The 141176-nt window shown below is 45.7% G+C and overlaps 5 protein-coding genes across 7 annotated transcripts; 4 read left to right on the forward strand and 1 right to left on the reverse strand.

Annotated features, from left to right (window-relative positions):
* The first annotated feature begins 12864 nt into the window (after positions 1 to 12864).
* On the forward strand, positions 12865 to 27313 carry Rad54l (RAD54 like). The gene is made up of 14 exons (XM_029476234.2): positions 12865 to 12991; positions 13428 to 13497; positions 13576 to 13864; positions 14089 to 14213; positions 18055 to 18205; positions 22149 to 22275; positions 23785 to 23859; positions 24010 to 24140; positions 24656 to 24766; positions 24942 to 25065; positions 25378 to 25456; positions 25736 to 25915; positions 26756 to 26919; positions 27006 to 27313. The coding sequence occupies exons 3-14, from the start codon at positions 13639 to 13641 to the stop codon at positions 27214 to 27216; spliced, it is 1704 nt and encodes a 567-aa protein (XP_029332094.1). The 5' UTR covers positions 12865 to 12991; positions 13428 to 13497; positions 13576 to 13638; the 3' UTR covers positions 27217 to 27313.
* Positions 27314 to 27333: 20 nt separating this feature from the next.
* Lrrc41 (leucine rich repeat containing 41) lies at positions 27334 to 49508 on the reverse strand. Of its 2 annotated transcripts, none has more exons than XM_021159294.2 (10): positions 49258 to 49508; positions 45394 to 45480; positions 43903 to 43973; positions 35039 to 36164; positions 31512 to 31772; positions 29311 to 29475; positions 29129 to 29227; positions 28446 to 28568; positions 28149 to 28224; positions 27334 to 28047 (listed from the first exon to the last, which is right to left on the reverse strand). In XM_021159294.2, the coding sequence occupies exons 1-10, from the start codon at positions 49454 to 49456 to the stop codon at positions 27828 to 27830; spliced, it is 2427 nt and encodes an 808-aa protein (XP_021014953.1). In that variant the 5' UTR covers positions 49457 to 49508; the 3' UTR covers positions 27334 to 27827. The 2 variants fall into 2 exon arrangements, with proteins under 2 accessions (XP_021014953.1, XP_021014954.1); XM_021159295.3 differs by lacking the exon at positions 49258 to 49508 and adding an exon at positions 48539 to 48683.
* A 269-nt stretch (positions 49509 to 49777) lies between these two features.
* Uqcrh (ubiquinol-cytochrome c reductase hinge protein) lies at positions 49778 to 57272 on the forward strand. The gene is made up of 4 exons (XM_021159297.2): positions 49778 to 49950; positions 53901 to 53921; positions 54641 to 54802; positions 57066 to 57272. Exons 1-4 carry the CDS (start codon positions 49897 to 49899, stop codon positions 57096 to 57098), a joined length of 270 nt encoding a protein of 89 aa, XP_021014956.1. The 5' UTR covers positions 49778 to 49896; the 3' UTR covers positions 57099 to 57272.
* A 12483-nt stretch (positions 57273 to 69755) lies between these two features.
* On the forward strand, positions 69756 to 89313 carry Nsun4 (NOP2/Sun RNA methyltransferase 4). 2 transcript variants are annotated; one of them, XM_029476421.2, is made up of 7 exons: positions 69756 to 69930; positions 74889 to 75223; positions 77392 to 77546; positions 81865 to 82025; positions 85555 to 85641; positions 86024 to 86148; positions 87570 to 89313. In XM_029476421.2, exons 1-7 carry the CDS (start codon positions 69838 to 69840, stop codon positions 87844 to 87846), a joined length of 1233 nt encoding a protein of 410 aa, XP_029332281.1. In that variant the 5' UTR covers positions 69756 to 69837; the 3' UTR covers positions 87847 to 89313. The 2 variants fall into 2 exon arrangements, with proteins under 2 accessions (XP_029332281.1, XP_021015889.1); XM_021160230.3 differs by lacking the exon at positions 85555 to 85641 and having other exon boundaries at positions 69759 to 69930.
* A 14035-nt stretch (positions 89314 to 103348) lies between these two features.
* Positions 103349 to 123272, forward strand: Faah (fatty acid amide hydrolase). Its single transcript, XM_021160054.3, has 15 exons — positions 103349 to 103878; positions 112815 to 112928; positions 115279 to 115413; positions 115566 to 115699; positions 115794 to 116000; positions 116246 to 116286; positions 116509 to 116633; positions 117855 to 117980; positions 118433 to 118530; positions 119901 to 120000; positions 120263 to 120303; positions 121046 to 121085; positions 121523 to 121631; positions 122168 to 122313; positions 122455 to 123272. The coding sequence occupies exons 1-15, from the start codon at positions 103684 to 103686 to the stop codon at positions 122581 to 122583; spliced, it is 1740 nt and encodes a 579-aa protein (XP_021015713.1). The 5' UTR covers positions 103349 to 103683; the 3' UTR covers positions 122584 to 123272.
* Positions 123273 to 141176: the final 17904 nt, after the last annotated feature.

Here is a 141176-nt window from a genome sequence, read left to right on the forward strand (position 1 = left end):
CCAAGATCAGCGATTCATTTGCCACCATGCCTGGCCGGGTGGTTTTTTTGGGTCTATTTTGAGACATGAATTCTGTTATGTAGCTCTCTGACTGACTTGGAACTCACTGTGTAGACCAGACAGAGAGCCACTTGCCTCTGCCTGATGAGTGGAAGGATTAATGGCATGTGCCACTTTATCTGTCCTTAGAAGGTACTTCTTGTTGGTGTCTGTATATGAGTATCGGCCTGTGAAGAGAAGGGCCTGGTAACTGTTTCAGGAGATTCAGATAGCTTGACAAGTTGTTACAAGTGTGCTCTGATGGCTTGGTGTTCACTTTTTTAAAACTTATTTTGTAGGGAGTATGCATATGCCATGGCACTGGGTTTGGGGACCTAGCTCAGGCTGTCCGGCTCTGAGGCAAGCATCCATACTGCTTAGCTGGTTCACAGCATCCTCCTCTCCCCCGCCTTTTGAGACAGCTTCTCTCATGTAGCTTAGGCTGGCCTCAAACTCATGCTATAGCTAACTAGTTTTAAACTGTGAGCTTCCACCATCTTCCACCTTCAGAGCAATCCAGCATGCTTGGCCTGGGGTGGGGCTCTTTAGCATTGCTGCTTTGCAGGGAGTTTTTACCTGTGAGGCAGGAACAATGGCTCCCTGTCACCATTTACAAACATCTCAGAGTTGAACGTGGGGCAGCTTTTCTGCAGGTGAGTCATGATTGTAGCTTTGTTTGGATGGTTGCTCCTAAAAGTATGGGTTTGTTTGTTTAGTTGGTTGGTTTTTCTTTGTTGTTGTTTTGAGACAGGACCAGTTTTTTTTTTTTTTTTTTAAAGAATATTTTTCGTATATGAGTACACTGTAGTTGTCTTCAGACACACCAGAAGAGGGCATCAGATCCCATTACAGATGCTTGTGAGCCACCAAGTGGTTGCTGGGATTTGAACTCAGGACCCCTAGAAGAATCAGTACTAGGGGGCATGACCAAAAACAAGTGCCAGCCCTGGGAGCGGCCCTCTGCTCCCTGGCCACCTGAGAGCTGTCCCTGCCCCTCAATGGCTGTAGTACTCAGGAGAGCAGACTCTACCTCCCACGGACGGCACAGTACAGCTGGCTCTGGTTGAGGAGGCTCAGGTAAGCCAGCTCCTAGGATGAGTGGGAGAGCTGGCCCCATCACTCCTCTGGCATGAGGTGACATGGGTGAAGGGTTGATGCAGTACTGAGAACTGACCCTGGGGTCATGAGAAAAGCTGGAGAGATATCCCTGCCTGTCATTGGCTGCAGCACTTGGAAGAGTGGGCCATGCACTTTACCTGGGCAACACAGGGGAGCTGGCCCTGATTGTGAAGGCACAGGTGGACCAACCCTGAAAATGTGAGAGGGGAAGAGCTGGCCCAGCCCCTCACAGGCTGCAGCATTTGGGAGCAGACCCCAAACCTTGCCTGGGCAGCACAGTGGAGCTGGCTCAAGAGATGTGGGGATGGGTGAGCCAGCCCTGAGGCATGAGAACTGGAGCGCTGACCCTGCCTCCAGCTGCTGGATGCACTAGGTGGCCTGGCCTCTCCACTGTTGGAGAGTTCATCCTGGTGGTACAGATAAGTGAGAAGTGTCAGGCTGACCAGCTCAGCTATCACCCAGGCCCTGATCTAAGGCTCTGAATTGGCTCATCCTAAAATCTATATCATCTGCAAATGGATGGGATGCAAATGGTCCTGCTGTCCCCAACTACATGATCTGACACGAGGCAGCAGGATAACTGGGAGGAATCCCCGTGAGGATCTAATATTAATGGTGTCACAGAAGCCAAAGATCTCAAACCAGACCAATGACTTATTTACAAGTAAAGATGTGTGGACAGAAGGATATACTGTGGGACACACTGACATACTACATCTCTCTCTCTCTTTCTTTCTTTTTTTCTCTCTCTCTTTCTCTTCCTTTCTCTCTCTCTCTCTCTCTCTCTCTCTCTCTCTCTCTTTCTTTCTTTTCCAAGACAGGGTTTCTCTGTGCAGTCCTGGCTGTCCTGGAACTCACTCTGTAGAACAGGCTGGCCTCAAACGCAGAAATCATCCTGCCTCTGCCTCCCAAGTGATGGGATTAAAGGCATGCGCCACCATTGCCCAGCCTTCCTTTCTTCTTTATGATGTTTGTGTATTTTATTTTGGAAGGGGACAGGAAGATGAGTGGGAATGGAGTGCATGATGTGAAACTCACAAAGAATCAATAAAAAGCTTTTAAAAACTGTGCCAATAAGATATGGTGGCACACGCCTGTAATCGCAGCATTGGTGGTGGGGGCTGGAGAATCCATCCTTGGCCACAAAGCAAGTGTGAGGTCAGCTTGTGCTACATAAGACCCTGTCTCAACGAAACAAAAGTATTGTCAGGCAACACACTGAACTTCTTTTGTTTGTTTGTTTGTTTGTTTTTGAGGCAGGGTTTCTCTGCGTAGCCCTGGCTGTCGTAGACCAGGCTGGCCTTGAACTCAGAAATTCGCCTGCCTCTGTCTCCCAAGTAGGTGTACGCCACCACGCCTGGCCACACTGAACTCTTAACATCTATTATCGTATATGACTGTTACAGCAACTCTAAGATATTATGTTTACTAGCCTCATCTACCAAGTCAGAAAACTGGAATTTGCTGGGCATGGTGGTACACGCCTTTAATCCCAGCACTCAGTGAACTTGAGGCCAGCTTGGAATAAAAAATTCTATCCTGGGGCTGGATAGATGGCTCAGGGTCTCTGGGGTTGTCTAGGTATTGCAATATAGCTTTTCATTTTTCTCCTAGACTCCTAAGAAACGCAAGTCCAGCAGTGAGACCCAGGTCCAGGAGTGTTTCCTGTCTCCTTTTCGGAAGCCCTTGACTCAGCTACTCAACCGGCCACCTTGTCTGGATAGCAGTCAACATGTAAGTCACAAGTACACCTGGCCTGTTCTCTGTATGTGCCCAGTTCTTTGCCTCAGTAGATTCCTTTGCTGCAATCTGATCAGCTTTTCCACAGCTTCTGAGTGATCTGGGAAGCCTGCTTGAATTGAGTTTTACCTTATTTATAATTGTGTGGGTACCAGATCTAATATGGCTCATTTTCCTAAAGAAGTGAGAGTCAAGGAGGAAGTCATGACATTGAGCAGGTACTGCATATAGCTTTCTGTTTTGTTTGTTTCTTTTTCTTTTTTCTTTCTGAGATAGTTTCATGTAGGCCCAGGGTGGCCTCTGCCTCCCAAGTGCTAGGACTAAAGGCATGTGCTACCACTCACCAGTTTAGTACTAGAATCCTAAACCTTTTGTTATTTCCTCTAGTAGTCAATTTATCACCATATCAGAGTCTTGCATAACTTCTTCCCCCTCCTCCTCTTCCTCTTCCTCTTCTTCCTCCTCCTCTTCCTTCTTCTTTTTCCTCCTCCTCCTCCTCCTTCCTTTTTTTGTTAAGGGTAAGGTCTCACAGTAGCCCTGGCTGTTACTGAAAGATTTATCTGCCTCTGCCTCCTGAATGGTGGAATTAAAAGTGTGCTCTACCACACCTGGCTTTTTTTTTCTTCACTGTTGAACATATGTTCTTATTTGTGTGTGTGTGTGCACATCATCTACGTGTGGAGATTAGAGGATAACGTCTGAGAGTTGCTATCTCTCATTTTACCACATGGATTTCAGGGATTGAAAAGTAATTTTGTATGATAGTGAGCGCTGGAAACAGAACCTGGGTCCTCTGTAAGAGCAGCCAGTGCTCCTAACTGCTGAGCTATCTCTCCAGTACTGACTCTTTGCTTTTATGTTGGCTGTTTGCTTGTTTGGTTTTTTCTTTAAAAAAATCTCCTGCTAGGTGACCTTTAGTCCCCTGGGACAGTTGTCCTGTTAGGTGGTCTTCAGTCCCCTGGTGTCCTCTGGGCAGTTGTTAGGTGGTCTTTAGTCCTCTGGAACAGTTGTCATTAGGCTTTGTTCAAGTTGTCTCATGGGTGCCTTGAGTGGCTTCACAGTTTATTTATTAATTTTTTTTTAAAGATTTATTTATTTTACGTATATGAGTACATGTAGCTGTCTTCAGACACACCAGAAGATGGGATCAGATCCCATTTTAGATGGATGTGAGCCACCACGTGGTTGCTGGGAATTGAACTCAGGACCTCTGGAAGAACAGTCAGTGCTCTTAACCACTGAGCCATCTCTCCAGCCTTGGCTTCACAGTTTAGATGGAGGCTGAGAATGGCCTAGATTTGAAGTTAACTTCTGATGGTTCTGAAAGGTTATTCCGGTGGAAGGAGTAAGAGATTTCAGTTTAGCGGGCTGTAAGAGAGCCTGGCAGCAGACTGAGGCAGCTCCTGAAAAGTGTTTGCTGAGTTAGGTCTTTTGGCAGGTGGAGGGAGAAGGTAGGTGGAGAGCTGTGTAGAAGCCTGGAATGGTGAGCTGCTGAGGATGTTTAAATTTATGTATATGTTTGTAGTGTGTGAATACTTGTGTGTGTACACTAGAGTTACAGATAAACTGGTGAGTGGTAGCACATGCCTTTAGTCCTAGCACTTAGGAGGCAGAGGCCAGCCTGGTCTACAGAATGAGTTCCAGGCCAGCTAACACTGCACAGAGAAATCCTGTCTTAGAAAAACCAAAACCAAAAACAACAACAATAAAAAACATAATAAAAATATATTAGGTGATCGTTGGTACAGAGATATTTGATATCTCAAAGTGTGTATATTGTCAGGGTGAATCTACAGTTGGAAGAGATTTAGGCTTCAGTCCTAGGCCCTGAGGAACTCTAAGCTTTAAGGGCATTTAGGTGGTTTAGGCAGAGATGGAAACATGCATTGGGCTGAGCACGAGATTCCAGAGAAGTGCACTAGTGGGAGAGTGGTCAGGAAGGCATATCTGAGAGGAAAGAATGGTTAGCTTTGTTAAGATAAGAATGGAAACTTGCTCAGTGGAATTAGAAGCATGCTGACATGGCCTTGTGCAGAGCCACGTATGGAGAGTGGAAAGCAGATTGGAGTGGGAGATAAGAGAGGGAGACATTAAATTCTTTCTAGAAGTTTACCTGTGGAAGGGAAAGGTAAATGATCAGAGGCGTTTTTGTCATCCAAGTAGCAGAGTGCTAAGCAGGCTGGTAAGAAAGAACGAGCAGGGGTGGAGCAGTGGAGATGGAGAGATGGATGTAACGGTCCCTTGAATCTGCTGACATGGAAAACTGGGGGCTGAGGAGGATGTGCTGTCCCCCTCCAATCAGAAGGAAAGGACATCGTAGAGCGCCATCCTCCAAGTGAAATAGCCACCCACCATCTTCATTAGATAAGCCTTAGATAGGGCTTGGGCACTGGTGAGATGCTCTGTAGAGAGGAGGGAGATGGGTTGGGTGACAGGGATTGGGTTCCAGCTACACCATTAGTATGCAGCTCTGCTCTAATTGTCTGTGTTGTGGGAAGCTCTAGAGTATCTAGGCTGGTGAATAGTGAATGGAGAAGGGCTCCATCATCTCTGTGGGTGAGGGTTTCCCAGTGCTGTTGCTTCGGCAGCACCCATGCTCCTGCCAGCAGCCCATCTCTATGCCCTGTAGGTAAGCCAGATAAACTCATTGGTTTCCTAGGGTGAACTTTAGTGGGGTTTGGTTGGTTGTAAGAAGGAGGCAGTAGACATTGCTCCTCAGGGAAGGAATTTGCAAAATATATGGTATGAATTATCTGCAACTAGTAGAACAAGAGAATAAGGGCATTCCTGTGCCACGTTTGGTGTTGTAGACCAGATCCCCAAGGGCCTAGTCTTGCCAGGTCCTGCTGCCACTAGCTAGCAGATGTTTTGGCTTCATAAATATGAATACCCCAGACAGTAATACAGCCTGTTCTTTGTCTTATAGATCCTATGGCTTCTGAATTCTATTGGAATATATATTTTTTAAATTTGGAATATGAATTCTTGGCTACTCAAACCCTAAATCAAACCCTCTCACCCTGATTTATGTACTTAATGAGTCTCGAGGGGACTGGCCTGGAACTGTGTAGAGTAGACAGACTTGAACTCAGAGCTGCCTGTCTCTTAAGTACTAGGAATACACGAATGTGCTACCATGCCTCATGCCAACTGAAAATAATTTTTCAGTTTTAGAATTGATGTCAAAATCTAATAGAATTCATTTCCTGCTTTTTTGTGATTTGATTTAGAACATATATGTGTGTGCATATGTATATATATATTTACTATTTTATTTTATGTGTGTGGATGTTTTACTTCATGTATGTCTATGCACCACGTGTCTGCCTAGTGCCTGCAGAGGTCAGAAGATGGCAAGAGATCCCCTAGAGATGGAGTTAAGGATGGTTGTGAGCCACGATGCAGGGCTGGGTCTTGAACCTGGTGCTATGCAAGAGCAACAAGTATTCTTTTTGTTGTTTGTTTGTTTGTTTTTTTTCTTTTCTTTCTTTTGTTTTTTTTTTTTTTGTTTGTTTTTGTTTTTGTTTTGTTTTTTGAGACAGGGTTTCTCTGTGTCGCCCTGGCTGTCCTGGAACTCACTTTATAGACCAGGCTGACCTCGAACTCAGAAGTCCACCTGCCTCTGCCTCCCAAGTGCTGGGATTAAAGGCGTGCGCCACCATGCCCAGCACTGTTTGTTTGTTTTGAGACAGGATTTCTCTGTGTAGTCCTGGCTGTCTTGGACCAGGATGGTCTCAAATTCAGAGATTCTCCTACCTCTGCCTCCTGAGTGCTGGGGTTCTAAAGACTTGTGCAGCCTGTGTTCTCAATTTCCGAGCCATTGCTTCAGCATCTGCAGCGCACACACACACTTTTTTTTTAGGTCCTTGTATCCCTAGACCAGACTGGCCTCAGAGATCTGTCTGCTTCTGCCTAAAGGGAGTTTCTTGTTGGCATCATTTTGATGTCTCTGTAGGAGCCTGGACCATAGTTACAAGATGTGAGGTACTGCTCTGGACGATAATGATGGCAGGGAATAGAAACTTGTCAGGTACAGAAGGGACCCCAAAGCAGTAGTTCCATTCCCTTCTGGAGGCCAGAAATGGCAAAGAAATTGTTTCTGTTTGCTGTTACCTCCCTGCACATCTGCCTACAGGCTGTAGATTTCTGTGACTGAACTGGAAGAGGCATCTAGATTGACATATTCATCCCCTGTCTCATGCCTCGCCTTCATTTCTAACAAATTCTTTAAGATACTCCCAGCCGGGCTGGTGAGATGGCTCAGTGGGTAAGAGCACCCGACTGCTCTTCCGAAGGTCCAGAGTTCAAATCCCAGCAACCACATGGTGGCTCACAACCATCCGTAACGAGATCTGGCGCCCTCTTCTGGAGTGTCTGAAGAGTGTACTTAAATAAATAAATCTTTAAAAAAAAAAAAAAAAAAAAAGATACTCCCAGCCTAGGGGCTTCAGTGGTACCTTATATCCTGAGAACCTCCTGCTGTATAGGAGCTCTGCCACTCCCTCTCCTTTTCTCTCCTCCCTCTCTCTCTCATCCTTCTTGGGCTCCCTCTAACTTTCCCTCTAAAACTCACCCCTGGGGCTGAAGAGATGGCTCAACAGTTAAGAGAAGTGAAAAGGACCTGAGTTTGGTTCCCAGACCCATGAGGCAGCTCACCCATCTATCACTCCAACTCAAGGGGATCTAGCATCCTTTTCTGGCCACCGTGGGCACCAGGCATCCACACAGTGCACTTAAATATATTCAGGCAAAACACTCATACATATAAAAATAAATAAATCTTTAAAAAAATCCTCACCCTCTCTGTCTGAGAATGTAGTTGTTTGAACTTTCAAGACATGCTGACAACTACTGTCTCAGGGTGGCTTGGTGGTCGCCAGGTTCTCTGGCATACTTGTCCCTAAGCAAAGCTCACTAAGAGCTGAGAAAGGCTTTGAAACGGCACTCAAGACCCCCCACTGTTTCTGTAACATTAACATATTTTTTCTAAAAGTACTGTCTCATGTAGCCAGGCAAGCCTTGAATTACTGCCTTGGATAACCTTGAACTCTGCCTTGTAAGTGCTGATATTATGGCATTCACTTAAGGCCTAGCTTGCTAGCACTTTTCTTCTTTCATCTCCTTTTCTTTCCTTCTTTGTTTGGTTGTTCCTTCCTTCCTTTTTTTCTTTTTCAAGACAGGGTTTCTTTGAGTGGCCCTGGCTGTCCTAGAACTTGCTCTGTAGACCAGGTGGGGCCTCAAATTCAGAGAAACCCACCAGCCTCTGCCTCTCAAGTGCTGGAATTAAAGGTGTGGGATGCAGACGTTTTTTTGCTATTGTTTTTATTAATGATTATTATTGCTGTTCATAACTACAGTATTCATGCTAATTAAGAAATCATGTCCAGGTGGTTGTGATGCACGCCTTTAATCCCAGCACTCGGGAGGCAGAGGCAGGCGGATCTTTGTAAATTCAAGGCCAGCCTGGTCTACGGACTGAGTTCCAGGGAAAGCCAGGGATGCACGGAGAAACCCTGTCTTGAAAAACCAAAAAAGGAAAACCCCACATTTAGTCAGAGCCAGGCATGTTTGCATACACCGAAAATCCCAGCAGTCTAGAAGCTGATGCAGGAGGATTGTGAGTTTAAGGCCAAACTGGACAATAGATCTCTAGGCTAACCTCAAAGTAGTTAGTGTCACTGTTACAAAAACCAAAAATTTTCTTCAGATGCATTAAGTGAGATTTCTCTTTTGTCACATTATTTAGTGATGGTCACTTACCCATTCTTTCATTAGACCACAAAAAATACATTTTGGGGAGGGTGTGTGAGAAAACATTGAGCCTCTAGAAGTTTATAATGTATATTTGTAAAGAGCTAAGTTAGAATGTAAAGGTAAAATTTCACAGCAAGGCAGGCTTGCCTTTGTCTCTGTTCAATTACATTTGGGCAGAAAGGAGTTTTTTTCATTTCTCTTTGCCCTGTAATTTGGCCCCGTTAGCAGTCCAAATATGGTGGTTCATGTCTGGAAGGCTAATGCTCCAGAGGTGGAAGCAGGAGGAGTGTTGTGAGTTTCAGGGCAGCTTGGGCTACAGAGTGAGACCCTTTCTCCAAAAATGCAATAAAACCAGGGCTGCCAAGATGTTTTAGTGTGTATAGTACCTGGCAGCAAGCCTGATTGGACCCGCATGGTTGGAGAAGAGTCTGTACAGAGTGCCTCGTCCTCCATAGCACACACAGAGAACCATACCTTTAGTGAGCTTGCTCTGATTTCTCCTCTGGTATCGCCAAGGTTGACAAGCTATTTTAATTCTTCTGAATAATCCAGATGTGTACAGATAAAGATCAAACTTTACTGGGAGTTGACATTAATTCTTCATTAATTCTCTTGTCCGAGAACCCCATCCCGCTTCTTCCCTCAGCTCTGCCTCATATTCTGTTGATTTGATTTCAGGCCAGCCCACACTGAATCTTCCTTTCCAGTGTGGATTTTCGTGTGCGTGAACTTTCTGCACCTTTTTCCTAACTGGCTTTTGTTGTTATGATGAGCTTACCTCTGTTCATGACCTTTTAGCATGTTGTTCCCTGTCTGGAACGGTGCTTCCCTGGCAGGAAGCACTCACTGGCTTTGGGCTGATATACATGGCCTTAAGTAAAAGGTTAAGTAAGAGATCACGAGTAGAGGCTGTAGAATCAGGAAGATTCGCCATTTATCATGGCTGTGTATTGTGTGTGTGCATGTATATGTGTGACTGCAGGTGTGTGTGCTGTGGCGCTTGTGGAAGTCAGAGGACAGTTTGTGGGGATTTGTTCTCTCTCTGTGAATCCTGGGGGCCAACTTCGTTTGTTGAGTGTGGTAGCAAGTACCTTCATTTATTTGTCTGGTTATACATATTTGTGTGTGTGTGTGTGTGTGTGTGTGTGTGTAAATGTATGCAGTGTGTGTATGGGTGCCATCAGAGGCCAGATTGAGGGCGTTGGGTCTGGAGCTGGAATTACTAATAGTTGTAAACCTTCCCAAACTGAACTTGAGTCCCAGAAAAGCAGGAAGCACTCTTAACTGCTCTTAACTGTTGTGCTGTTTCTCCAGGCATCTTACCACCTAACTCCCTTTTTGAAACAGGATCTCATGTATCATGTAGCCCATGCTGGCCTCAAAACCCATTTGTAGCTAAGGGTAATCTTGAGCTCCTAGTCCTCTTGCCTCTTCCTCTCAAATTCTGGAAATAGGTGTGAGCTACCCCACCTGGCTTAACTTTCTTTCTTGGACAAGGTTTTACCCAGGCTGGCTTCAGTCTCTGTGAGGTCCTTTACTAGTCTCCTAAGGACTAGGACTATAGGTTTGCATCACTGCTTGCCTGGAATAACAGGAGCCTGTGAACCTCATAGGGGTCTTAGTGAGGATTAAATTATGATAGGAAACTAGATGTAGTACATGCTTAATCTCATTACTCAGGAAGCTGAGGCAGGAGGATTGAAAGTTTGAGATCAGCTTGGCTGGGGAGCACAGGGAAGACTGTCCTGGCCCTGCCTCCCAAATTGTGATATGATAGAGACTTAGCTCTCAGCCATCATTGTCATGTTTCTCTGTTAATATTTTACTGATGTTACTGCTTATATTACTTCTAATCTTTGGGCTGTTTAATTTTCAAGGAAGGTGATATGGATTTATGAAAAGAAAAGAGCAGAAGCTGGGCTTGTTGGCACACGCCTTTAATCCCAGCACTTGGGAGGCAGAGGCAGGTGGATTTCTGAGTTCGAGGCCAGCCTGGTCTACAAAGTGAGTTCCAGGACAGCCAGGGCTACACAGAGAAACCCTGTCTCAAAAAAACCAAACAAACAAAAAGAAATGAGCAGAAATAATACAGCAACAGATGAATTTGGGACTGGAAGGCTAGCCTGGTATTGTAGTGACAAACATCAATACACATAACATTTATAAATTAATAAAATAAAAAAAAAACTTGAAGTGGGACATGTAAGATCGTTGGTTAATAACATTTTCAACAGTTTTGAATCCCTGTTTTTCCTTTTTAGGAAGCATTTATTCGAAGTATTTTGTCAAAGCCTTTCAAGGTCCCCATCCCAAATTATCAAGGTAAAATGGAGACTTTATGGGCTTTCTTATTTGGTTAGTTATTTGTTTTGTTTTTCAAGTTTATTGTATATTTTGGTTGAGAAAGGGTCTCTATGTGTAACCCTGGATGGCCTGGAACTTGTTCTGTAGACTAGGCTGACTGGCTTTGAACATATCCAATCTGCCTGCCTCTGCCCCTTCAGTGTGAGTATATGTCATGTGGCCTTGTGAGTATCTGTGTGTGTGTGTGTGTGTGTGTGTGTGTGTGTGTGTCTCCACCCATGGTCCGAGGCATTGTACCCTGAAGCTGGAGTTAAATGAAATGGTGACTGCCTGGCCTGGGTGCTGGGAATCACAGAGGTTCTCGGGGAGAGCAGTGCATGCTCTTAATTGCTGAGACATCCCCAGCATCCATTTATTTATTTATTAATTTTTAATATTTTTTATTACGTATTTTCCTCAGTTACATTTCCAATGCTATCCCAAAAGTCCCCCATACCCCCCCCCCACTTCCCTACCCACCCATTCCCATTCTTTTGGCCCTGGCATTCCCCTGTATTGGGGCATATAAAGTTTGCAAGTCCAATGGGCCTCTCTTTCCACTGATGGCTGACTAGGCCATCTTTCAATACATATGCAGCTAGAGACAAGAGCTCCAGGGTTCTGGTTAGTTCATCATGTTATTCCACCTATAGGGTTGCAGATCCCTTTAACTCCTTGGGTACTTTCTCTAGCTTCTCCATTGGGAGCCCTGTGATCCATCCAATAGCTGACTGTGAGCATCCACTTATGTGTTTGCTAGGCCCCAGCATAGTCTCACAAGAGACAGCTATATCTGGGTGCATCCATTTATTTAATGCAGGCTTTTGTTATGTAACCCAGAGTGGCCTCAGTCACAGCAATTCTCCTGCCTCAAGATTCTAAGTAATTGGGCTGGTGAGATGGCTCAGTGGGTAAGAGAACTCGACTGCTCTTCCGAAGGTCTGGAGTTCAAATCCCAGCAACCACATGGTGGCTCACAACCATCTGTAATGAGATCTGGCTCCCTCTTCTGGAGTGTCTGAAGACAGCTACGGTGTACTTACATATAATAAATAAATAAATAAATAAATAAATAAATAAATAAATAAATAAATCTTTAAAAAAAAAAGATTCTAAGTAATTAATTACAAGCATGCGCCACTGTGCCTGGCACATCATTTCAGGGTTTATTTGTTTGTTTGAGTAATTTGTGCCTGAATAGATTGAAGATTTTATATATACATATACACACACACACATATACACACATAAACACACACACACACACACACACACACGCATATATATATGCTAGTCTAGGAATTAAAGGTGTCAGTCTATTGGTGACTATGTTTGATGTGGTCCTCCTGAGGCTATGAAGGCTATACTGCATTTGGCAAGGACTGCCAAGACTAATTGCACTTCATTTTCTTAGTGGGGCATTTCATTGCTCAGAAAGCTTTTGGTGGGCCTGGTGGCTAATGGTCAGCGCCTTCATTCAGTCCAGCATGTTCATTGTTAGTTCCTTTATAATAGTGACTGTGGGAGGTCTCATTCCCACAATTTTCCTTTGTCTTGTTTAGGACTTTGCCTTGTTCCTGAACTGGGACTGGGGAGGGTAGTGGCCAGCTTTCAAGTTCTCATATATAAAAAGCCTTCCACAAGTTTGTAGTTGAATGGGAGAAATAAAATAGGAAAAGCTTGAGGGTTGAAGAGATAGTGGTTAGATAAAGATGATGTGTAAGTGGTTTGAAGAAGTTCTGCGAAAGAGGTTGGGGGACCCTTAAAAGTTACATGAGGGATGGGTCCCATTGGGCCCGCTAGAGTGGCTGAATAAATAAATATTGAAGGTTGGCTTACAGATTGGTTGCTGATTTCTAGGTCCCCTGGGCTCTCGTGCATTGGGCCTGAAAAGGGCTGGAGTTCGTCGTGCCCTTCATGACCCTCTGGAAGAAGGTGCCTTGGTTCTCTATGAGCCTCCCCCACTCAGCGTCCATGACCAACTGAAGCTTGACAAGTATGCACATTGGTATTTTTTGAGTAGTTCTGGCCTGCTGTAAGTGGATATGCCTAGGAGGATGGCGTGATTTTTTTCCCTCTTTGGGATTGGCATAGATTATCTGAGCTGTCCTGATAACTGCAGTATACCGAGAGCAAGTGGTTGGGAAGGGGATTGTCTGTGGGAGAGTGTGTGGTCGTGTTCCGGTTATGGGTTTCCTCACTACCTTCTGCTGTGCTCGTTGGGAGGGGCAGGTGATGAGGTAAGGACAGCAGTCTCACCGGTTCTGAACTTTCTGACTCCTAGAGCAGGACCTCACTGTGGTTTATCACCTGATGGAGAGGTGCTATCTGGGGCCTCTGGGTCAGTAGAGGGTACCACTTACTGAGGCTTGACCTTGCCTGAGTCTGATCAACATGGTTTTGTTTTGTTTTTTTTCTGCTGTATTTCTCAGGGAAAAACTCCCTGTTCACGTGGTTGTTGACCCTATTCTCAGTAAGGTATTGCGGCCTCATCAGAGAGAGGTAAATGAGAGTCAGGGAGGGTGTGGGGGCTGGGGGCTAAGTAGGCGCCAACATGGACTAAATGGTGTTACTCATCAGGGAGTGAAGTTCCTATGGGAGTGTGTCACCAGTCGTCGAATTCCTGGAAGCCATGGCTGCATCATGGCCGATGAGATGGGCCTGGGGAAGACACTGCAGTGCATCACATTGATGTGGACACTTTTACGCCAGAGCCCAGAATGCAAGCCAGAAATCGAGAAGGCAGTGGTGGTGTCACCTTCTAGCCTGGTGAAGAACTGGTACAATGAGGTTGAGAAATGGCTTGGAGGGAGGATTCAACCTCTGGCCATTGACGGAGGCTCGAAGGACGAGATAGATCAAAAATTGGGTATGGAGCCTTAACAAACATTGCTGTACTCTTCCGCCCAGGCTTTTTACTTGTGTGTCCACTTGTGGGCAGCATTGATGGTGGTGTGGGGACAAGTGGGGAAATTGCCATTGGAAAACAGCTGAAATACCGACAGACAGTTCTTTCTAGGCTGTGTTAAACAGCCATCAGTCTGTTTTTCTTTAAGATCTTCTGATATGTTCTCTACAACCTTTCTGTTGTAGAAGGATTCATGAACCAGCGTGGAGCTAGAGTGCCTTCCCCCATCCTCATCATTTCCTATGAGACTTTCCGCCTGCATGTTGGAGTTCTTAAAAAAGGAAATGTTGGACTGGTCATATGTGACGAGGTACTTAACACTTGGTAGTCTGGGTGGGAGACATTCAGGATGTCAGTCTTCACTAATTATTCCTGCCCCAGTACTCCCCCAGTTACTGGGGAGTGCCGCACTGGAGGGGACAGTGAGTGGAGAGTCTATGACACCAGCTTGCCAAAAGAGGGATGACACAGTGTGTCCCTCCTAATGCCAGCACTCCAGAAGCAGAGACAGATGGATCTCTGAGTTTGTGGCTTGGTTTACTGTAATGAGTTCTAGGCCAGCCAAGTCTACATAATGAGACCCTATCTCAAACAAACAAAGCTGAGGAGAGTTTAGGTACTGTGGGCCAGTTGGTATTTTTCTCCCTCTAAATAGTAATATTAAACCAAAGAAGGAGTTTGGGAAGACTGGGAGGGATTAAGATGTGCAGTGAGAGATGGCACAGTGTCTAAGGGAATAATAGGTTTTAGAATTGTTGGAGACCTTTATTCAGATCCTGGCTCTGTCACTTAACTGTAGTGTGACCTTATTCTCAAGTCCTTTAACCATGTGAGATGCTTTTTCTGTACCAGGAAAATAGTGATCATACCTGTCTCAGGATTATACAATAATCTCTGAGGATTTAGGAAATTAATTGGGGAAACTTATCGCAGTGCCTGGTGTCTCCCAAGCCTTGGTAAAGCTGGTCTTTATTCTAGGTTAAGAATGCTTGGATGATAAGAAGCACAGGAATGAAAGTCTAATGTTTTACATGGTATGGCACAAGCCTAGAGTTCTAGAAACTTAAGAAGAGGTTGAGGAGGAAGATCAAGAGTTCATGTCAGGGGCTGGAGAGATGGCTCAGCGGGTAAGAGCACCGACTGCTCTTCCGAAGGTCCTGAGTTCAAATCCCAGCAACCACATGGTGGCTCACTACCCCCCATAATGAGATCTGATGCCCTCTTCTGGTGTGTCTGAAGACAGCTACAGTGTACTTATGTATAATAATAAATACATAACTGACTGGAGCAAGCAGAAGTCCTAAAAACAATTCAATTCCCAGTAACCACATGAAGGCTCACAACCATCTGTACAGCTACTGTGTACACATATACATAAAATAAATAAATATTTTTTTAAAAAAGAGTTCATGTCAGGGGCTTGAGAGATGGTTCAGAAGCAGAGTGCTCACTCATTGTGACTGTTGTGTGCTCAGGGTCAGGCACACAACAGTCACATAGATCCTACCTTAGATCCTGCCGCTATATACTTGTATTAGGAGGGATTGCCTAGCAGGGTATCAGGAAACTCACTGGAAAATCAATAACAGACTTTTCATAAAGATAAAAGGCCAACTGGGAAATAGCTCATAGCTAGCAAACATGGTCTCCAAAAGTAAGGTGTTTTATCACCATGTAGGGTGACCGATAGGATCCAGATCGAGGTCAAAGGATGGTATCAGAGAAAGCAGACCGAAGCTCTTGTTCCCTGGGAGCCTCGAGGTTTCTTTATTTGCCATAGATAGGACCTTCTAGTCCAGGCGGGACTCACACTTGGAGCAGTGTTCTTTCTGGGGTTATGGGCCTGGGTCACCAGACCTAGCTCATAGCTCAGAAGCTGTTTTTTTTTTTTCTTTTTCTTTTTCTTTTTAATCTGATAGTAATGATAATAACTATCTGGAGCCTCAGTGACTGGTCCAGTAGGAGCTAGAGTTGTCTATCCCAGCGACAGACTCATAGACTAAGGTTCATTCATTAGATTTCATCTAAGTCCCTGTTATGAGCCAAGCCCTTGGCATTCTTTTTTTTTTTTTTTAAGATTTATTTATTATTATATATAAGTACACTGTAGCTGTCTTCAGACACACCAGAAGAGGGCGTCAGATCTCATTACAGATGGTTGTGAGCCACCATGTGGTTGCTGGAATTTGAACTCAGGACCTCTGGAAGAGCAGTTGGTGCTTTTAACTGCTGAGCCTTCTCTCCAGCCCCGCCCTTGGCATTCTATGATGTCATTTTTTCAGGAAGCTGAATTGTTAATGACCATTAAAAGTTAAAATTTTATGTTTAATTCTTTCTTAGAAGAACCTTAGTTTATTTTACGTCACTGAGTAGTATTTTGTGCATCACTGTGTTCTGTGAAGTGAAAATATTGTAAAATTAATTATGTGGATCTGCTTTTAGAAGTTCATGTTGGAGGCTGGAGAGATGGCTCAGTGGTTATGAGCACTGAGTTCAAGCCATGCGTGGTGGTGGTGCATACCTTTAATCCTTTAATCCCAGCACTTGGGAGGCAGAGGGAAGCAGATTTCTGAGTTCAAGGCCAACCTGGTCTACAAAGTGAGTTCCAGGACAGCCAGGACTATACTGAGAAACCCTGTCTTGAAAAACCAAAAAAAAAAAAAAGAGCACTGAGTTCAATCCCCAGCTACCACATGGTGGCTCCCAACCATCTATAATGGGATCCGATGCCCTCTTCTGGTGTGTCTGAAGACAGTGACAGTGTTCTCATATACATAAAATAAATAAATCTTTAAAAAAAAAAGAAGTTCATGTCTAGTTGAGGCTTTGTAACTAACAGTGGATGAGAGACAAGACACAGTGCACAGACTTTGGAGGTAACAGACCTGTGTTTCAGTTAGAGCCCTGTTAACTTCCATAGTGTGATGAGGGGGGGAGTACCTAAAAACTGAAGTTGAATTTTTTCATTTCTAAACAGTATAATTTCCATTTGTTGTATGGATTGTGAGGGAGTCGGGGAAAAGTCGTTTAATACCACCATCAAAGGCAGACTGAATAGAACAACCGATATGCTCACTTATTCTTTCATTGGCAGTTGAGGTTGTTTCGTGAGTGAGTGAGTGTGCGAGCGTGAGGCTTTTCCATCATGGGACTGAAAGGAAGCTGCATTTACAGAGACTATTGGGTTGCTCTTGGTCACATGGTTCTGAGAAAAGAAAGGCCTTTTTTTGTTTTTTTGTTTTGTTTTGTTTTGTTTTTTTGAGACAGGGTTTCTCTGTGTAGCCCTGGCTATCCTGGAACTCTGTAGACCAGGCTGGCTTCGAACTCAGAAATCTGCCTGCCTCTCTGCCTCCCAAGTGTTGAGATTAAAGGAATGCGCCACCACTGCCCGTCTAAGAAAGGCCTTTCTATCTTCCTGAAAATAAGTGCTTTCAAGAGAAGTTATAGAGATGGCTACAGGGAGGACAGGTTAGGGAAAAGCTGTAGGACTGTGAAGGGAAGATCTTTGTATGTATACACATATTCACACATATATAGTATTATAATTTTTAATATGTTTAATATATTAAATATTAGATAACATAAGATATATCAACAATATATTATGTAGTTGTATATAATATATTAATTATATATTAACATAACATAATTATATAGTAAATTATCATTATATAACATATAATTGTATGTTATACATAATAGTTATATAATGTATTGTATATATTAATATCTTACAGTATATATTAGCTATATGAACTCTGCCTAAAGGTAGAGTGCAGCTGAGTTCTCCTAGCATCCATGGCTCAAACAAGACATTGAGATGCCTTGCTCTGAAAGCTCTGGGTAGTTGGACTGGTGGGGAAGAGTGGGATTCCCCAAATGTCCGAGAGAGATTGGGTGAGCAGTAGTTTGACATGGAAGATTAGGAGGGAACAGAGGGAATCTTTGCTCTTTTGGAGGTAGCACTAGTCCACCTTGTAGCCAAATGCCTCTCTTCAGCCCCTTAGGTGAAGAACCTTCTGCTGGCATGCCTAGTGCCTGCAACTTTAGGACCTGTGATGTTTGAGACTCTATCTGCAGACTTTGTTATCATTTAATTTTATCATTTAAGAATATGGAATCATCCTAAGTGAGACTTAATTGTCTTGCAGGGCCACAGGCTAAAGAACTCTGAGAATCAGACTTACCAGGCTCTGGACAGCTTGAATACCAGCCGGCGGGTGCTAATCTCCGGGACCCCCATCCAAAATGATTTGCTGGAGTATTTCAGCTTGGTGCACTTTGTAAATTCTGGCATTTTGGGTAAGCAATTCTGCCTGCTTTGTCCTTAGAGTGTAACTTCAGCTAAGAAGATTAAGGAGACATTATCAAATTGGTTTGGATCACCAGACACTCTTGTCCAAGGGTAGCCAAGCCATAGCAGAGCAGATGCCTGGATCTCAGCATCTGGAGATGGTGGCAAGAGGACCAGGAGTTCAGGACCATTCTCAGCTACATAGGGTGTTGGAAGTCCATCTGGACTACATTAGATTTTTTTCTCAAAAAAGAAAAAGTGGGTTGGGAAGCAAAGCTGTTGGATGGCTGTAACTGGAGCAACTCAGGAGGACCCGCTTGCGCCATCTGTCTTGTGCAGAGTGCAGAGGCAGTGTTAGCTATGTAGGGATGGTTAGATTATGTGTGATATATGTTAGTGTGGGCACCTGTGTGTAGGTCTCTTTGATTGCTCTCTGCTTTAGTTTTTTAAATTTTTAAATTATGTTTTAAAGGATTTTTAAATGTATTTTTAAAAATTTGTATCTGTGTGATTGTTTTGCCCGCATGTATGGTATGTATGTATACCACCACGTGTGTGCCTGTTGCCTTTGGCCTCAGATCTCCTGGCATTAGAGGTGTACAGGTGGTTGTTAGTCACTGTGTAGGTCCTGTGAACTGACTCAGGGTCTGCTGCATGAGGAGCAGATGCTCTTTTAACTACTGAGGTATCTCTCACCCTTTACACTTATCACTTATAATTATGTATATCTGTGTGGGTTTGTGTGCATCTTGTAATTGCCCACACAGTTCAGAAGCAAGTTAGATCCCCTGGAGCTGGAGTTTTAGTCAGTTGTAATCATGTTTGTGTGTTCATGTGTGCTTTCCAGAGCTGGAGGTCAAATATCTTTCCCAATTGGTCTTTGTCTTCTTTCCGTTCCTTTCTCTTTTGGGACAGGCTTTCTCTGTGTCTTTGCCCTGGCTCTCTTGGACCTCACTCTGTAGACCAGGTTGGCCTCAAACTTAGAGGTCCAACTGCCTCTGCCTCCTAAATGGCATTAAGAGTGGGATTAAGAGCCGGGCAGTGGTGGCACACGTCTTTAATCTCAGCACTTGGGAGGCAGAGGCAGGTGGATTTCTGAGTTCGAGGCCAGCCTGGTCTACAGAGTGAGTTTCAGGACAGCCAGGGCTATACAGAGAAACCCTGTCTCGGAAAGATTCTCCCCATAATGTGTAAGAGTGGGATTGCTATCACTGCCTGCCAGAGAAGACTGGTCTTGAGGTCAGGTATGTCGGCACGTGTCTGTAATACATAGGGCACCTTCACCCATAAACAAATAAGCAAATAAAATGAGAAAGAAAAGAAAAGGCCAGGCATGGAGACTTTATGTTACACCTGCAATCATAATACGTGGAGACTGAGCTGAGGGGAACGTGAGGTGTGTGCATCATATTCAGCTTAATAATATGTCTTGATATGAAGGTGAAGCTTCCTAAATTCCCACCCATTGTCATTAATATTCTTGGCCCTTTGCGTTCCTATATAAATACTAATTTTTTTTACTTTGAATAAAAAGATGCTTTATTCATTAATACAAAGTATATCAGCAATAGGTAGTGGGAGTATATTCTAAATTCTAATTAATCTTCCACTTTGAAAGGCTCAGGACTTTATCTTTTCTTTCTACCTTTTTATTTTTTGTTATTCATCTGATTTTTGTTTTGTTGTTTTGTTTTGTTTTGAGACATGGTTTCTGTGTGTGGGCCTGGCTGTCCTGTCACTCAGGACTAGGATTGAACTCCCAGAGGTCTGCTTGTTTCTGCCTTCTGAGTGTTGAGATGAAAGCATGTGTCTGAATGGTTTGTCTTTGTATGTGCGTGTGTACTACATGTGTGCAGTGCCTGTGGAGGTCCTAAGGCAGCATCAGAGTCTGTGGAACTGGAACAACTGTGTGGGTGCTGGGGACTGAGTCTGCAAGGACAGGTGCTGTTAAGCATTGAGCGTCTCACAAGCCCTTCCTGTATTTCTTAAGTATTTTATTCCAACAAAACGGCAGACAAAAGTTTTTTTTTTTTTTGGTTTTTCGAGACAGGGTTTCTCTGTGTAGCCCTGGAACTCACTTTGTAGACCAGGCTGGCCTCGAACTCAGAAATCCACCTGCCTCTGCCTCCCGAGTGCTGGGATTAAAGGCGTGCACCACCACGCCCGGCTTCTTTTTTCTTTAAAGTCGTATTTGGACAGTTACAATTGTTCTTCAGAATTTGTTTCACACACAGTAAGCTAGAGACTTAAGCTTAAGCTCCGTTACTATACGTGCTAAGGCAGGTGACTTGTTCAAAGCCAACATAACAATATCCTGTCTCAAAATGACAAACTCTGCTTACTGGGTCTTGCTATGCAGCTCAGGGTGAGCTAAAACTTGAGATCTTGCCTCAGACTCCAGATTGCTGGATTTATGCAGTAAGTGCTACTGTGTGCCTGGCCTAACATTTAAAAAAAAAAAAGTTTTAAAATTTTTTTGTTTTGTTTTGTTTTTTCGAGACATGGTTTCTGTGTGTAGCAGCCCTGGCTGTCCTGGAACTATTTCTGTAGACCAGGCTGGCGTTGAACTCAGAGAGATCTGACTGCCTTTACCTCCCAAATCGTTCCACCACTCCTGGCTCTAAACTTTTTTTGTTTTCCATTTTAAACTTACTGTGCAGGATGCCAGACAGCAGCTTACAGGAAGTGAGTTCTCTTCATTCATCATATGGGTTCTATGGATCAAACTCAGCTTTATCAGGCTGGGCAGCAAGTGCCACTTAACTATCTTGCCAGATAATCTTCTGTTTCTTTGAGACAGGGTCGTGCTTTACTGATTTCTAGACTGACGTATATATAACATGGCCAGAATCTTTTAAAAAAAACCAAACAACTATGTTTACTTTATATTTATATGCACTTTGCCTGCTTGTATGGCTATGTACTGTGTGTGTGTGCCTGTTACCCACAGAGCCAGAAGAGGGCATAAGATCTCTTGGGGTTAGAGTTACAGATAGTTATGAGCTAGCTATCCTGTGAATGCTAAAATCGATCCTGGGGTCCTCTGGAAGAGTGGCTACTGAGTGATCTCTTTGTACTCCATACTGCGAGCATATTTTATCTTATTTTATGACATGACATTACATGGTCTCACTATGTAGCCCTGGTTGGCCACGATTCCCCTATGTTGACCAGGATAGCTTTGAACTAAACAGAGATCCATCTGCCTCTGCTGGGATTAACTGAGTACCACCATACCCAACCTCTTTGGTTCTTTTTGTTTTTTTAAGACATTGTTTCTCTGTATATCCCTGGCCATCCTGGAACTCACTCAGTAGATCTCACAGAGATCTTCCTGCCTCTGCCTCCTGGGTGTTGGGATTAAAGGGGTGTGTCACCACTGCCTGGCTGTTTTTTAAATTTATTGTATGTGTGTATGAGAGAATGTGTATAATGAATGTATGCTACTATCTCACACATCTGTGGGTCAAAGGACAACCTTTAGGGATTGATTCTTGTTAAGGCAGCTACTTTCTTGTTCCTGGTGCTCCTGTGATCTCAAGCTTTTAGGCGATTCTCCTTTCTCTTGCCTCCCGGCTCCCCATAGCAGTGCTGGAGCTACAGATGTGTGCCATTACATCTAGCTGTTTTCAGGGGTTCAGGAGATGGAGTTTGGATTGTGTGGCTTGTGATGTTAGTACTTTTACTCACTGAGCCATATCCCCAGCCTGTGTCTTTATCTTATAGTTGGAATTTTAGCTCATTTATAGTAACTAAGTTTTTTTATTGGGGCATTACCATCTAATTATATTTAACTACTCGAGTCTTCCCTGCTTAGAGCTTGATTCATAGAATCAAACTTGCCTGCATTTTGTTCACCGTTGTTCTCAGCAGGGAGGGTGACTGTCATTAGCAGTGAGAAAATCACTCTACCTTTACATGCTTTCATATTCAGTTCTCTCTTCTGTTTAGGAACTGCTCAGGAATTCAAGAAGCATTTTGAGTTGCCGATTTTGAAGAGTCGAGATGCAGCTGCCAGTGAGGCAGACAGGCAACGTGGGGAGGAACGTCTGCAGGAGCTCATCAGTATTGTGAACAGGTGAGAGCCTCTCCTCTGCTCAGCCAATTGCCTTCCAGGCCGTCTGAGAACTAACTGCTAGATCTGTGGGCTTGCTCTGTCTGGAGCCTTTAAGGACTGGTGTTTGAGGGCAGGAATGGGATCTGTACCACGAATTGTCACTGTATAAATAGCATGGTCGTACAGGATAAGTCTCCTTTGAGTAGCCCTGTGGCCTAGTTTTGTTCTATCAACCCCCTGAAGAAGCTCTTCTGTGGTTCAGTGAGCCTTCCTGAACAAGACGCATCCTTGTTCCGGCTTCAGAGCCTTCTTGACAGTTGCTTTTTGCCTAAAGCATTAGGCTTTCTATGTGTAGACGAGTTGTGTGGTGGGTTAAAGAGCTGAAGAATTTTAGTGAGGTTCCCAGGCCAAGAGTGCTTATTTTTGTTCCAGTGGGTTTCAAATGATTCAAGAGCAGGTACATCCTGGACTCCTGTTATTGGTGTGAACTGCTGATAAATTTCATTATCAGTGTTCTGTCCTAACTTTATGGCTATCTCTTCCTACCAATTTTAGATAGCAGGGTTATTGTGTCCTATGAGGCTGCTGTCCCTCCTCCCCGTCTCTGTTTTTGAGATTGTATCTCATGCATCCTAGGCTACCTCCCAGGTGATGGGGTTCCAGGCACGTGCTATTGTGCCTGACCAGGTAGGTGCAGAAGATGCCTCTTTATTCATTCTGGTCTAGTCACAGATAAGGGCTTAGTGACTGGGGTTATGTAACAGCTGGTGCCTGTGCAAATACAGATAGACGCCTCCCAATAAAGACCTATAGTTTAGGCACTGGAGAGTTGAGTTGGCTTAGTGGTTAAGTACACGAATTGTTCTTGCAGACGATTTCCAACACCTATGTGGTAGCATCTGTAACTCCAGTTCCAGGAGAGCTGGTACCCTCTTCCTCTATCTGAGGGCACCAGGCATGAGCACAGTGTGTAGACATACATGCAAAAAGAATACTCACAGCCGGGCGTGGTGGCACACGCCTTTAATCCCAGCACTCGGGAGGCAGAGGCAGGCGGATTTCTGAGTTCGAGGCCAGCCTGGTCTACAAAGTAAGTTCCAGGACAGCCAGGGCTACACAGAGAAACCCTGTCTCGAAAAACCAAAAAAACAAAACAAACAAAAAACCAAAACAAAACAAAACTCATGCCCATAAATAAAAGGGATAGGGGTGAAGTTTGTGATCCACTTTTTTTGACAGCTGCATGGTGAATGCAAGACCTTGGCTTTCTTTTAAAGACCAGCCAGCAAGCGAATGGAAGGAACAAAAGGCATTGTCAGTTTAAGATAGGCAATTTTGAAGGACTTTGTTCCCACAATTGAAACCCTGAAATAAACAAATAAATCTCATTTGAAATGATGAGTCTATGATATATCTCAGAAATGGTAGGTCTGACCTACCCTACTATAAGGAGAGTGAGTCTTTTGTCCTTTAGTTCTTATTCTGCTGCATCAGTTTCACCTCCCTCGTGCCCTTTCCCTTTTCCCCTAGGTGCCTGATACGGAGAACATCTGATATCCTCTCTAAGTATCTGCCCGTGAAGATTGAGCAGGTGGTTTGTTGTAGGTATGAACTTGCTTGAAAGGCAGACAGTGAGTGGGTTAAAGTGGGTTAAAGCTTAGCTTCTGAAGAGTGGCTGAATTTCAGTGTTCTCAGGGTAGCTGTGTGTGTGCTCCAGTCTTTTCTATTGAGCTACACCTGCCCTTTTATTTTCAGGCTGACACCCCTTCAAACTGAGCTATACAAGAGATTTCTGAGACAGGCTAAGCCTGAAGAAGAATTGCGTGAGGGCAAGATGAGTGTGTCTTCCCTGTCTTCTATCACCTCTCTAAAGAAGCTGTGTAATCGTGAGTGCACCCATACCCGGTATCTTGTGTGTGAGGGAGCAGGGAGCGGAAGTTCTTGTGAATAGGCTGGAGACCTTCACCAGAACTTCTCTAGAGACCCTGTGGAGGCCACACGTGGACTCTTCTGAATTACACCTTTACTTTGGCAATTTTATAGTCTTATGCCCAGTCCATCCTTGGTGCTTGAGATGTGTTGGACTGTGTATGTGAGTGCTTGTATGCACCCATCCTCTTGAACAACACGAGGCAGAAAGTAACAGATGGCCTTTTGTTGTTGGGAGAACATTGTAGTGAGTGATGGTGAGGCTTCCAGATGATACTGGCTACACCCTGTGGGAACTTAGGAGGGTGTACCCCAGGTGAGTCTAGTTGTGAGGCCTATGTCATCGCCAGATATCCAGAGGGTGAGCACTGAAGTACAAGCGTCAGATAATCAAAGGTGCTAGCATTTTCATATGGATTTGTTTCGTTGATTGGGTTTTTTTTTTTTTTTTCTTTTTTGTTTTTGTTTTCAGATCCAGCTCTAATCTATGACAAGTGTGTGGCAGAGGAGGATGGCTTTGAGGGCACTTTGGGTATCTTCCCACCTGGTTATAACTCTAAAGCTGTAGAGCCACAGTTGTCAGGTGAGCCCACCCAATTAGCAGATGGTCAGTCTCCTTGGAGGAGGGAATATAGGATAAGGCTAGGAAATTACCTCTGTGCTGAAGCTATCCTGTCTGAAAGCAGGATATCAAGTATAACCACCGCGGGCCACTGGGATGACCAATTGTGAGGACTGATAATAGCCACTTTTCCCAGGTAAGATGCTGGTCCTTGATTACATTCTGGCCGTGACTAGAAGCCGTAGCAGTGACAAAGTCGTGCTGGTGTCTAATTATACTCAGACATTGGATCTCTTTGAAAAGCTGTGCCGGGTTCGAAGGTAGGGAAGAGCCTAACCAGGCTGGCTAGCAAAGGGATGTGTCTTCCTCACTGACACTCTAGGAAAATGATTAGATTTTTCTGATTATTGGATGTGGTGTGGCTATATGAGGACTTTTTCTTACCTCATGACTGTGATGGCAATAGCTCCATCTTTACACAGATCAGAATTCCTGCCCTTCTCTGTCCTTCTCTTAGGGAAGCCTTGGACTATGCGTGAGCAGCCTCAAGCATGGTTAATCTAGTCTTCTTGGTAACCATAGTTCCAACTAATTTATGCTTCTTGGGTCTTGATATTTGGATCTCCCTCAAGGTACTTGTATGTTCGCCTGGATGGCACAATGTCCATTAAGAAGCGAGCCAAGGTTGTGGAGCGCTTCAATAGCCCATCGGTAAGTGCAGCAGCGCAGGAAGTGATGTGTTGACAGAGAAGCTGTGTGGTGGTTGTGCTTCGCTGCTTTAGTTTTGTTTTGTGTTATGGTGGGCGTGATAAGAACTGGCTTAGGAACTGACTTTGTGGGTTGGGAAATTGAATGGTAGGCAGACCAACCTGTGGTCCTCAGCGTGAGTATAGAAAAGTGGGAGACATGTTGGCGGAGCTGAGAGGATCCCAGTTTAGTTTCCAAGTGTGTGCATCCTATGCCCTCCTTTCTTGTTTCTTTTCTTCCCAGAGCCCTGATTTTGTTTTCATGCTGAGCAGCAAAGCTGGGGGCTGTGGTCTTAACCTCATTGGTGCTAACCGACTGGTCATGTTTGATCCTGACTGGAATCCAGCCAATGATGAACAAGCTATGGCCCGAGTCTGGCGTGATGGTCAAAAGAAGATCTGCTATATCTACCGACTGCTATCTGTAAGTATGTGTATGAGTACACTGTAGCTGTCTTCAGACACACCAGAAGAGGGCATAAGATCCCATTACAGATGGTTGTGTGCCACCATGTGGTTGCTGGACATGGACCTCGGGGTCTCTGAAAGAGCAGTCAGTGCTCTCAACCGCTGAGCCATCTCTTCAGGTGGTTTTCATCTTACTCTTTCATCCTTTCTAGCTTTCTTATACTTATATATTTACTTTAAATCCTTAATGTTTCTAGAATCTTCCACCTTGTCCAAGAACTCTTCCTGCCTCAGCCTCCTGAAGAACTGACCCTCTTTGTTGCTCTTGGCTTCTAGTCCACCTTTTTTTCTGGAGTCAGCTCAGAGAGAATCTGTTTTCAGTGCTTTCTGAACTCAACTCTTCAATCATTCCTTTCATGATGAGACCCTGAGTATTACTTAATAGGTTTTTGCAATGGTACAAATCTATTTATATAGTTAGTCTGCATATTGAAGGAAGTGTTCTGTGGCCTCTGTGGTAGCGATCATACTTCATTCTTTCTTGTATCCTATTACTAGTATATGGCCTGACATAAAATAGTCGGATGGTACTGAATGAGAGCTGGCCTTGGTGTGGAGGGCACTTTTGATACAGGTAACCTGTTTACACTCAACCCAGCCAGGCTGACACTCTCCACTGATGCTGAAAATGGTCAGGACAGACAAAGCAGCACAATTCTTGGCTCTAGAACTAGGAAAATGGATCTCTGCTAAGGCAGATAATTGCTCTTTCTCAAGATGTTTTCAGCCCCTAGGTTTTCCTGCTCCCTCAGCATCTACAGGAACGGTTGAGTTCTACATTTCATCCCATTTCTAGGCAGGAACAATTGAGGAGAAGATCTTTCAGCGGCAGAGCCACAAGAAGGCCCTGAGCAGCTGTGTGGTGGACGAGGAGCAGGACGTGGAGCGCCACTTTTCTCTTGGTGAGCTCAAAGAGCTGTTTACCCTGGATGAAGCAAGCCTCAGTGACACACATGACAGGTATGTGGAGTTCCTTGTCATTATCTCTTTGCTACCTGAACAGCACAGAAATCTGTAGTGACCACAACTCTGTCCTCTGACCCCAGATTGCATTGCCGCCGTTGTGTAAACAGCCGTCAGGTCCGGCCACCCCCTGATGGTTCTGACTGCACTTCAGACCTGGCTCAGTGGAACCACAGCACAGATAAACGAGGGCTCCAGGATGAGGTACTCCAGGCTGCCTGGGATGCTTCATCTACAGCCATCACCTTCGTCTTCCACCAGCGTTCTCATGAGGAGCAGCGTGGTCTTCACTGATAACCAGCTGGTCTGGATGTAGTTGTTTGGGAAAGGATACAGGGAAAGGGGGTTCTCTGCCTCATGAGGCTCTGCTCAGTTTTATTCTCTGGGAGAAAATCATCAAGAAGGGCTGCATGATGTTTGCCCAAAATTTATTTTATAAGAAAAACTTTTTTGGTTTAAAAAAAAAAAGAAAGGAATAAAGGCATGAAAGGGACTGAGGCCTGGGAACACATTGGTCAGCCCAGGAGGGAAGAAGCCTGGTGTTAGGCATTCCTATATTTCTCTAAAGCCTGGGTGCCTGCTTGAGGAATGAAGCAGGAAACCCCAGAGCAGGGGTAGGGGTTTTTTTCCTCAGTGACGATAGAGACCCTTAACCTCCTGGCCTGGGGTTCCCAGAGTACTGAGTAAGTAGCCCAAAGCCTCTGAACTCAGTGGTGGGAATGCCCTTGCTGGGCCTCATCAAGGCCTCCAGGACCTCAGTGCAAGGAAAGATGAAAACGAAACAGAAATAGACAAAGTGGCAGAAGGAGGATGACAGAATCAGTGGTTGGGGATTCTGGGCAGCCCATGGCTCAGTCCCTGCAAGCTGATGGTACTGAGGATGGGCCTGTGAGGTATGGGCCCCATCACATGGTGCTGACATAATCTGCAAAGGCCTGGGTTGAGTCCCATGAGTCGCTAACCACGTGGCAGGTAGCCCGGAGTCGCCGGATTGCTTCTCTTGCTGTGACTGCATCCTGGTCCAGCCAGTTCTGGAAGAGGCGTAGGTGACCAAAGGCTCCTCGGCCCCAGCGCTCCAGTCGTTTGGCAAACTCCAAGAGCCCATCTGGCTTGATGCAGTTGGAACTGGTAGGGATGCCATGAATTAGATATCCAGGAAGCAACTAGGCTTTTGTCTACATGATATCCCTTTCTCCCCATCCCTTGTCTCCTAACCCCTAGCATACCTGATGTCCAGCTGACAGAGAGAAGAGGAAGAATCCTCTGAGAAAACATCTGCTAGGGCTAATAGGCCGGCGTTCCCTGGCGAGGGAGAGAGGAACACTCATTAACTCTACCCACAAACAAGGAAACAAGGGTATCCTATCCCAGCTCCAACCTGGGAGAACCCTAGTCCTAGCAGTTCTGAATACCTAGTACTCAAATACCTATATTACAACCTGGTCAGTACCTTTACCCCAAAAGTTTCTAGTTCCTTCTTTACCTCCCTTCTCCCTTCCTCCTCTCTAGGGTATGGTCCCTACCTAGGCGGTTCCCTGGTAGTCGAAGGCCCTTCAGTGTAGAGTTGCCCTTCATAGCAGCAACCATCTCAGGAAGAAATTGGACTGGGCGCTTCTCAAACAGACGGCAGAAGGAGAAGGTAATCTCTGTCAAGAGAAAGTAGAATATTCAGATGACTGAAGCAGGGGTGGTGCTGTCCCTCCTGTCCTAGGTTGGCCTAGCAAGGTACTGTGAACATTTATACAGACCTGAAAAGGATAATCTATAATCCGAGCAATTGGAACTCAATTCAAATAGGACATTGAGCCTGTTTGAGGAACATCTCTGAGGATAAATTTTTTTATCCACTTCCTGCTCTCTATAGTCACTGATGCCTTTGCAGGGGGGGGGAGACTAGTCACAGTGAGTGTCTTGACTAGTCACACCCACACATAGTAGCATCTTTATTTCTCCCCACTATCTTTTTTTTTTTTTTTTTAAATTGAACCCACCCAGGTGCTACCACCATTTCTGACAGCCCCTTAAAACAAAACAAAACTGGGTGATGTACTAAAACTTGGGATATTAGAAGGAAGGTCATGTAGGTTCCATATCCTTTATAGTCAAGGAAGATAGAGAACTGGGAAAACAGTGGTTTGCAGACTGAGATAATGACAAAGCTACAGTAAGGACACAGGAATGCTCAGGTTCTGGGTTAGGAGCTTACCTTGAAGGGTCAGGTTCTTTAGCAAAAAAAGCACTTCACTCTGACAGTCTGCAAGATTCATATCATGGAAACTCAGCCTCTTCAGGGATAGGTTGTATTCTGGATAGGAGACATACGCCATGAGTGATGGGGCTTAATTTTCTCAGGGAACAATGTTAGGTCCCTACCTTCACCATTCCTACCTTTGAGTGTTTGCAACACAAGCCCAAAATCTTGAGGCGAGGCAAAGGTGGCACTGTCCAGTGACAGCTGCTGTAGAGAACCTGAGGCCTTGAGGACAGAGCAGAGCAGTGGGGCTGGCTGGGCTCCTCGTGGAAATCCCATTTCCAACTGCTCCAGGCAGTTTTCTGTATGTGAGAGGAAGAGGACATTCCAGTTAGTTCTCTCTACTTCACTTAAAAATACATATGTTTTAGGTGTGGGGACATACACCTTTAGTTCCAGAACTCAGGAGGCAGAGGCAGGTGATCTGTTTGAGTTCAAGGCTGGCCTGGTCTACAAAGTAAGTTCCAAGAAAGCCAGGGTTACACAGAGAAACCCTGTCTCCAAAAAAAATAAAAAACAAACCATGTATTTAATGTGTGTACCACAGTGATCATGTGGGGTTCAGAGAACAACTTGCAAGAGTCAGTTCTACAATGTGCATTCTGAGGGTACTTCAGGTCTGGTGATAAGTGCCTTTTCTTGATAAGTTATCTTACTGGCCTCTACTACATGTAGTAGGTTCACTAGGAAAATGGTTTATTATCTTATCCTGCTCCTGCTATGTGTCAGACATTATTATATTGTAAATCCTAGAAATGGGCCACTAAACATAAAATCTTGTCTTTGCATTCAGAGATAAGACAAAGCAAATAAAGAACATGCAGGGCTTGGGTGGACACCTCAGGGGTTGTTTGCTGTGTAAGTATGAAGCCCTAAGTTCGGATTCCTAGAACTTATCTAAATGGTAGGCCTGTTGTGGCCTACACCTGAAATCTCAGCACTGGAAAGGTGGAGTAAGGCAGGTCTTGGATTCACTGGCGAGCCAGTCTAGCCAATATGGTGAGTTCCCAGGTTCAGAAAGAGACACATTTTCAAAAACATTAGAGAGGGCTGGAGCCCGGGCAGTGGTGACACACGCCTTTATTCCTAGCACTCAGGAGGCAGAGGCAGTGGATTTCTGAGTTCGAGGTCAGCCTGGTCTACAGAGTGAGTTCCAGGACAGCCAGGGCTACACAGAGAAACCCTGTCTCGAAGGAAAAAAAAAAAAAAATAGCGGGGCTGGAGAGATGGCTCAGTGGGTAAGAGCACCCGACTGCTCTTCCGAAGGTCCAGAGTTCAAATCCCAGCAACCACATGGTGGCTCACAACCATCTGTAATGAGATCTGGCGCCCTCTTCTGGAGTGTCTGAAGACAGCTTATAATCAATAAATAAATCTAAAAAAAAAAAAAAAAAAAAAAAAAATAGCTGGAGAGATGGCTCAGTGGTTAAGAGCACTGACTGCTCTTCAATTCCCAGCAACCATCTGTAATGGGATCCAATGCTCATGTCTGAAGACAGCGACAGTGTACCCACATACATGAAATAAATAAATCTTTAAAAAAGAAAAGATAGAGGGCTAGAAATATAGCTCAAAGGTAGGATGTTTGCCTAGCATGTGTGAAGTCCCAAGTTAAATTCCCAGAATTACAAACAAAAACGTTTTTATTCAGGAGGTAAAAGTGTTTGCTGGGGGCTGGTAAGATGGCTCAGTGGGTAAGAGCACCCGACTGCTCTTCCAAAGGTCCAGAGTTCAAATCCCAGCAACCACATGGTGGCTCACAACCATCCGTAACGAGATCTGGCGCCCTCTTCTGGAGTGTCTGAAGACAGCTACAGTGTGTACTTACATATAATAAATAAATAAATCTTTAAAAAAAAAAAAAAAGTGTTTGCTGTACAAATCTAGGTTTAGTCTCTGCACAGACCTGAAACCCAAAAGTTGTTCCCTGATTTCTACAGTAGGATTTAAGAGTAGGACTAGAGAAAGACACCCAGTGTCAACTTGTAGCCTCTTCATACATACAGACACATGCACACACATACAGACAGATAACAAATGCACAGTACTACAAGAGGAGACATAAAAGGAAATAGAAGCGTAATGAAGGACCGCTGAATCTAGATTATCAGTTTACATCCCCTTTCTGGAGACAGCTGTCCTGGACATGCTCACAGCAGTCTCAGGATCTCTTTAACTTAAGGCTATTTTAAAGAATGGCATCTTATAAAAGGGGAAACAAAATTGTCAACAGGGTTGAGAGGAAATGGATCCGCAGATGATGTTCCCTTCATCATTCACCCAAATGCCGCTGTACATATAATTAGGGGTATGTGTATGTGCATACACACTACTTTACCTGGTATTTCTTCATCCCCAACTATGTGTCCAGGGGGCCCAGCATTCTCTGGTACAGCAGGGTTGTCCCTCTGGCTTGGGTGGTCAACACGAATAGACAGGACCCGCAACAGGGGCAAGGCTCGCACAATGGCACGGGTCAATTCCAGGATGGGCAGTGGTGAGAAAAGGTCACTGAGATGCAGGGCACGGAGGCGACATCCAGCCTGGCCTGACAGGGCCCGTAGGCTGTCCAGGAGGCGGAAGATATTAGAGCCCAGACCTATGGCCAAAGAGATTAGGTTACAGATGTGGGAAATGTAAGAATATTCAGTGAAAACTCCATAAATATTTCTATTGGTTACTACCAAGTCTTGAGCTTTTAATAAGATTCCATGTTTTTACTTTTTTTTTTTTTTTGGTTTTTCGAGACAGGGTTTCTCTGTATAGCCCTGACTGTCCTGGAACTCACTCTGTAGACCAGGCTGTCCTCGAACTCAGAAATCCACTTGCCTCTGCCTCCCAAGTGCTGGGATTAAAGGCGTGCGCCACCATTGCCCGGCCCATGTTTTTACTTTTAAGACAACGCTTCAGACCTTAACACTTCCTCCCCTTGCTTCTCCGGGGCTATATGCACCACCATGCCTGGCTGTAGGTCATATTTTTAAGAAATTCGTAATTATTCATCCATTCTTACCTTTTCCTCAGTTAACTAGCAAATTGCTTTCTGCTATGCTATACTCTAAGAGACATCAGGAGAATCCCAAAAACACAGGATATGGTTGTGGCAGTAGTAGTAGACCCAGAGAGCTGCATCGGTATCTAGCTATATAGAGTCTACGTAGCTTGCTAAAGATGCATGGCCTTGAAGGGTGAGAAAAGTTTGGATAATCAGGTCCTATCCAGGAGTAAGCAAGTTATGAGTGGGATAGTAGACTGGGTGTCTAGACACAACTCTACAGTCAGGTACTGGGTCCAACACTGTGGAAAGTCTTGAAAGCTAAGCTGTGAAGAGTTTGCATGGTGTGTACTTGTAAACTGAGAAGTAATGGTGGTCTAACCCAGGGAACTATAGGTGGGAATGGCAGAAAATTATAGACTGGATATACATTAGGTCAGTGGTAGAGTACATGCCTAATATGCATGCGTTGTTAGGTTTGATATAACAGAAAACAAACAGACCAAAGCATTTTCTACAGAATGAATATAAAGAATTTTCAAAGGTATGGTAGCATGCTTAATAATAATCTTAAGTAACCTTGAAAACCTCTTTGTATTGTATGCTGCTATTGATGTATTCACTGAAGTAAACTTTAACCAGCACTTTTTCCCTCTCCTAGATACAAGGAGCACATAGTGTTCTTGTCCACATAGCCTGATAAGACAAGCTAGGAACTGAGAAAGCAGTAGTACAATGGCTGTGTAAAGGATGCATACTGAACTGTGGGGTTTCTCAGTAAGACATCCCAATTGAAATACTAGAAGGGAGATAACTACAAGGGAGAAGAAAGTGTTGGCAGAAAAAAACTTGACATTTTAGAGGCCTGAAGTCTGAGCAACAGGTTCTAAGCTGGAATACAGGGTATGTAAAGCGTGAGGGGCAAGCAGGAGTGATCATGAGCAAAACGATCTGATGAGATCTAGAGGTCTGGTGGTGGTGCATGCCTGTAATGCCACATGGAAGGTGGAGGCAGAAGGATTTTGAGTTTAACAGCGCCTACATTATGTAGGAAGACAATGTGTGTCTCATGTTTTTTCAAACTAAATATGTTGCCGATGATAACCTTAACTCCATTATCTTCCAAATACTACCATGCTTGGCCTATGAAGGACTGGACTGTGAATGAACAAATGGGTCAAACTATGCATTTAAAGGAATACTTGTACAGTACAAACAATGGATTGTATGAAGGAAGGACTGCTGAAATTAAGTCAGGTGAGGAGTAATAATAACCTAAGCTAAGGGATACAGATATAACTGGATTTGGAAAATGTCAAAGTAGGGCTTAGTGACTAAATATCTTGGAAGAGACAGAATCTTTGTTTTTTTGGGCAACTGAGTCAGTTGTGATGTCTTTGTAAGCAGAAGGCTTAGTACAGTCATAGTGTATTCAGGTTGGAAATGAGTTGGAAGGTAATACCTAATAGTAAGCTGAATAATTGGATCTCGACATTCAGGAAAAAAGATAGGGCTAATGTCTTCAGCTGAGTCAGGGGATATTAGTATCAGTAGCCATTGAAGCTACAGGAATGGACAATTGTCCAGAAAAGGAGATAAAGCAGAAGGATTCTGAGATACTGAAAATTAGGAAGAGAACCATTGAGATAATGGAAATATCTCAGGGAAAAAATAGGAATTTGTTGTTGTTCTTTTAGGGGGGTTATCTTTGTAGCCTTGGCTGTCATTGAACTGACTTAGCCTTGAATTCAGAGAGATCTGTCTACCTCAGCCTCCCCAATTTATAATAAACATGTACCACTACATTGGCCCCAGGAAGAAATAGTAAATGAAGGTGAAGTAGGAAAAGTGCATGGGAAATCGAGCAGCAAGGTCTGTGCACTGGTGAAGATGTAAGCGACGTCTGAGTGCAGACAGTAGAGATAACTACATCCTGAAGAGGGGAGGGAAAGAAACAGAATGTTGGTAGAGACCAGGATTTAATGTTCTGGTGGTGGAGAAGCAGTAGAAAGAAGTGAATATAGTGATTTAACAGTGGATTTTGAAGTCAAGTTATCTGGGCTTGGATACTGGCTCTACTGTTTACTAAGCAGGGTTATTGAGGCAAGCCACTTCATAAGGTCAGTATTAAAACTTAGGTTAGCTAGTATTTTGAGAATATTTAATTTTAGATATAGCCCAAATATATGAAAACTGCTAAAGCATTTGAAAAGCATGCCTCTCCAGAGGAGGAGGAAATACGGATCTAGAATATGAGCTCAAGGTCTCTTTCATTGTGGTCAAGAAGGAAAGGAGGAACTCAGAAGTAGGCTAGTTGAAGGACTATATGTATGACTTATATTTCTTTGTAAGGTCATCTACTAAGTAAAAGAGTCTGGAGCTGGCAGGTTGGGGTGGGAATTGCTGTTACAGATACAATGCAGGGTATTAGGAGGTTAATGGCCAGGAATGGCACATCATGTGGTTTCTACAATACTACTTAGCAATTTAGGTAGTTTTAGTCAGATTGTAAATTTTGCTGAGTGTCTGATTAAGTGGATAAGGACAGAAGATTATCTTATAGGTTGTTGATCTGTTTTTCCTTCCTTCCTTTAAAAAAATCCCTGGTCAGTTGTTTTAATTTGAGTCTGGATTGCCCTCTATATCTATCTGACTTCTCAGCCCCTTAGCCTTTCTTCCAATAGTAAATCCAGACTACAGACCTCATTTTCCTTTCCTAACACTGTGTGCCAGTATCTTTTGTGTTTCTCTTTTGCCTCCACGAGACACAAATAACCACATTTCCACCTCCTTAATCATACCCCCCACTCTTGATTAGGCACAGTGCTTTTGAGAGATGCAAGCCCAGCCCTGTTCCTTCAGGTGCTCACCATTGTAGGAAAGTGTAAGGCTCTCCAGTGATACCCAGGAACTCAGAAGATGGCACAGTGTCAGAGCTGCCTCTGTGGAGAGAGGAACTGTGAACAGCTCCAAGGTGGAAATGCTGCGGAATCGCTGGGATGCCTCTAGTGCTGGGAGCCCCAAACAGCTGGGATCTGATCCATCCAGAGCTCCGCAAGCTACTTCCCCAATCTCCATCTCTTCACCATCCTCTTTCTCACCAGCCACAATAAAAACAAAGTCATACAGGTCTTCAGACTCTGCACCAGACCCCTGACGGGTGCGGGGACCTTTCTTCCCTGCAGCTCGTTTGAAACGCTTTAAGGGCTTAGGCTGTGAGGCTGAGCTAGCTGGAGCCCGTTTGGATGATGTGGAAGAGGAGGCAGAGGAGGCTGCGGCTGGAGCAGATGGCTGTTTAGTGCCAGAAGCCTCATAAGAGGTGGCTGGGAGGTAAAACTTAGAGTCTGTTCCACCTATTGTCAGGCTCTCTTGTGTGTTGCGGCGTGTTACACGAGTGGGAGGTACAGCCCTGGGCATCTGCTTGACTTCACTCTTCCGCCGGGTGGCCATTAGTGCAGCAGCACATCGCTCTGCTGCATCACGCCGAGGCCTGCGAGAGCCTAGCAATAAGGACCCTTCATCTCTAGATGGGGCCCGGCCTCGGGAGGCTTCACCACAGAGGCGGCAAGGCAAGCTACCAGGGCCTGGTTGCCAAAAGCCAGCACTCATGGTAAGGATAAGGATGAAAAGGGCTGACTCGGGCACAGGCCAGGAGTACAGCGACACTTGGCTAACAGCCCCATGGTGGATGAGCTGATGCAGCAGCTGTCGAAGTGACTGCTGAGCAGCCACATCAGAGAACAGCAGGTGGCGGAACTTGAGGGTATGCAGAGAACTGGCCAGGGTCTCTAGAACCCTACGGTTGGGCTCTGCCACTAGCTCAGTTGCTCCCTGCAGCATATTGCAGATGGTTAGCTGTCGGACATGACGGGAACTGTGCAGGAGAGGTGAGAAGCGCTGATCACAAAGACGTTTATCAGAAGACACATCAATGGTTCCACGTAGAACATGGGAAAAAAAGGCCTCCATAAACTTGGCTCGCCAGCAAGTCACACTCTAAAGAGCAAGAAAACACCAGAAATTTGTCAAATGCCCTCCAAGTTTCTTTCCTATAGCAAACATTTCTGAGTACTCACTGAGATAGGCTTTAGTTTGCAAATTTATTTAGTGTTCACACCTTTGAGGTATGCATTACTAGTGGCCCCATTTTACAAATAAGCAAGGGATATAAACAGGAAGGAACATATATTAGTGCTTTCTGTAGGGTAACTGTATAGTGTTCCTTGTCTGACAAGTGATACCTTGTGTCACCTGTGGCTGTATATACAGACACAGAGGCCAGAGGTCGTTGTCCAACATTGCTCCTTAGGTGCTGTCCACCTTTTTTGGTAAGATGTTCTTACTGGATTGAGACTTGGCAAATATGTTAGGCTACCAGGCCAGAAAGCTGAAGGGATCTGTTCCTCTCCAACACTGGGATTAAAAGTGTGCACCACTTAGGAAGCAGAAGGCAGATCTGAATGTTAGGCAGCCTGGTCCACAGAGCAAATTCCCTGACAGCTAGGGCCACATAGAAAAACATTGCCTTGGAAAAATAAAAACCACCACCAACAAAAACCCACCAAAGGAGCTGGAAGTGGTGGTGAATGCTTTAATCCTAGCAGTTGTTGAGTCAGAAAGCCTGATCTACATAGTTGCAGTATTGTAGAGAAACACTGCTTTAAAAAAAAAAAAAAGCATTGGGATGTCTAAGCAGCTGGGAGCATTTAGCTGCCCCTGCAAAGGACCCAGATTCAGTTCCCAGCACCTACATGGTGGCTTGCATCATCTGTAACTGCTGTTTCAGGGCATCCAAGGTCCCTGTGGAAACAAGGCTCATGTACACATAATAAATAAATGCAAGTAAAACAGTCAAACTTTTTAAGAGCACCACTATGCCTAGCTTTTATGTTCATGCACACTGATGACAAAGGACTAATTATTTGAGGGTAGCTGTCCTATGAGTTTCTGGGAAATCTTTCATAACAGTTATGTTGTCTGGCCTTTATAAGGGTTCTGGGAATCCAAACAGGTCATCCATCACACTTACCTCGTGTGCACACACTTTTAGGGGAGCTCAGGGGATCAGGCACTTTACTGATTAAGCTATCCCCTAAGCCTAACAGTTTTCTTTGTCTGTTGTATGCATATTAAGTAAAACTTGCTATAGGACACTTCCATCTAGTATTTATATACAGGTCAGTAAGAGTGTCTGGATAGGTCCAAAGAGGGTGTTGGAGTCCCTGTAGCTGGAGCTGCAGGTAGCTGTGAGCTCTTTTTAGGAGGCAATGCTGGAACCAAAGCCAGTACCCAATTGAAATAAAAATCTTAAGTGCTGGGAATCAGCGAGGCGTGGTGGCGCACACCTTTGATCCCAGCACTTGGGAGGCAGAGGCAGGTGGATCTCTGAGTTCGAGGCCAGCCTGGTCTACAGAGTGAGTTCCAGGACAGCCAGGGCTACACAGAGAAACCCTGTCTCGAAACAAACAAACAAACAAACAAACAAACAAAGTGCTGGGAATCAAACCTAGGGATCTGCACGTGCCAGTTCCTTACTGTATTACTGACTTTCCCCAGCTGAAATAAAAACCTAAACCTGGAGAAAGGACAGACATTATCACAGGTAAGCTATCAATCAAGACTTAGACCCAAGAAATCTGGTTCCAAGGGGCAACCTTTGTGTGCAAGTATGTGTTCATATATGTGTGACCCGTGGCTGCCAAAGTCAATACTGGGTGCGTTTGACACTTTGCTTACTTCATTTTTTAAGGTAGGGTCTCACTTGAACCCAGAGCTCATTTGACTACTTTTGCCACCTTAATTTGGGAGCCCTGATTCTGTGTTGGGATTATAGGCAGGTGTCATGCCCACCCAACATTTACCCTGTCTCAGAAAAACAAGGTCTGAAGGGCACACTTTTTTCTTTTTTTCTGTCTCTTCTAGAGACAGGGTTTCTCTGTACAGCCTTGGCTCCTACAATTAGCCTTGTGGACCAGGCTGGCCTTGAATTCAGAGATCCATCTGTTCCTGGGATCCAAGGTGTGCACCACTGCTGCCCAGATTTTCAATATTTTATGCACACCAAAATTTCCTGTGCAGTTGTTTTCTTCTCCTACCATCCCAAATGCACATCAGCTTTCCAGACTTGGTGATTCTACATGTACCATCTGAAGCAAGGGTCCATACATCGTTATTTTTTGGTTTTCTCTTTGTAACAGGGTTTCTCTTTTAACAGTCCTGGCTGTCCTAGAACTCACTCTGTAGACCGGGTTAGCCTCGATTTCAGAGATCTGTCTGCTTCTGCTAGAATTGATGTTGTGTGCTACCATATCTAGCTAAACATCTTTATTTTTAAAACTGTTCCCCCAAATGATTCTAATGGCCACCAGAGATTAAGAAAGGCTACCTAACTCTGAAAGATACCAAGCCCCAGAGTTTTTTTGTTTTATTTTAATTCAGATTAAGTTTTATGGTTGTGGGCTAGGGAAGTTCATGTGCTGCAGAGTGTGAGTGTGTGCATGTGTGTGTGTGTGTGTGTGTGTGTGTGTAGGTCAGAGGATAACTTTAGTGGAGTCAGTTTTATATTTATGTAGGTTCTAGAGCTCAAACTCAGGGTGCCAGGCATGTCAAACAAGTGACTTTACTCTTATAAGCACTGGAAGGTGTTTGTTCTGTAGATACAGCCTTATCACGTTACATTAATTCTACTGCCTGTTTTCCAAGTAGGTAACAGTAGCTATGCGCCACCACATCCAACTCAGTCTTACAATCGCTAATGTAATGCATCTAGTCCCTAACTTGTAGTAGAGCCTGCTGGCTTCAGTACAGGCTCCAATTCTCATTCATATACTAGACCTCTTTTCTTCTCTAAGATATAGATACTATCACCTACTTTATGATAAAGATTGTTAAATGGATAAGATGAAGTAAAGGCACTTTAAAAGTGTTAACTGGCACAGCAGCTGATTATCAATCAGGAGGGATACTACCACAAAACCCTTCTCTCTGACCTTTAACTTACCCTTGTCAGTCTTTCTTACCAGAGCCACACCCTCATTTCTAATCAGGAGTTAGGCCCTCAGGCAAAAGTCTGGCCTTTTGTGCTAGGATCTGCCTGCTTTGGTAATATTTAGGAGTCCTTTCATGCTTGAGTCAACCTACATGTCTTGTTACTTGGAGGACACCTGGGAAGCAAGAAACCAACTAACCCTCTCTTCTCTCTCTTTTGAATGTTGGGCATTGCACCCAAAGCCTTGTGCATGTTTTATGTGTATTGGTGGTTTGCTTGTATGTGTAACTGAATAACGTGCCTAGTTTGAAGAGTCAGAAAGGGCCACTATGTGGGTACTAGGAATTGAACTTGAGTTCAACAAATGTCCTTGGACAACAGGTTTTAACACTGAACTTTTCTCCATATTCTGCTTAGTTTTTTGTTTGTTTGGTTTGGTTTGGTTTGGTTTTTTCGAGACAGGGTTTCTCTGTGTAGCTCTGGCTGTCCTGGAGCTCACTTTGTAGACCAGGCTGGTCTCGAACTCAGAAATCCACCTGCCTCTGCCTCCCAAGTGCTGGGATTAAAGGCAAGCGCCACCACGCCCAGCTTCTGCTTAGTTTTAAGTGGTAGCAAAGGATGTTCTTGAGTCCTTCAGGGCCTCACTAGCACTTTCCCTACATATTTGTTGCCCACATACAGGTTTTTGTCTTTTAGGGTAAGATCTTGCTATGTAGCTCAAGCTTCCCTCAGCATTCTGGGATTATAGGCATGTAGATAGCTTAACATACAGTCTTGGGAATCGTTTACAAAGTTGAGCATGGAAGCAGATGGCTTCAATCCTGGGCACACAAGCAAATCTCTGAGTTGCAGGCTAGCCAGAGATACATAATGAGATCCTGTTTCAAACGTCAATAAACCTTCAACTTTACAGGTAAGTTATATGGCCATGAAAAATATGAATGAGAGTGTGACCCAAGCTATTGCAGTTGTTTCTGCTGCAAGGGATAGTGAACATGTAGGTAAAACAGTTGGATTTTTTCAGATCTGTTAATAAAAGTGTAATACCTCAAACATGGTAACTACATGAGCAGCATGGCACAATTAACAGAAACAAATACTCCAGAGCCAGATTGCTTCAAGCTAGGTCTAGTGTGTACTAACTATAGGAAGACCTATTTAACCATCTGTAAAAACTATACCAACACAGTAACTGTGAAGGTTATTATATAGTTACAGTGGTTTTCTCAATGGCGTCTCATGAATCCTTAACAGAAGTTATTTTATTCCATTGCTACTTTTAAAATATGTGCAAAAAAATCCTTGGTGCTGAAACATATCTGAGAAATCTAGTCCAAGAAACTCATTTTGTGGACTAGAGTACAAGCTGAGTTAAACACTCTCTTGCATGGGGATAATGGGAACGATGCACTGCTAATGAGATGGCATTTGTCCACTTTGGCCTGTCCTCCCTCCATGAGCTCGCAGCTCAGACCCTGATAGTGATGAGAGTAAGTGTACAAATAGGGGGGGACGGGGACTAAATACTTCTTGTTAGTGTTAATAGATGTTCACAGATTTTTGTCCATTTTTCTTCTTCCAATTTCATTTATCTGCTGTTGTTGAGAAAGTGTCTGAGGTTTTGTTGCCATAGCTGGTCAGTAGCTGTTACTGAATTGAATTTCTTATCCTTTCTACCTCTACCTCTTTAAGTGTAGGCACTGTAGGTATGCTTCCAGTATCATCCCCATTCCCCCCACCCCGCCACTTAAAAAAGGCTCTGAGTGAATTTTTTTTATGTGTACAGGGGTTTTGCCTTCATTTATGTCTCTTTGTCCAGTGCCTAAGGAAGTAAGAAAAGGGTATTGGACCCTGGGGGCTAAACTTGCACACAGCTGTAATACATGATGTGTATGCTAGAAACTAAACATGGCTCTTGTGGAAGAGTAGCCAGTACTCTCAAGCACTGAGGCATCTCTTCACCCTTCACAATCTCCATTTGAATTGGCTTTCTGACTCTGCATGTGACTTCACCTTCACAATGATATTTTTGGTCAACAAGAAAAGTACACCGGATTCTGTTGTAAACACATTAAACACACATGGAACTACCATAGGTTGGTCCTGTTGACATATATTTATTTTGGATGATCTCATAAGGGTGATAGTTCTCATAGCATGAACTCCTTGCAGTCAGCCTAGGCACATACCGTGCTCCCCAACTTTCTTAGTATAAAGGTAAAGAATCCTATCTCTAAGAGTTCAGATAACTTAGTTTTGTTAGAAGTTGTAGAACAATAATATGTCCAAGTCTGGACTATTCTGTATCCCTGGAAGAGGAAAAAAAGACAGAAAAATGATTTGGAACTAAAAATCAGGTATAGGCCAACTCTGGAGTGTGTGTGTACTGTTAGATACATACTGGTTTTTATGACACTGAGACAAATTTGAGCATTATACCATGTATTTAAATGTTTTTATTTTATTCTTTCAAGATGTAGCCTTGTGCCTGGCAGAGGTGGTGCACACCATTAATCCCAGCACTTGGGAGGCAGAGGCAGGTGGATTTCTGAGTTCAAAGCCAGCCTGGTCTACAGAGTGAGTTCTAGGACAGCCAGGGCTACACAGAGAAACCCTGTCTTGAAAAACCAAAAAGAAAAAAAAAAAAGAAAAGAAAAAAAATGTAGCTTTGTACCACCATACCAAACAACATATTTTTAGGATGATTTTAGTATTTGAAATATAAGCTGCAACAATTCTGCTATTGACTATTATTTTCCTATTCTAGAAATGGACCCCTGGACCTTGCATATACTAGGAAAGTGCTCTACTACTAAGCCAGACCTTTAGTCTTATGAATGCTTCAATTGTTTTGAACGTTTTTGATATTAAATTTAATAAATATTAATAAATCTTCATGATTATGTCAACTTTTACATGCTATAAATTTCAAAAAGAGAGAATTATAAATAAAACACCATCACAGTGAGATTGGACCTAATAGCTCTTTAATACCATCACTCAGGAGACAAAAGCCTGTGGACCTCTGTGACTTTAGACCGGACTGGTCTACATATAGTATGACCCTATGTCACAGAAAAACAGTACTTCATGATTTTATGTTTATGAAGCATCCATGCTAATCTCTGTATTATTCCAATTTTAGTATACTTGTTGCTGATTTCTAGTCAAAAGACCTGAATATCTCAAAGGCCCCTGACTTACATACCTAGATTGCCCACTAAAGAGTTATAACAGAGCCGGGTAGTGGTGGCGCACGCCTTTAATCCCAGCACTTGGGAGGCAGAGGCAGGTGGATTTCTGAGTTCGAGGCCAGCATGGTCTACAAAGTGAGTTCCAGAACAGGACAGCCAGGGCTATACAGAGAAACCCTGTCTCAAAAAAACTAAACAAACAAACAAACAAACAAAAACCTTTAATCCCATCATAACCTGGGAAGCAGAAACAGGAGGATCTCTGTGAGCCTGGGAGAGCCAGCCAGCCTGGTCCAGTGCTATATAGTTAAGATCCTGCCTCAACAAATAAATAAATGAATGAATAATAAATATTGTGACAGTTTGTTCCAACTAATAAAGCATTAAGGCGTTTGATATTTCAGGCGTCTGTTTGATATCTGAATGACATTCTGTAACCAAAAAAAGGTTTACTAACATGAGGTAAAATTCTACTTTTCCACATATTATAACATTGAATGTTTTTTACTTCACAGGAGTCTTTTTGAAGTCAGGGTCTGTTTTATGCAGTGAAGGCTGGCAGTGAAACAGTATGTAGCTAAGGATAATCTTGAAGTTCTGATCAATGTTTCTTCTCCTTATTATAGGGACACACAGGCTGACTACTGCAACACCAGGCAGGACTACCCCTCTCCCTGTCCTCTACGCTCTCACTCACCTATGTTCACACAGATCAGTGCACAGTGAGCAGCTTCAACCACTGATGACTAGTCCTTAGTCCTTTTTATTTTTTATTTTATGTGTATGGTTGTTTTGCCTACATGTATATCTATGTACCATGTACATGCCTGGTGCTCAGTGAGGCCAGAAAGGGGCATTGGATTTCTTGGAAGTGGAGTTTGTCTCAGACAGTTGTGAGGTGCCATAAAGGTGCTGGGAACTGCACCTAGGTTATCTGTACAAGCAGCCAGCGCTGCTGACCGCTGAACCATGTCTCTCCAGACCTTCCCCACTTAATCCTTTTTATTTAGCTTCTCTTAAGCTACATGAATGTACCAAGGCCTTGCAAACTGAATTTTTTTTTTTTTTTTTTTTTTGGTTTTTCGAGACAGGGTTTCTCTCTGTAGCCCTGCCTGTCCTGGAATTCACTTTGTAGACCAGGCTGGCCTCGAACTCAGAAATCCACCTGCCTCTGCCTCCCAAGTGCTGGGATTCAAGGCATGCGCCACCACGCCCGGCTACAAACTGAATTTTTGGACTTAGCAAAGATGAGTTGATTTGTTCTGTTATTTTAATTCTTTGCTAGTTTTTTGCATCAATTCTGTCAAAAACTCAAGGAATCATGGGTCTGCATTCCATGGGGTTCATAGCCTTTTCTGTTTTGTGTACCCTGTAATCATGGTGAACAAGTAAATACTAAAAGCCAAATGAGCCAAATCTGTGTGACAAATCACCTGAGCTCAGCTCCCAGTTCCACTCCCGATACTTCAGAAGTTACCAGTTTGTGTGTGTACTTCTACTTGCTTTTACTATGCAAGGTTAGGCTGGAGTTCTTCCTGGTACCTCAACTTACCTCCAAACTGGAGGGCCTTGTCTTCATCAGTTCATCCCAGAGTCGGCGCCAGATGGCTTGAGTAGAGAGACCTGTAGGAAGAGGTATTACAGTTGGCTGCCTGCCGCCCCCATGAATGAAGTATATCAGCCTTTCATGTTCAGAGGAGCAACACAGTTATCTGAGTAGCCAAGACTGACTCTAAGGACAGATGATTGAGATCTGAATATTAATAAACTATTCTCAAGCTATATGATCATGGGAAAGCTACTTGTTTCCCCATCTATAAATTATAATTAATATCTATTTCATAGGGCTGCTGAAAAAGAATCAAGTGAGTAAATGAATTTCTCTGGATTAAGTACCTAGAACTGCTGGGCCAATCAATGTTACATAAATATTAACCATTGAGAAACAGCTTGTTAAAATAGAAAAATTAGGGGCTGGAAAGATGGCTCAGCAGTTAAAAGTACTGACTGCTCTTTCAGAGGCCCTGAGTTCAATTCTCAGCACCCACATGGTGGCTCACGACCATCTGTAATGGGATTGGATGCTCTCTCTCTCCTGGTGTGTCTGGAGATAGCTACAGTGTACTCATATACATAAAAATATATAAATATTAAAAAAAAAAAGCTGGGTGGTGGTGGCGCACGCCTTTAATCCCAGCATTTGGAAGGCAGAGGCAGGTGGATTTCTGAGTCCGAGGACAGCCAGGGCTATACAGAGAAACCCTGTCTCGAAAAAAACAAACAAACAAACAACAAAAAAAGGGAAAACTACTGTCCTAAAGTTCTAGTTATAGCTTGTTTGTGTTTTATCAGCATAAAAGTGATGAAATACATGTGTTATGGGACACTAGGAAAAAACATAAGACAATAGATGTGAAGGTACTTTTTATAAGAAATGTATTTCACTAGGCGTGGTGGCGCACGCCTTGAATCCCAGCACTCGGGAGGCAGAGGCAGGTGGATTTCTGAGTTCGAGGCCAGCCTGGTCTACAGAGTGAGTTCCAGGACAGCCAGGGCTGCACAGAGAAACCCTGTCTCGAAAAACAAAAAAAAAGGTATTTCTTTTTTTCATGTGGTATGCTTTGTCTTCAAGTATATTATATTATACTACATGTCTAATGCCCACAGAGGCCAGAAGAGGATGTTAGATTGCTGCAACTGGAATTATGTCCTTGTCAACTGCCACATGGGACCCAAACCGAGGTTCTTCCTAAGAGCAGCAAGTGCTCTTAACCCACTAAGCCATCTCTCCAGTACTATGTAGGTGTTTCTATCTTTTGTTCTTTGAGACAGGGTCTCACTATGTAGCCTTGGCTGGACTAGAACTGAATCTGTAGACCAGGCTGGCCTCAAACTTAAGAAGATAAACTGGCCTCTACCTCCTAAATTCTGGGATTAAAGGTACTTTTTTGAAGATCACAAAGTCCTAATTAGTTATCAGTTACCTGAAGAATACCATGGTGTTCTCAATCACTGACTGAGAAGGAGTAAGGAAGGCACTTACCTTTCTTGAGAGCAGTCTCCTCAATCCTCTCCAAGTAATAGATATTGAGCAGAGGTAAGATGCTTTGAAGTATTGGGCCTGGGAGGGCTACAAAAACCAAAACACAAAGTTTACTTTTTCCCTTCTTGGTTTCTAAACATTATCTATCTTAAGGCAGCTGGAAATTCAGAGGAAAGGATGGGTTAAACAAACTAAGCTGCTTGCTCACTGAGGTCAGCAAACTTCTGCCCAAGGAGCACTGGGCTGGGCTCTGAGTATACTCTGAGCTACTACCTTCCTATGAAGGTAGTAAATACTTATGGAAATTAAAGATAACTCTTCTCTAATTCATTATACCTTAAAAAACAAAACCAGTTTTCCCCTGGAACCAAGAATATCGGGAATTCAAGGCTAGCCTTGATTATGGATTGCCTTTATTTTATTCTTCCCCCTGGCCGAGAGAGAGAGAGAGAGAGAGAGAGAGAGAGAGAGAGAGAGAGAGAGAAAGAGAAAAAGTTGGGGAAAATCTTACTCCAGCATTTGGAGGCTGAGGCAGGAGGACTGCTGCAAGTTCAAGCTAGCTGGAGCTAATAATGAGTACCAGGACAGCCAGGGATAATATAGCAAAACCCTGATTCAATGAAACAAAATGTGTGTGTTAGGGGTTGTGTGAAGAGGGAATAGATTAGAAATGACAACCTCATGACATTAAAGATCATGCTTGTAATTTGTTTAACACAATACTGCCCATAATAAGATCAATGAATACTGGCTATTATTATGTTCATTCTGTCTATGCATCTCTACTCTATTAAGCTTACGATCTTGTAGTTATACCAAAACTTTCATTCTTTGACCTACTTTTTAAAAAATATTTTATTTTAAAATTGCATGTATATGTGTGTCTATATAGAGGTACGAGCAAGTGAGTGGGGGTGCCTGCAGAGGCCGAAAGGTCTTGGACCAGTGAACTGGAGTTCTATGCAGTTTGATCTGATATGGGTCTAGGAACCCAACTGTCCTGTCCTGTGTAAAAGGAATACTCTCTTTCCCGCACCTCCGGTTTTTAAAGACAGCGTCTTTCTCCTAGCATCCTTGTAACTTGAGGCAATCCTCCTGTCTCAGCCTCCTGAGTGTGAGTCAGCACACACAGCTTTTCCTCAGTGTACTTTCTCTTTACTTGAAGAATAACTGAATCATGAGGCCCAAGAATCTAGTGTACTTTTTTTTTTTTATCTACTAGGTACTCATTAATATTCACTGTACCTGTTGAATGAGAACATTAATTCCCTGTGCTATTATAGTAATGTAGGTCTATCATCTGACACACTGTTTCTCTGACCTCTGTCTTTATATTCTCTCTCTCTCTCTCTCTCTCTCTCTCTCTCGCTCGCTCGCTCGCTCGCTCTTCCTGATGACATACTCTGATCAAAACCTTTCAAAAGCTCTCTACTCCATACAAGATAAAGTTCAAATCTCACACCCTGATGTTTAAGGTTTTCTACCATCTATGAACTTTTCTCATCATGAGAGATCACTGAGAGATGTGGCACACAGTAGGAATGAGGTCAGAGGACAGTCATCTGCAGAGCCAATTCTGCTAGTTGGGTCCCAGGAATGGCCTTGAGGTTGTCCGGCTGACGGCAGTGTCTGGCCTGACCTGCTTGCTGAGCGTCTCCCTGGCCCACTGTCTCTCACTACACTTACTCCCCTCTCTTCAGTGCTAGTCCACTAATAGCAGAAGCCTTTCCTGACTGCTCCCTAGCTCACCCTGAGACTTCCCTCTGAAACAGCAGCGCTTGACAGGCCTTTTTCTTGGCACCTCTAAAAGTTCTTACAGTCAAGTTCTTACTGGGTCTAGCCCACTGCAGGCTCTCCTGTCTCTTCTCAACTGGGAACAATGAAATAGTGATGAGTACACAGAGAGAAACGCCATGCCTTCAGAGCTTCCCCCTTTTCCTTTGGACTCTGCTCCCTCCTGCTTAGCAATCCCCTCTCACACCTCTCCCAGGAATTCTCATCTCTTCTAACTACAAAGTCTAATGTTCCTTTATTCTTAAGACAGGTTCGTTGCTTGCTTCCAGCCATACTTTTTTCCTTTTAAATGCTTCCTCTTTGCAAGTCAGGGCCTCCATTAACACCCAACTCCTCTTCTAGCCAAGATCAGCATCTAAAGACTCTGCAGGCTGATAACAGGCTGCCACATTTCCAGGACTTCTCTGAGCCCCTGTTCAATCCCACGGAGGCCTTTCCTTCCATTCACCATAGGGTCAGCCTGACCTTTTTCTTTGCAGCTTGGCACCGGGCCTCCACAATCTCCTCTGCTCACACAGGGCCTGAGGACTTCTTATCCATCTCTTCTCCCTCACCCCCACCTCCTGGAAGGCGCTTGGGCCTTCTCAGCAGTGCTGGCTACTCGAAGGCCTTACAACCTATTCTGGGGCAGCAATCCTGCAAACCCACCTCTTCAGAGCTTAACAAAACCTTCACTCTCAGTTCTTAACGGACCAGGGCCTGCCTTCTGGCAAAGATGTTACCACCACCTTGGGTAGTCCCCCGGTGGCACATCCCCTGCACACTCCAAGGCCAGGAGCCTCCTCTGATGTTACCCTCTCCTCCTCCACCTTCCATCTGGCCGGACCTGTGATCTCACCCAACTTCAGCCTGACCCTACTCCACTAGCACCAATTCTGTCAGGCCCATGGCCTCCCTCCCTTGTCTCCCCTGAAGGCCCTAACTTTCTCTTTAACTCTCTACTCTCACTTTTCACTTCGTGGACCCTTTCCCCGCTTGAGTTGCCAGGCCGCTGGCCTGCGGTATCCTCCTCCAGCAGGGCCTCCTTGCCATCTGGTCGGGGAGCAGCAGGCCTTGGCGGAGCGCACCGTCTAGCCGGGTCCAGCCCCTCGGTACCGGCCGCTCTCACACCTAAGGCCTCGGCTCCCTCCTATTCCGCCCAAGGCCTCTTCCCCATGACGCGTCTCACCCGACTCCGGCTCCGCAGTCCGGGATACCCTGGCCCCTGCCCCGCCTGAGGCCTCTTCGGCCCTTCCCGCCGGCCGGTCTCCCGAGCCTGTCCGTGCTTACGGAGCGTCTCCCGGAGCCCTCCACTCACTTTCCGCCCTTCTCCACCACCACCCCGGCCCATCCAGGAGGCCACCGGCGCTACCTGCTCGGCGGGCGGACCCGCAGCTCAGTTTAGCAGCGAGGTCTGGGGCGTCGGTGCGCTCCCTTCAGCCTTCGCTCGGGCCGTCAAACAGGCCACGGCGCCCCCAGCCTTTTCGGCTTCTCCCCGCGACTCCGGTCCCTCGCTCGCTTTCCGCTCCGCTGTCCCACCCCGCCCATCCGCGGGGCTCCGGGAGTCCAGGTACCCGTGGGGTGCCCGGCGGACAGCGGAGGCCCCGGGCCGGCAGCGCAGGTGGCTCCGGGCCTGGCCTCCTTGCCTCGGGTCCGGCCTGCCAATGTCGGCCCCCGCCCCGGGGCAGCCCAGCCAGCCCGGCCATCCCTGCCCGTCGGTTCGAGATCCAAGAATCCTCCGTTCAGTCCGGTCCAGCTCAGTGTCAGTTCCGAGCTTGTGGCTCTGGCCTGCCACTCCAGCCCCCGTCGCTAGGGCCCTGGCAGCTCTGCCCCGTACCGGGCCTTCTGGCCTCGCCCCCCGCGCCCCCCAGGCGAGCCGCGGCTCGGCTTCACCGGCTCCCTCCCCTCGGTCTCAGGCTTCACTCCGTCCCGCCCTGTCAGTCACGGAATTTCTGTTCCGACTCCACCATCGAACTCCCGGGGCTCCCGGCTGGGCCTGGCCCCGGGCCTCTCGGCCTCGCCCCCCGCGCCCCCTGGCCGCCGGGCCGCCCCCGCTCGCTGCCGGAGGTCGCCCCTCACTCCGCGACTTACCCCACACCCCGCTCTCCAGAACCCCCATATGGGCGCTCACTGCCCGCCCGCACAGCTCGAACAGGGCGGGGGGAGCGCTGGGGCCCGAGGCCGAGCTCTTCGCTGGCGCCGCCTCCCGGGACGTGGCCTCCATGGTCGTTGCTGCCGCTACCTCACAGAACCAGCAACTCCGGGCGCGCCAGGCCTCGGGCGCCGCCATCTTGGGGAGGTGCGCGAGCCCGAGAATGACACCCGCGGGCCGCCATCTTGAAGAGGTCAGCTTTTAGGACCGCTCCATAAGGGATATAGGGATGAACAGGAACAACATTAAAAGACCGTCAAACAGAGGAGCAGATGATTCAATTATCTTAGGGAATACTACTTGAAAAAATACTGTAGATCAACACATTTGGGCAAGAAGTGACCGAAAGGATGTTTCTTAGCAAATTCTTTGCAGGCGTATATAGCAGCTCCCCCTACGTCTCGCAGCTAGCGAGTAGTACAGGCCAATTTGTGCGTGTGTTCGGGACTACGAGGAGTATGCCGCACTTCCGGCCAGGTCGCCGGATATCCGTCGAGTGACCCTTACTAGTCCTTCTTAAACCTGAAGTGGAGTAGCTACCCTGGTTGCGCTTGTTGGATCCCAAACCGGCTCCGGACATGGGACTAGAGGACGAACGAAAGATGCTCACTGGATCCGGAGACCCCAAAGAGGTAAGGCTACGAGGTTGGCGGGCCCGGGACCTAGCTCACCAAAGCACCTCCCGGGGCTCTCTTAGTCCGGGTTTATAGCCTAGGGTTTGCGGGGTCCAGAGAGGTGGTTTCCGTTACGTATCTTCAGAATTCTTTGGTTGACCTTGGGCAGATTAATAGCTAGTCTTTCTCGGGATTGGCTTCCCCATTCCAGGAATGTGAAGGTGTAACTGGAGTTTATAATGCTGCACTGATAAACTTGTGTAAACAAACAAACAAACAACAACCCCCCTCCCGTTTTTTGATGTTCTAATTTGATAAATGTTTTAAGGTTCTAACTTGATAAGTGCGTGAAGCAAAAAAAAAAAAAAAAAAAAGCCAACGTTAGTCTTTAACGTAGCTTAGGTCAGGAATTTATTTATGGAGATTTCGGGGACCCTAGTCTTCGGAAAAGTGATTTCAGGAGTTGGGGTGTAGCTTCATGGTAAAGCTCCTGCCTAGCATTAAGAAGCCCTGTATTCGCTTCCCAGCATCTCCAACAAAAAGTGGTTATCTTTTGGGATGGAGATGGCCGAGGACTTGTGCCTTTGGGGACAGTTTAAGAATGTGTAGTGTAATTCTGTGGTGCAAGAGGGAGCTCTTTCCCACGTTGAGTATCATTGTGATAAATATTGGCTGCTTATGTTCTGAGTGCTTTATATGCACTAAGATATTTAACTTGCACAGTTTTCCCATGAGGTAAATATCAGGTACATTATATATTTTTGTCATTTTTATTACATGAGGCCGCAAGCAAGGAAGTTTATCTTGTCTGAGGGCACACAACTAGCAAGACAATACAACTGGGACTCCAATGCAGACGTCCAGGCTTGAGAGCCAGAGTTCTAGCCCGAGACTCACTTTGCTTCCATTTCCTGTGCATTTGTCTTGTCTACTTCAGGACAAGCCATCGGGGCTTAATGGATTTGGAATTAGTTGGCAAATTATTTATCCCTTAATTTTTTCAAGTTTTCATTTTCAGAAAGTGCTGGAGGCTCAGAAAGTTTAACACGATACCACAGCAGAATATAAATTTTAAAATTAAGAAAGTTGGGCATGGTGGTCCATGTCTTTAATCCCAGCTCAGGAGGCAGTGGCAGGAGGATCTGTTGGATTTGTTTAGCATGGTGTTTTTAGTAATGCCAATTGGGACATGACACAGTTGTCTTGCTTCTAGAATGCTAATTTCAGGTGTCTCCCCCCCCCCCTTTTACTTTAAGTGTATTTTGCTTACATGTTTACCTTTGCACCACTTGCAATGCCTGATGCCCTCCCTCTGAGACCATAAGAGGGCGCTAGATCTTCTGGAACTGGAGTTATGTTTTTGAGCAACCATGTAGGAGCTAGGAAGAGCCAGGGTTTTTTGAAAGAGAGACAAGTGCTCTTAACTGCTGAGCCATCTTTTGTGAGCATGGGTGTTGGTGTGTGCCTGAGTCTGTCTGTAGGTCCTTTCACATGGGCTCCTGGGATCAAACTTGGTAGCAAGCAGTTTTACCTGATGGTTTTAGGGCTTGGACCCAGGGCCTCAAGTATTCTAAGCATGCTCTTTACCACTGAGCTCTGGTGTCAGAGGCTCGTTTTAGGGGGATAGTTTTTCTTTGTGAATTTTAAAAAATAGTTTATTTTTATGCATACAACTGTTTTACCTACATATGTGGCTGGAAGATGGTGTTGGATCCCCTGGGACTGGAGTTAGAGATGGTCTTGAGATGACATGTGGGTGTTAAGAGTCAAATCTAGTGGGGCTGGAGTGATGGCTCAGTGGTTGAGAACACTGGCTGTTCTTCAATTCTCAGCAAGCACAAAAAGAGAGTCAAAGCTGATTGTTTTGCAAGAACAGCAAGTTCTCTTAGCTACTGAGCCATCTCTCTATCCCTTTAATAAATTCTTGTTTTTTTTTGTTTTTTAATCCCCCCCACACACACCTGCCTGCCCACCCGCCCGCCCGCCCCCCGCTTGCCTGCTCCAGCCCTGCTAGCAAAGAGGGCATCAGATCCCATTACAGATGGTTGTGAGCCACCACGTGGTTGCTGGGAATTGAACTCAGGACCTCTGGAAGAGCAGTCAATGCTCTTAACCGCTGAGCCATCTCTCCAGCCCCTTAATAAATTCTTGAAAGGCGTTTTAAGAAACCTTACTTGATGAAAAGCTAGCATCTATATTCTACGTAACTCTTTACATTAGGAGAAACCTTGCCAATCACGTAAAGAGTAAAGAGCAGAGGTTACAGTGGCACCTCCTGTCCTCACTGTCTTGGTTAGGATTTGGGAAACATTATTGTTGAGCTCATTTCCCTGTGTGTCTTTATCTTCTCCCACATGTGGATGCCTGTATCTACAGCAGGCAGATAGACCACCGTGCCATGTGCCAGATTTAGGACCTGTGCTCCAATAGGTAATTTTTACAATTAGGGAAAGAAAGGAGACTAATTACAAGTTATACAGTGGCATTAGAAGTGGATTGTGTGGGGCCTGGTGTTCCCTTTTCTTATATTTATCTGCAAGTTAAAAGCCAGTGTTATAACTTTAAGTTGACTAAAGAAGGGTTTAGGTTTGACCATATTCATATTCCAAATTCAACTTGAGAGTCTAGCAAAGGTGCTGGAGAGATCATACAGTGGTTAAGATCCAGTCCTGCTCTTGCAGGGAATCTAGGTTCAGTTCCCAGTACTTAGACAAATGGCTCACAATTGCTTTAACTTTGGTACTAAGGAATCTGATGCCTTTGGCCTCTACAGGCACCTGCATTTTCATATGTGCGTACACACACACCCCTGCAGTTAAAACAAATAGTGAAAATATTTTTAAGTTCGTTTTCTTCTAAACTTGGTTTGGGATATAAACAAAGTTTAGCTATTTTTTAGTTATTATAGGTTGTTTTTTGTTTTGTTTTGTTTTGGGTTTGTTTGTTTGTTTGTTTCGAGACAGGGTTTCTCTGTGTAGTCCTGGCTGTCCTGGAACTCACTCTGTAGACCAGGCTGCCCTCGAACTCAGAAATCCGCCTGCCTCTGCCTCTCAAGTGCTGGGATTAAAGGCGTGCGCCACCACTGCCCGGCATTTTGTTGTTGTTGTTGTTGTTATTATTATAGTTTTGAGACAGGGTCATATATCATCCAGCTTGACTGGACTCTCAAACTTGGACTCCTGGTCCTCTGCCTTTTAAGTGTTGGGTTTACAAGAGAGCACCCCACACCTGGTTAAACGAAGGCAGGTTGTTTTTGTTTTGTAGATAGATACCTGATGGCCCACTCCCCTGTTGGCCTCCATGCACAATGATACACACACCTACACCTGCACACACATGTGCAAATGCTACACACACACACACACACACACAACCACCAGTATTTTTATAAAAGTTGGGAAGGAAACTGGATGTAGTGACTCATGTATATAATTTCAATACTTGGGAAGGGGAGGTAGGAGGTCTGTTACAAATATGAAGCCAGTCTGGGCTACAGTGAGACCATATCAAGCACAAATAAAGAGTCACAGGGAAAACAAAGTTCAGAGCCTTGGTTCCTGTGGGGCGGAATGATGGAGGCAAGGTGAACAAGCTTGATCAATTTAAGGATTGGGTAGTTTGAATAATTCCGGTGAGCTCTGAACTACGGTGCTGGTTCCTTGCTGACCTTGGGCTCTGGATAGGGGAATACAAAGTTGCTGTGTGAGACTTTTGCTTAAGAAAGTGATTTGGTAGATGGGCTTTAATTGGTACATGAAAGGTGTGTTTCTAGGGAAATGTATATTATCCCTAAAAATTAGCTAGTTCTGGGAAGGCAAGATTTAGCACTGAGATTGAAGCTAGGATGACAAAACATCATAAAATAATGTGACTGATACAGTCTCTTCTTCATAATTATGGTATAAATGTGATTAGGGAAATGCTTGTTATACGATTGCTGCTAACTTAATTTTCTTTCCCTTTTGTAGGAAGAAGAGGAAGAATTAGTGGTAAGAACGGCCTCCAGTTTGGAACTACCTTACTAGAATTGGAAGGTTGAGCTGTATTGAAACTCCAGGGTATTTTAAGGAATCTATGACTACTTGGGAAAAATGCTGGACAAGCCTTTAATACCTCCTGTGCAGTAGGTTGTGTGGGAGTGGGAGCCTTAGAAAGCTACGTCTTTTCTAGGTCTGGGGCTTCTTTGGTCCTACCAGGAATCAGACAGCATCCTGAAGGCCTGGCACTCATCTGCTGTGTGTGTTTAATAAAGAACTCTAGAAGGAAATTTTCTTAGTTAGTTCTCCATGTTTGCATTTTTCTGACTTTGGAAGTAGGCGGCCAGGCCTGAGTCTTACATAAGAGAAATTGAATCCTAATGCTGGGTAAAACGATGCCTCCAGTCGATGTACTTCCTGCTTGACAAGGTTCCCTTTACTCTCTTGTTTCTCAGATAGGGCTGAGGCTTTCAGTGTATACTGGCAACCTTGGAAGGCAGAAATTTGAAACTTCCCTACTGCTTAAGCATCAAAGAGCCAGGAGGTATTAAATAGGTACTGCTTCTGGCTGTAGTATGGCTCTGCCTGCTGGCTTGGGTAGTGACTCAGAGATAGCGCCTTTGTTTGTTGATTATACTGCTCATAGACCAACTTGTTTATATTTAGTAGATGTCTCCTGAAGCTTCCATTTTGTTCCTTTTCTCCCCCCACACCCCTTGTTTCTTCATCAGGACCCCCTAACAACAGTGAGAGAGCACTGTGAACAGCTGGAGAAGTGTGTAAAGGCCCGGGAACGACTAGAGTTGTGTGATAATCGCGTGTCTTCCCGATCACAGACAGAAGAGGATTGTACAGAGGAGCTCTTTGACTTCTTGCATGCACGGGACCACTGTGTAAGTCAGTCTGAAGACAGAAAGGGCAAAGCTAAACAGTGGCTATCAGTTTGAACAGTGTGTATGCTCTAAGCAGATACATCTAACCATTTACTATAGGCCCATGATGTCAAGTTATGTGAGAAGCATTTTATATACATAGGTGTCCCATCCTTACCTCATATGCTGGAGGTATCATTGTCTCCACTGTACATATTGAAACAGACTCCGACAGGGAAAAAGATGACCTCCTAACATGCATTGTTAAATACTAAGGACGCTGGATTGTATACATTGTTTTCTTTTAGTACTGGAGATAAAGCACAGGCCTAATGCATGCTAGGCAAATGCTCTAGCCACTGAGATACACCGCCAGCCCTGGATTATATATTAAAAAAAAAAAACAAAAAAACTTAAAAAAGAAATTGTTATTTTAAAAATAATTTTGTGTGTATGGGTTTTGCCTGCATGTATGCCTCTGCACCGTGTATGTGCTGACAGTCTGTTTCTGTAACTGGACTTGTGGACAGTTCTGACTTGAAATGTGGGTACTGGAAACAGAACTCAGGTCCTCTATGAGAGCAGCTAGTGTTCTTAACCACTGAGAGATCATCACTCCAGGCTCAGATTTTATACTTTGAATAGTCTAATCTTTCTGTGTATATGTGCCTTCAATGTCTTGTACCTAGTTGTTTATATAGTTTTTTTTCTTTTTAAAGTAAGTTTGTGCTTCACTCTTTCATGTAACAGTATTTTACACATATTACATATATGCAGAATTTGATAAGATTGGTTCTGTAAAAACTGGTTAGGGCTGGGCACTGGTGGCAACACCTTTAATCCTAGCACTAGGAAGGTAGAGGCAGGCGATCTCTCTGTCTGTGAGGCCAGCCTGGACTCTAGAGTGAGTTTTAGAACAGCCAGAATTGCATAGGGAAACCCTGTCTAGAAAAACAAAAAAACAAAACAAAAACAGAAAACCTGACTAGGTAAGCTAGGTATAGTGGCTCAGACCTATAATCCTAGTACTTACCATTTAGACACAAGGATTGCCATGAGTTTGAGGCCAGCCTTGGCTACATACTTTTAGTCCAATCTAGGTTATAGAATGAGATCTTGCCTCAAAAACCAAGGACAATTGATTGGGTAGCCAACTTCCTGAGAATATATTCTATATGTAGTTAGTAGGGCACTTGCCTGTGAGGTCTGGGTCTGATGACCTGTAGGGGGTAGAGTGTCTGAAGGGTAGTATTACCTGTTAGAGAAATTCAGGAAAAGTGGAAATTTCACACTTTGCTGATAAAAATAAAAAGTAGCACCGCTGGTGTTAAGTAGCTTAGCAGTTCCTTAGAGAGGCAAACGTAGAGCCTACGGTGGTAGTACACATTTGTAGTCCTAACCACTTATGAGTCTGTGGCAGGAGTGTCACTGGAGGCCAGGTATTTGAAGCCAAGCCTGGTCTAAGCAGGGAGATCTTTCTCTTTAGGGTAAAGAGTTAAGCAGCGGGGCTGGAGAGATGGCTCAGTGGTTAAGAGCACCAACTGCTCTTGTGAAGGTCCTGAGTTCAAATCCCAGCAACCACATGGTGGCTCACAATCATCCGTAATAAAATCTGACGCCCTCTTCTGGTCTGTCTGAAGACAGCTACGGTGTACTTACATATAACAATAAATAAATGTTTAAAAAAAAAAAAAGAGTTAAGCAGGGATCTAGCGTGTGGCCACAGTTAACACTGAGCAGCAGTTCCATTCCCACATACATATCAAGAGAAATAGAAAAAGTTTTAGATTTCTAGTAGGGTGGTGGCACATTCCTGCCAAGGTAATTGTAAAAACAGATGTGTGTGGTGATGTGGTGGAAGCTTGCAGGAGAGTACATGCAACTTTCTTCTTTTTTTAAATTATGTATACAGTGGTCTGCCTGCATATATGCCTGCGGGCCAGAAGAGGGCACCAGATCTCATTATAGATGGTGTGAGCCACTATGTGGTTGCTGGGAATTGAACTCAGGACCTCTGAAAGAGCAGTTGGTACTCTTAACCTCTGAGCCATCTCTCCAGCCCCTACATGCAACTTCTAAAAGAAGTAAACGATAAAAAAACCTTCAGAGTTGCAGACAGGACAGTCAGGTACCCCATGGGAGTTCCTAGGGCCTGCGTAGGGCCTGCGTAGGGCATGCTGAAGAATGAGGGTCAAGACAGGAGCTCTACTGTTCAGGCCAGGAAGGACCTGTGCCCTGTGACATTAAAGCTAAGTGGTGACATTATTTTCTTTTTCTTGTCTAGGTGGCCCACAAGCTCTTTAAAAACTTGAAGTAAATGTGCAGATTCGTCCTCCTCAGCCTTGTCACTGGGAATCAGGAACAGTTCCTTGTGGTTCTGGACATCTGTGTCTAATGTAGTGAGTTCTTGAGAACCTCACTGACTTTGGCAGTAGCTTCTCTTCTGTGTAACTAGCAGTGACTTCATCTTAATAAACTGATCTGCAAACTTGCTCTTTGTCCTTCCTTTGCCATACCCTTACTTTATTATTTTATTATATTTTAAATATTAAAAAAATTTCCCCCATAAAATTGAACCCACAGTATTGTACATGCTAAGCAAGTACCTTACCACTGAACTGCATCTCACCTTTCTATTTTATTTTGTAAGTCTTGCAAAATTGCCCTTGTTAGTTCTCAAATTTTTAATCCTCCAGCCTCAGCCTCCTGATTTTCATATTACAGATATGACACAAACTTGGTTCCTTTGAGATTCCTCCCTACCCCCTCCCCCTCTTTTTTATTTATTTATTGTTGTTGTGGTGGTGGTTCTAGGAACTGTATCCGGGTTGAACTTTGTGCAGTGTGTGGTTATGCATGTCTGTAATCTTAGCAACAGGGAGCCTGAAGTAGGATGAGTTCAAAGCCAACCTAGGCTACATGAAAAGACCCACCCCCTGTCCCATACATGTAAAGGATAAAATGTAATTAATTCCTGTTACCTAGCAAGTAAATGATCCCTAGTAATAGGATGGGTCTGTCTACCATACAGAATATGCTTGGCCCAGGGAGGTGTGGCCTTGTTTAAGTGTGTCACCGTGGGGGTGGTCTTTGAAATCCTTCTAGATGCCTAGAAGTCAGTCTCTTCGGCTGCCTTGGATCAAGATGTAGAAATCTCAGCTCCTTCTCCAGCACCATGTCTGCCTGGATGCTGCTATGTTTCCTGTCTTGATAATGAACTGAGGGGGCTGGAGAGATGGCTCAGCAGTTAAGAGCACTGAATGCTCTTCTGAAGGTCCTAAGTTCAAATCCCAGCAACCACATGGTGGCTCACAACCATCTGTAATGAGATCTGATGCCCTCTTCTGGTGTGTCTGAAGACAGCTACAGTGTACTTAAATCTTTAAAAAAAAAAAAAAAAAAAGATAATGAACTGAACCTGTAAGCCAGCTCCAATTAATGTTTGCCTTTCTAAGAGAGTTGCCTTGGTGGTCGTGTCTCTTCACAGCAATGGAAACCCTATGACAGTCTGTAACCATGACTCAGGTTCCAGGAGATCTGACACTTTCACACAGACGTACATACAGACAAGGCACATAAAATAATTTTTAAAAATTGTGTGTTTTAAGATAGGGTCTCATTGTGTAGTTTTGGCTGGCCTGGAATTTGCATTGTAGATTAGACTGGGCTAGCTTAAATTCACAAGAGGTCTGCTTGTCAGTGCTTCCCGAGTGCTAGAATCAAAGGCATGCTCCTAGCTTAAAGAGTTCTTACTTTTTTTTGTTTTGTTCTTGTTTTTTTCCAGGCAGGATCTTATTCTACAGCTTTGACTGTCCTGGAACTCACTCACTCTGTAGACCAGGCTGGCCTCAAACTCATAAAGGCTGCCTCTGCCTCCCAAGTGCTGGGATTGAAGGTATACACCACTACACTACAGATTTATATTATTTCATATATATGAGTGTTTAGTTTGCATGTATATAAGTATACTACATGTGTGTCTGGTACCCTCAGAAGCCTGGAGACACTTGACATGGACTTCTAGCCACCACATGCATGAATACGTGAGTGCTCACACAAACATAAAAACAAAACTCTTTAAAAAGGAAGCCACCCTATAGTGTTGTGGATGAAAATACTTGTCTCCATGCCAGCACACGTGTGCTGTGACATGTGCATGTAGCTCCACCCTGCCTCCACCTCCGCCTTTGCCATGGCCATAAACACACACAGATTTTTAAAAAGAAGGCGTGAGATTGGGCATGGTGGCATATTCCTGTAATCCCAGCTTCCAAATAGTGATTCTCCTGCCTTGACTCCTTAACTAGGATTATCTCAGCTATTTGGGGAACTAAGGGATCATTTGAATCAAGGAGTTTAGTAGCTGGGCAACATAAACCTCCCTAAAAGAATTTAAAAAAAAAAAAAAAGAAGTAAAGGAGCCAGTCTGTGGTGATACATACCTTTAATCCTAGCACTTGGAAGGCAGAGGTAGGTGAATTTCTTGAGTTTGAGGCCAACATGGTCTACAGAGCTAGTTACAGGATAGCCAGATAACACAGAAAAATCCTGTTTCAAAAGAACAAAAAACAAACAAAAAAACAGAAAACAAAAATTAAAAGTGGATGAATGCAAACAAATTAAAAAAACAGAAAACAAAAAAGTGGATGAATGAGTGGATAAATAAGAAAAATTAATGAAAGAAAATAAAAATCTAGAGTTAATGAAAATTAGTGCCTTGTATGTAAATTAGTAGTCTGATAATTAAGTCCAACTAGTGAGAGCGAGGAGAGCATCACAGATAAACACTGTGGTAAAGACTTTTGCTATGGTGCAGCCCTTTAATCCCACCGCTTGGGAGGCAGATACAGTGAGTTTGAGGCCAGCCTGGTCTACCTAGCAAGCTCCAGGTCAGCCAGGACTACATAGTGAGACACTGTCTCAAAACTAAAAAAAAAATTAAGATCTTATTAAAATTTCAAATATACAGCAAAGCTGCAACCTTATAGTGTACCTTCCCTGTAACTTTAATTTAAAAAAAAAAAAAACTATTCTTGATGGTTTTTAAATGCTTTAACCTCTCTTAGCCCACCACCTAACAGAGGTAGTGGAAAAGAAAGGATACAGGGGAAGTGGACCTGTTTAGAAATGGTTCTTTGGAGCAACTGTCGTTTTGCTGTGTTTCCCATAAACCTGGAATTTAGTTTATTAGGAGTCAGTAGTGGCAGCTTGATTTACTTGTAAACATCTTACGGATATATCAGTAGTCTAGTTCGGTTGAGTCAGGATAGCAAACAAGAATCAGCAGCGGTGATATTATCTGGTAGAGACAGCCAGGCATGAGTCAGCAGGGGGGACCAGCAGGAACGCCTTAAGTTGTTCTCTGCTGTGCCTCTCAGCAAATCAAAGATCAGCTCAGCCTCTGTCATGGTCTGTCAGAGGTAATTTTCATACTCCTTTTCTCAAGGGGTCTTGTCTTAGCTGATACCACTGTCAATTAGCCCAAGTCTGAGGAAGTGGCAAACTGCAGCACACCACCATTAGTTTGGTTTTTTGTTTATGTTGGGGGGGGGGGGGGGCTGGTGCATTTCTCTCTATGGAGTCCCAACAAATGGAGCTCAACTACGCAACATAAGGCAGACCAATACATGTCTGTTGTTAGCAAAGAATCCCTCATCACATGTCCTTTCACGTGCTTTAGCAGGACATCCTTTCTCCTGTGTTTCAGCGAAACATTCCTTCACATGTCTTACTTAGCTTTTCACCTGTGTCCACTTTAGGAAAACACTCCTTCACGGTTGTCCAGCAACACGCCATCTAACACAACTGACTTCCAATTCACTCCCCCTATAGCATCACCTGGTATTATTAAACAATGAAATTTGTGTTATTCAAAGGAGGAAACTACCCAGAATTTTGCTTAGAAGATACTTGAGTCTTGCTCAATTCTAAACTACAAAAGAATAAGGTAAAGCTCCCTGATGCTAGGCAAGAGCTACTGGACAGCTGAAACTGAACGCTACTGAACACTTCCTACACTTAACAGGCTTGGGCATATTTGAGTTGTAACCAAGTCTCGTGAACTCTTGTTGAACTTTATGCTGTGATTAGAAAGTTCCCAGGAAACAAACAAGAAACATGTCTATGTTGAAGAATCTGTAAGACTAGACTGATTTGGATTAAAGAGTTGTAGTGTTGCCCATCTAGAGACTGATGAACCTTGGGCCACCTTCAGTCCCCATAAGAGTCATTCACTTCTGTATCACCTCACATTCCTGTGACTATGTAAAGCCTTTGGGGAGGTCTTCACAGACCCTTAGCTTCCACCAATCTAAACACTGAGAATGTTATCACATAGCATCTGCAACCCATAGATTTCTCTGTTTTGCTGTATCCTGTCTACCTGGTGGTTTTCATCAGTTCTTTAAAGGACTCAACACTGATCCAAGAAGCCAGACATGGTGGCTCTCACGCCTGTAGTCCCAGTACTTGGAAGGTGAGGGAGAAGCAGAAGTTCAGGTCTTGCTGAGTTACATAGTACATTTGAGGCCAGCCTGAACTACACGAGATCCTGCCTTCTAAAACCAAAAGTAGGACTTGTGAGATGGCTCAGTGGGTAGAGGCTGCTACACCCATGCCTGGTGACCCAAGTTCAATCCCCAGAACCCACTGGAGACTACTTGCTACATGTATGCACCTATATTCATCTAAATAACAACTTGAACTTGAAAAGCAAAAACAAACCAATGAGACTGAGGCAAGAAGAATCAGAACAGCTCTCCTTTTCCCTTAAGATTAATTATCTATTTTAAGACAGGATCGAGTTATATCCTGCAACTCTTTTTTTTTTTTTAGGGTTTATTTATTATTATATGTAAGTACACTGTAGCTGTCTTCAGATGCACCAGAAGAGGACATCAGATCTCATTACAGATGGTTGTGAGCCACCATGTGGTTGCTGGGATTTGAACTCAGGACCTTTGGAAGAACAGTCAGTGCTCTTAACCACTGAGCCATCTCTCCAGCCCCCAATAGTTCATATTCTTAATTGCTGAGATATATCTCCAGTCTACCCATATTATTTCTCAGCCTCAGTATCATTGGTATTTTTAGGTCTGATAATTCTTTCTTGTTGGGAAGTGCTGTCTTGTTACCCATGTGCTTAGCAATATCCCTCTATGAGATAATAGAAACACAGTAAGTTGTAGCAATCCAGACTATCTCCAGATATTTCCAAATGTTCCCTGATGGACAAAATGGCCTCTAATTAAGAGCCACTACTTGTAGGATGTGGTGGCGCATGCCTTTAATCTCAGCACTTGGAAGACAGAGGCAGGTGGATCTCTGAGTTAAGGCCAGCCTAGTCTACAAAGTCTAGGACTGTCAGGGCTGTTTCAGAGAAACCCTGACTCAGACAAAACAAAACAACAACAAAATTCATGTAGGGTGTAGTGACTATAATATGACTTCTAAGCAAGCTAAAAAGCAGGAGGTTTTGATCAGGGGTTTGAGGCCAAGGTGGGCTACAAAGCAAGACCTTGCTTCCAAAACCATAATAGGGCTGCCAGGTGAGCTAGTGAGACCCTGTGACACAGAGCACGATAGCACAGGACACTAGATGTCCTCTTCTGGCCTTTGGTATGCACAGAGGCCACACAAGGAATAAGAAAGAATACCAATTCAGTGTGAATGACCTTTAATTTGCCCATTGGCCTGTCCCTAGCCCTTTATTCATGCTCTTGCAAGGAGCCTCACCAAGCTAGACTCGAGGGGAATTATTTTGGCCTTTTATTGGGACCCTATCTGGAGTGAACAGGTTCTTATTCACATCTCCCTAGGAAAAGCTTCACAACACATGTCCCATTTATTTATGATCTAATGAATGTGAAACACTTGGAAGATCTGCATAGTTCAGTGAACCAGTGCTTTACAAATAACCCACTGTATAGGCAAGAGATTTATTCCAAATACAGGCTAACTCAGTTTTAGTGTAATAGAATATAGAAATTTCTTGATATAATTCAGAATCTTCTGTCACTAATCTTTAAGGAAATTTATTTATCAATACCTCAACAGATTCAAGAAGAAAGTGTGTTACTCTGTCCTCTATTAAACAGAAAGTTAGCAGAAAGCTTAATTTTTTAACAGTCTATTTTATTTTTTAAGTATGTGTTAGGGAAATGTGAGTGTAGTAGCCAGAGAGGCCAGATAAGCTGTGTCTCATTCTCTGGAGCTAGAGTTACAGGTGGTTATAAGCTACCTATGTGGGTGTTGGGGACTAAAATCAGTTCCTCTGCAGGAACTGATTTTAAAAGACACTACTAAGCTATAAGGCATTTCCCCACCTCTGTTAGCAAAAGACTTGTAAAACAAAACAAAACAAAACAAAACAAAACAAAACAAACAAACAAAAAATGGCTCAGCTTTTAAGAACACTGACTGCTCTTCCAGAGGTCTTGAGTTCAATTCCCAGCAACCACATGTTGGCTCACAACCTTCTGTAACGGGATCTGATGCACTCTTCTGGTGTGTGTCTGAAGACAGTGTACTGGTATAAATAATGAATAACATATTAAAAAAAAACACTACTCTATATTTCTTTTGGAAAATTTGGCAATTTTTCATAAAAATACTTCATGTGTTATAGACTATTTTATTTTATGTATGTGTGTTGCGGGAAATATTTTAAAAAGAACCCGCCAGTTCGCAGAGATGCCAGGCTACGCTCCTGCGCTCCTGCTGCCGCCGCCGCCAACTCTCTGGGACTAGCCCCCACGCCAGGTGATCTCACTTGCGTGGGCTCTTGGCCCACCAACTCTGCGGCACAGCGAGGCCACAGGGTTCCTGCCAGGCCATCTCTCGGACGAAGGCTCCCCCGAGTTCCTCTTGCTTCCACAAAGCACCCCACACACCCCACGATCAGCCAACTCAACACTTAATTACCCGATAGAATCAAGACTCTTAAGCTTATTAACCATTTAGATTTATGTATTAATAATATCACATTTTACAAGATGCCAATACAATAATTTCAGAGCCAATTGATAATGATAAAACTTAAACCTAATTATTCTAACCTTTTGATAACACCATGTCCACCTCCATTCTGGTTCTTCTCTCCCTCCTGAGACCAACCCTAGGTCCGCCTCCCTTTTCCTGTCCAATCACAGGTCTGCCACTGCCCTAATATGATTGGACAGGGAAAAACCTGCAACATATGTGTACCTGTGTATACATGTGTGCACGAACCTAAAGGTTCATATTAGATGTTTGTCTCAATTGCTCTCTATCTTATTTTTTCCAGACAAAATCTTTCAGTGAACCTAGAGCATGCTGATTGGCTAGACTGGCTGGCCAGCAAGTCCCAAGGACTTTCTCCATGGCCCTGAGACTGTAAGCACCATACTTTTTATGAGGTGCTGGGATCTGAACTCAGGTCTCATATTTGCATAGTAAACACTTCACCAAGCTATCTCCCCAGTCCTAAGTGAGACTGGGTCTCAGTAAAATAAAATGAAAACTCAAACAGCTGGGCAGTGTGGCTCACACCCTTAATCCCAGCACCCAGGAGGTAGAGTCTCTGAGTTTGAGGTCAGCCTGGTTTACAGGGTGAGTTCTGGGATGGCCAGGGCTACACAGAGAAACCTGTCTTGTAAAACCAAATGAATGAATGAATGAACGAATGGATGAATAAATGAATGAATATGATGACAAAATTTTATCAACCTCTAGTCCATCACGCTTTAGTAGATGAACAAGCTTTTGGACGGTTTCAGTAATTCAAAGGATGAAGGAAGGAGATTGACTATAGCTCAGCAGTACAGTATGAGGTCTTAGACTGTATCCCCGGCAGTGTAAAAATGGAACAAAAAGACCTGAGACCACAAGAATGCAATTCAACCCTCTTTTGCTTTCCCATTTAATTTTTAAAATTTAAATAGGGAGGGTGGCACACTGAGGAGGGCACAGGTCATGGCATTCCTGTGGAAGTCAGAGGACAATTTTGGGAATCGGTTTTCTCCTACAATGTGGTCCTGGGGATTACACACAGACTGTCAGGTGTAAAAACACACTAGACCATTTTACAAGGCCCACATCCTCTCTCTTGGAGCATTTGGGAGGCTAAAACAGGAAGACTGTTGTGAGCTGGAGCAAGACTGTCTACACACTGAATTTTTAGCCAGCCAGGGTTACATAGCTAAACTCTGTTGTAAAATAAGTACATAATCTTAACATTATATTGAGGTAAGGCATGTCTGGAATAATTGTCCAAACTTATAAATACACTGATGAAAATTGCTAAGACTTTTTTATTGTAGTGCCAGGGCACATCTCTGGTTCATTTATTTTATAGTGAGTAGGCTAACTTACATATTTTTGTTTTGTTCTTTTAAAAGATTGCATGTATGTTTGTTTGCATGTATGTATGTATGTATGTATGCATGTATGAATTTGTGCCATTGAGTGCCTGATAATTGCAGATGTCAGAAGGCATCTCATCTAGAACTGGAATTAAAGATAACCATCTTTAATGAACCTGTGTCCTCTACAAGAGCAACGAGTGCTCTTAACCACAGCTTCTCTTCAGATCTGATGTCTTTGTAGGAACTGAAGTGAACTTGTACAAAGCTGATGGCAGTGTAATTATACTTACCTGTGATAGTGCTAATGAACTCTGACCAGTAAAGATGGATTTATGCCAGGTCCAACATAGCCTTGGTAGGAACAGAATGACACGGTTCCTGCCCCTGGAGTGTTGAGGAGGAGGAGGAGGAGGAGGAGGAGGAGAAGAAGAAGTGGTATGCTTGGGGTTGTAGAGCACTGACTACTCTTTCAGAACTCCTGAGTTCAATTCCCAGCAACCACATGGTGGCTCACAACCACCTGGAATAAGGTCTGATGCCCTCTTCTGGTGTGTCTGAAGACAGCTACAGTATACTCATATACAAAAAAAAGGAAAATGTGCTTGCTGTCTCCCAAGAATCAAGGAGCTGGGTCATAGGATACTGATTCATGGAATAATCAAAAGGGAACCTGGAGTAAATGACTGGATTGATATATTAAATAAAAGACTGGGTTTATGATCTGTAAGAGATGAGCTACCCAGAGACTTTTGTAGAACACCAAAGAAAGAACTGCTTGGAGAACTGTCTTGAGCAGAGAATAGCAAGAGAAAGCTGTGTAGAGGGAGAGAGAGAGAGAGATATGCTTGGAGATCTTCAGAGAAAGCAGAACAGAGGAAAAGCAGGCTGGAAAGCTGTTTCCAGCAGAACATAGGTTGTCAGCTTGGACCCAGGATTTGACTTTGAGTTGTTTTTACCACTTCTAGACACCCCTTTCTCAGAATCCCTCTCCAAGCTAAGGGTGGGTGGTCCTTGGCAGAGTTAATTCCATATAGCAGAAAAGGCCATTGCAAACCTTATAGGGTTTTATTGTTGTTATTGATTTTGTCAGTATGAGGGATCAAACCTAGGGCCTCAATGTATGCATGCTAAGAAAGCATTCTACTGAACTATATGCTACTTTCTAAAAAAATATATGTTTATTTATTTTATGTATATGAGTACAATGTAGCTGTCTTCAGACACACCAGAAGATGGGATTGGATCCCATTACAGATGGATGTGAGCCATCATGTGGTTGCTGGGAATTGAACTCAGGACCTTTGGAAGTGCAGTCAGTGCTCTAAACCACTGAGCCATCTCTCTAGCACATACACATTACATTTTAATACTCAGGATATTACAATTCTGCAACTAGTAGCAAAGTCATTTCAGCATCCCTCTGTAGTCAGACTTTGGGCACTTTGTGGGTTCTTCCATCCTTCTCAGCCCTTATTCTAGTCTTCCAACCCCCTAATACTAGATAGGTGAGAAAAAAGGGATAGAAAGGAAAGGGGAACAATGTTATGTTATCATTAGACTATTTTCTGCTGATTAGGCGAATCAAGTTCCCTGGGGCAAGTTTGATCTCTAGCAGTATATGTAATTCCTTCTACTTCTATGGACGATTATTTAACCACCAGGAACCCCTCAGGGCTGTTCCAGTCCCACACCCTCATTACAGCTTCTCCCTCCCGCCTGGGGTTAAGGCTAGGCCAAGTTCCATTCTTCACCCACAGGAACATTCTTGAGTAAAAATTCTCTAAATGTATTGACAGTCACCTCACCCTCTGGAGAGGTGACTACATCCCAGGTAGACGTCCAAATGCATGCCATGCTTGCTAGCCAATAGATTTAAAGGTCAATATGCTTAGCCAATAACTGTAACCTTGCTGATGTAACCTTTAACCCTAAAATGTATAAAAACTGCTTGTAATAGCCATTCAGGGTCTACTTCTTGTCACTCGCTTTGAGGGACTGATTGAGGGTTGATCCTAATGCGCTGGAAAATAAACCTCTTGCTTTTGCATCAATCTACATCTCGGTGTCTCACTCAGGGGCGTCTTGAAGTAAGTACCACTGACTGAGGGTCAGGGTCTTACACAACAAGTCACTATGCCTCTAGGGGCCTTAGCATTTATATACCCTCTGAAAAGTCCCCAGAATTCCAAATGTCACACAATCACATAAATTATCTGCTCCTGGCAAAATCACACCCCTGCTATAGCATGAGGCAAATCACAGCTGCTGTGGACAATCTGAAGCAGCCCCATATCCCACAGTTGAGGTTAAAATAAGAATATATTCCCATATTTCTGTGTTTTTCAAAGAAACCAAAATTCTCACTACATTCCTCTGATTACATTAACAGCAAAACAAACAAACAAACAAAAAAATTGAGACAGTTTTCATTATCTATCCCTAGCTGACCTTCAACTCACTGCAGAACAGGCTGGTCTCTAACTCAAAGAGATCCACCTGCCTCAGACTCCAGGAGCACACGGATTAAAGATATGAACCTTTGTCTGCAAAGGAAATAGGAATTCCACAGGAAGATCAACAGAGTCAACTAACCTGGACCCTTGGGGCTTTCAGAGACTGAACCACCAACCAAAGAACATTCACTGGCTGGGCCTAGTTCTCCCTGCACATATGTAGAAGATGTGCAGTTCTGTCTTCATGTGGGTCCCAAATAACTGGAGCAGAGACTATCCCAAAAGCTGTTGCCTGTCTGTGGGACATGTTCTTCCAGCTGGGCTGCCTTATCTGGACTCAATGGGACCATCCTCATACGTCTTGCCAAGCAGACTTGATGTGCCATGGTTGGGGAGATAGCTGGGGGAGGGGGGCTCCACCCTCTAGGAGGAGAAGAGGGAATGGGGGAGGCATTGTGGGAGGGGGAGTTGGTAAGGGGGTAGTGATTGGGATGTAAAGTGAATAAATAAAACAAGAAACAAAACAAAAGGGGCTGGTGAGATGGCTCAGCAGTTAAGAGCACTGACTGCTCTTCCAAAGGTCCTGAGTTCAAATTCCAGCAACCACATGGTGGCTCACAACCATCTGTAATGAGATCTGACTCCCTCTTTTGGAGTGTCTGAAGACAGCTACAGTGTACTTACATATAATAATAAATAAATAAATCTTTAAAAAAAAGATTTCTAAAAAAAACAAAACAAAACAAAACAAAAGGACATGAGTCATCGTGGCCTCATTTGGCTCACTAAAATTTTGAAACTCAAATTCTCACTTGTTTAAGTCTTATTTTACTTTTATTGTTTAAGATAATGACAGATAGCTGGGCGGTGGTGGCACACGCCTTTAATCCCAGCACTTGGGAGGCAGAGGCAGGCAGATTTCTGAGTTTAAGGCCAGCCTGGTCTACAAAGTGAGTTCCAGGACAGCCAGGGATATACAGAGAAACCCTGTCTCGAAAAACCAAAAAAAAAAAAAAAAAAAAAGACAGATACGTATGTGACTTGGATGATGAGTACAATTTTTGGCAGGTGCTCATTTTATATTTGTATGAGTTACAGTTTGAGCAAACCCCTTTAATCCCAGCCCTTGGGAGATGGAGGCAGGCAGGTATAATTTCCAGGCTAGCTTGGTGTGCATAGAGAGTTATAGCCCAGCCACGGCTATGTAGTGAGATCTTGTCTCAAAAATCAAAAGGAAAAGAAAAGTGTGTGTTATATGTTTGTATATGTTCGTGCATATGGTCTATGAACGGCAGCTACAGGTCAACACTACACGTCTTCAGATGGTCTCATGGAATCTGGAGCTCACCAACTCAAAAACGTTGGCTGCCCCACAAGTTCCAGAGATCTGTTTGACATACTTAACATTTAAAAAAAATACGACTTAGCTGATTATAATAATAATATATGGTGGGTGGCAATACATTATAAGAATAGGGGCTGGTGAGATGGCTCAGTGGGTAAGAGCACTGGACTGCTCTTCCGAAGGTCCAGAGTTCAAATCCCAGCAACCACATGGTGGCTCACCACCATCCGTAACGAGATCTGGCGCCCTCTTCTGGAGTGTCTGAAGACAGCTACAGTGTACTTACATTAAATAAATAAATCTTTAAGAATAAATGTAAGGTTACAGAAAAGCTGTCTGTCCTGTAGCTATGAAAACCAAGCTTGGCCTCGAACTCACAGAGATCTGTCTGCTTCTGCCTTCCAAGTGCTGGAATAAAGACATATGCCACTCTGCTCAGCCAAACGATCATTTCTAAAAATAGTGATCACCCCCTTTCTCTTCTTGGATCCTGAGCGGTGGAGTCAATTTGATAGTCTCAGAAAGAACACAAAATTAGGTACCGAGTCTTGAAAAGAACCGTCTAAAAGGAAGATCTTGAAACTGGCTTCTATGGCTTCCTAGCAATTCCGCTTCTGTCTATAGTCTGCTCTAATTTCGTTCTACCTCGGCAGCTTTCTCCATGCAGGTTGAGCCCAGAAGGCCTTCCCTGAACCTCCTAGGAGCTCCTTTAGATGCTCCAGCACAGCCACCGCTTCGTGTGCGCCCGGAGCTCTCTGGTGGGTGGGGTGTGGAGGTAGGCGGAGCCCTGGGGGGCGCCGCAAGCCTAGCCCCGCCCCGTTTGCCGCTGTTATTCTAAGCAGCCCTCAATCCTCCCCGGAACCCGCGAGAGCGCAGCTGCAGTTTCAGTCGGAATTATTGGCGTTGCTAGTTGACATGGCTGCGCCCGTCTTAAGATGTGTTCGGAAGCTGCTGAAGCTCGTGGACTTCACGCCGGTCCCGCGGAGATATCGATATAAGAAGAAATGGGTAAGGTCTGACATTAGAGGGAGACTTATCCAGCCCTTGCGTTTCCCCTCACTCACAGTTGCATTCGGGACATGCACTCAAGGGACCGTAGCCTTCTTGGAGCTCTTGTCTCACGTCTGCCTGTCCTTTTATTAACCATAAGCCTCTTCCTGTTGCGTAAGCAGCCCCCTGACTCCGCCCCTCTCTGTTAAGTCACGGCCTGAGCTTTCATTCGGTGACGTCACATCGCCTCATGTTACTTTTTCTTGCTTACTTTTATCTTGCCCTTCCCACCCTTCTTTTTCCTTTTCTTTACTCCCTCTTTCCCTTCCCCTCCAGTCCCATGACCTCTTCCCCTCCTTTCCTCCTTAAAATTTCAGCCCCTTCAACTTCACCTCAAGCAGATTGCCCTAACAACTACTCCTTCCCTCCTGAGTCTCCGTCGTCCTGCAGGAAAGGATTCACCCCCGTTCTCACTCTCGAGGTGCCTGTGGCGCCCGGGAAAGACTTCAACGACCACCTTTCCTGTAATGCTGGCCTTTCTCCAAATGCAGGCAACAGATTCACCAACCCCCCTTACTCTAGAGAACCTTTCTCTTGCCTCACCATTTCTTCTCCTTGCTTACCTCGACGGATCCCCACCCCACCCCCTCCGCCCCCAGTCCTCTCCTCCCCACCCCCACCGGAGAGGTGCTCCTTTGAACCCTTTTCTCCACTCCTAGGAAGGCTGTACAGACAAGAGCCAACTGGTTCATCCTCTCCTTGTTTTGACCGATTCAGCCTTCAGGGGTCACCCTCTCCTCATCAGCGGAACCTATGTTGCAACTATATTGATTCCCCAGAATCTCAGCGTTCATGTCCTCCAAGTCCGCGTCTTTGTTATGTGACTTCCCCACCTCTCATTCATCAGCCCCCTAGAGCCAGCCCAGTAACTTCCCCTGAACTTACTCATATAACCTTGGAGACAGACTCAGTGATTTCGACTTCCCTTATGCCAGGGTCCCAGGGAAATTACTCCATCATTTCACCTCTTCTTACCCATCGGCCCCTGAGAACTGGCCTTACAATTTCACCTCCCCTTGCTCACCGATCTGTGGAAACTAGACCTCTAACCCCTGCATCCATTTCTCAACGAGGGCCCCACTGTTCCTCTAGAAGAAGTTACAATGATCCTCCCCTTTCTTCAGCATCTTCCCCACCCTCTGGCAACCCTTACCATGACAACCCTATGCCTCCAAACTCTTGTGAACCTAAACCACAGCTTGATGTACCTCTTGGGAAAAATGGCTGTGGCCCTCCACTTTCTTCTCAGGCAGGCATGTCTGGCTCTCCCATCTCACCTCAAGAGGGCTGTATTCATTATTCCCATTTATGCCCAGATTCCCAGATATCTGCCCCTAGGAGTCCTTTCTGTGTTATCAACCTACCACCTGAGAGTGCTGGTTCTCCTAACTCACCCCTGCCTCAGGCTCTCCAGAAGTCCTGTGTAGGGTCCTTTCTGTGGGAACCTGGGGGGAACTCTTACCTCTTACTAACCCCAGGTACTATAATTTCTGGTCCTTCCTGCACCACAGGACCACCTCTTCCTCAGTGTCCTAATCCTTCCCTGTATTTCCCATCTCCCCTGAACAACCAGTGTGTAGCTCCACCTCAGTCACCCAGAGGTTATAACGAACCCCGCCCTCCTACCTCAGCTCCCCCTCAAATGAAGTCCCCCAAATCCCCTGAATCACGACGCAATCCCTACAAGTGTCGGTCCCTAGACAATACACCCCACCACACTCCTCCTAGCCATTCTAAATCCCATAAGACCAACACCTGTCCTCAGCCTCCCTCCCAGTCCTTTGGCCTCTCTAGTCCATGTATGGAGCCAGCCATCACAACTACTTCAAATTCCTGCCCAAAAGAACCTCCCCCAGAGACCGCTGTCCTCAAAACTGTTGCTCCTACTTCCTGTCCTCATAGCTCGCCTTGTAATCCTGCTTTGCCCAGTAGATATCCTAAGAGTAGTCCCCACGTACCACCTCCAGTTTCCCCCTGCAATACTCATATGTATTCTGTGGTTCCTCCCACCTCCCATTTATCTCCACTCTCTAGTCCCCTAAGTCAGTCTATACCTCTCCCTCATAACCAGCCTGCGGTTCTCCCCTGTGGCACTTATTCTGCTCCCAGGGGTCCGCCATCCCATATCAAGTCTGTGGCGCCTCCTTGTTCCACCCACATCTATTCTTTTATCCCTCTGAGAACACCCTTTGACCCCCGATGTTTACCTGTTGTCCCTCGAGCTCGGTTTTGCCCCACTACTGTTCCCTGTGGCATTCATACCTATGCTGTGACCTCTCCGGTCCCACTGAACAATCCCTCCCAGATTCCCTACAGCTGTTCTTTGCCTCCATCCAAGACCTCCTCTACCTGTAGCACTTCTGCCAGTTCAACTATTGTTTGTAGTGACTATCAAAGTAGTGACAGCCAGATTAACCACCAAAACAAAAGTCAGAGCCAAAACAAGAACAGCTCCCTTCATAATCAAAGCAAGAGTCCCCTAAGAAGGGGTGCCTTTCAGAGCAGAAGTCGGAGCCGGAGCAGTAGTCCTCTCCAAAGCAGTACTCAGGACCGTAATGAGAGTACCAATGTGGGTGTCAAACACAAGAGAAGTCGGAAGCAAAGCCAGAGTCCTGCAGATGGTAAAATTGAAAGCCAGAGCAAGAGTCTCCAGCATAGGAAAAGTGTGGGGCAGATGAAGAGTCCCCACAGTAAGAAGAAATGATGACCAGAACACATGTTCTGATCATAACAAAAACCCAGATGAGGGTAGAAGGTGCATTAACAAGACTGCCATCTCAGTTGTTACAATGAGGACTCCTCGTCTGAAGTCTTCAGTTCTTTTTTTAATCTGACTCAAGTCCTTCACTGTTGGCCAATAGCAGTCATCCTAGAAGTTCCTGCTTTAATTCTTACCTTAAGATTCTGTGAACTGTCTTTATTCTGCCTTCCTGGGGTCTGGGAAATCTAAAACATCTCAGCTCTATAATTCTGTGCATTACGTTGTCCAGTCATCTTAGGTAAGTTGACTCATTACTCTACCAGATGCGAAAGAGAATTATTGTTGGGTTTTGTTGTTGTTGTTGTTGTTTTTCGAGACAGGGTTTCTCTGTGTAGCCCTGGCTGTCCTGGAACTCATTCTGTAGACCAGGCTGGCCTCGAACTTAGAAACCCACCTGCCTCTGCCTCCCAAGTGCTGGGATTAAAGGTGTGTGCCACCACGCCCGGAATTATTTGTATCCTATTGAGCACCACTGCCATAGAGCTCTCTCATAAGCTAATAGACAATAACAAGCTTTTGAAAACAGGATTGTAAAGAATAGAAGTGCCAGGCATGGTGGCGCACGCCTTTAATCCCAGCACTCGGCAGCAGGGGCAGGTGGATCTCTGTAGTTTGAGGCAAGCCTGGTCTACAAATCAAGTTCCAGGACAGCTAGGTTTATGCAGAGAAACCATCTCTCATAAAAGCTATAAGCCTCAAGTTTCCCCAGGACCTTCACAGTTTCTTCAAAAGTTCTCCCTTGGGTTACTTAAGTACCCCCTTCACATTTGCTAGGTATAAATCTAGGGCATTGCTTGTGCTAGGCAAGCGCTGTTATACACTGAGCACACATCTCAGAGCACACACGTTGAGGTACATCTCAGATTAAGCCCTCAATCTCTCCCTCCTATTTTTTTTGAGATGCTTCTATGTGTCTTTGTGTGTGTGTTTGAGATAGAGTATCATGTATCCCAATTTGTCTTGAATTCTATATAACCAAGAATGACCCTCTTTTCTACCTCCAGAGCAGTAGGATTATAGGAGACTTTTTTTAAAAAAAGATTTATTTATTTTTATTTATATGAGTACACTGTAGCTATCTTCAGACACACACCAGAAGAGAGCATTGGATCCCATGTGGTTGCTGGGAATTGAACTCAGGACCTCTGAAAGAGCACTCAGTGCTCTTAACTGTTGAGCCATCTCTCCAGCCCCATATAGGAGACTTTTTAAAATGACATTTATTTATTGGTGTGGGTATGGTTTATGTGCATGTGTGCATGTATGTGCTACGGTCCACCTCTGGAGGTAAGACAATAAGTAGGGGAATCAATTCTTTCCTTCTGCCCTGTGGGTCTCAAAGATCAAACACAAGTAGTCAAGCTTAGTGACAAAAAGCCATCTCAACAAGAGATTCCTGATGTATTACTCACCCTGGCTTCGAATTTGCTTTTGTAGCCCCAACGTTAGCTTTGAACTCTAGATCCTCCTGGGATGACAAGTGCACCACTATGCCTAGCATTTACTCTCTTTTTTGATGACCCCTAGAGTTACTATGAGAGGTATGTGTCCCTTCCAATCTGTGATATGAAGGCTAACTTCATTCTCTCCCAGTTTTTCCTTTGGTAGGCAGAAGCAAGATGCAAAGATAGGAGAGAGCACTGAGTGGACTTGAATTTGCCTTGGAGCTCTGAGGTATTGGTAGATATACTGGTTAGTTTTATGTCAACTTGACACAATTTACCTAGAGTTATGTGAAATGAGGGAACCTTAATTGATAATTTGCCTCCATAAGATCCAGCTGTAAGGCATTTTCTTAATTAATGATTGATGGAGGAGGGCCCAGCCTATTGTGGGTGGTGCCATCCTTGGGCTGGTGGTTCTGGGTTCTATAGGAAAGCAGGCTGGGCAAGACATGAGTAAGCAAAGAAGCCAGCAAGCAGCAGCCTCTGTGGGCTCTCTGACAGCTCCTGCAGTGCCTGCCCTATTTGAATTCCTGCCTTGGCTTCCCTCAGTGATGGAGTGTCACCTGGAAGTGTAGGATGAAATAAACCTCCTTCTCAAGTTGCCTTGGTCATGATGCTTCATCACAGCAACAGAAACTGCAGTAAAGTCACATGATAAGAGATAAGAGTCAAGACTGGAATGATTAATACACTTGCTCTTTCTCTCTTAGGCTACCACAGAACCACAATTCACTGCCAGTCGGCTTGCTCTGCAGAATTTTGACATGACCTACAGTGTACAGTTTGGGGATCTTTGGCCATCAATCCGTGTTAGTCTTCTCTCAGAGCAGAAGTATGGTGCATTGGTCAATAATTTTGCTGCTTGGGATAGTGTGAGTGCTAAGCTAGAGCAGCTGAGTGCCAAGGACTTCATCAGTGAAGCCATCTCTCACCAGAAACTGGAGCCTGAGAGTGGCCTCTCTCCAACTCCAACCCTGGACTGCAGCCCAAACCTTCGATGCTTCACTTTTTCCAGAGGGGATGTTAGCCGCTTTCCTCCTGCCAGGTAGGGGCTGGAATGGTGAGGTCATTCTGAGTGCCTGCTACAAGTGGACCTGAAGAGCTCAGCCCTGTCCTCCAATACAAATCAGTTTTGTTGGTATGTCTAGTGTTTGCAGACTAGGTGTTTGCCCAAGTGCTGTATGTGTACTCTCTCTCTTGTCAGTACCCTGATGGGAATATAATAGCTGCTCTTTTTTTTATATTTGAGGTACAGAGAAATTAAGAAAGCTACTTGCTTTTGATCATCCAGAGAGCAAGTGGTGTATTTGGTATTTAGTCCTAGCAAGTTTGAACCCCAGAACCTGCACTTGGAACCTGTTCTGCATTCTGTAGAAAGCATCTACCTTTCACAAGAGCAGCTCACGGCTTCCTTCCCAGGGAAGATGCGTCTCCCCTTCTCCTTTGCCCTGTCAGCCACCCGCGAGAGGAGGAGGAGGAGAAGTGGACTTTGATAGGAAGTAGGGGTTGCCCAGGAGTGCAAGTTAGTGATAGACCTGAAGAAAACAGAACTTTGTCTCTTCCAGAGGTGGTGCTTGTGTGCATGAAGTTCAGTGGGAAAAGACTGTACAGCCAAGTGCTAAGTTGTGCTTTATGCCTTGAGAATAGGAAGCTGGATATAGTGGTATAAGCTCGTGATACCAGAACTTGAATGGTAGGCTTGAGGCTGGAATGGGACACACACATACACACACACACACACACACACACACTCCAGCCCTCTTCTCACTAATTCTTAAAGAAGCTTTGAGTTTTTATTCTTTTGTACCTTACTCATTCTTTTCTCTTTTGCCTAGAATGTTCTTCCATTTTTTTACCTAATGAAGGCCTTCTTCATCAGGCCCAACTCAGGTAGCCCCAGTGCATATAGTTGATGACCATTCCCTCTGAACCAGTGAAGTACTTTGTATCTTAAAGTGTAACCTGATAAAATTGAATTCCTGCTATGTGCCAGGCATGGTTTCAGGTCTTGGGAAGTAATCCGGTGTCTTAGTCAGGGTTTCTATTCCTGCACAAACATCATGACCAAGAAGCAAGTTGGGGAGGAAAGGGTTTATTCAGCTTCCTTTTTCCACATTGCTGTTAATCACCAAAGAATGTCAGGACTGGAACTCAGGCAGGTCAGGAAGCAGGAGCTGATGCAGAGGCCATGGAGGGATGTTCTTTACTGGCTTGCTTACCCTGGCTTGCTCAGCCTGCTCTCTTATAGAACTAAGATTACCAGCCCAGAGATGGTCCCACCCACAAGGGGCCTTTCCCTCCTTGATCACTAATTGAGAAAATGCCTTACAGCTGGATCTTGTGGAGGCATTTCCTCAACTGAAGCTCCTTTTTCTGTGATAACTCCAGCCTGTGTCAAGTTGACACAAAACTAGCCAGGACATTCCGGGGAACAAAAATTTTTGCCCTCCCAGAGCTATATTCTAATATGGGAAAATAAAGGAACACACACACACACACCCCTTAAAGTGAGGAACAAGTGCTTTAAAGAAAAATAGTGCAGCTGGAGATAGAGGGTGATAAGAAAGAGAAGCTGTTATTTTAGACAGACTAGACAGGAACTGCCAGTGGCCCTGAAGAGGTCACTTTGAGGCAATGCCTGACAGAAGTAAGGATGCACACTAGGGATATTTAAAAGAAAAGTGTTACGACAAAAGGTATAGGAATTGAAAGGCCTGAGGAGTGTGTGTGGCCCAGTGAAGGGCTAGCAATCTAGTTCAGAGTAAATTAATCTGTTTTCAAAAGGATCACTCAGAGATGGGGATGTAGCTTAATTGGTAGAATGTTTACTGAGCATGCACAAAACTCTTGAGTTTTACCCATATTGCATAAGCCAGGTGTGGTAGCTCAAACCTGTAATTCCATAGTTCATCAGTGCAGCAGGAGGATCTGAACTTCAATGTCATTCTCAGCTTTCTAGCAAGCTTGAGCCCAGCCTGGGATACATGAGACATTGATCTTGTTTTTTAAAAGATTTACTGTGGATACTATATAGATGAATGACTGAGACCCGTGGATGTTGTATAGATGAATGACTGAGACCCGTGGATGTTGTATAGATGAATGACTGAGACCTGTGGATGCTGTATAGATGAATGAGTGTCTGGGAAATAATAAGGGCATGTACTTGCTCAGCTTGGCTCCTGGTCAGTGTGATGGTCTTCTCTCTTCCAGACTTGGCAGCCTGGGTCTCATGGACTACTACCTGATGGATGCTGCCTCCTTGCTCCCTGTCCTGGCTCTTGGTCTGCAGCATGGAGACATTGTGCTTGATCTGTGTGCTGCTCCTGGGGGCAAAACGCTGGCATTACTTCAGACGGGCTGTTGCCGTAAGTCAGTGGCATGGTGTCTTGGGCAGGCAGGGATCCCCACTTCACCAAGGAGGGCACACTGAATGTTATAAGTTTAGTCCCAAGGTGGGGGATAATAATATTTACTAAGTTTATTGTCAGTTGGTCAAAAAAAAAAAATGGCTGATGAAGGTTTCTGCAGGCAGACTAAATCCGGGCCCTGATAAATCCACCACGTGATCCTCTCACCCTTTTGTATTTGCTAATTTGTCTCTAAGGTAAAGTCTCACTTCTTTGTATTGCCAACCTCTTATTTTCAGCTTTATATGTCATTCGTAAGCTTTCGAGGCTTTCCAGCACACCTGCTACCTTTGCTCATGTTACCTCCCTTTAGAGCCCCCATCCTCCCCTGGCTGTGTTATCTAAATCCTTTTAGCTTTTGAGCCTCAGTTAGGGTGTGATACCTGCAGGACATGTTCTCTCGTAGCTGCTACTGGCTTGTTCAGAATGACTCCTTCCTGTGCACCCATGCCATGAGCATCACCTGTTAGCACATTAACATTATTAGCCTTTCCTCAGAGCATTAATGGATATGTGTCTTCTCCTTCCTCAAGATTATGAATTCCATTCTGGTGGTGGTGGCAGTGCATGCCTTTAGTCCCAGCATTTGGGAGGCAGAGGCAGGTGGATCTACTTGAGTTTGAGGCCAACTTGGTTTACTGAGTGAGTAAGCCCAGAACAGCCAGGACTACACAGAGAAACCCTGACTTAAAAAAACAAAAATAAAAATTCCAAATTCTTTGGGAACAGGCTGAAGCTTCTTCGTGTGTTTTGGTGTTGTAGGTGACCCTGGTGTTCATAGGTGCTCCTTTTAGCCAGCCTTTGGCAAAAAGGCTGCCTTAAAGTAGAACTTACCAGGCTGGAGAGTGTTCAGCGGTTAAGAGCACTGACTGCTCTTCCCCAGGTCCTGAGTTCACTTTCCAGCAACCACATGGTGGCTCACAACCATCTGTAATAGGATCTGATGCCTTCTTTGGGTGTGTCTGAAGAGAGTGGCAGATAAATCTTTTTGTTTGTTTGTTTGTTTTTTGATAGATAAATCTTAAAAAAAAAAAAAAAGGTACCTTTTTCTTGAGTCCTGAGAAATAGGCAGGTGTACTTTTCCCATCTGATCTAGAGCTTACTGGACTTCTCCTGCCACATGCCTTTCTGTTAGGTGTCAACCTTCTATTCTTGTTACTCCGAAGCTGGCTGGCACAGTTTGAGTTAGCCCCTAGCCTCTCATGAGTAAATTGTTTTCAGCTTCTGGAAGCTGAAAAGGAAAAGAGGAAAAGATGTTGGCACAAGTTTAGCGAGTGAGTTGTGAGCCCATTCCGGATGCTGCGCTGCGCTGTGTGAGATTCCCGTTAGAAGGGAGAGGAGAGAAACGGCAAGGGAGAAGTGTTTCCAAGGTGCACTAAACCAGCAGCATCCCTTCTTCATCCCAGGTACTTACCCAAGCCTGGCTTCTTGGCCACAAAACATAGATTGGGTCACAGGGTGTCAGGGCGAGCGTGGAACTTAGGATTTACATTGGTAAGTCTTACAAATGTTGGACACGGAAGCGGAACTGGAAGCTACCTTTCCTTTCTCAGTTTGTTTCCTCCTGAACAGAGTGTTTGATTTTTTAAATGTTAAGTGCTCTTAGAAATTGGGATGCTTCTCATGGGGACACTAAACCTCTTCCTAGTAGCACCCTCTAGCTCTTCAGTACTGTTCATTCCCATGTGCCTCTGTGGCTGAGTGTCACTTGTCCTTTATCATCAAGCCTTTTGTTTTTGTTTTTGCTTTTTGTTGTTGTTGCTGCTGCTTCCCACCCCCCACCCCACCAAATGGGGTTCCTCTGTGTAGCCCTGGCTGTCCTAGAACTCATTCTGTAGACCATGTTGGCCTTGAACTCACTTTTTTTAAAAAAATGATTTATTTATTTATTTTATGTATATGAGTTCACCATTGCTCTCTTCAGACACACCAGAAGAGGGCATCAGACCTCATTACAGATGGTTGTGGGCCACCATGTGGTTGTTTGGAATTGAACTCAGGACCTCTGGAAGAACAGTCAGTGCCCTTTACCACTAAGCCATCTCTCCAGCCCCAGAGTCACATTTTCTTATCCCTGTCTTCAAGCTCTTGATCCTCCTTCCTCAACCTCCCAGATGCTGGCACTACAGCTATGTGCCTCTAGGCCTGCCTTAACATCAATCTTACAGGAACGTTTTTCATATAGCAGAACTGAAACCAACCAGATATTTCTTAAACTCCTGGTCTGTCAGAGAGAGGGTGGAGGCTAGAGAGGTGGCTCAGCAGTTATGAACTCCTGGCTCTCAGCACCCACACCAGGCAGCTTGTAATGGCTTATATAATGTCAACTCCATGGTATCTGATGCCCTCTTCTGGCTTCCTCAGGCGTGCACACAGGCATACACTTACATAGATGTATATACACTCAAATTTTAAAAATTAATAAGAGAATGTAAAGTAGTCCATTATTAGGCTTGGTTTTATAACAAAGAAAACTAAGTGGCTAAGCTTCTAAGAAGAAATATGTTTCTCAGACATGTAATGCTTGTCTGAAAAGCTTCAACTATCCAGGAAGTCAAGGGATGGTGTGGAGGCCCCACACTCATCAGGGACTCTGTAGCGACTCTGCTGTTTTTATTTCTGCTCCTTGGTTTGGTTTAAGCATCATTTTTAGAATCAATATTGTGGTACAAGATAGCTGCTAGAACATCAACCAGCCATTTGATTTTGAGGCAGAAGGAAATGATTGTTAGCCTTCTAGACACGTTTTCTCAGAGGTCTTACATGGTATTAGTGTCTACAGTTCACTAACCAATCATACTGAGTTGTAAAAGAATGCTAGGAGGGCTGGAGAGATGGCTCAGTGGTTAAGAGCACTGACTGCTCTTCCAGAGGTCTTGAGTTCAATTCCCAGCAACCACATGGTGGCTCACAACCATCTATAATGGGATCTGACGCCCTCTTCTGGTGTGTCTGAAGACAGCTGCAGTGTACTCACATATATAAAATAAATACATCTTTAAAAAAGAAAGCTAGGAAAGGTATACAATTATATAGAGAGGTATATATAGGTATACCTCTCTATATAATTGGGGTTCTGTTATTAAGGAGTAAGATAATAGTAAATTCAGGTGAATAATCTATAGTATGTACTGAAGACCAAGAGAGACATATTGTCCTGTTTTCAACTTGACACAAGCTAGAGTTATCTGGGAAGAGGAACTCCATCCAAATTGCCTGTAGGCCAGAGAGGTGCCTCAGCAGTTATGAGGCAGTGATTGTTATGGGCGGGTCCAGCCCTCTGTGGGTTCTACCCCTGCGCAGGTGGCCCTGGGGTATAGAAGAAAGCAAACTGACCAAGCAGGTAAGCAGTTCCTACATGGTCTCTGCATCAGTCTCTGCCTTCCTTCAGGTTTTTTCCTTGACTTGCTGCTCTAATTTCCCTCCATGAAGAACTGGAAACTGGAAACTGAAACAAACCGTTTCCTCTCCAAATTGCTTTTGGTCATGGTGTTTATCACATCAATAGAAACCCAACGAGAAGACACAAGTGTTTCAAAGAGATTGGGTCACACACATGTCCAGCTACTCAAGAGGCTGAAACTGGATTGCTTGAAAACTTCAAGAACAGTCTAGGTACCATAGGTATCAAAAACAAAACAAAGCAAAGCAACAAAACAGCCTGGCTAGTGTATGAGTTAGCACTGAGGCAGGATGACCTCAAGTTCACAGCTAGTCTAGGCTACAGAAAATAAGACTCCGTCACAGCATTATAAGACCCAACCAACTCCATTTTTTGAAGTTCCAGGGGTTAAACTCCAATTCCAGGAGGAAAACCGAAAAGTCCACTTGAGCAAACGTCTTTGGCACTTCCCACCCCCAGCAACAGCCAGTCAGGCAACAACAGCAGGGTCAAGGTACATATTTATAACCCAGCCATCCTGTTTGTCAGGTGACTTTGCCTCTGTGTTTGGTAACTGCAGATTATGCCAAAAATGCAGTTTTTAAAATACCAACGTGCTGACCTGTATGAAAATTCCCCAAACTTGCTGTAACTACAGTAAATACCCCTGCACCCCTAGACACTATTCACTTTTCCTTTCCATAGATATTTGTCTTTGTGACCGCTACCCCTGAGTGACTGATTTGGTACCACATATATTACAAGCATCCCTGCCTTTGAGGTCTTTGTTGACTGAGTACATCTAAGAATTGGTTTCGTTTTCCATGAACACCTTTTGTTGGTATGATATGATGATGTTGAGTCAGAGCCTCTGAAGACTCTTTATTTCCACAGGTAATCTAGCTGCCAACGACCTCTCCACTTCCCGAACAGGCAGACTACACAAGGTCCTTCACAGTTATGTGCCTCAAGATATTAGGGAAGGGAACCAAGTTCGAGTTACCTCATGGGATGGCAGGAAGTGGGGAGAACTGGAGGGGGACACCTATGATAGGGTAAGTGACCTCTGACTCTGTGCTCTGGCCTCCGATCCCAGGGGTAAGATGTAGCCCTGGGGTTTGAATGTGTGCGGCTGTTTTTGGACCTAGGCAGTTCTCCATGAGTGACTTGGAGACAGTGCCATTTGCAGAGTTCTAAGTTCAGCTTAGATGACTGGCTACTGTTTTCATTAGAGATAGTTGGCAGCAAAAAGAATTTGAACCTAACTGCGTGTGGAAAAAGTTATTAGGCATATTTTATTTCTGAAGTCACTTGGTTTCTTGCAACCTCCTGCAACGATGAGTATGAATGAGAACATTTTATTTCTGAATATTAAAATAGCACATGGTGCAAAATTCAGGAGGCATGAGAGAATCCCCAGTGGAAAATAACATTCTTTTTAGACTGTACACTGCCATCTTCTTCCTCTTCCTTCAGATAACTATTTTTATTTTTTATAGTCTTTGCGTAATTTGTATATGAAAATATAGATTTGTGAGTTTCTTAATAGAAATGGCAGCATGTGGTATTCATCCTGACATCTATGACTTTTTAATTAATTAAAATATCCTCAGGTGTAGTCCATAGTTTTATGCATTTGAAGTAAAATTGCTGGCTAATGGTTTCCATCAGTTAGGATTTTGACAGAGTTTGAGAAGTGCTTTAGACGTTTGGCCAATCTTGCTTTCTCTGGCAATGAGCATGTTTTTCTCTATCCTGTTAGTATTGCTTCTGTCTGTCTTTTTTTTTTTTTTTTTAAGATGTATTTATTTTATATAGGTGAGTGCACTCTAGCTGTCTTCAGACACACCAGAAGAGGGCATCAGATTCCATTACAGATGTTTGTGAGCCACCATGTGGTTGCTGGGAATTGAACTCCAAACCTCTGAAAGAACAGCTCTTAACAGCCGAACCATTACTCCAGCCCTGCTGGTCAGTTTTTAATAAAACTTGCAGTACCTCTCACAGTCCCCTGTTGTGTATGTTGTTGAAACTCTTAATATTTTTAAGTTATTTATTTCCTTTTCAAAAATTCTTTTAGATTTATTTATTTTTATGTGGATAATTGTTTAGCCTTCGGTTATGTGTGTACCACATGTGTGCCTGGTGCCCTCAGATCAGAAGAGGGAGCCAGGTTCCCTGGAACTGGGATTAAAAGCAATTGTAAACTCCTGTGTGGATGCTAGGAGTTGAACCTGGTTTCTCTATAAAAGCAACACATGCTCTTAACCACTGAGCCATCTCTCCAGCCCCTCGTTATTTTCTTTTAATTAGCACACTATAAACTCACTTATTTAAAACATGATTTATGATCACTGCATATTGTACACAGGTATAAAATGGACAAAGTATATAGCTAGGCAGTGGTGGTACAAACCTTTAATCCCAGCACTCAAGAAACAGAGGGAGGCGGATCTCCAAGTTTGAGGTCAGCCTGGTGTACAGAGTAAATGCCAAGACAGCCAGGGCTACACAGAGAAACCTTCTCTTAGAAAACTAAAAATGTGTAGACTGCATGGCATGTGGGTGAGGGCTAGCATTTTTGATTCAGGCTCCTTGGACTGGAGTCCTGGCTTCATGACTTGCCTTTTGTGAGTTACTTAAACTCGGAATTGTGTTGAACTTCTTCAGTGTGGTACATTGTAGTGCCTGTCCCATAGGTGGTTGACTAAGAATGCCTTTGCACAGTTTCAGACTACAGCAAATATCCAACATTGTTATCATTGTCGATTCCTCCTCATTTTCTGTTCACTGATTTTAGCTATGCTTTGTGGAGCAATGGAGAATGAATTCCCTCCCAGTTTACTTGACATTTGAAACAGCTTTGGTCCTTGAAGATATCTTCATTAATTTATTTGTTGAAGAAATAGTAGTGTGCAATCTGCTGTGTGCAAAGGAAGTGTTAGACACTTTAGATGCAGAGAAAAATGCTACCTCAGGCCTCGACAGACCTGATAACCCCATTCTTTTTCAGTCATATTTGCCCATCAGTTGGAGAGAGTCCAGCACTCTGCATGTCCATCACCCCTCCCTTCCATTCACAGGTTTCCTCCATCCCACCCCTCCCAAGTTAAAGCTTATTTCCAATAATAAGATGCTTATTTGAACATATTTTTCTCCATGTTTTTTCAAGGGGGAAGTGTAAAAGCACACTGGAGGCTGATGTGAGCTAGCGAGCCATCCAAGCATATGGCTGGTAACCACACATTGGACCATGCCTGCTGTAGCAATGCTTGTGCCATAGCTGATGTTGAACAGCTCCTGCCCTGGATGAGGCTGGCAGCTTTCACAGTTGACACTGATAAGCGATATCTGTGGTGTATTGGTACCAAAATAAGGATCTATTTGCCGCTTATTTTCTAGTCTCCTTGAACTCTGTTGTCCCTGTGCATGAGGGCACAGGACCCCAACACCCTCACTCCATCGCCTGAGTCCAGCCACCTTTTGCAGATTGTAAGACTTTCCACAGCTTTCTCTCCTTTCCCTCCCCTCTGCCCCACTTTCCTTTTAGACAGGGTTTCATGTAGCTTAAGCTGGTCTCACACTAGCTTTTATAGCAAAGGATGACCTTGAAATTTGCGTCCTCCTGCCATTACCTCCTGATGCTAGGACTACAGAGGGCACCACCATGTCCTGTTCCTTTTTCTTACTATGTGTATACTGTGTTAGTTCACCAAAGACTAGATCAATATTGAATATTGGGCAGGTTTTTTGTTTTTGTTTTAGGTTTTTCAGGTCAGGATTTCTCTATGTAGCCCTGGCTATCCTGGAACTAGCTTTGTAGACTGGGCTAGCCTCAAACTCAGATCCACCTGCCTTTGCTTCCTGAGTGCTGGGACTTAAAGGTGTGTGCCACCACCACCTGGCAAAATTGGGTTATTTTTAATTTACTTCTATGCCAAAAATATCTTTCCAAAGATTGTTTTACCTTTGTCAAACATACATATAGGAATATTTAAAACATTCTTTTGTCTGTCTCAAGTGCTTAGTATAGAAAAGGCTGCTGGTAAATTAATGATTTTGTATTTCTTACTTTAGAATATTTAAATATTGGAAACCAGATATGGTGGTACATACCTGTCATCCCTTGGGAGCTGAGGCAGGAGAATTGTGAGTTCAAGGCCAGCCTTTGCTACATTGTATGTGTGTGGGTGTGTGTGTGTGCACATGTGCACTCGTATGTGTGTCAATGGCCACAGCTTCGGATCCCTCCAGAACTGGAGTTACAGGTGAACCATGTGATCGCCGTGACTCAGCTGCAGGTGCTCTCAACTCCGAGCGTCTCCTCAGCCCTCCTCCCCTTTTCCTTTTAGAACAGCACTGGTGATTTAACCTAGGGCCTTGCACCCTGACATTGTTTTAAGATAATTTTGAATTCTGATTGTTTTATTATGTAACATGTAAATTGAGTGTTTACCATATATAAATTGGATGTTTTCACCAAATAGCGAAGGACAGAGCCTTGAAGTACTAAGCTTTTATTTCTTAAGTTGATATCAGTTATGTAATTACAATTATTTATATGCAGCTTTTGTTTTGAAACAGGGTCTTATGAAACCTAGGCCGGCTTCAGACTCACTCTGTAAGCTGAGGCTGGCTATGACTCCTCATTCTCCTGCCTCCACCTCTCAAGTACGGGAACGCTAAGTGTGTACTACCATGCATATATTTGAATTTAATTTAATTGTACTTTTTGAGACAGGGTCTTACTCTGTGCCTGTGGCTGGTCTAGGAAAGCAGAGCCTAGGTGACCTTCATATTTGTGGCAGTCCTCTTGCCTCTGCCTCTGCTTTTTGATCAACCATGAATATTTCTAAATATACGATTTTTCCCACTCACTGTTTCACAGTTCTCTATCAGGTTAGAATGAGAATCCTTGTCGGGTCTGCAATGGAGGGGTGGGAAGAAGGAGCATCTCCACTGAACTGTGTCATTGGGGGCCTAAGCCGCTCTGACCTAAGTCAGAAGGACCTAGAGGGAGCCTTAATGCTTTATCTTTTACCATTCTGGGCAGGTGTTAGTAGATGTGCCATGTACCACGGACCGCCATTCCCTTCATGAGGAAGAGAACAACATCTTTCAGCGGTCAAGGAAGAAGGAGCGACAGATGTTGCCTATGCTGCAGGTGCAGCTTCTTGCGTGAGTGACATAGTTACAGAATCTCAGGCGTTAGGGTCTAGTCTCCTGAGATCTCTGCTGGGGGACTGGAAGCCAAGACCATCACTATAAGAATCTGGCTGGAGGTTTGCCTGAGGCAGTCGGCTTCATGAGTTGGTTCTTTCTAGAATAGTAACTACTCCACTAGTTTTATCCCTAGTGCCAGTGCCTAGCGTTTTTGAAAAGCAGATTCTGTCAGCCTTAGATATTTTAGAAGCTCAGGCAGTAGAATAGCTTGAGCCTAGGAGTCTGGGTTATCCTAGGTGCTAACCTGGGCAACATAGTGAGACCCTATCTCAGAGAGAAAAAGGAGACTGGAGAAATGACTCAGCAGTTAAGAGCACTATTTGCTCTTGCAGAGGACCAGGTCTGGTTCCCAGTACCCGCATGGCTTCTTACACCCATCTGTAACCCCACTACCAGGGGAAGTGATGCCTCTTCTGACTTCCATGGGCTCCTGCACACATGGCACATATCCATACATTCAGGCACACACATACACATAAAATAAAATAAGTAAGAAATATTTTCTTAAATAATAAAACAAAACTACTACACTTATTCATTTTAAAAAGAAGCCAGGCATGGTGCATGCTTTTAATCTCAGAGTTTGAGAGACAGACATGGGAAGATCTCTGATTTTCAGGCCAGTCTGGACTACATTGTGAGTTCCAGGTCAGCTGGGGCTATATAATGAGACCTTGGGGTGGGGGGCGGGGAGCGGGCACAGGTGAGGATTGAATAGAAAAAGAGAAAGAGAAAGGGAGAAAAGAAAGAGGAGAAAAAAGTGAAGGGGCTTAGGGTCCAGGGTTTTGTATGACTGAGGAGAGAATTCATTTGATAGCCATTATTAGGATTTAGTTCATAACTAGAATCAGGATTCAAAGGGTCTTTCTTTCTTTTAGCTAGTGATAATTATGTGTATGCATACGTGTCTTCATATAGGCATGTGCACACTCGTATAGATGCCCATGGAGGTTAAAGATTTTGGAGCCCCCGGACTTGGAGTTGTAGGAAGTTTTGACATGGGCTCTGGGTACTGAACTTGGGTCCTCCACAACAGCAGTATGCACTCTTAATTGCTGAGCCACCTCTCCAGCCCCATCAAGGATTCTTTGAAGGAGGGTTTGTAGAGGTGGGTGTGGTGGTATGTGCTTATAATCCCAGCACGTGGAAGGCTGAGGCAGGAGGATGGCAAATTGGAGGCTACTCTGTGCTATATAACAGGGTTGTAGCTCACAAAGGAAAGAACCAAGCAAACATCCAGCAAGGCTCCTAGAGGAAAGCCTCATCTTCTGCCACTCCACTGGGTAGTAGACCACCCTACCTGTGTTCCTAGCCCCGTGTTGCTCTCACCCTTCTGAGAAGTAAACTAGTTATTGCTTTTTTTTTCTTGGTTTCAGGGCTGGACTCCTTGCCACCAAACCAGGAGGTCACGTTGTCTATTCAACTTGCTCACTGTCACACTTACAGAATGAGTATGTGGTGCAAGGTGCCATTGAGCTTCTGGCCAATCAATACAACATCAAGGTTCAAGTGGAAGACCTGTCTCACTTCCGAAAGCTTTTCATGGACACATTCTGTTTCTTCCCATCCTGCCAGGTTGGGGAGCTGGTAATACCAAACCTCATGGCCAATTTTGGACCTATGTACTTCTGCAAACTGCATAGGCTGCCATAGTGCCACCCTGTCCCTGAAGTAGGAAGGTGATGACTCCATTGAAATTGAGGCTAGTGGCAGATGTATCCCAAGGCCTGTCTCCATCCATTACATCTGAAGATAGTTGTAAACAGCAGGAGGTAGGGACTGCTGCCCAGCTCTGGATTATCAGCAGGCTTCTAACTCATACTCTCATGTCTCTTAGTCTCTACTAAGGTCCTTGCTCCATTAGAGATTAAGACAGAATGGTGAATAAGCCCATAGTTTAAGCTGTAAATTTGGGAAGAAACATTTAGCCAATAAAGTTGTTAAAGTGCTCTAAGGGTGGGCCTGCAGTTGGGTACATCACATCAGTCTAAGCTCTATTATGTTTATGTGTCAGCTGAAGCTGCCAAGCACACTCTCCAAAGTGCCCAGCCAGGCCTCCAGTCCTCCCACACTGGTGCGTTCCATTTAATCAACCCACAGGCCTGACAGCCTCCCCAAGTGTCTCCATATGGCACATGGTCTAATTTAAGGAATAAGTAACTGAAACGGTTGAGCCTGGGGCTGATGATCCTCTTACAGAGAGAAAGCTTTCCTAAGCTGAATGCTCTGGCTCGTCTTCAGATGCGGCTGCAAAGCTGCTTTTGGTACAGACTGGTTTTGTATGTTTCTTCTTTTATTTCTTCATATAACAACAAGTGTTCTGGGAATTCCTGTATGACAACTATGGAGCTGTTAGAGAGATGGTTGGGACCATGGCAAATAGTTGGCTTTCCTCATCTTTAGAATGGCAGCCTACTTTTTTTTTTTTTTCTAGGCAGAATCATGTTTAATAGAATGCCCTCTGAAAACCCATTTCAAAATAGAGAAGCTCTCCCAAACTGTAGAAGCCATAAAAATGCAAAATACTTCTTTAGGAAAAACTGAATCAAAATTACGCCTCAATTTTCAAAATAACACACAAGTTATTTCCACTGGTCAGGCACCAAGGTGACAGACAGCAACCACAGTCATCCTGCTCAGCCAAAGTCAGTTGTTCTCAATCTGCTCCAAGTCCATGTCGCCGTGGTCTAGTGGGAAGATGCCCTCCTCTCCTGCACTGTCCCAGTCACTGGGGTACCCACTGCTCCCACCCTCGCCTGGGCTGGCCTCTGGCTCCCCTGACGCCCAGACACTGGGGCTGGCAGGGCCAGGGAGCAAAGGCTCTTGGAGTTTTTTGGCAGCCTACTTCTTTTCGCTCTCCAAGTACCTCGGAGTTTCCTGACATTTTATTTCAAGTGTCTTGTTTTTACTTCTAGTCTGTGGCTCAGCTCTGGTGCCTGCTTTGGCTCATCTCCACATCCTCTAGAGTTCTGAGTTCTTCCGCATAGCGGGGCTTTACCTCACACATGATGTTTTGGGGTGACATTACATAAAGTGACTTGCATGCTGATTGCTTTGTAACACTTGTCAGAACAAAGCAACTTTTAGAGCCAGGAAATAGTAAACATTGCTTATGGTCAAGTGTGTGTGTGTGTGTGTGTGTGTGTGTGTTCACCTTGTCAATAACTTGAATGTTTATTGGCTCTTCCCACTTTTTTATCCCTTCTTTATTACCATTCTTTTCATCTTTCATGCCTTCCCTGCTAATCCTTATTTGAGTATTAGAAGTATCAATTGAGAAGGACATTAGCAAAGGTTAAGACATCTCCTTTCTTGAGATTTGTATTATAACTGAGGACCTGGGAAGGCCTTCCAGACTTTAAGTCAAGTGAAGCTAGTAGACTAGAAGTGCAGGGCACTTGGCTGACATCTGAGTAGGACCCTCACCAGCCTCTTTTCATGTGTGTGCACACTTTTCATACAATCCCTGCCTGCTGTTTACCCTGTATTTAGTATTGCTGAATACCTTTGGTGCCTGGGTTTCTGCGTCTTGGATATTCACCTGATGCTAAGCAATAATCACTGAGGAGGAGAGGGTCTGCTGGCCCTTGGACCATGGTCTAATTGATTGACAGATTAGGTAAGAAAAACAGAACAACTGTATTAGGTAGGGTTTTCTAGATGAACAGAACGAATAACATGTATGCGTGCACACACACAAGTATACGTGCACATATGTATGTGTTATAAGGGGGGTTTTTTGGATTGGAAAGAGGCTGGGTAGCCCACCAAGGGCCATCTGCACACTGAAGAGGCAGAGATAAGTAGGTTCCCAAGAATGCCTGAGAAGTTTCAATCCAACCCTGAAGTCTGGAAGCTTCTTGGAAAGTTGCTGCTATTGAATCAGTGTTGAAGAACTGAAGAATTGTTCTGATGTTTGTTGGGCAGTAATGGCAGTAGGTGGTTGGAGGGTTGCCTTCCCCTACTTACCTCCATCATTTGGGCAGTTTGCCCTTTTGAGGGACCCACTCATATTCAGATGGATCTTTTTTCTCACTAGTCACTGTCCCATGTGCCAGTCCGTTTGAAACGTCCCTAGAGGCATACAGATATGTTTCACTAGTCTGATGCATCTTTTAATCCAGTCATATTGACAACTCAGACTAAGTATCACAACAGCGTTGGAAAACGGTTTGTCTCCTGTAATTAAACACACCCTGCCCTCTAACTCAGTTACTGCAGTGCTAAGGATAAATTCAAGAGAAACTCGTGCATACATGCCAGTGCACTTCTGAAGGATGTTTATACAGCCCTGCTCACAAGCAAAGCCCAGACACAGGCCACAAGTCGCTGTGCAAGAAAGTGGATGAATAAACTGGATATTCACACAATAGAATGTATGATGTATGATATTACCTTGCAATCCAGCAAGGTGCTGCTTAATGAGTTTTGTATTTAATAATATAGCCATAATCACCAAGAGATATTGAAAATACTTCTATCCTTAAATGTTGCCTTCTGGTCTCAATCACTTCTTTTGTTTCTAGTCTCAGAGAATAGCTGATCTGCCTTCTCTCACCATGGTTAGAAGATGGGGTTGATTTATAACAGGATGAAGGTTTCACCTTTATCTGGGCCACTGGACTTTTGGTATGTCACTTCTAATAGATGAGAGCATCAGGGTTATTTAAAATCTAAAGATCCTGTGGTGACCCCGGATCATTTCTGTGGGTTTGCAACTGGTCTAACTGGTTAGGTGCTTTCAGCTTAATTACTTCCGTTGGGGTATCATGAAACCCTCCTGGGAACTTCTGATCTGAACTTTCCCAAAGCCAGGATTCAACCATAGCAAAAATCCTCGATGATGTGGTACGTGCCTGTAATTGTAGCACTTGGTAGGTAGAGGCGGGCATAGTAGGTGCTCAAGATTATCTCAGTGACTTCCAGTCCTGCCTGGGCTGCATGAGGCCCTGTCTCCAAGAACCCAAACCCAAACCAAACCAAAATAGCAGGGCTAGACCCAGTGGTGGGGGGGACATGCCTTCACTCCCAGCACTCTTTCAATCCTGGTAAATCGCTTTGAGTTCGAGGCCAGCCTGGTCTACAGAGTGAGTTCCAGGACAGCCAGGGCTACACAGAGAAACCCTGTCTTGAAAAACAAACAAACAAACAAATACAGGGCTTGAGCATTTACCAGGCCTACACAGAAAAACCTTGCCTTGAAAACCAATAAATATGCTAATAACAGTTCTATGATATTAGTGAAAGTGTTAACATGCTTATTTAATATTTTGTTCAAAGAAATTACAAGAATTAATTATAGCAGTGGTTATATTTGCTAAGCATGAAATTGTATGTTAAAAAAAAAAAGAAAAAACAATAAATACTGAATGAATGCAGGGTGAGAGATGTAGCTCTGGAAAGCACTTACCTGGATGTATAAGGTCCTGAATTTAGGCTCCAGTGTGCAAAACCAAAAATAAGCAGCCAGGTGGTGGTGCATGGAGTCTACAGTCTTGGCAGGCAGAGACAGAGTGAGACAGAGATAATTCATGGCCAGCATGGTCTATACAATGAGTTCAAGGCCAGCCAAGCTTATAAAGTGAGACTTTCCTAACAAACGCTTCAAAACGACAGACAACAGCAAAACTCTTGGAGTGCGGTCTGTGTGTGGAACTTGCATATAGGTACGTCATCTCTCCAGTAGCGAGTGCTTGCCTGTGCCTTTTGCTGTCCTTTTTTATTAAAGACTTAGGTGATCTGTGAAGCCTAAAAAGTCATGCAACCTGACCTTGGGAGAAGTCTGCATACGTAAGTGGACTCATACACCCCGTGACGTTTGTCTGTGTTGATGCTTTCTTCCCCTTTGTCCTGACTGCACTGCACTCCCTTTGCTCACTGATTGGTTGGTTCTCACTGCTTCCACTTTTGCCTGTTATCAGTAACACTGCTGAGAACATTTACACACATGACTTTAAGTGTTCACGTTTTTTCCTGAGTAAATATTTAGGGTTGGAGTTGATGAGTCATGTGGCTGGTGTATGTTTTATTTAAAATTTATTTTTAGCCAAGTGGTAGTACACACCTTTAATCCCAGCAATTTGGGAGGCAGGGGCAGGTGGATCTTTGAGTTCAGGAACCAGCCTTGTCTACATCGTGAGTTCCAGAATAGCTAGGGCTCCACTGAAAAACTTTGTGTCTCAAAACACAAGAGCAGAGATTCAAGATTAATTTTTAATTATGTGTCTGTGTGTGTATGTGCACATGAGTGCAGGTACCCTCTCAGAGCTCAGTAGCTGGTTATCAGGTCCTGGAGCTGGAGGTAACAGATGATTGTCCACAGACATACATGCAGGCAGAAACACCTGTACACATAAAATAAAAAAGTAATCTTCCAATCAACAAATTATCGAATGAGTTGAATAGTTTCCAAAATAAGCAATATAAATGATTAATATGTTTTTTGTTTTTTGTTTTTTGTTTTTTTGAGATAGGGTTTCTCTGTGTAGCCCTGGCTGTCCTGGAACTCACTTTGTAGACCAGGCTGGCCTCGAACTCAGAAATCCACCTGCCTCTGCCTCCCGAGTGCTGGGATTAAAGGCGTGCACCACCATGCCCGGCTCAGTATTTTTTTTTTTAAATGTTCAACATCCATAGCCATCGGGGAAATGCAAATTGAAAGCATATTAAGTAATATACAATATATGTAATTTTAAAAGTAAAGGAAAAACAAACCACATCAAGCAGTTCATGATGGCACTTCCTTTAATGCCAGCACTTGGGCGGTAGAGGCAGGCATTATGATACATGTTCAAGGCCAGCCTGGTCTAAATAGTGAGACCTTGCCAAAATAAAAAGAGGCCATCAGATTTCCTAGAACCAGAGTTAGACAGTTGTGAGCAGCCATGTAAGTTCTGAAAATAGAATCTGGGACTTCTGGAAAGCAGTCAGTATTATTCACCAGTGAACCATTGGTCCAGCCCAGGCTGCCTTTTAACGTGCTATGTAGCTGAGGATGCCCTGAAGCCTCTGCCTTTGCCTTTGCCTCCCTGGTACTGAGGTGTGCTTGCCACGCCTGCTTTTCCAAGCCTGGCTCTTCATCTTATCCCCTCATGCTTTCAGTTCCTATATCAGGATCTTTGATTTGTGCTCAGGGTGATTGAAAGATCTATTTCATTCTCCCATATGTGGATATCCACTTTCCACCAACACCGTTTGTTAAGGATGCTGTCTTTGATGCAATGTGTATTTTTGACAATCTATCAAAAATTGGGTAGTTGTCAGGCATGGCGGCTCATGCCCTTAGTCCCAGCATTTATTGGGTATAGACAAGTGGATCTCTGTGAGTTTGAGTACAACCTCGTCTACATAGCAAGTTTCAGGACAGCCAGGACTAGCCTGTCTCAAAATAAGTAACCAGTGGGTTTCTCCTGCTCCAGGAGGATTTCTCTCAAAATGTCCTGGTCCTCTCTCTTCCCAAGACTCCCAGAGCCTCACCTGCTGGGGTGCGACTGAGCCTGGGTTTCTTCCTAGGTCTTCAATTCTGTGGAAGCAGCGTTTCTACCTGGGCTAGGTGAGAAGTCATGAAGCACCCGCCGCCTGGCAGCTGTCCTGAGATGGCTGAGGGTGAAGCTGAGCCACACAGAGCAGATAGCCAAGAATCTGCCAGCACCCTGTGAGGTCACCTTCATGCTGGTGCTTTTTCACTTCAGCTAACTTAAGCCACTAACTGACAGGAAAGTATTGATAGAATACACAGAACCTAGTGTTCGTCAAAGTGCAGAGAATAGAATCACATCTCAGGTGATTGTTAAAAATACTGCTACTGTGGTTGAGGAGATGGCTCCGGTTAAGAACACTGGCTGTTTTCCCAGAGGACCAAGATTCCGTTCCCAGCACCCAGATGATGGTTCCCAACAGAATTCCAATTCCAGGGGATCTTCTGAGGCACCAGGCACACATGTACACAGGCAAAACACCCATGCACATAATTTTTAAAAATTACTACTTTGGCCCCACATTAATTGATGCAGGTTTTTTTCCATTCCCCCCCCCACCCCCCACTTCATCCCCAACCCCATCTTAGAGACAAGGTTTCTCTGTGTATCTCTGGCTGTCCTGGAACTCAGTTATAGACAAAGCTAGCTTCAGACTCAGATCTGCTTGCCTCTGCCTTTCAAGTGTTGGGATTAAAGGTGTGTACCGTCAATGCTATGAACCAAGGAGTCATTGATGCTACACAGACTGTAACTGCAGAGTTCATTCACAACAGTTGTCCAGCTACACTATGCTGATGTAGCCATAGATCCTGGAAAGGTCCAGACTGACAAGTGCTCAGTCGCACCCCAGCAGGTGAGGCTCTGGGAGTCTTGGGAAGAGAGAGGAGTGGCTGGCCTCAAGGCAGACCAGGACATTTTGAGAGATCCTCCTGGAGCAGGAGAAACTTCAGCCAAGATTGGAAGTAAATAAACCTAGTAGATTGTAAAGGAATCCCTGCACACACTTGCCACAGTCGCTTGAACTATGAGTACCAACTGTGCCTTTACAGTTCTCATTTAACCTGGATTTCTGTTTTAACTGCTATTGATGGTTATTGTTATAACTTCAAATAACCTATTAATCTTTTTGTCTGTTTTTGAGACAGGGTCTCTTCTATGTAGCCCTTTTCTACTTCCTTTGTAGGGCAGGCTGGCCTCAAACTCAGAGCACCTTGCTTCTTGCTTCCTGAATGCTGTGCTTACAGATGCGTGTCAGCACTATCCTTGCTTAGGGATTCTTTACAGCATCCTGAGGAAGCACCTTGGCTCCTTTGCTGAGTTTCTTTTCCTGTTTGTCTTTTTTTCAGTTGGATATTGCCTCCTATCTGCTAGTAGCTGAATGTTTCTGTTTTACCAACTCTTCCTTAAAAAATTATTTTTGCTATTTTGTCATCTTTTCTTGTTGTTGTTGTTTGTTTTTCGAGACAGGGTTTCTCTGTATAGCCCTGGCTGTCCTAGAACTCACTTTGCAGACCAGGCTGGCCTGGTCAGAAATCCACCTGCCTCTGCCTCCCGAGTGCTGGGATTAAAGGCATGCGCCACCATGCCTGGCTGAGGATTTTCTCATGTGGGTGTTTACTGGTCTGTCAGACCATCACATACAGAGAAATATGCTGCTTCAAGTTATGAAGACATGAGAGCGTCTTCCGAGCAAGTGATTTGTCTCCCTTAGATGTTTCTGTTGTGACAGACGTTCCAAGTATTGCAGCTATGGCAGGACCCAGATAAGCCAAGATATGGCCACAGAGAATCCAGACTGATGGTGTGAGAACAGCCCAGTCACTGGGGCATTCCTCCAAACAGGAAATGAGAGGGCAGCTCCCAGGGCTAGAGGGCGAGCCTTACGAGGGGTGGGGGAGCTTCTGGGGACACTGAAGGTGACTAGAACCTGTGGGAGCAGGGCTCCAGTTCTCTGAGAGAATCTTGGTAACTGGGGAAACTCTAGTCAGCATTTAAATGTCCTATAAGGCTCACTAACCCCTTCCTTCCCTCCCTCCCTTTTTCCTCATTCCCTTCTCCCTTTTAAAAATTTTACCTTAAAAATAAAATGAAAGGACATGCTTCTTCAAACTCAATGTAGACATCCATTTACACATCACCAGTCAAGGTCTATACTGAAGGTGTTTTCTTCTCCCATTACTTGGAACTCATGAGGGAGGGGGTTTTGCTGCTTGAGAAAGCTAAGGAAGAGAATTCAAATAGTAGTCATGCCCAGGGGGCCATACTTAGGAAACCAAGACTGCCTTTGAAATCCCACTCGCCAATTTCAAAAGAACTTGTTTTACTGAAATTCATCTTTCCCAATGTCACTGTGTTTCTTTAAAACTTCTCAAAGAGGGTTGGTGAGATGGCTCATTAGGTCATGGTGTTTACTGCTAAGCCTGATGATTTGAGCTTGATCCCTGAAAGAAGAGACCTTCACAGTATTGTTCCTCTGACCTCTACACGTATGTGGCAGGCACCCAACACATGTAAACAAAACAAACTTCAAAACATCTAGGAAATTGATTTTTTATATTTTTAAAAAGATCTTACAAAATTATCTTTATGTGCATCAGCGTTTTGCCTACATGCATGTATGTCTGTGTGAGGGTGTCAGATCTTGGAGTTACAGATAGCCGTGAGCTGCCATGTGGGTGGTGGGATTTGAACCTGGGTTATCTAGAAAGCAGTCAGGGCTCTTAATCACTGAGCCATTACTCCAGCCCTGAGTTTTTCTATATATTTTTAAAAATTATTGCCTTAGTTAGGGTTTTACTGCTGTGAACAGACACCATAACCAAGGCAACTCTTATAAGGACAACATTTATTTGGGGCTGGCTTACAGGTTCAGAGGTTCAGTCCATTATTATCATCAAGGTGGGCACATGGCAGCATCCAGGCAGGCATGGTGCAGGCAGAGCTGAGAATTCTACATCTTCATCTGAAGATTGCTAGCAGAAGACTCACTTCCAGTCAGCTAGAGTGAGGGTCTTAAAACCCATACACACAGTGATACACCTACTACAACAGGGCCACACCTTCTACTAGTACCATTTCCTGGGCCAAACATATTCAAACCATCACAAGTGTTTTCAAAATTTTTTACTTTTATGTTGCCACTTTTCTATTGCTGTGATAAACTATTATGGCCAAGAGATCTTATAAAACAGAGTTTCATTCCCCTTACAGAGGTTAGAGGCTGTGATGGCAGAGCAAAGGCATGACTAAAGGCAGTTAGAACAGGTGCTGAGTGCTCACAACCCGATTGACAAGCACAAGGCAGAGTGAGCTAACAGGATGATGACAGTCTTTTGAAACCTCAAAGCCTGCTTCCAGTGACAAACCTCCTTCAGCAAGGCCACCATCCCAGCCCTTCCCAAACACTTCCAACAACTGGGGACCAAGTATTCAGTATATGAGCCAATGGGGCACATTCTCACTCAAAGTTTGTCTCTCTGTCCCTCCTCCCTCCCCCACCCCTCCCTCTTTCCCAGTCCCTCTTCCCTATTTCAGCTGAGTGCTAGAATTACAGGCATAAGCCACCATGCCAGGCTTGATTTGTGAAGCCTATTTTCCCAGATGAGTTCTCCATATATCATTGATCTACACACAGTCTACCATGAATATGTTCTCTGTGGAATACAATGTGAGCATGGAATATTCCATTAGGGCTTCTCAAGAATGAAAGCATTTTTTTTTTTTTTTGCATATCTGGATTTCAAAAACTGGTTTGCCACTTACAAGCTGTCTCCCATACCATCACAAGCTATCTCCCATACCATCTTGGTTGGAAGAGTTGGTGGAAAGGCGGGTGAGCTGGCTCATCACAGTGATGTCTCCAGTTCACAGTGAACACTATGACACCTCAAGGTCAAAGTGTTTCTCTAATTCACTACCATTGTTGTGGCTCATTTTCACACACACTATTTTGTATTATTTAATGACATATGTCAGGTAGTGTTCTAAGGACTTTAAACATTAGCTCATTTAGTTCTTATGGCCAAATAGTTCACTTTTACAGTCGAGGAAACAAAGTATTGGATGTTTAAGATTGATCTCACAATTGCAGTTAAGTTACAGAAAAGGACAAACATAACCCTTTGTTTGCTTGTTCGAGACGGGGTCTCTCTAATATATCGTCCTCGATGTGCTGAAACTCTTGGTATAGACCAAGCTAATCATCCTCCTGCCTTCTGAGTGCTGGGGTTAATGGCAGGTGCCACTACCTGGGCTCAGATGTAACATTTTAAGTAAGGTGGGCATGGTGACTCGCCCATAGTTCAACCACTTGGGAGACTAAGGCAAAAGGATTGCTGTAAGTCTAAGGCCAGCCTGGGCTACACATTGAGTTTTGGTTCAGAGTGAAACCCTTTCTCAAAAAAAAAAAAAAAAAGCCCACAAAAATAAAACCAAACCCATTTTCTGTACGTGCAAAGGTAGCATAGCACAGTTTCAAAAACAGGATAAGGAAAACAGATTAGGGCATGGCGTGGCTGGCAGATTTCCAAGCTCAGGGCTAGCTTTTAATAACAGCTGTAGTCTGTGGCAGACCTGGAGACAGGATTGAGGCTTCCCACAGAGAAGGCAGTTTTAAGTCATGCTCCAAGTGAGTTTATGCTCCTCCGTCACTCACCTGAGCAATGGCGTTTAGTGGTCTGTCTTCTCCCTCCCCTTTCTTTTCATGATAAGAGTTCTATTGTGTTGCTGGGGCTGGCCATAAGCTTGCTATGTAGCCCAAGTTGTTCTCGAACTCACAATACTCTATCTAGTTTCAGCCTTGTGAGCATCGTTGGGAGGACAGGTGTAGATCATGATGTCCAGTTAAGCTAGTGTTCTGTAACAAGTTTGTTGGTTTTATTTTGTCTGTGGGTTAGTTAGCTGCTGGTTCTGCTTGCTTATTTGGGCTTGGTGAGATTCACCCCTGTGTCTGTAGCTCTGACTACCTGATTAATCTGTGCTATGTAAGGATCTGAGCAGGTATAACTGGACTCTCACTAGGCTCTGCTACCGCCCCCCCCCCTTTCTCTCTCTGGCAGACTAGATTGGGCTTGTTCTCTGGCAGTGCTGGGGTGCTCTTACCACTTAGGAGGCATGGGCAGAGGGGTCACTAGTTCAAGACCAGCCTGGGCTACACAGCCCATCACTTTGTAGTTCAGGATGATTTTGCGCATCTGGGACTCCTGCCTCCACCTCCTGAGTGCTAGGATTACAGCCACCACTCCCAGCTTTATTGGAGCCATTTCATAATCACTACAGCACAGAAGTCAAACTCCAAACTTACAAGGGTGCTGGGAGGCCCCAGGTGACTGAGTCTAAAGACCCAGCAGTGCTTTGTGACTTGGAAGCAGCCCACGCTGAAACTGCTGCTGCATGTGTCTCTTACTTTACATGCTGGGCTGGAAGAAGTTCCAGTATTAGTGTTTGTGCTACTCTAACAAGATGCCCGAGGCTGGGAAATTTACAAAGAAGAAGAAAACTTTCCTTACAGTTCTTAGAGCGTGGGAAGTCTAGATCAAGGCATCAGTAGATTTGGTGTTCAGTGGGCACTTGTCTGGCCCATGAATGGCATCTTGTTGCTGCCGCATCAAAAGTGAGCTAACACTTTTCTGAAAAGCCCTACCTTCTAATGCCTTCTTAATTGGGTCTCAACATAGCAGTATTGGAGTAACACCAGATGGTGGGAAGTAACATCAGATGGTGGGAAGAGGCAAAGGAAGACTGTGAGGTGGAAGGCAGCAGGCAGCTCTCTTTCCTTATGCATGCTAGGCTCTGTTAGAGCCATATCCCATCTCTAGAACTATTATCTCTTTTTTTTATCGAAGCATCTCTTTTATAAGGTTATTAATATAGTTGGGCTGGACAAACGGCTCATCAGTGTTGATATTGATTGCATACTGCTCTCACAGGGACCCAAGTTTGTTCTTAGCACCCCCACATTGGGGTGGCTCACAGCCTTTTGGAACTCCATCTCCATGGGATTTTTCTAACCTCTCTGGTCTCTACAGGTACACACACACACACACACACACACACAGGGCAGTTAACCCACACAGACACACATAAACAAGTCTTTAAAAATATATTCTTCGTGAGATTATTCCTGAGCTAACACTTTTCTGAAAAGCCCTACCTTCTAATGCCTTTTTTTTTTTTTTTTTTTTTTTTTTTTTTTTTTTTTGGCTTTTCGAGACAGGGTTTCTCTGTGTAGTCGTGGCTGTCCTGGAACTCACTCTGTAGCCCAGGCTGGCCTCGAACTCAGAAATCCGCCTGCCTCTGCCTCCCGAGTGCTGTCTAATGCCTTCTTAATTGGGTCTCAACATAGCAGTTTTGGAGTAACACACATTAAAGCCACAGCCATAAGGATGACACCTATGCTAAGGAGAAGGCCTCAACTCTAGAGAAAGAACTACAGGCAACTAAAATGCTGAGAGAGAGAGAGAGAGAGAGAGAGAGAGAGAGAGAGAGAGAGAGAGAGAGAGAGTCTTTCCCAGGGAACAGCACACCAGTTGGTTATCCAATACCAAATGGTTAGCCCTGAAAACATACATATGAGTAACACAATTTAGATGGAGCAGGTTATAGTTATGTATTCAGGAATAAATACCTACATATGTGTATGTAAGAAAAAAATAAGGTTATAAATTTGAAAGAGAGTAAAAGAGGGATACATGGGATTTGGAGGGAAAAGAGGGAAATGATTTAATTATGTCTCTTTATAATATATACAACACATATATATGTATGTATATATATATATATATATATATATATATAATCTGCAAGACCTATTGTCTCCTTGTCTGTTTGCCTTTGTCTATGTCTGAGTCTGTGTGTGTCTGTTTGTCTGTGTTTTCCTCTGTAGCCCCTGGGAAAGCTCACACAGATGAAAGGGAGAACAATTTAGATGTCACCCCCCTCCCCGCCCTCTGGTGCCCCTTGTGGTAGCTCATGCCTTTTTTTTTTTTTTTTGGTTTTTCGAGACAGGGTTTCTCTGTGTAGCCCTGGCTGTACTGGAACTCACTTTGTAGACCAGGCTGGCCTTGAACTCAGAAATCCGCCTGCCTCTGCCTCCCGAGTGCTGGGATCAAAGGCATGCGCCACCAACGCCCAGCTGTAGCTCATGCCTTTAATTCTAGCACTTGGGAGGTAGAGGCCAACCTGATCTACAAAATGAGGTCCAGGACAGCCAGGTCTACACAGAGAAACCCTGTCTCTAAAAGCCAAAAAATAAAACAAAATGAAACAACAAAGCAAACTAGAAACCCCAGACCCTCCCCTAACTCCTAGAACAAAGGTTTCAAAACCCTCTGGAATATGCACAGCTGACTTTTTTTTTGGGGGGGGGGATGCTCCTATCCCTAGACATATTTGCCTTTCCCCACCTCCCAGGGAGCTTAGGGAAATATTAACTTATCTCTTCAGTTGATGTTTAAGACACACAACTTGGCTCAAGGTCACCAGTTAATTAGGGAAGGACTCTAATCATTTTCAGGGAAGCCACCAAGAGTCATTGTAGTGGTGTTGTATGAAGGTCAACTCTCCCTTGAAGGAATGGAGGGGGTGCAAGGGACTTGCAGTTCTGGTTCCCACAATGGTGTGCAGTTGCCTCACCTCACAGTGAGCTACCTTCCAAGATAGCGAGCCTTGGCACCCTCTCCCCAGTGAGCGTCACATGAACCTGCTCTTCCATTCTGGGCTTCATGCTCCAGCTTGCATGGAGCAATCCTCCTCCACACTGCCTTTTTCCAAACCCTGAGTTGCATCACAGTCATAAAGGAAAGAGATAGCATTTATCAGACTATTATCTTATCATTGGTGAAATGCTAATGCAATCTCTTTCAGTGAGCTAACTTGTTTAAGGCTCATAGAACTCTGTGATTATGTATTATCCCGATTTTACCGTGAAGGAGACAGGCAGAAGAGGTTAATGTGATTTGAGTCATGGTAAGTAGTAGATTTAGAAGGTTTGAATCCAGGCAGCCTGCTTCCTGAGCCTCTCAGACCAGAAAATCCCTCTCAGTAGGACTTTTATTTTTCTAATAGCAATACTAATTTTGGCTAACATGCATGGGTGGCTACATGCTAGACTATAATGGCTCTGTTACACCCACTAATTTCTTATACAAGTGCTAGAGTGTCGAGAGGTATTGTTATCTTTATTTTACAATTAAGGAAACTGTAAGGCTCAGAAAAATCACACAAGGAGGGATAACTAGGCAGTCTGACTCTAGAGTGCTAGATGCTGAATTCCTGGCTTTCCAACCCAAGGGTCAGAATCCAGGACTCTCTGGATTTTTGCAGCATGATCTTTTAATTGGGTGGTTTTTCATTTGGTTTGGTTTGGGGGTTTTGGAGAGAGGATCATTCTATATTTAGGTTTCAGGCTGACCTTGAGTTTGAAACCCTCTAGCCTAAGTATTGGGGTTATAAGGCTACAGCCCCATAGCCTGCTTTCTAAGGCTCTTATCAGGTCTGGATTTATTTCTGTTTCCCCGACTCACAGCAATGGACTGCCATTCAGTAGCCTGGGTCAGTGGAAGACTGAACCATAGCATCTGAGAAAGTGAGCTGTATCAGGAGGGGGATGCTCTCTCTCACAGGCCACCCACCAGAGCCTCCACACGATGTAATCAGCCCAGAGCTCGCTGCTGAGTCCTCCAAATCCACTCTTACCTCCACTCCCACCTCTTTTGTAAAGTAAATCCAATTTAATATGTTCCCAGGGAATTTGCTGCTTAGAGAAGCCATCATTACAGCAAACACAAAGAAGTGCTTTGTAAATGGAGTCCTTAAGGCAGCAGGCAGGAGGACAAACTGGGCCACTAGGGCTAAGAAATGACCACTCTCCCAATCTATATCCCTAGGGGCATTGCAGGCACACCCAGCTAAATTACTCCAAAAGTAATAACGTAGTTTCCCTTTACAAACAAAAGAAAGGCCAGTGTGGTTGCTCACAACTTTAATTCCAGCATTTAGGAGAGTGGATGACGGAACCTCACAGGCTCCTGACACTCCTCTAAGGTATACATAATTACCACCCATATCAGATTCAAAGGTGAAGAAACTCAGGGACTTGAGTTTCCATCCAGAGTTCTAAGACACCCTACCCACAGTGCCTTACTTCCAGAGGCAGCAGATACAGCCTTAATGGTGAATGCACCTGCTTTGAATAAGACTGCAGTCTGAATCTTCCTCAGTCACCAGTATGACTCAAAAAAGTCATTTAACCCTTCTTGTCCTGAAGTTACCTCACTAGTAAAGTGCAAAATGCCTTTCTCACAGGATTTATAGATGGATGGATGAGTCACATAAAATTCTGTGACAGCAATCTAGCCACAATTAGGGTGTGCATGGCCCTAATTTACGCCCCCCCCCCCCAAATCGGGGAGAGCACATTGGTTCAGACGAAGTTGTTGTTTCCTGGGTGTGGCCCAGGAGAGGATGAGCTGTGGGGATGAGGAAAAAGACGTAGGTAGATAGCCCAGAGTAAAAGGCTCAACATCTGGAGGGTGGGTAGAAAATGAGAGGCCACACCTCAGAACTTCCTGCAGTCCAGAGCCAGGAAAAATGATGCTGAGACGTTGATAAGGTTCACTGCACCTGCACCCGATCTGTTCTGGCCAGCCTGTTCTGAGGACCCTGGCTTAGCCCAGTTTTCGGCTGTAGGGCGGAGACGAAGCCAGGGGCCGGGTCAAGGAAACCGGCCGCCCTGGTGCTTTGGAGGGCGCCCACGCGGAGCTCGTCTGTTCTGTCTGCTTTAAAACGCTGGCACGCCAGGAACCGGGCCAGAAGGGGTCTAGGCTTGACCTTGACCGTTGGAGCTGCTAGCTTGACTCTCGCTGCCGGGCAACGGCGCGCTCCCCGCGGGCCCGCGGCTGCGCCTGCCCCTCCCTCAAGCGGAATCGCGGGCGATCCAGGCCGGGTTTTGCAGCGGAGCTGTTGGGAGTGCGCGTGCCGAGTCCTCTCGGGTGGCGGTCGGCTGCAGGGGATCATGGTGCTGAGCGAAGTATGGACCGCGCTGTCTGGACTCTCCGGGGTTTGCCTAGCCTGCAGCTTGCTGTCGGCGGCGGTGGTCCTGCGATGGACCAGGAGCCAGACCGCCCGGGGCGCGGTGACCAGGGCGCGGCAGAAGCAGCGAGCCGGCCTGGAGACCATGGACAAGGCGGTGCAACGCTTCCGGCTGCAGGTGAAGGCGGGCGCGGGGGCTGGGGTGGGCTGGCGTGGGGAGCACGGCGTGGGCAAGGCTGAGACTTCAACTGCCCGGACGCCAGAGGGCCGGCTGGCAGGCAGCGCAGATGTGAGCCCCGGAACGGAATCCCCCCCACCCCCCCTCGAGCTAATGCATTCCGTACTCTTTCTGCGCCAGGTGCAGCGCAAGGGGAAGCGGAAAAGAAAAGGACAGGTGGTGGAGGCTGGGCGCTGTACTGGGTCAAAGAGGAGCTTTGTCCCACTCCAGAGCATCTCGATAACCGATATCAAAACGCTGTGGGAAATAAAAACCGTTAGCGTGAGAATCAATAGAATTCATCAGGGTTTAGGACTTTGGAATCATGGAGTGATGACCCAAGATGTAACGTCGATGGTCCAGGGTTTAAAGTTCATGTTTGTTAGTTTGTACATAGAGATCTTAAAAGAGGGATGAAAATAGACGCCTATGTATACAGGGAGTTAGTGGCCAAGCCCCTCCCTGTAAATCTTCTTTCTAGGTTTCTGCCGCCCGCTTATAAAACACCTCGCAACCCCTTCTGTGAGCCTCCTTCCAGCGGCTTCTCTGGATGACCCGGTCAACAGGCTTCGCTTCTCCCCATTCCTCCTTAGACATTTCAGTGTGAACATTTGGGGGGATGTGATAACAGAGTCGGTGGGAAGGAGAAGAGATGTCTATCTGCAGGAGGGGGACCTTTTCCTCCTGTGGCACAAACACTGACCCCAGTTAAAATCCCAAAATTTGAACTCTAGATGCGTTTCAGGAGTCAGAAGGGTGCTTCTGGGTCAGTATCAGGGAGGAATGCAGGTGAAAATTGCATTTGGCAGGTCCTCAGTTGTCTCAGTTGAGTGAGTTTTGAGCAAGAAGTGCAACCAAGTGTGTTGTGGAACGCTAGTTCATAGCAGTGGAGAGCTATTAGGAGGACTGACTGGTCTTTGGTTACCCAGCTGTGCCCTGAATGCCGGCAAAACTTTGGCTGGCTGTAATACTCTGAATTACTCCTCACCATCACTAAGTCCAGCATGCATCTTATGTCTCTATTGAAATAAAAGTCTCTTAGTTCCAGCCTACCCAGGCAGTGTTTGGAGCTGGCTCCTCCTAGTTTGGGAGGCTCGGACCTCACACCAGCCACCTCTACCTGAGCGAGCACAGGTTCTTTGGTTATTCCTTGGTGGTACCATCTCAGGATCCTCATGCTGATTCTGGGCTAGGCCTGGGGAGCCTTGGCTGCTCCTCCATGTCCTTCTGTGCAGCCAGCTTTCAGCACAGCTTGGGTGAGCAGGCGGGGGAGTCTGCCCACAGTTCCTGCCTACGGGAAGGATGACTTCTAGCCATAAGGAATCCATTTGGCTGGGTGGCTGGGAGAAGGCTGGGTCCTGCATTGCACCTCCCCGATTTTGTCTAAAATAATTGCCCTTCAGTCTTTTAAAGAACTGACAAATTTGCTCTTTCTCTTTGTTTGTTTGTCTCTTTCATTCTTTCTTTCTTTTGTCTTTCCTCGAGATATGGTTTCTCTGTTTAGCCTTGGTTGCTCTAGAACTTGCTCTGTAGACCAGGCTGGACTTGAATTCACAGAGATCCACTTGCCTCTGCCTCCGAAATGCTGGGATTAAAGATGTGTGCTGCCGCCACCATCACCACCACCATTACCACCTGGCAAGAATCCATTTTTCAAAGAATGTTTTAGGGCAGAAGTTTTGGCTCTAAAATGCAAATGCTGTTTGCACAACTTCCTGGAGCCAAGATCTACCCTCAGATACCAAATTTAACTTTTTTAACAAGGGAAACTACCTTTGGGGTTTCAGGGCTAGAAGCCAAAGGTGGTGGTTTTGCTTGCTTGTTTTCTTTGTCTTAGACAGGGTGTCTTGCTTTCCAGCCTGGCTTTGAACTCACAATATAGGATAGGATGCATTTGAACTCCTGGTTCTCCTGCCTCAGCCTCCCACCTGCTGACAGTGTGTTACCGCACTCATCTTTCTCTGTGCTTTGTAGCAAATAGTAAACATGCTTGTGTTCATATTATTGTTCAGTTCTCCCACTACCTTGCTGTGCAGACTGAGCTAGAGACCCGCTCAAGGGACCCTCCCATTTCAGCCTTTGATACCTGGGACTTCAGGTTTGGCCTACCCTACCTGACTAAGGGTTCGTGTAGACCTTTTGGGGGATGCTTAGGAGGTAAGCTTTTGTTGTAAAATCAGCCCAGCCTTGGGTTCAGCCCCTTCCCTTCTTCACCCCGCAGAATTCTCCTGCTGGGCCCTGGCTTCCTTGGAGAAGAAAGGCAGCACCTGAGGCTGCCTCCGAAGTCTCTCTTCTAATGCCTTCTCAGCCCATCCCTGAATAGCAAGGGGCACCTGGGGAGATCGGACCCAGTGTTCTGGGAGGACAAAGCAGTCTGGTTCCTCTGATGGGTACTATACAAAGTTAGCTGTGTGCCAAGGTAGATACAGGCTAGATGGCAAGTAGGACATGAGCACCTCTAAGTCACAATGGTTTACACAATGGTTTACTTTTCCAGACTCTGGAGCAGCTCTAGGGAGAGGTGTATTTCTGGTTACTGTAGAACAATGGAAGCCTATCAGCAACAACCTTTCTCCTACTTTCCCCAGATACCCTCCGAGTGAGCTTTAAAAAAAATACTACTTTTAAATTTTTTTTTAATTTTATGAATGTTTTGCCTACATGTATGTTTGTGCACCATGTGCATGCCTGGTGCCTACAGAGACCAAAGGGGCATGAAATCCCCTGTAAATGCAGTTATAGAAGGTTATGTGGGATTGTGGGAACCGAACCCAGGTCCTCTAGAATAGCAGACAGTACTACAAACTTCTGAGCCATCTCTCCAGCCCGTCCCCCATTGTTTCTCTGCTGCAGACAAGAACCACAAGAAATAGACTGTTAGCTGGAAGAGATGTCATAGAACATGATTCCTGCCCCAGGGCCTTTGCACATGTGGTTTTGTTGTACTGTCTCATGCCTTCTCTTGGTAAAGGTTTACTGATCCTACAAATGACTCTCCCCTCACCGGATCCATTGTGGCTCTGTCTCTGGCCCGTCTCCAAGCCTTTCTGGTACGTTTCTTTGAAACGATTCTATTGATGAATTGAAATCATGGTTCCACCATTAAGAATATCTTCACCATCGTTGTGAGCAAGTGGAGACAGCTGAAAACAGAACAAAAAAGATAAAAACCCAAGAGTCTGAAATTAGGACACTAGATGGTTCAGGAGAGGGAGAAACAGTTGAGAGAGGAGCAGTGCTGAAAAGATGGGTGCAGCAGCTCCTTCTTTAAGCATGGTCTCCATACTGGGTGGCCACACAGTTAGCTGGAGGAAAGCAGAACCTGGCTCTCTGTTTCCCATGCAAAATCAAGCTCCCTATTATTCACAGACTGGTCTCTCTCTCTGGTGCAGAATTACTTTGGTAATTTGGGAGAGAGATAATGTCTCAATTGCCTGATGCTAACTGAAGATTTAAAAACAGCTGTTAATAACCTTGTCATCTGCTGTCAACAGGGAAGGCACTGACATTTGTGTGAGAATGGGAGCCTTAGGGTTTCTGTTGTTGTGGAGACCATGCTATGCAATGACCGAGGCATCTCTTTTGTTGTTGTGTTTTGTTTTAGAGACAGGGTTTCTCTGTGTAGCCCTGGCTGTCCTGGAACTCACTCTGTAGACCAGGCTGGCTTAGAACTCAGAGCTCTGCCTCTTGAGCACTGGGACTAAGGTGTGCACCACCACCACTGGCAACTCTTATAAAGGACAGAATTTAATTGGGGTTGACTTACAGATTCAGAGGTCCATTGTCATGACCATTATCATCATGGCAGGAAGCATGGCACACAGGCAGACATGTTGCTGGAGAAGTAGTGGAGAGTTCTACATCTGGAGTGACAGGCAGCAGGAAGAGGGAGACACTGGGCCTGGCTTGAGCACCTGAAACCTCAAAGCCCACCCCCAGTGACATAATTCCTCCAATAAAGCCACACTTACTGTAACAGGGCCATACCATCTAATAGTGCCATTCCCCTGTGATCAAACATTCAAATCTGTGAGTCTATAGAGGCCATAGACTTTCTATTCAGACCACCAGAGGGGTTGTTGATAACTTTGAGGTGACGGGAGGGACTTTGCAGGCATCTTTATCGAGGAAGAGGAGGAGGAGGAGGAGCAGCAGCAGCAGTCAAGCTGCCAATGGTAATTGCCGCAGGGTAGTTGTGCTGATTTTGATTGTCTTTGATCTATTTTCAGGCATTTTTAAAATAAAACAATGACTCATGTATTCCAGGCTGGGTTTGAAATATATATATATATATATATATATATATATATATATATATATATATAAAATGACCTAAACTTCTGATCCTCTGCCTTCAACCACATCTGCTGTTGGTGTGTTTGTTTGTTTGTTTGTTTGTTTGAGACAGGGTTTCTCCATGTAGTCCTAGTGGCCCTGGCACTTGATTTGTAGACCAGGCTGGCCTTAAACTCAGAGATCCCTCTGCCTCTGCCTCTGCCTCGAGCTGGGATTAAAGGCATGCGCCACCACTCCCATCTATTATGCCTGGTATTATGAGATGTTGGGGATCAGACCCAGGCCTTTGTGAACGCCAGCAGGGAACAGCACAGCTGTATTCTTAGACTCTTATTTTACTTTTTGGTTGTAAAAATGTGTCTGTGTGTGTGTGTGTGTGTGTGTGTGTGTGTTTTGCAACAGCTCACTATGTAACCCAGGCTGGCATCAGATTCACGGCAATCCTCCTGCCTCCACTTACAAGTACTGGGATTACAAGCAGAAGCCTCCACACCTGGAAACAATATGAAGCACAGTTTGCGTTCATTGTGGGAAGGGAGAGGCAAGAGGCAGTGCTTTATGCCGTATGATTGCTTTGTGAAAAAAACGAGTATGGACAGCAGTGACATGTTCTGCACATGTGCAATCACGTGTTTTCACACATTCCTTTGTTCTGTTTATCAGAAATTGTCAGCTTTGGTTTCATTTCTGGATGGTCTGGGGTCTGGGCAGAGTGGGTAAATGTTCCCTTTTTATATCCCTGGGTGTGTCTGTGTGGTGTGCATGTATATACGCTCCCATGTGTATTTGTGTGTACGTGTGTTCCTGAGTGTGGAGGTCACATGTCAGATGTTTTTCTCTATCACTGTCCACCTTATTTTTGAGACAGATTCTCCTTGGACTTGGAAGTCACCAATTCAGCAAGACAAGCTGGCCAGTGAGGCCCAGGGATCTCCCTGTCTCCACCTCCCTATCATTATCTTATTATTTTTAGTTATGCACGTGTGTCTGTGTGGGGGTATATGCACATGAATGTAGTCACCCACGGAGGCCAGAGGATATGGAGATACAAGCTCTGGGTGCTGGGAGTCAAACCCGGGTCCTCTGCAAGAGCACTATGTTCTTAACCTTTGAGACATCCCTCCAGTCCTCTAGATACTTTCTGAAAAAACTTTGAACTTTGCCCTTGTATAGATTTATAGGGAAGGATGGGTCACAAAGACAAGGGCTTGGGCAGGGCAGTAGCGTGGGGAGGAAAGGATGACACTGGACAAGGGTCTTGGTAGAGGGGAAGAGGATGGGCAATTTCCAGAGCTGCTTGAAGGCTTGATGACCTGTTGGTTGCGATGGAGAGGAGAACGGAGAGAGAATGAGTGTTGTTTCACTGGTCACGTGAATGTGGATGTGCTCTTGCCTGTCCTGGGGCGTCTTGAGGTGGAGCCCAATTGAAAGTGTGGGAGATGGTGATTGCAGAAGGACAGGGGTGAACATCCATGAATTCCCTTGTGTGAAGCCTGGTGGAAGATCAGGAAGAAGGGGGTGGGTGGAGCACCCAAAGGGAGTCAGACACAAGGAGTGGAAGCCACAGGGAGCAAGCCTTCTCTGGTCATAGAGAAGGAATAGAAGTGCCAGAGGAACCTGGAGGGGCTCTGTGTCTCTGCCCTTGCCACCCTTGAGATCATGGCTAAAATGTCACCTCATCAGGGAGATTTATCCATCCATCCACCCGTCCATCCACAGCATCCTCTCATTTCTGCCAAGGCCGTTTATCTGCGGTCTCACTTTACCACAAGCTGTTTCCCTGTGGCTCATTTACTTGCTTTTTCTGAATGCAGGGACCTTGCCTTGTTTACTTCTAAATGCACGGCCTGTCTCTGCAGGCCTTTGCACTTGTTTGCTGACTGACCAAATGAATGAGCAACAAAGGGGCCCAAGGAGTATAGATATAGTATAGTAAATGTAGTATCTCTATCCAAGAGAGACTGAGGACACTGGCTTGTGGTCTCATACCTCTGAAGACCTCAGCAAAGCCAGGAGGAAGAAGTGCCTAAGTATTTGTTGGATCTGGTAACGGAAGATTGCAGGAGTGGGAAGAGGGGGCTGAGCTGTAGGGTGGTGATCCAGCGTTCACTAATTGGTCTAATCCCCTGGAAAAGGACCCAGGAGGATGCTTGTGGGTAGAGCTGACCCCAGGGACCTGGCACGTGGGTGTGGGCTTAGAACCTCCTTTCTTAGAAGACACCACTCCCTACCATACCCTGTTTTTTTTTCCCCCAATATGTCACTATCTAAAATTCATATTTGTTTGTGTCTCAGTTTTCTGTTGCTGCAATAAACAGCACAACCTGAAGTAAGTTGGGTTTATTTCAACGTACAGGTTATAAACCATCACTGGGGGAAGGCAAGGCGGCAGTTCCAGGCAAGAACTGAAGCAGAGATCCAGGGGGAACACTGTTTACTAATTTGCTTTCCTTGGCTTGCTCTGCTGGCCTTCTTACACCACTAAGAACCATCAGTCCTGGGGTGGCACTGCCTCCAGTCGTTAAGTAAGAAAATGCTAGTCTGACGGCGGCCATTCCTCAGCTGAGGCTCCCTCTTAGACGACTGGCTTGTGTCAGCACAGTTATTATTTCTCAGCTCTGCCCCTGCCTCACGTAAGTTCATGTGGGCATAGCTTTTTGTTTACTGCTGTGGTGTCAGAGCGGAGTAGGCTGTGTCTAGAAATGGGTGTGCCGGTTATTCCCCTTTGGGTTTGGTCTTCAGCCACACACCTCGAATCTTAATGGGGCCTTTCTTGTGGTTGTACTTCCCTGCCAGGGCTTGTATGCAGCGGGTGTCCTGTGCTGGGTGGGTAGGATATCACTGCCTACCTTTCTTAAGAAAAGGACTTGCTTCATGTCTGTGAGTGTTTTGCTTGCATGTGTACATGAGCACCACATGCATGCCTGGTGCCTGCAGGAGTTTCAGATGGTTGTGAGCCATCATGTAAACCAGTCCCAGGTCCTCTGCAAGAAGAAGAACTCTGCTTGCCACCGAGCCATCCCTTCAGCCCCACTCCTTACATTTCTGGTCCTAAACACAGCACTCCTTTTCTTTTCATTTCAGTCTCTATAAATCTGTGCAATGGGAATGTCAGTAAGAGTTAATCAAGGTGCCAGGCAGTTGTGGCGCACACCCTTAGTCCCACCACTCAGGAGACAGAGTCAGGTGGGCTAGCCTGGTCTATAGAGAGAGTTTCAGGACAGCCAGGGCTACCCAGAGAAACCTTGTCTTTGAACACCCTTCCCCCCAAAAAAGTTAATTAAGACATAGAAGATCATAGGCTTGCTGTTAAAGCCTGCAACTTTAAAAAAAAAAAAAGATTTATTTACTTATTTTCTGAATGTGAATACACTGTAGCTGTACAGACGGTTGGGAGCCTTCATGTAGTTGTTGGGAATTGAATTTTTAGGACCCCTGCCCACTCCGGTCGGCCCCACTCGCTCTGGTCAACTCTGCTCACTCAGTCAGTCCTTGCTTGCTTCTGACCAAAGATTTATTTATTATTATACATAAGTACACTGTAGCTGATGTCAGATCTCATTACGGGTGGTTGTGAGCCACCATGTGGTTGCTGGGATTTGAACTCAGGACCTTCAGAAGAGCAGTCAGTGCTCTTACCCGCTGAGCCATCTCCCCAGCCCAAAGCCTGTAATTCTATCTCTTTTGAGCAGTGGGGCAGGGAGATCTTGAAAGCTCAAGGCTAGCCTGGTCATAACGGAGACCCTCTCTCAAAAAGAAAAACAAAGCCAAATACAACCACATCTTTATTCCTAGCACTTGGGAGAGGCAGGCAGATGTGTGAGCTTGAGGCTAGCCTGGTCTACATAACGAGAACCTGTCTCACACAAACAAACAAAAACAAACAAACAAACCCAAGTGGGGAGGAGCACTGTAAAATCTTCTGGCTAGGTCTGCTGTGGCTGTTACAGTAGTGAGCGCACGGCAGCTGTACATGATTTGTACACACACACCACCACCACCACCACCACCATTACACCAAACAGAAACCAGCAGACCCAAAAAATACGCGCGCGTGCAGGCATATGAGTGCAGTGGGGCAAGGGGAAGGGAAGTAGGAAATGAGAGAAGGTAATGGGGGTGGGATATGATCCCAATGCATTAGGTAGCAGGGAAAAAAACCTGTCAGAAACAGAAGAAAAGAAAATGAGAACTAACCATGTGAGTGGGGGCGGGGACCCAAAACAACAAACCCAAACCAGCACTGTGCCTGGCAGGCTCCGGAGGCAGGGGTGCTGGGTGCAACCCAGGTCCTGTCCCTCACCTGTTTCATCTCCAGCATCTTCCAGAGGCTACACTTGCACTGGCCTGGTGGGTCAAAAGCCTACGTAGGCTAGGATCTGGGTTCTAGTGTCAGAGCTGCAGGTGGTATCTTCTGTCAGGGGCATCAGCAAGTGACAGCATGTTTATTGTGAGGACTGAGTGAGGGGGGGGGCTGCGTGAGGAGGGAATTGGGAGGCGATGTGGGGGTGAGATTGGGATGTAAAGTGAATAAATTAATTAATGGGAAAAAAGAAAAAAAAAGTTGCACTTGTTAGATTGACATAATGTGTCACCCGCAGAATCCTGACCTGGACTCAGAGGCCTTGCTGGCTCTGCCCCTGCTCCAACTGGTACAGAAGTTACAGAGTGGCGAACTGTCCCCAGAAGCTGTGCTCTTTACCTACCTGGGAAAGGTAAGCCCTAGGTTAGCCCTGCTTCTTCACAGGCTGAGGGGAAAACCTGGCCTGGAGTTGTCCTGCTCTGGGTCATGGTAGAACTTCAGTGCCAGGGACTACCAGGGAGGGAAGGAGCCCGTGTGTGTGTGTGTGTGTGTGTGTGTGTGTGTGTGTGTGTGTGTGTGTTTGTGTGGACACTGAGCATGTTGTCTTAGCTAGAAGCCTGGCTTTCAGCCCAGATTCCCCTCTCCCGCCTCCACCTCTGGTCACCAAGTCTGTTTTGTTCCCTTCTGTCTTTCTCTGGTCTCTCCCTGTTCTCCACCCACCTTTAACCATCCTGCTCTCTTCCTCTGTAAGCAGCGGCAGCCTGGCAGCCTCCGAGCAGGTGCCTGTCAGGTCCTATCTTCATCCAAGGCCTTGGGAGCTTGGAGACATTGAACTCAGGGTCTGCCTTGTTTTGTGCTGGGGCCTTGTCCCAGGATTCTCTTTCTCTCTGCTTGCCCCTCCATGCTGACCGGCAAAACCTCCCCTGTGTCTGCCCTACTAGGTCCCCCCTCTCCCTGTCTACTCACAGGCAAGGCTCAGCTCTGTCCCTCCTCAGGTTCTCTCCAGGTCCTGTGGACAGGGGTTGTTCTTTAATTCTTTAAGATTTTAGAAATCTGTGTATCTGTCTGTGTGAGGGGGGTATGGGTGTGTGTGGATGCTCTTGGAGTCAAAAGGGAGCACTGGCTCCCATGGAGCTTGAGTTACAGGTGAGCCACCTGACATGGGTCCCAGAAGCCAAACTAGGGTCCTCTGGAAGAACAGTTCTTAGAAAGAACTCTAAGCCACAAAGCCATCTCTCCAGCCCTGATAGATATCGTTTCCCTTTAAGTTTCCGTGCCAAACACATGATCTTTCACATAAGAAGTGCTCAGGGAATGTATGTAAGAAAAAGGGGTAAGACAGATTATGCATTCTGTTATATTCTGAGTGTGCCGGTGACCCCAAGTAAGTGAGTGTCCGTGTCAGGGGGAGGTGTGTTATGACACTGTTAGAAAGGATGAGCAGCCAGTGTCATCTGTGTCATCGACCCTGAAAGCCCCCTCCTCCCCAGACTTCCAATTCACAGCAGCATTTAATTGTACACAGGCTCCTCCCTTCTTGTCTTAGGGAGCTTATAACTGGTGCCTGCAGTTTTGAATGTGGCCACACAACCCTCTTTTCTCCAGTTATCTCTCAGGAGCAGGGGGTATCGTTAGACTGAACCTCGGTGTCCCCTCCTTTGCTTCTGGGGCCCTGGGCCCGTCTGTGGCTGGAAGTTGTTGATGTTTGCTGTCATTCTATCAATTCTGGGGGTCCAACTGATATCATTCCTTCTAGGCTCCGCCCCAGTTACCTGGCAGCCAGGTAGGGCCGATTTATCATAAAAAGTGCTGTGTGCCCCCTCCTTGCTCTCTTACTCTCTCTACCTCTTTTCTCCCTCTCTCCCCTTCCTCTGCCCTCTTCCTGGCTGGCCTCCTCTCCTCTCCTCTCCTCTCCTCTCCTCTCCTCTCCTCTCCTCTCCTCTCCTCTCCTCTCCTCTCCTCTCCTCTCCTTCCTCTCTCTCTTTCTCTCTCTCTCCTCCTTTCCCAGCCAACTCCCCTCCCCATGCCCTAAACATACTCTATTCTACATTATACCCTATTGTACTCCCAAGAATATACTATATTCTACAATACCCAGGTATATGGCTGGTACCTCAGGGGGAAGAGATGCCTCAGCATGAGCCCACAGAGGCACCCTCTTCCACCTCAACAAACCTGGCTCTATGAAACATACCCTTGGCTCTTTTCTCTTCTCTTCTCTTCTCTTCTCTTCTCTTCTCTTCTCTTCTCTTCTCTTCTCTTCTCTTCTCTTCTCTTCTCTTCTCTTCTTTTCTTATAAAACACAATAACCACCCTTACTTTGCTATTGAGGTCATCTGTGTGACTCAAGAGTCCCAAGGAAAGGGGAGGATCAGCCAAGGGCCAGCAGAGCCTGGCACTAGACAGAGAACAGAGTGTCGGAGCCTGGTCTAGCCTAGCTGTGCAGCCACTCACTCCCATCGTGATCTGGAGTGGACATGGAGGCCTGCTTCTGACGGCCTCCTGTCTATCTGCCTGGCCAGAGATATGGCTTGGAAGTAAGGGAGAAGTGGCCAGTGGTCATCTTCCTAGCTACTCTCTGCTGAGCACTTCTGAGGACAGCCTTGCCTGGCCTGGCCCCGAGTCTCTCAGAGAGCTTGGGTGAAGCTGGTGTGGCCTCTGGGCCATGCTTCTGGTTACCCTTTCCCTTACAGGAAGTGTAGAAAGAGGAATCTTAAAAAGAGAGGACGCTGGCTTCCTTGTATCCATTTCCCTTTCCCTAGGCCTGGGAAGTGCACAAAGGGACCAACTGTGTGACCTCCTATCTGACCGACTGTGAGACTCAGCTGTCCCAGGCTCCACGGCAGGGCCTGCTCTATGGCATCCCCGTGAGCCTCAAGGAATGCTTCAGCTACAAGGTACACCCCGCTTGTCCTGCCTCTGTGGCTGCATCTAGCTCGGGTCCAAAGGCCTTGGTGGTCTCTCTGGCCAGTGTGGTAGTGGTGGTGGTGGGCGTGTCCCTGGGCTGTGGAAGGGTCCTGTGGCATCGTCGGTGTCTTCTTTCCCTAAGGGCCATGCCTCCACACTGGGCTTGAGTCTGAACGAGGGTGTGGCATCGGAGAGTGACTGTGTGGTGGTGCAGGTACTGAAGCTGCAGGGAGCTGTGCCCTTTGTGCACACCAACGTCCCCCAGTCCATGCTAAGGTTGGTCCCCCGGAGCTGGTCTAACCAATGAGGTGGGAGTAGACAGAGGTAGTTGTTGAGGTGACCTGGGCTGACCTTGTCCTGCTTCCTCCAGCTATGACTGCAGTAACCCCCTCTTTGGCCAGACCATGAACCCGTGGAAGTCCTCCAAGAGTCCAGGAGGTTCCTCAGGGGGTGAGGGGGCTCTCATTGGATCTGGAGGCTCCCCTCTGGGTTTAGGCACTGACATCGGCGGCAGCGTCCGGTTCCCTTCTGCCTTCTGTGGCATCTGTGGTCTCAAGCCTACTGGGAACCGCCTCAGGTACGTTGGGGACAGGGAGGTCTTGAAAAGACCTAAGGAAAGCACAACCTTGGCTCGGCCTTTCTGCTCTCTAGGCTGCAGGAGGGATTCACTAACCAGGCTTTGGTGAGGGTGTGGGAGGGCATTAGTTACAACCAGTTATGCATGGTTTCACATCCATTGCTGGGAGTTTAGAGCCATGGCTGGTCTTGTGGTGAGTATAGGGTAGCCAGCGCTTGTTTCCAATATCTTGTGTTTCTGACCAGCAAGAGTGGCCTGAAGAGCTGTGTTTATGGACAGACGGCAGGTGAGTGAGGTCTATGGTACCCTGGAGGGTGTGTATGGAGGGGGTGACATCTTGATTTGCCTTTGCCCCTGTTTTTCCCGTGGGTGTTAGCAGATTGCCAAGACACTGTAGGTGTCAATCCTTACTGTCCTTTCTTGCTCACTCTGGACCCATAGACCAATCCTTACTCAGACCTAGGGCTCATTGCGGGCCAAGTGACACCTCTTCCTTCCCTTCCTACAGTGCAGCTTTCTGTTGGCCCCATGGCGCGGGATGTGGATAGCCTGGCATTGTGCATGAAAGCCCTACTTTGTGAGGACTTGTTCCGCTTGGACCCCACTATCCCCCCCTTGCCCTTCAGAGAGGAGGTGAGTGAGGATATGAATGGGCAGGGGAGGGAACTCTAAAACTCAGGTGTGTAGGCAGGATGGTAGCTGCTACTATAGCTATGGCCACCAGGTGGCACCAGTGCCTGCGTTTGGAGTCTCCTAGACTTTCCCCCTAGCTGTAGAGGACCACCAGTTAGGGACTACTTAAACCTCCTTGGAAGGAAATTGTGGACCCAAGTTGAGTTTGCCCTTAGGAAGTAGCGTTTCTTGGAGTATTCCTGCCTATTTCCCCAGAAAACAGGCTACCTGGCAAGTAGGCTGATTCAGGTGAGAACAGAGTGGAGTGTTGGCTATCCAAATATGAGCAAGATAGGCCATTGATCAGACAGAACCGAACAGCTTACTCCCTGAAGCCTCCCTAGTATCCAAGAGGGAAGGGCAGGGTGGAGCCTGCCTTAGCTGGATCTTTCAACCAGGAGTTGGGCTAGGATCAGGTCAGGACCATGATGTAATAGTTGGGAATACAGAAAGAGGAGGCGCTTTAGGCGAGAGGTTCAGAGTCTTGGTGAGCTGGTGTCCCTGACTGCTTCCCACTGATGAACGGATAGAGAACCACAGAGGTTATCTGTATCGATGTACAAAGCTTTGGGGAGTAGTCACAGCGAACAGATGCAGACAGGTGAGCAGTCTATCTGTCATTCATGTCAACGCTGGGAGGCAAGCTGCACTTTCCAGAATCCCCAAAGTTCCTGCTCCCATGCAGGCCTCTTGCTTTTCTCAGTGAAGCTGCCTTGAAGGGTCTCCATGCAGGAGAGTGGCATAGTTACTTTGGGGAGCTAGGGCAGGTGGGAAGGTCTGCGTGGAGTAGGCTTTTCTCCTTAGCAAACATGTTCAAGCAGTTGTAGCCTGAGCCCCTTGTGAGAGGGAAGAGAGGTGAGGAGGTCTGGGGGGGCTCAAGGGAGTGAGTGCAGGTAACAGAACCTCCACTCTGAAGACAGAATGCATGGTTGGGCTTCTGTCTTTGGATAGCCCCGGTTTCCTCTTGTGACCCCTGGGAATCCCCTCATTCCTGCTGAGTCGCCAGGAAGACATTTTGTGAAAGGGTGCTGATGTTCGTACAACAATAGATCAGGAGGAAAGGATGTCAGGATTCAGACTGTAACCTTGTAGCTACGGGTGGGCCTGGAGGGTCTCCTTCTCTGAGCATCCTGCGTGGGTCATTCTCTTTTACCCAACCCCATTGCCTACTTTTGCTTCTAGATCTACAGAAGTTCTCGACCCCTGCGTGTGGGATACTATGAAACTGACAACTACACCATGCCCACTCCAGCCATGAGGAGGGCTGTGATGGAGACCAAGCAGAGTCTCGAGGCTGCTGGCCACACGGTATGGCATCTCCTTTCCTTCAGGGGAGTCTCCCATGGCCAGGCCCTCCCGCGTCCCTTTATTCCTTGTTACCTAGTCGCTTGGGATGAGAATTTTGGCTATGTGAGACCAGTCTAAAGATGGCTGAGGTGAGAGTATTGGGGCAAATAGTTGGTGGGGGATTTGGCCTGCGCTGGGAGATGTATGAGTGTGTGTCTCAATGCTAGACAGCTTTCTGGAGATTACTGGGGACTTGAGATAGTTGAACAGGCCAGTGGGCTTGGTTTGTTAATTCTGAGACAACTTCATGTGTGAATCCAGACTTCTTATGAGGTCATAGGTCACTATAGCTGACTTGGTAGCTTTGTGATTATGTGGCACTGATACCCTCGGGGCTACAAGGGCACCATATGAGTTATGGGATGCGAAGGCCTTTTCATGTCTGTGGGCCTTACCCCCTTCAATCTCCGCAGCTGGTCCCCTTCTTACCAAACAACATACCTTATGCCCTGGAGGTCCTGTCGGCAGGTGGGCTGTTCAGTGATGGTGGCTGCTCTTTTCTCCAAAACTTGTGAGTGTGATGGGCTTGAGGGTCAAGGGTGGAATCTGAACACTGCAAGGGGGGGGGGCGGGCTCAGTGGAGAGCACGGGATGCTCTTCCAGATGATCCAGGTTTGATTCCCAGCTCCCACATGGCAGCTCACAGCTGACTGTTACCCCAGTTCCAGAGGATCTGATGCCCTCCCTCGCTTCCACAGGCCCCAGGCACACACACAAAGCACAGAGATACACGCAGCCAAACACCTGTGCACATAAAATAATAAAGTAAACATTTAAAAATGTGCAGACCCGGGAGGCAGAGGCAGGCGGATTTCTGAGTTCGAGGCCAGCCTGGTCTACAAAGTGAGTTCCAGGACAGCCAGGGCTATACAGAAAAACCCTGTCTCGAAAAACCAAAAAAAACAAAAAAAAAAAAAAAAAAAAAAATGTGCAGACCCAGGGAGAGTAGCTAGGCCCTGTGCCTATCCCTAGGACAGGCCTAGCCTAGCTGCACACATGGAAGATCTGGGCAGGGACCTTGCTGTCCTTTTAGCTATGCAAGTTGAATCTGGTGATACCACACCACAGAGGCTTTGGAAAGATGACCTAAGACGCAAGGGGAGGCTGGATGGCAAAGCCATAGCCCCTCTGAGCTAAGCTCCCTGTGGTGTGCAGGTGTGCAGTGGCTTCCCTGTTGTTTGTTAAGGAAGGGTGCTGGGTATGGATAACTGCCTTTCCTGAGTCAAGTCTTTCTTTTCAGGCCTCAGTTTCCCTTTTTCTGAGTGGGTGTATGGAGCAGTTTTGCTTAAGAGGCTTGCCCAACACTTGGGAGGCAGAGGCAGGCAGATCTCTGTGAGTTTGAGGGCAGCCTGGTCTACTGAGCAAGTCTAGGGCAGCCAAGGCTAGAGAGAGAAACTCTGTCACAAAAAAACCTATATACATACATAGATTAATAATTAATTAATTAATTAATTTAAAAAAGAGGCTTGCTAGAGAGCAGCTAGTTCCTCCCAGCTGTTTACAGAGGAGAGGCCTGAGAAGGTGCCTCCTGGAGACATAGCAGGGCTGGCTCAGGCAATGAACCTGCTCTTTGGTCTCAATGTAGGTTTTTGGGGCACCTGTCCTGCAGCCCCATTCAGAGATGTAGGCTGGCATCAGTGCTAAACAGAAAATGCTGAGGGAGATAGTTCCTCTTTCTAGTCTACTGTGAGGCAGAGTCCAGGCACCCCAGTGAGCAGGAGAAACAGTGTGCTTTGGAAAGATGCCAAGGAAGCTATCAGTACTCGTGGAGTTGGGCAGGGAAGGAGGTGGACAGAACTGTTGAGTTACCGGGTTTGCGGTCCTGGGGAGTGAGGAGGGGCAGGGGAGGGGGCCATCTTAACTAAGCCTTTTGTCTTCCAGCAAAGGTGACTTTGTGGATCCCTGCTTGGGGGACCTGGTCTTAGTGCTGAAGCTGCCCAGGTGGTTTAAAAAACTGCTGAGCTTCCTGCTGAGGCCTCTGGTGAGAGCACCAGGCATGCAAGGACACGGTCCCCGGGCCCCCATCTCACGCCACCTTGTGGTCTCTGGCTCTTCCTTCCTCCCTTGGTCTCTAGGTCTGGGCAGGCATGGTCTCCTCATCTCTTCTACCCTGACTGTTCCCCTTTCTACTTTTTAACAAACCTGTTTGTCAAAAGGGTCATGGCCTGGACCTGGGAGGTGGGAGGGCGAGGAGGAGGTGGCAGAGGTCACCAGTCACTGACCCTGTGTCTGTTCTGGTGCAGTTTCCTCGGCTGGCAGCCTTTCTCAACAGTATGTGTCCTCGGTGAGAACTTTTCCTGTACCCTAATGCCTGCCCCCGTGTTTCCTCAACTGGTCTCGTCTGAGTTCAAGTGGTTTTGACAGAACAATCTCTGGGAGAAACAGATGCTAAGGTTGAGGTGTTCCAGGCAGGAAGGGGGACTGATGACCATCAGGTGGGGCCCTGAAGCTTCATCTGGGTCATCTGAGGACGAGGGCCTGAGTGCAGAGCAGGACAGCCACACAGAGGGAAGCATGGGGGAAAGTCCAGGAAGGAATTAGCCTGAACAGCAGTGGTGTGGGGATTGTGGGTCAAGGAAACAGGCAAAAAAAACCTGTTAGGAAACTGAACTAAGCGTGTCTGGACCTGCTCTACCCGACTCTTTGTGCTGGTCTTCAAAAGCAGGACGTGATTCACCCCATTCTCAGCATGATGTCTGTGGACGGACATAGTCCTCTTACCTCCAGATATTATGGACTTTGGATAGCCTGCCCTATCCTTTCTTGTAGCTCAAGAGTCACAAAGAATCAGGCATGGTCTAGTGCTGGTTTATCTATGAAGTCACTAACCCACCCAGCCTGAGTCCCTTGAAATCCCGGATTCTTCCATCTGGAGAGCAGGGCCTTGATTCCCTCAGAGCTCCCCTGGGGTTGAATGAGATTTTGAAGTGATGGCAGTAGGATGTATGGTGTTGCTGATGCTGATGGCCATGGCTGTGAAGGCTGACGACCTTCCTCTCTCTGACGACCTTCCTCTCTCTGCTCAGGTCGGCTGAAAAGCTGTGGGAACTGCAGCATGAGATTGAGGTAAGGTCTGGGCCCTGGGGAGCAAGGGAGGGGGCAGTTGCTCAGGGCATCTACCAGCAGTCTTCTCTTCACTACTCCCACCGGGGCAGTGGAGTGACCTGCTTCTCCTCCCTCCCCAGTGACTGTGGCTTGGGCCCTTCTGTGATGTTCGTTTGTCTGGTGTCTGTCCTTAGAGTCTGGGTTAGACTAGACTCCTGTCCTGGGCCCCTCTCGGTTTCCCCAGGACTGTCTATGTCCGTGTTAGTGAGTGGCTCTGCTTTGCAGAAAGCATTTTGTCTGTGGTGGAAACAAGAGAGGCAGCTCTTTTCATCTATTGGTGCCTCCGCTCAGATGCAACAGCAAGAGCTAGGGCCAGAGCCACCTCAGTGTCCATTGGACATCAGGGGGTGCCTTGGCTCTATCGGAGCACCTCCCCCAATGCGCTTGTGTCTCTGCAGTTATATCGCCAGTCCGTCATTGACCAGTGGAAGGGAATGAACTTGGACGTGGTGCTGACCCCTATGCTGGGTCCTGCTCTGGATTTGAACACACCGGGCAGAGCCACAGGTGAGGCCTACTGCCCCTCTGCTGATGCTCTCATCCCCTGTCCCCTTGTGAGTCCAGCCCTGTGCCCGGTGGAGCTATGGAGTAGAAGAGGAGAGGTTCTGAGGGAACACACCATCCATGGAAGAACATCTTGCTCTTTGGGGCCTCACTAACTTGTCGGCTAAAGAGATGGAAGACGTGAGGAGAGAATGCGCTCTCTAACCTGAGCACTGTGCCCGTGGGAGGTCCCCTCGCAGAGTCTGCCATTTGCAGAGATGGTGTTTGAATCTAGGTGGGATTTAGATAGCCCAAGAAAACAGGAACCACCTTCCAGGTCAGGGAAACTGCGTGGATACATCACAGAACGGGCATCAGTGAGGCTTGCTGGCTTCTGTGCTTTACCACAGACCCTAGGCCTGGGAGAGGGACTTTTCCTAGCTGTGGGTGAGGTTGCCATTTTATGTGTGGGACAAGGGTGACTTAGGCCCAGAGTGGACAGTTGGCACTGTGGGTGGCAGGGCTTGCCACAGCCAGTGTGGTTTTTTTTTTTCCCCCAGGGGCTATCAGCTACACTGTTCTCTATAACTGCCTGGACTTCCCTGCGGGGGTGGTGCCTGTCACCACTGTGACCCCTGAGGACGATGCCCAGATGGAACACTACAAAGGCTACTTTGGGGATATGTGGGACAACATTCTGAAGAAGGTAAAGCCTGCCTGTCCCCGAGCTCTCTGCTCTCCAGACCCAGCTGCTGTAGAGGACAGAGTCCTAACACTCACAGGTATCCTGGACCTATGGTGTGGTCTTACTTCATTTCTCTCATCCTGATGTCTGTATCCCATGTAGGGCATGAAAAAGGGTGTAGGCCTGCCTGTGGCTGTGCAGTGCGTGGCTCTGCCCTGGCAGGAAGAGCTGTGTCTGCGGTTCATGCGGGAGGTGGAACGGCTGATGACCCCTGAAAAGCGGCCATCTTGAGGGTCATTCATCTGCCCAGCTCTGGAGGACCTAAGGCCCATGTTGCTCTGCACTGCAGCCCCATCTATTCAGGATCCTGCCACCCATGAGGAGATGCCCAGCACGGGAAGAGGCAACCACCTGCCCTTCCCTGGACTCCTGCAGAAACCCAGGGCACGCCCTCCATAACCAAGTCTGGACCTTGCTCCCCTTTCTGGTCTACTTTCCATCCTGACCCCCTACTCTATGTGACAGCCCAGCAGGAACGACACGGGCCAAGGACCACCAACAGTCAAAAAGAAGCAATGTGTTTATGTATTTTTCTGGGTATTTCTATTAGGACCCTGGGAACCAGAGCCTGCTGAGAGGGCTGTGCTGTCCCTCCAGAGCTGGCTGTAATCATGCCACTCTCCTGCTCCAAAGCCTCCCTAGGCCATCACCCACAAGGTAGACACAGGGACATGTCCTTGGCACTTAGCTCCTGCCCGCCCTTCCTTGTTCAGATTGGCCCCAGCTTTGATGGACACTGCCCGGGTCTTCCCCCCTCATTCCAACTCTCTGCTGACATGCCCTTTCTACTTCTCTATCTGTTGTAGAGAACAAGGTTTCTCTGTGGAGCCCTGGCTGTCTGTAGATCAGGCTGGCTACACTGGCTGGGATTCACAAGGCTGCCTGCCTGGGTGCTGGGATTAAAGGCGTGTGTTACCACAGTCTGGCTGGATGGGATATCTTTTAGGGTCATCTCTGTAACCCATTTTCTACTTATATATCCACACATCAGAACACTGGACTGAGGAAGGACTATGTCACCCTGGATACCTGTCAGGGAACACTTACAGAGACAACAGTGTCATCAATTTGAGCTTCCCAGCCAAATAAGTCTCCTCTGGTCTGTGTTTTGTTAGCTTGCCAGTATTGGCCTGGCTTCTGACGTCTCCTCCATGTAGGTTGTACTGGTGACCTAGGATCCCACTTGTGGTGAGTGAGTGAGACCACTTGTGGTCTGGGCTCTGCAAGGTTTTACCATGCCTAGCACCCAGCATGGTACCTGGCACTTAGTAGAGAGCCAGTCAGGCTTGCTGGAGGGACGGCAGATTTATTCCTAGCGAATCCATTTTGGCATCTCCTGATTACTTCCTATGCCATCCATAATAGGGAATTTTCAGTTTGCCTCTGACCCGCTACCTTTATCTAATCTACTTAATTCACTTTGATTCATGACCACAGGGACAAATATCTCTTTGTCTGTGATCAACATAGAGCTTTCTCCTGGTCAAGAAGGCTGCATGCATCAACTTCCACCAACCCTCAGCTCCTCCGCACTTCTTCCACCCAGCCCACAAGCACATTGAATTGCTCCCACTATGCTCAGGATAAGCAAACAGAAACAGCCCCTTGCTTGAATGGTTTCTCATTCTACCAGCAACTGTGTAATTGCACTGTAGGTCACAAATGCTATAAAGCAGAAGTCCCTGGGTATGAGGACATCGAGCAGACTACCTGGCCTGCTGGTCATGTGTGCAAGAGTAGGTGTATCAGGGAGTGCTCTCTGTGTGAAGTGACATGTAAGCTGGAAAGCTCACAGTTAATGGGAGCCAAGGAACAAGTATTTCAAGAAGAGTGGAGTCAACTTAAACGCTGCTGATGTAACTGGATAAGGACAAGTGAAGGGAGGGATGGAGAACTCCACCTGCCATCACTGAATCGAGTGCCTACTGTTTGCCAGACACTTTACAAAAGGCTGCCAAGGTCCTTGCTCTTAGGGAACTCATTTTCTAGAGAGAGGGCATGCAAATAAGATCATAAAATAATTTATGCTGATGATAAGAGTGAATAAATAAAAAGGTTGGTGTGGTAATGGGGGCTTGCAGCCTAAGGAAAGGTGAGGGAGCAAGGTCCAGGTGCCCCAGGGCATGGTGTAGCTGTCACATGGCTTCCAGAGGGGCCTGAGGGCATCACCAGACAGTACTGGAAATAGAACAGCTTAGGATACCAAGAGGTAGAAGGATGGACCGGGACAAGCTCTGGAGCTGTCTTGAAGGTGATTTGGCATCTGCTTCCAAGTGACTTGAGGCTCAGAGCCAACAGTGTTCGCCACAAACTTGGCTCCTGTGTCTCCTGACTTCTGGGTGTTGAGGGTACTCACTATTCCCTTGGTCGTAGTGACCAGTAGCCACACTGACTAGCTTATGCATGGCTATGCCTCCTCCTAATTCAAGTCCACTCTGTCTTGCTTCTGGCTCGTAATAGCTTCCTCTCTCTTCTCATCCTTACCCACAGACCCTCTTTACTGGGAGACCCAGCAAATGGGGAGGCTGGATCCCTGCATCCTAGCTGCCTGCCTCAGTCCTTACTTTCTTGGGTCATCTCCCCCCAGGGCAGTTGTGGGACAGACCTGAGGAGTCTGTCCATCTCTTAGGTGAACCTGTCCTCATCTCCACCGAGACAAGAACCTAGTCAACTCACTCTCCCGTCCACATTCACCCACCTCCATCCTGAAAATGTCCGCTCAGCATCCTACAGAGACTTGAAAGCATCCGCACAGCCATTGCAGCTGGCTGGCTGGGATTGACAGATGAAAATGGGATCCGAGTACAGCATATCATACTCCTCCTTAGGGTGGGGGAGAGAAGGTGAGGAAAGGAGCAATGAGACACAGCCTTGGATCTGCTGTGTGGCCTAGAGCATGTGATGTGCCTCTCTGGGCTTTGGGCGCCCCAGTTTGGAGTCCTCAGTTTGGGTAGCACACTCCCTCTGGGAGCCCAGTAGGGATAGGGGTTGGGGATGGAGTCCCATGTACTGAAGATCCAGTGTGTCCTCTGCTGTCCCCTTTTGGTGATTGATGGCCCCAATGGACAGCTTCTCTGCCTGAGCTGCCGAAGTGGCTGGGAATGTGTATTAATATTAATTGGGACTAATTAGTTGGATAAATCAATCCACCCCCAGAGAGCAGCAATCCCGCCCAGACTGATGACCAGGAAGTCTGGCTAATGGGGCTGCTGTGGCGAATCTGCATGATGAAAAGGACTCCTGGACTGGCCGAGGCCCCAGCTGTGGACAGTGGAGGCCTAGGAACCATTACTGTGAATGTTGCATGTGCCTCCTGCTGCAGCTTCACTGTGCTGTGGTGGAGCGTGTGTGTGTGTGTGTGTGTGTGTGTGTGTGTGTGTGCATGCGTGGCTGCATGCTGCTTGTGTCTGTGTATGCAGTGGTGTGTGCACCTGAGTGTACTAGACAGCAGATTCCTCTGATTGAAGTATTCCCTGTAGAAGGGTGGAGAGGGGCTCAGGAAACTTGGGAGGTAAACAGGCCCTGTGGACAGGCTATGACTTGGGCGATTCATGAGGCCCCCTCTCTAGAGTTATCAAAGCAGTAAACAGGTGCTCAGGAGAAGACTGACCAGAGAGTCCTCTCAGACTTCCTGTAAGTTGTACAGAGAGCTCCAGGGTTGCAGCTTTTGTGAGTCACCCCCTGTGTCGGCGTGGGCTTCTAGGTGACACAATTTCTTTTGCGTCATCCCTGTTCCTGTAACACTTCACCCATACTCCTGTAGTAATCTTGATAAAAACTCATTGGTCCGCAAAGTTGGACTTAAGTGAAATTGTTATTTTAATCTACTGTGGGTTCTCCCTTGGGTGAGTAGATGTGTATGAGTTGTGTCTGCCTAGGAGAACTCTCCTACACAACAGTCTGTTGTGTTACTGCCTGGAGTGTATGTCTTCATATGTATAACTGAGGTGGCTCTGAATGGTGGTCAAATGTATAAAATGCCTGCTAACTGGGAACAGCTGATTCCATGTAGGTTTTGATGGTGTGCACATAGGCAGTGGGGTGTGCAGCTCCCAGCCAGTTAACCACTGGGATTGTGTCCGGTTGGCTGGAGGAGAGGAGGGGTTTAGAAGAGGTCATCTATCTCTAGGCTCATACCTGCAAGCTTCTTGGCTCTCAGCATCTTGTTCTCTCTACAACAAAGCCACTGGACGGTCTGCCCTGGACGGCTTCCCAGTCTGGTCTTTCTCCAATGGGCACGCCCTTAAGAACTCAGGTGCACAGCTTGATGTCCCAGGAAAGGAGGCAAGTCAAAGCGTCAGACAACCTCAATTCAGCTCAGAGTTGCAAACTTTCACAGGACTCTGCTCAGTCCACCCAGGAGGTTTCTGTGAGTCTGTCTTCGTTCTGGTCCCCATATTCATTATAAAGACAAAAACAGACAAACAGCTGCCATGCAAGTGTAAGAACCTGAGTTTGATTCCCCAGAAGCTGTGTAAAGCTGAGTAGTACCATAGCACATTCTGTAACCCCAGTGCCCCTGTGGCGAAATGGAGGATGAGAGACAAGAGAATCCCAGAGTCACTCAGGCCAGCTGATATATGTAGCAGAAAACCTGCACTCTCCCCAAGGCTGGGCTCAAACTCTTTGGTCTTGGTTCAGACAGTCACTTTGCCTTCTCAAGTCCCTAGCTGGGACTATAAGGACACACCACCATGTCTGGCTTGAGTCTTTCTCTTTGAGACCAATGTTCTTTTCCTTGGGATGCATCCTCTCTCTGCTCTTTGCTCAACCAATAGCGGCAAGGTTTCTGGCTAGCATTTGCAGTCAGGCATCTGTGATGTTAGCTAAGTCTGAGCAGTGTTGGTAGCGTGTTACAATAAATGGTGTTGACCCCCTGCGAGGTCGTATAAAATGGCAATGTGGCTTCTGTGTCTCCATTTCCCTGCACTGAAATCCTGAATTAGATACTAATATTTTAAAGAATTCCTCTGTGCCTTTATTTATTCATCTCTCTAGTGGGGGAGTGTTTGTTACAGCATTTAAAGATGTATTTTAGGTGTATGAGTGTTTTGTTTGCATGCATGACTGTGGACCACTTGCATACCTAGTGCCTGCAGAGGTCAGAAGAGGACATCAGCTCTTCTGAAACTGGAGTGTCTTAGTTAGGGTTTCCACTGCTGTAAAGAGCCACCAGGACTAAGGCAACTCTTACAAAGGACAACATTTAATTGGGGCTGCCTTACAGGTTTAGAGATGTAGTCCATCATCATTAAGGCTGGAAGCATGGCAGCATCCAGGCAGACATGCTGGAGGAGCTGAAAGTTCTACATCTTGTTCCAAAGGCAAACAGGAGAAAACTCGCTTCCAGGCAGCTAGGAGGAGGGTCTCTCAAAAGCCCACCCCCACAGTGACATACTTCTTCCAACAAGGGGACACCTACTCCAACGAGGCTACACCTCCTAATAGTGCTACTCTCTGGGTTGGGCCAACCATATTCAAACCTCCACAAAGATTAATGCAGAGCTATGAACTTCTGTGTGGCTGCTGGGACTCAAACTGTGTCCTCTGTAAAAGCAACAAGTGCTCTTACTCCCTGGAGCCCCTCATTACAGTATTTATATAAACTTATAGATGTTAACAGTGTACACAGTCCTGAAGAGTTATAATTTTCATTTTAAACAGAAAGCTAATGTCCATGAGAGGTGGATTTTAGTGGTGAAGGTTTTTGTTGTTCTCATTTTGTTATGAGGTAGACGTTCATGTAGCCCGGGCTGCACTTGAACTCTCTAAATAGCCAAAGACAACCTTGAATTCCAAATCCTTCACATCCCAAGTGCTAAGATCACAAGTGTATAATGGCACACCTAGCTCTGGGGTGGGTTTTGAACTTTTTTTTTTTAGGAGACTTATTGGCAAGATTGTTGATTGCCCATTTATGGAATGCCTGCCCTGCTAGTAGAAGAGCAATTTCATCATGCTCCTGTAGTAGCCCCAAGCACTCCCTCACCTGCTCTCCCTACCTTATCACTGTTCTAGAGCCAAAGGTCTCAGAAGCTACCACACAATAACTGTAGGGGAGACTAGAATAGGGTCCAGGCTGACACGATAGATACTTGGCTATGGGTGCACCTCCTGTCAAGATACTTCTGTAGGAACAGGGATTAGTGGGGCACGAGGGACAAAGACACTAGTGTTGGTGGTGAACCTGTGGACCAGGAAGTGCTGGGACAGTTTCTGTCAGGGTTTGCTAGGGTTTCCTAGCCTGGGGAGCAGGCTGGGGATGGGTACAGACTAGCCCTTGACAGTTCCTTAAGGATTCAAGGGTTGTGCCTAGAGAGTTTCTAGAACATTCCTGCCGGGTCCAGTGATGCAGACAAACCTCAACTGGGTCCTCAATCTGCAGGAAATCGGGGTTCCAGTGGTTACAGGCAAGCGAGGAGTTGGCGAGGGGGGGTGACAAACAGACATGGACACAGTGAGAGTGTGTATCTGAATGTATTTTCTCAAAGCAAGCACCAGTCTTATAATACAGAAGAAAACCAAAAGCTAGGCAAATACATCCGTCAAGTTACACTGGTTCTTTTTTTTTTATTATTATTACGTATTTTCCTCAATTACATTTCCAATGCTATCCCAAAAGTCTCCCATACCCTCCCCCCCCACCCCACTTTCCTACCCACCCATTCCCATTTTTTGGCCCTGGCGTTCCCCTGTACTGGGGCATATAAAGTTTGTGTGTCCAATGGGCCTCTCTTTCCAGTGATGGCCGACTAGGCCATCTTTTGATACATATGCAGCTAGAGTCAAGAGCTCCGGGGTACTGGTTAGTTCATAATGTTGTTCCACCTATAGGGTTGCAGATCTCTTTAGCTCCTTGGATACTTTCTCTAGCTCCTCCATTGGGGGCCCTGTGATCCATTCAATAGCTGACTGTGAGCATACACTTATGTGTTTGCTAGGCCCCGGCCTAGTCTCACAAGAGACACAAAACAAAATGCATACATAAAAAGACTGCGGGAGCCAGGCCATGTTTACAGCTGAGCATAGGAACAACCCTTAATTAAGATCAGCTAAACACAGGAGCCAGGTGAGTGCTGTGATGTAATGCTAGTCTATTGTTAAGCCCACCACCAGGGTCCTTTAGTAAATACCTGATTATGCTCTTCCTTTGGGCCTAGTGAAAAACCTGCACCAGGGGAATTCCATTCTACTGACCTTTTCATGAATAATACTACAACCTACCCATTTCCTAGGCCATTGTGTATTCCTGTGTATGGGTGTGACTCTGCTATTGTTCTAAGTAATTACTATGTAGACTAGCCCTGAGCTTTTCTAGCTCTACTCAAGTAAATTGTAATGCCTAATTAGTTTCACTGTCTCTACTAGAAGTAAATTTGTATGTTACTGAATAGGTAACATTCTTTTTGTTTTGTTTTGTTTTTTGTTTTTTTTTCGAGACAGGGTTTTTCTGTATAGCCCTGGCTGTCCTGGAACTCACTTTGTAGACCAGGCTGGCCTCGAACTCAAAAATCTGCCTGCCTCTGCCTCCCAAGTGCTGAGATCAAAGGTGTGCGCCACCACCGCCCAGCTATAGATAACATTCTTACTGAATTCCAAGATCAGGGTTAGCTTCAAGGACTTTCTAGGACATTGGAACACTGGCGGAGGCTTAGCTACATGTCAAAATCAATCCTTAAAGGCACTTATAATAAAACAGTACTGAAAGAGAGCACACAGATCCATACACCAGACTAATGCGGGGACAAGTTTTGAGTGTACATGCTATGGGAATGCCAAGGTTCCAGGAGACTAAGTTTCTTTGAAACTCTTTGCCTAGTGACTGCTTCCAGGCTCTTAGGCCTGTCACACAGACTTCACTGGAGTGGATGTAGCAGTTTAGCTCTTTACCTGATGAACCATGAGGAGCCATATTTTAGCCATTGGCACAGCTATGGAGGTATATTCCAGCTGAATGGTAGCCCAGACCACAGGGGTTCTTATCTGGGTCTAGTGAGATTCTTGGGGGCACACAGGCTGTGGATCTCTAACCGTGACCCAAATCAATCCTCCCACCCCTCAGTTGCCTTTTACCTTAAATACTCTTTCAGGTATGTTTTTATCAGTGGGACAAGAAAATTCACAAAGGAAATTAGTGCTGCAAAGTTGGGTTGTTGCTGTGACCATTTGGTTCATAAGCCTTTGTGTCTGGTTTGTAAACAGTGGAAGAATCTGAGGCTGTGGGCCAGGGAAGCCTGGGAATGCTGTAAGCAGAGGGTGTCGTCCGGTGGGATAGTCCTGGTGGGCGTACAGTACAAGACCATATCTCTGAATATGGAAAACAAGGAGCAAGCTTATGTGGTTTCCAAGGGAAACAAAGATTTTACTGAGAATTGGACTAGAAACCATTCATTTTATGTTCTAGCAAGGCATTTGTCTACCTTCTGCCATTGCCCTGAAAAATCTATGATCACTAGCAAGATGGCTCAGCAGGTAAAGGCCATTAAGCCTGCCAAAGTGAAATGGATACTTTGAACACACACAGTAGAAGGAGACAACTGACTACAACAAGTTGTCCTCCAACTTCCACAAGTGTTGGCAGCGTGTGTACACCCACGCACAGAAATAAATAAAGGCAATAAACATTTTTTTCATGAGGCTGAATTCAAAAGCAATGGACTAACTTGTTCGATGGGAAAAGTGTTAAGACAGCCTAGCATCCAGGTTATGGTATGGGTTGTTTGTTTGTTTGTTTTTAGATTTATTTATTTATTATATGTAAGTACACTGTAGCTGTCTTCAGACACTCCAGAAGAGGGTGCCAGATCTCATTACAGATGGTTGTGAGCCACCATGTGGTTGCTGAGATTTGAACTCAGGACCTTCGGAAGAGCAGTCAGTGCTCTTACCTGCTGAGCCATCTCTCCAGCCCCCTATGGTATGTTTTTTATTAATTGCTTTTAGACAGGTTTATAAAGAAAACAAGGACCCCCAAAGGTGCCATTTTATAAGCAATGGAATATCCACATAGTTAAAGTTGTGGCTAAGCAGCTTTCGTTGTTAAAGAAATTAGTACAATTAAGGAGAAACTGTGTACTTTGCACTGGGATGATAGGAATCATGCCCCAAGGACAGGACCCCACCCATGGAAGGCTCAGGGCATAAAACTGGAGCTCATCCCTTTGGGAATAGACTGCCTGAAAGTGAGTCCCTTGCTTAAACAGATAAACAAAGCACTTTCTCTGGCTCAGCTGTAGGCTCTTGTCACAGCTGTCACTATCCAACGGACCCAGGTGTCATCATGAGTTGGCAACAGAACTTTGTGCCGCTGTCCACATACTGCTTATTTTGCAAGCATACAAAATGGAAGGGTAATGAGGTCAGGGAGGTTTGCATCAAGTTTCTAGAAAGTTGCTAAGGCTAGACAGTGTGTAACAGGGTCCAGCTCCCTTTGTGAGGATCCCGAGAGAGCACAATGCTGAAACCTAAATCACAATGGAGACCCCAGGGTGTTATAAACGTCAAAAACATGGAGCACCGACCAAGGAAAGCTACAGCAGTGAGTGGAGTCAACCCAAGAGAGAGGCCATGTGTGCTGCAGGCAGCAGAGCTGTAGGGGAAGGGTTCTGTTGGAGCCCAGATGATGAGTTCATGAGTCCCAGATTCTGGACATAGAATGCAGGGTTTGGAGTTGGCCCGGTTGCATTTTGATCTTGTTTTGGTCTGGGCTTACTTTGCTATCTTCCTCTTCCTACTCCCTTTTGGAATGGGAATGTTTACTTAGTGCTGATAAATTATTTCTCCATTCATGAAATGAGTCAATTCAAGACAGATTAGAGTATGTGAATGCAGGTTTATCGGAAGCTTCTTTTAGGCAAGTTCACAGGCTCCAAGCACTGAGGTCAGGAAAGTTGGCTATGGGGAGGAAGAGAGGGGAAAGGGAAGAGGAGGAGGGATAGGGATAGGGATGGGGAGAGGGGAGGAGGGAGATGGGAGGGGGAGGAGGAAGAGGGGAGGGGAGAGAGGGGAGGAGGAAGAGGGGAGAGGGGAGAGGGAGGGAGGGAGGGACGGAGAGGGGAGAGGGAGAGGGAAGATGTCTAGATTATATAAGGAAAGGTAGACCTGCCCCTGGGCTGGAAAAGTTGGGAGGAACGGTATGATAGGCAGGGACTGAGGGATGCTGGGAGAACCTGGAGGCCAGGTCTGCTTTGGGATGTAAAATATACCTGGTCCTGGGTTTGAAACCCAACAAATGTCATTGTATACTTGAAGTATGTAGCTTGGTTTTCTATATTGTGAGGCCTCACAATTAAGAGTTTGCCTTGAGTTTCAGAAGGGACTTTGGATTTTTTGAGCAATGTCATAATTGTATATCTGTATTGGGACTTTGGACGCTAGATAACACATGGGATGGCCCTGAGCCTATGGAGGTCATGTGAGGAATATTAGATTGCTTCTTCCAGAGAGTTTGTTACATCAATGAGAAAAAATATATATAAGACAAGACTAAGATCCTTGGAACTGGGCTGCCTGATTTTGGATCTTCTGTTGTGTGTCTTTGGACCCACAGCTTTCTGGCCCAAGGGTCCTCTTCACTGCAAAACCAGAAAACAATGTTACATACCAGCAGGGCTACTGCAAGGAGCATTGTGAGCTATTATAGGTGAAATATTAGGGGCAGGGACTAGCACACACAGGATGTTGTAATACATTTTACAATTATCTTACGTGTGATTATCATTAAGATGATATTGTCAGAACTTGGATATGAAGCAAGGGTCCAGAATGGTTCTAAGGCTGTCGCTTTGGTGACATGATATCAGTTGGAAGTTTGAAGAACAAGCTTATTAGAAATATAATACATCCTGGACCATCTTTGGGTAGGTGGGTGGGTGAGAAAGTCTAGAGTCAGAGGCCAGGGATAGAGGAACAGGTATGACCGCTTATGTTCCCTAGTAAGTGTGGGCTGGTGGAAGAGAGAGGGCCACCCTCTGAGGAATGCTAACATTCCAAGAGACTGAGAAGGACCCACGAGACTCTAATGATTAGAGGAGCCTGGGAGCTTTCATGTTGCCTTGGAGACAGACTAGGTATGTCTTTGGTGTTGTGGACAAGCATAGGAACATGTACTAAGCATGCAGGCATGAGTACAGCTCTGTCCAACCGTGGTGTGTGGTGTGTAGAGTGTTCAGCGGGTCTGAAACAGTAGGTCCTAGCTATCTGCTCACTCCACTCCAAATCTTCAGGACCTGCTCCAGGAAATGCTGGCCCAGAGGCTGATAGTCTAGAGAGCTGAATCTAAAGAGCATCCTCTGTTGCTATTTAGAGGAGGTGAGTCAGGACCCTAGCCTAGGCAGGAAACAGAAGCCCCTCTCCTCCTGGTCCACTGTCTGATGTACACATAGATTCTTGTTTTATGCCTGTAGCTGTCTTTGACAAATGGCTCATGGGCCAGGAATCTCCAATATCTTACATATTCAATTGCAACTTAGCTTTCACCATTAGAGCTTCATGCAATGGCCTCTCAAGGTCTTTCTGCAGAGACTCTGTTCCCGCCACAGATTGTCTAGGTTACCAGCTGCTCTCTTAAGTCATGGTGCAAGACTCTAGGACTCCCTTAATGTTCATCCTTCATCCCTCTCAAATCAGAATTAAATTAGCAATATTGCCAAGTTCTGCTGCCAGTTCAGGATGGAGCCCCAACTCCTTGGACACAGCTACATCAGCTTCTGTGTCTTGACCCTGGGAGACACTGCCCTAGGCTGCTGCTCTTGAGGATCAAGGAACCTTAGTCACATTCTCAGTTCAGGCTTTCTCCTTTCACATTGGTCACTGGGATAGCTTTACACGGTCATCTCCCAGCACAGCCAGGGCCCTCTGGCTCTCCACCAGGCTGCTTGCATCTAGGATGCAGAACACTGGATAGGCTTGCCCAGCCCTGGAGGTGGGGGAGAGAACAGATTGGAGAGAAGGTGCTAGGCTGGGGTCCTTTGGAAGGAAGGCCATTATAGCAGAGTTGGACTGCTGGGATCACTGTAATTTGGTTTCTGTGGTGTGGTCAGGATTAGATGGCTGTAAGGAACTATGTTCCTGCACCCAGTTCCATCCCCATCTCCCTTCCTGGCCCCCATTACATGCTTTTGTTCCTGTTGAGAACTGCTGCTCAATCACACACTAAACAATGTAGTCTGGGCTAGCCTGGTACTTGACCAGCTCAGGCTAGTCTTAGATTCTCAGCAATTATCCTGCCTCAGCCTCCTGGATGCTAAGGTCACAGGGGCATACCTGCTATTTGATCTTGTGCTAGCATTTGTTTTGGCTCGCAGTCTGAGAATTCAGTCGATCATTGAGGCAGCTGGTCTCACTGCCATCCACAGCCAGGACACAGAGTCATGACTGCTGTGGCTCTGCTCCGCTTCTCCTTTTGATTCAGTCAAAGATCACGCGGTTAGAGTTGGTATCTACTCAGGGAGGAGTTTAGACTTTGCAATTAGGTTGATTTCTTTTTAGTAAGGGTCTCAAGCTGGCCTCAAAGTCCAGGGCTGAAGCGATGTCCTTACATCAGCCTCAGAAGTAGCTAGGACTAACGGTACATGCCACTGTGCCTAGCTTAACTAGGTTTTGAGATTGTGCCTGACGCCAGGATTAAGGTTAGAGATTGACTGGTATTGAGGTGGCTTATAGCTGGGACTACAGAATACAATGGAGCTGGGTGTGAAGCTTGGGCTGGAAGCTGAGGTTAGGTTTTGGCTGAAGCTGACTTGTTTGAATTGGGATTGGAGTTAAGGGCAGAAGCAAAGAATTCTGAGTGCGGGAGTGAGGTTGGAGTTGGGGTGGGGCTGCAGTCAGGTGAGAAGCAAGGCTGGGGAGGGTCTGTGTTGGGCCTGGACTTGCCACTGACTTGGCTGGTTGTGGCATTAGTTAGTTAGGTGCTACTTGAATCGAGACACAAGTGTCTGAGCACTAATGAGATGTTTCTCAGGTAAAGGAAAGAAGCCTGTGGCTTGGGTAGGGTGGGGTGAGCCCTTGGTTCCTACAGCAGTCATTTCTAGCTTCCACTCACTTTAAGAGTGTTTTTTTTTAAAATGATAATTTAGAAATAATAAAGTTCACCCTTTGAATATAACTTGATTAATTTTGACCAGATAATTGCTTCCATAATATACATATAAGATAAATATTTAGAATTTATAGAACATATTAGTGGCTTTTCTTGCTGTGACAAAACACCTGGCCAAAGCAACTTCAGGTTATCTTAGCTTACAGTTTTGAGGGTATGCGTTCTATCGTGGTGGGAATGCGTGGCAGCAGGACAGAGGGACAGTCTATTCGTGTTGATTAGTAGCCCAGAAGCAGGAAGAACAGGAAAGGAGGCCCGGATATAAAACTTCAACACCCATCAACAATCCACTTCCTCCATCAAGGCTCCACCCACTAAAGGCGGGCCTTCCTGAACAGCGCCACCAACTGGGAATGAAGTGGGCAAGCTTGAGCTTATGGAGGGCAGTTCACATCCGAACTATAGCATGCCACCTCCAAGTTCCATCATGTTTCTTGGCAGTTCCCTCTTTTGCTACTCTTGGCGGCCACTGATCCTGTCACCATGGACAGAAGTCTCTAGGGTTTCATATAAATGAAATAGAAAGTATGAGGACTTTGTGTTTGGCTTTAGCGTATTTGTTTACTCTTGCGATCTCTCTGCTTCCCCCACCTCAAGTGGTGTCTTCTCCACTTGAAGCACACAGGCCAGGACAGCGCAATGTCTGGGACATTCCTGAGTCTCCCGCACAGGTGCTGATCTCAAAGACACTGTTCTTTGCAGAATGAAATCTGACTCCAAACCCAGACTGGCATTTCTCCCCTGATGTTAAGAACGCATCCTCCTAACTCTCCCCCAAGTCTCTGCCCAAGCATCCTCACCCTCCCTTCACAATAGTGACAGCTGCAGAGGAACTTTTTTAGCGCAGGATTGCACGGCACCCACCTCTCTCCCCACACATCTGGATTCCGGTACACAGGAGGACACGGACCAATCCCTCTGCTACCACTAGCTATAGCTTTGGAAAAGCCACTTAACCTTTCTGCCACCCCCATTTCATCATTTGAACCCAGGGCAGAGTAATCCCCGCCTCGAAGTGAGGGCGAGAAGTCAGAGACTCAGTAATGGAAAGAGACCCACCCAGTGATGGGTACTGAGAAAAGCTCCTAAGATGCCAATTCCCTGCCTCCCTGCAAGCTGGAAGACTGGGAGAAGGCCCAGGTCGGGCAGGTCTGGGCTTCTGCGGCCATCTAAGTCCACAAATCTGTGGTTCCGAAAAGTACCGGCAGGGGGCACCCACTCATGGTCTTACACGAGTAAGATTTGCTGAGTGTTCCTATGTCTTTCTGCAGAAAGCCTCTCGTATCTGAGCTTGCAGGACATTCGGAACTTCCCCATGTATAAAGGTGAGAAGAAATTGGCCTTCTGCAAGGGCGATACTATCAAAAGTTCCCAGGAGGTCAGTTTTCTCTACACGGGTTTTCAATCCTCTGCTTAGTGGGTTTTTTTTTTTTTTCAAATTTTTAATTTTTTATTTATTCACTTTACATCCCGCTCACTGCCCCCTTCCACTTCCTCCCTCCCACAATCTTTTCCCCTCCCTCTCCGCTTCTCTTCTGCGCTGATGGGGGCCCCCTGGTTACTCCCCAACCATGGCACATCAAGTCTCTGTGAGGCTAGGGACATCCTCTGCCACTGCTGCTTACTCTTTGTCTCTTCTGGTAAAACTTTGTTCCATCCCTGAAGACACACCATTTGATCTGTGTGACAGCCCTGTCCTTGTCAGGAGGAAACTGCAAAACCAAGGCTGGTAAGATGGCTAAACTGGTAAAGAGGCTTGCTGCTAATTCTGATGACCCAAGTTCTATCCCTGGGACCCACATGGTGAAAGGAATCAGTTTTTTTCTGACTTCTACACATTTTATAGCATACATACACATGCATGAGCACACTCGTGCGGGTGTTCGACCACACATACACACACACACACATACACACACACACACACACACACTAATTTAAAAGGGAGAGAAAGTAGATCTTAGAGGCAGGGAGAGTGGAGCAGGGTGAATGTTTCTAGTCAGAAGTTTACCATTTACCTGAACTGGACATTGCTCTGTGCAAACACATCTGTGGATCTCAGTTTGTTCACCAGGAAAATGGGACTCAAATTATGCAGCTGGAAGGGTTGTACTGAAAGTTAAACAGAAAAGCATGAAGCAGGAGGCCCTTGCGTAGGAAATGATCAGTGAATTCTAGGGCTAATTCATAGCCATTCACAAAATGAAATACCATCAGAATATTCAAGGACAGGATCTAAAATAACCCAGAGAAAGGGAGAAGAGGAAGAGGGGTTGGGGGGGGGGAGTGGGTATGTGTCTGAGTTGGAAGTTACTTTTTCTGAAAATTGATTTTAGCACAAGTTATCCAGTAAAAGTGCTGACTTGAGTTCTAAGAAAATAATAATGAATGTCACTATCTGATGTGTTTTGAGCCCTGTGATGGTTTGTAGAGGCTTGGCCCTGAGAGTGGCACTATTGGGAGGTGTGGCCCTGTTGAAGTAGGTGTGGCCTTGTTGAAGTGGGTGTGTCACTGTGGGCATGGGCTTTAAGACCTTCATCCTAGCTGCCTGGAAGCCAGTATTCTGCTAGCAGCCTTGAGATGAAGATGTAGAACTCTCAGCTCCTCCTGCACCATGCCTGCCTGGATGCTGCCATGCTCCTGCATTGATGATACTGGACTGAACCTCTGAACCTGTAAGCCAGCCTCAATTAAATGTTGTCCTTATAAGAGTTGCCTTGGTCATGGTGTCTGTTCACAGCAGTGAAACCCTAAGACAAACCCTTTCTCTTTCTTAGGAGGTCCTGAAAAAAGTGTGTGTTTGTTGTGTGCACATTTGTGTGTACACATGTGTGTATGTGTGTGCACGTGTGTGTATGTGTGTGCATGTGTGTAAGTATGTGTACAAGTGTGTGTGTGAATTAAGTCCTAGTGAGGAGACAGAGGTGCAGACAGTGTGCCTCTATTTGGAAACTGGTGATACAGCCAACTGAAGTGCAGAAGCCAGGGTCTGAAGCTAGATGATCTGGCTCTGGAGACCAAGGCAATTGACAAGCACACACTACATCACAGAGCAATGAAAACCTGTTTGAGTTCTTATATGGATGTGCGAGTTTCATGGCCAAGAGAGTCAGCCCTCATGGTCCTGGATCTATGTTTGGGGTCAAGACAATGCCTTCTCTACAGAGATGGACTCAGGATCTGACCAGGAATTGCCATTGGTTGGGTTTCCCTGACCATCCAGAGGATTCTCACCTTTATATGTTATCACCATGGTCAGCATTTTGCACAGAGACTACATTTTACATGATTACCCAGGAAGCTATAGATGAGTTAGTGGTCTTTTCAGCTTTCACTGAGATCTGAGGAAAGTCAGAAGTCAAGGCTGGGATATCTGACCTTATCGGGGGACAAAATATTGAGGCAGAGGTCAGACCTAGGCTAGAGAGAAGAACAACACAGGAAGTAACAACAACCTAGCCAGAAGACTGTGAACATGGAGCAGGATCTGTGTTCCAGAATCTTCTCTCTGAAGATCCATGAACTTCTGGTTCATGTGAGACTTCTGGTGCAAATGCATCACTTTGCCTCGGGGAGATGAGTTCTGACTCTGGATCATGAAGGAGGTGGAGACTTGGGTCAAGAGCCAGGTGGGACTAGAAATGGAGCCCAGTGGTCGAGCACTTGTGTGACAGGTCCCCTTCCTGGAGTCTGTCCTCGATCCCCACTCAGTCTGACCTGTGCTGCTGTCTTCTCATGAATACCATAGTGTTCTCTTGTCTCCTTCTTCACTCAGCTTCACCACATTGCTTTTCTTTGTGGTTTTCTGTGTGCATGCTCAGTTCACAGACTCCCCCACCTTAGCCCAAGATAGAGAGCAGGAAGAGGGGCTCAGTAGATTTTTCTGCCAGCTGGCCTTGTGATCTCTGTCAGTTTCCAGGATCTTTGAGGTTAATAGGCACACATGTGGTGCACATAAATACACACAGGCAAAAGCACTCATGCACATTAAATAGTTAGATAGATAGATAGATAGATAGATAGATAGATAGATAGATAGATAGATAGATAGATAGATAGATAGATATATAGATGAGAATTTGGCTGAGATGAAGACCCAGGTATGACGCCATAGGAGCAATTTTGACTCTGAACCATTCGAGTGCACGCTGGGCAGAGCTATTTCTGATCTCATTAAGATGTTACCATCTCTTCAATTCTACTGGAGCCCAAGATCCCTGATGAAGAAAAACCTCTTCCCCACCCCCTCTGTCCCCCATATGACTAGTAAGAAGGTTAAGGGATTCTCTAGTCTGCTGCCTCCCATCCCTGCCTTCCAAAGCTGGTTACCAAGTATGGACAACAGAGGGCAGCATTGAGCTTCACACAGCAGAGCCATTGCCTTCTGCTCTCAGACCCATTGCAAACTGAACTTCCTTCCCCTCTTCAGACCTCCAGCGCCAATCCATAGATGAGGAAATCGGTTCTTGGAAGGACAGAGAGGGAGATGCAGGAACAAGTTAGGCAATTTGACGCTGGGTTAAAGTTCGCAGGTTTTAAGGTAGAGCGAGTAGAATTTTTGGGAAGATGAAATTAGCTACAGGAAAGAGAGCAGGGGATGCCAGTTCCAGGGGCGGAGTAAATAGGAAGTACTGTCATGGGGACAGACCTTCAGGGCTGGCTTTTCTCTAGTCTATTGAGCTAATGCTTTTTTCTCCTTATTCCCAGTCCAGCTTCATCCATGACTTTAATCTCTGTCCCATTACACAGCAACACCGCTGATCTGAGTGACTGTGTTCCCCAATTCCTCTGTGGGGGCCTCCCTGAGGTCAGTGTTGGGGTGCACATAGGATCCTCTGGAACAGGACAGCTTCTACTCCCTTCCCAATCTTAACCTGGCACCCAAGGAGGCTTGATCTGGGCTTGGGTAGGTCCTGCTTTGGCTCTGTCACTGTGTGACCTTGGGCAGAAAGCCCAGTTCCTCCAAACATCTCTAAGAGGGCACTAAAGATTCTGCCACGGACTCTGGAGGTTGCAGACCTATATAGAGGTGAGGGACACATGGAAGGGACTTGGGCTCCCTAAGCTAAGAGTGTGTGAGGCAGGAGGCTACCTGACTAGGTGTCAGAATCCAGAGTTCTCAGGAAAGAGCCGGCCTCTCGGTGGGAGTCTGTGAGACAGCAACAGGGTGGGTCATTACCTAAGAAGAATTTAATTCACAAACAAGAAAAGTTCTTGGGGTGAAGAGATCTATCTCTACAGCCGCTGGGCCTGAGGCCTCGCACCCACACCCTTTGAGAAATAGGGTTGCCAGAGTTCGAGTTTGGTGGAATGCTGGTAAGAACTATTGCCCCAGTTCCAGCCTCAGTTTCCCATTTGACAGCGTGGGGAAGAGGTCCCCGTGTTCCCAGCCCTTGCTTTCTCCTGGAAGGCTCCACCAGTGCAGTCCTGCCTCACCCCTGCAGCCTTTCCCTCTTCCACCCAGAGTCCTGCTCCGTAGACAGGACCGCAGAGCCGGCGTCTGCGCCTCCGGGGGGACCTGGACCCGAGGGCCCGGTGGTGCGGACTCGGCCAGGCGGGCCCGATCGCTCCCGCCGTGCTGCAGCTCGCTCTGCGCACGGCCGCCCCGCCTGCCGCGCCTCCCCGGGCGCCCGCATTAAAGCGCATATGCAAGCCATGAATTATCAACTGAAAGGAGTCAATTACCGGCTCTAAAAACGAGTGTCTGCGCCCGGAGCGCCCCGGG

Source organism: Mus caroli, unplaced genomic scaffold, assembly GCF_978045245.1.
Source record: "Mus caroli unplaced genomic scaffold, Mus_caroli_1 scaffold_6, whole genome shotgun sequence".
Classification (NCBI taxonomy): Eukaryota; Metazoa; Chordata; class Mammalia; order Rodentia; family Muridae; genus Mus; species Mus caroli.

Excerpts from the sequence above, each read along its gene's own strand:
- Rad54l (XM_029476234.2), top strand. The coding sequence starts at position 13,639 with ATGGCCGATGAGATGGGCCTGGGGAAGACACTGCAGTGCATCACATTG. Across the intron at positions 18,206-22,148 it reads TGTAAATTCTGGCATTTTGG|GAACTGCTCAGGAATTCAAG; the intron begins GTAAGCAATTCT and ends TCTTCTGTTTAG. Across the intron at positions 26,920-27,005 it reads CTCAGTGACACACATGACAG|ATTGCATTGCCGCCGTTGTG; the intron begins GTATGTGGAGTT and ends CTCTGACCCCAG.
- Lrrc41 (XM_021159294.2), bottom strand. The coding sequence starts at position 49,456 with ATGGCGGCGCCCGAGGCCTGGCGCGCCCGGAGTTGCTGGTTCTGTGAG. Across the intron at positions 43,974-45,393 it reads GGAGACTGCTCTCAAGAAAG|GTCTCTCTACTCAAGCCATC; the intron begins GTAAGTGCCTTC and ends CTCTTCCTACAG. Across the intron at positions 31,773-35,038 it reads CCTTACACTTTCCTACAATG|GTCTGGGCTCTAATATCTTC; the intron begins GTGAGCACCTGA and ends CTTTGGCCATAG.
- Nsun4 (XM_029476421.2), top strand. The coding sequence starts at position 69,838 with ATGGCTGCGCCCGTCTTAAGATGTGTTCGGAAGCTGCTGAAGCTCGTG. Across the intron at positions 69,931-74,888 it reads ATCGATATAAGAAGAAATGG|GCTACCACAGAACCACAATT; the intron begins GTAAGGTCTGAC and ends TTTCTCTCTTAG. Across the intron at positions 86,149-87,569 it reads CTGCAGGTGCAGCTTCTTGC|GGCTGGACTCCTTGCCACCA; the intron begins GTGAGTGACATA and ends TCTTGGTTTCAG.
- Faah (XM_021160054.3), top strand. The coding sequence starts at position 103,684 with ATGGTGCTGAGCGAAGTATGGACCGCGCTGTCTGGACTCTCCGGGGTT. Across the intron at positions 120,001-120,262 it reads GCTTCCTGCTGAGGCCTCTG|TTTCCTCGGCTGGCAGCCTT; the intron begins GTGAGAGCACCA and ends GTTCTGGTGCAG. Across the intron at positions 121,632-122,167 it reads CACACCGGGCAGAGCCACAG|GGGCTATCAGCTACACTGTT; the intron begins GTGAGGCCTACT and ends TTTTTCCCCCAG.
- Uqcrh (XM_021159297.2), top strand. The coding sequence starts at position 49,897 with ATGGGACTAGAGGACGAACGAAAGATGCTCACTGGATCCGGAGACCCC. Across the intron at positions 49,951-53,900 it reads GATCCGGAGACCCCAAAGAG|GAAGAAGAGGAAGAATTAGT; the intron begins GTAAGGCTACGA and ends TCCCTTTTGTAG. Across the intron at positions 53,922-54,640 it reads AAGAAGAGGAAGAATTAGTG|GACCCCCTAACAACAGTGAG; the intron begins GTAAGAACGGCC and ends TTTCTTCATCAG.